Source organism: Salmo salar, chromosome ssa12 (assembly GCF_905237065.1).
Source record: "Salmo salar chromosome ssa12, Ssal_v3.1, whole genome shotgun sequence".
NCBI lineage: Eukaryota > Metazoa > Chordata > Actinopteri > Salmoniformes > Salmonidae > Salmo > Salmo salar.
In genome coordinates this window covers 77,260,531-77,404,709 of record NC_059453.1, presented here as the reverse complement: position 1 = coordinate 77,404,709, position 144,179 = coordinate 77,260,531, and the positions used below count along the sequence as shown (strand labels likewise).

Below are 144,179 nucleotides of genomic sequence, written 5' to 3'. Positions count from 1 at the left end.
CTATATGGAAATACAAATAATCACTTTATGGAAATACAAATAATCACTTTATGGAAATACAAATAATCACTTTATGGAAATACAAATAATCACACGCTATATGGAAATTAATTGTGATACAAGGATTAAACAAGACCAATACATGAATCTTCCTCTTACTCCTCAATGACTGTCCTGGGCCTATTTCCAATTATGACACTTCTGTTTAGGATTTTCATCATAATTTTCATTAAAGGAACAGTGAATCTAAATGTTGAAAATTGTTTTATCAAACATTGGCTCCTCGTTATTGAAAGAGACGGAGCCATCTTCCTGGCCTGGAGGCCCGCATTCGCCATCCCACTGATCGGAGCTCGGAATCGGTCCATATCTCACCATCTGCTGCGTCATCGATCTCTCTAGAGTCCTGGTGATTAAACCTCTCACACATGGGACGAGACAACATCCACACAACACAAACACACTCATACAGGTGAAAGCAGCCCATAATACAGTTCTTACAACACTTTTCCATTTCCCAAACATGGGATGTGTTATCAGGAATGTACGTACAGCAATGAACCTAATCATTCTACCTACACTGCCCTCTTCTGCCAATAACATATCGAGAGTCAGTCTATTTTACCAGGTCATGAGGGGGGTGGCGGATAACTGGTCAGAGAACCTCTTTACTGCATCCCCGTTTTCATTCATGAATCTCTGTTGATTATAAAATATGTCATTAATCCAATCCACATTTTTATTTATTGTTAACCACCAAAATAATGTAGTGTTAAATCCTTCACATATTTGATTCATAGCTTTGTATTCATCTGGAACTTCCCTGAAGATGCCAATAGCATCCATCTAGACAAAGCTACTCCCATCCTGGTCAAAACTCCTCCTGTGCCTACTTTAGCCTCCTATAACTGGCCTCTGATGACTAACTTGAACTGGTTGGACCTATAACTCCAGGGCGCAAGCTCCTAACCACCCTTTGTGGTAATTTCTGTTGTATGCGTCCTTTGCTGGTACTGGCCCACCCTCCATCAGTTATAGCTGCTATGAGGTTAAACATTTTCTCCTGTGCTTTCACCTAAGTCAGTCACATTCACGATTACTTTCAGCCATTAAAGTCATCTAAGTTCTCAGTGCCATTCTTATATCTATAACACTGGTACTCATCAGGAGTTAAGGTGAACCGAGGTGGGTTGGCTGAGTACTTCAATCTGGCCAACCCCAATTCCTGTACAGTTGTCTGCTTTCCCAGGAAATTGTTTAATGTTTACCTTAAATCCTACATCTTGATCTTCTTTGACTCTTTATTCTGTAAGTCACTCATCAGTGTATTATATATACTGCTCAAAAAAATAAAGGGAACACTTAAACAACACATCCTAGATCTGAATGAAAGAAATAATCTTATTAAATACTTTTTTCTTTACATAGTTGAATGTGCTGACAACAAAATCACACAAAAATAATAAATGGAAATCCAATTTATCAACCCATGGAGGTCTGGATTTGGAGTCACACTCAAAATTAAAGTGGAAAACCACACTACAGGCTGACCCAACTTTGATGTAATGTCCTTAAAACAAGTCATAATGAGGCTCAGTAGTGTGTGTGGCCTCCACGTGCCTGTATGACCTCCCTACAACGCCTCGGCATGCTCCTGATGAGGTGGCGGATGGTCTCCTGAGGGATCTCCTCCCAGACCTTGACTAAAGCATCCGCCAACTCCTGGACAGTCTGTGGTGCAACGTGGCATTGGTGGATGGAGCGAGACATGATGTCCCAGATGTGCTCAATTGGATTCAGGTCTGGGGAACAGGCGGGCCAGTCCATAGCATCAATGCCTTCCTCTTGCAGGAACTGCTGACACACTCCAGCCACATGAGGTCTAGCATTGTCTTGCATTAGGAGGAACCCAGGGCCAACCGCACCAGCATATGGTCTCACAAGGGGTCTGAGGATCTCATCTCGGTACCTAATGGCAGTCAGGCTACCTCTGGCGAGCACATGGAGGGCTGTGCGGCCCCCCAAAGAAATGCCACCCTACACCATGACTGACACACCGCCAAACCGGTCATGCTGGAGGATGTTGCAGGCAGCAGAACGTTCTCCACGGCGTCTCCAGACTCTGTCACGTCTGTCACGTGTTCAGTGTGAACCTGCTTTCATCTGTGAAGAGCACAGGGCGCCAGTGGCGAATTTGCCAATCTTGGTGTTCTCTGGCAAATGCCAAACGTCCTGCACGGTGTAGGGCTGTAAGCACAACCCCCACCTGTGGACATCGGGCCCTCATACCACACTCATGGAGTCTGTTTCTGACCGTTTGAGCAGACACATGCACATTTGTGGCCTGCTGGAGGTCATTTTGCAGGGCTCTGGCAGTACTTCTCCTGCTCCTCCTTGCACAAAGGCGGAGGTAGCGGTCCTGCTGCTGGGTTGTTGCCCTCCTACAGCCTCCTCCACGTCTCCTGATGTACTGGCTTGTCTCCTGGTAGCGCCTCCATGCTCTGGACAATACGCTGACAGACACAGCAAACCTTCTTGCGACAGCTCGCATTGATGTGCCATCCTGGATGAGCTGCACTACTTGAGCCACTTGTGTGGGTTGTAGACTCCGTCTCATGCTACCACTAGAGTGAAAGCACCGCCAGCATTCAAAAGTGACCAAAACATCAGCCAGGAAGCATAGGAACTGAGAAGTGATCTGTGGTCCCCACCTGCAGAACCACTCCTTTATTGGGGGTGTCTTGCTAATTGCCTATAATTTCCACCTGTTGTCTATTCCATTTGCACAACAGCATGTGAAATGTATTGTCAATCAGTGTTGCTTCCTAAGTGGACAGTTTGATTTCACAGAAGTGTGATTGACTTGGAGTTACATTGTGTTGTTTAAGTGTTCCCTTTATTTTTTTGAGCAGTGTAGTTTATCTTCTACTTCTTCTCAATGACAACGGTATCGTATGATTAGTACCAGAAGGTGGTGGATCTGAATGTATCAGAAAGATTAGACTATGATGCAGCTCAGAGTCTCTACTCTTCCCAAAAACCACCAACCCTCTCCTGCCCTTAGTCTCTCTGCTAGGTACCACCCCATACTCACACCTCTAGGAGCACACACAGTGATGAACGGTCGGGATAGGAAATCTTCGTTAAGGAGGTAACCCCCGGGCCCTGTTGGTACTCGGTTCTTCTCCTAACTCTGTGTGTGTTCAGCAGTGCTCATATGTGTACATACCTTCTTGCAGTGGATAACGTGGACCCAAGTGACTCTCAGCTTTTCTAATGGCAAAGGCAGTGGTTTAACAGAACCTGGTATGGGCTTTCCCAACGGTGTTGCTTCCAGTTTTTTCTCCTCAGGGACTGGATCCACACCCAGTCTCCTGGTTGTACGGAGTGAATCACCTTCTCCTGTAATTCACCTGTTGGACACAAAATCTTGGACATACGGGTTTGGTTAACAAACAGTCTTCATTCTATTTATTCAACCCGATTAGCTAAACTGTCATCCATCATTTAAAGAGATAGCTCCTAGTAAACCAACTCTAGGGATAATATCTTGACTTAATATTTTAGCTACCATAATCATGTCCACCAAGTAAGTTGGGAACGCTTCTACCCATTTGCTATACTTATCTATTCTTGTTAAACACCCCTTCTTCCCCTTAATTCAGAATATCTCAATAAGGTCCATTTCCAACTGTTGGAATGGATATCTTACAAAAAAAATGGTTTAAGTAATTATCCTCTAGGCCATCACTCTTTCCTAACTACTCTACTATACTTCCCTCCCCTTGATACATTGCTTAGCCTATGTATCAATATTGCTGCGTATCCATACAATGTCTTTGGTAGGATAAGTAAATTATCCTTATTTCAGACCTTCTCTTGTAGGATGCCCCCTTTCATTTTCCACATGTCCAATTCTCCCTGGGGCCTTCATCCTCGGCTATTCTGTAACAATTCTCTGTCAAGTGTTTTATCTTCTTTAAGATTTATCTGTGCTGTTTTGTATGGTTTTAAATGTCTATGTGCTTGTCTGTGTAAATAGTAACTTTCTCTCCTTTCTTATTTCACCGGTTCTAGTCAATGCTACTATTTCGGCCTACTGTGCAGAATAGTGTCTGGGCAATGGTTCAGTGTCTAACACCTGAAACCAACTAAGCTTTCATTGCCCTTTTAGTTAGGGTAACAATTACTTTCAACAAAATTATACTAATCTCCTCCTAGCGAATTTACCAAACATAAACTTAAAATCAAAACTAAAATACATGCCTGCCAATTGAGCTGATAGTCTCTCCATGAATTAATATCGTAGAGCTTAGTGAACCAAATTCTCTTCCTATCTACTCCTGATGGCCCCCCTCCTTTCTTCCTGCTACTCCCCAACCCTCAAGGTTTCAGCAGTGCAGGGGAGGATTTCTCCGTCTGCCCTTCTATCTGTCTCCAGCTTTTTTTTTTCTTTCTTTTTTTTTATAACAGAAAGTATCAAATCTGGGTTGTTTCCAAATATTGACTAAATGTCTCATTGTCTCCTTGGTTGCACTCCTGAACTTTAGAAAAATCAACCTGTCTAGATATTGCATATCTACTTAAATTTATCTCGATACCCTCAATAATCCTGGATCACCTACAGATGTCATATATCCCTGTCCTGTTGACATAAGTCTACCATTATTAAACTTATTCACAACAAAATATAGTAATACTATTAAATTCCACAGCCTTGTTGTGTTCTCTCTTACACTGAATCCAACAACAGCTGACTTCCTAAGGGAAAATAAACATATCTAGATCATGTAAAAAATACCCCTGCTACTGGTCAAAATATTTTCAAATCACATAATCAGATCAAAATGACTAATCTGATTTACTCCACCAAGAAAAATTATTTTACCCTTATTGTTCTAGGAAAATAGACTTAAGGAAGCCTACCCTTAGTCTAAGGCTTTGCCCTTATAGTCCTCTCATTGGTTCAAATTATCAATTGTGTCTAAGAACTTTAACTCCATCATTATCAGTTCTCCAAATTCCCTTAAAATCAATATCACCAATGACCTTAATTTCACCATCCAAATGGCTTTTCAATGTGGCTGATCAGACCACACAGGAAAAGTCACCAGAGGGATCAAAAGTCATACCACCCTTTCAGAACCGTGTTTCTTACTACATTAAACAAATTAAAGCTAAGAACTTTATCTACATTTTGTATCCCAGGTTCCCAGAACATTCCCTATCAAAAGAATTTCATGTGTTTATTAAAACTCAGAAAACAAGACACGCCCCAGTATCACACAGAAATTTGATTCTCTCTCCCATTACTGTTAGTGTCAAATAGGGTTTCTGTTCTTGTTGTAATGCCAAATCAATTGTAGCCAATTCAAAAACTTCACAATCCCTGTTTATAACTAAATTCTGAAAATCGTCCTTCCCCTCACTAGTGTCTGTTCCCCCGCTCTCCATAGTTACTCCTGCCCCATCCTCCTCCTCCTCTGAGTCTGGCTGGGGCCGCCTGACCTTCTTTTCTTTGTATCTGTCTCTACTCCCTCTCTGGCCTTGCTTGTCTCTGTTTTTGTTACAATCTCTACCAGAATGGTTTCCCTCCCTGCAGCGGTTACACTGTGCTTTACACTGTCTAGCAAGGTGTTCTAGCTTGTGACAATTGAAACACTGCTTCTCTCCATCCCTGTTATTCTGTTCTCTTTTGTCACCTCTGCCATTCCCTGCAATCTCTCCTAGAGTGGCCATCAGATATTCTGCTCCTTTCCTTTCCTTCTTCGCTTTCTCACCTTTGCCAAGTTGCTCATAGTGTACAGCATATCTCTTTACTTCCCTCAGATCTGCTAGCCCCCACCTTACGAGGTTCTGTTTAATGGCGCGACTTATCTCGGGACGCATTCCACTGAGGAAATCCACTGAGGAAATCCATCCACTATCGGGGGTTCTATTAACCCACTGTTTGCGTTGAACACGTCCTTTAATCTCTCTAGGTATTGGCTTATAGTCTCACTGTCTTCTTGTTTACACTCGTGAACCTTAGAGAAATCTGCATGTCGGTGATAGTGGTCCCTCAGATTATTACATAGCTGTGTGATTTTCTCGACATATTGTCCATCTATCGCCCAGGGCACTACTATCAAATCCCCATTTCCTGGTACCCAATTTCCCCTAACTGCTGCCCAATCTTTTCCCACCAGCTGTCTAACTGCTCTCTCTACTTCACCCGTGTTTAGTTTAAAGCTGGCTGCCAGAGCCTCCAAATCTCTCTTGAACCCATCCATACCTGTCTTGGGATGTCCTACCCCTTCTACTGCCCTGGCTACATCTCTCTGAGTCCATGCTCTATATAGCTCCAGCGTCGGCCCCTGTCCTTCCTCCACAGCTCGGGGGTTAGGTAAGGCTATCAGAGGGTACTGTCTGACTGCCCTCTCCTTCTCTTCTATCCCTTCCGAATCATTCTCACTTCCCTCTTGTCTATCTCTATCCGGACTTTGGTTATGGGAAACGAGTCTACTGAGGGCTCTGGGTTGTGCAGCACCACTAACACGCTCTCTTCCCCTAGTTCTCATCTTTCTCTCTCCCTCCATTTCTATCCACTTTTTCAATAAAGTGGCTAAATCCTGTCCTCCTCCCTGTGTCTCTTCCTCTCTACCTCCCTCGGCTCCCTGAGGACCAGCATATGGGGGAGGGGGTATTGGTACGGGCGGCACTTGATGTGGTTGCCTCCGTCTCACTACCACCACCTCGTCATCTGGGTTCTCCTGCCACCCCTGGTCAGCCAGGGAGGGGTATAATTCGGGTTTAGATGGTGTCTCTGTGGGAGCCGTGGGAGTCCTCTCTGTCTGCTCCTGGCTACCCAAACATTCATTTTTAGTAACTCCCTTACTCTTGGCCCCCTCCACTCTCTTTCTAGCTTCTGCCAGCCAAACCCGAGCAGTGTCAAAGCCCTCTGTGCGCTGCTTCTCTATCTTACCCCCACTGACCCTATGTATTTGTTTTACCATTAATTCCAATCTTTCAACATTTAACCATCCATCAAAATCGTATTTCTTCCTCCATTTCGGGCCAAAATAAATGTTCCTCTTATCTTTCCCCAACATAAACCGTTCATCTCCCGTCAATACCGGGATCTCCTTAGAGGATTTACTACCCATGTTGTTAAAGTACACTCGTATTTATTCTGCTTCTTCTCCCAATCTAGAATTTTTGAAATATTATTCGTAAGAACCTTAAACTATCTTTTATTCTATGTGCTTTAATTTATACAACTCTGAACCAAATACAATCAGTGTCTACTCGCTGTTAATCTTTATGTGTATGCTATTTACCGTTATTAACCTAGAATTTGGAGAATAATTATTTGCATGCTATATTACACATTGTTTCTATCTCCAGCTTAAAAGAACAAACCAGCTGTTTTCGCGACTGTTGATTTTAACAATATGTTTTCTATATGTATCAACACCCATTAATTTTCCTTCTCACAATATAGTTATTCTGCTAGAATGATTATACGTATCTATCCAAACACCCTGCCTTCATCTCATTCGTGATTGTTGACAGAATTCTCCTCACACGCAATCCCTCATCCCAGCAAAGATACTCTATCTCTCTCGAAACTTTATCTATAGAGGGGATATTGATCGGACATTAGGTCTCATACGTATACAACTATAAACTCTTTTCCAGGGGTCGTAAAGCCCTAGTTAACAGCCTATTTATCTGTTGCTTCATGTAACTCTTGACACTAATATCTGTTTCTCACTCCGCCATATTAGGTCTCACTTCACCCATAGATATCAGACCTAAATCCTTTATTTAGGTACCGACTATCCCCTTATGGTTTTTTTACCCTTGTGCTACGTTATCAGGTCTCACCACAAGCCCTAGTTTAGTTTTATGCAGTGGCCACAGTTGCTCAGGGTCGATTTCGGACCCTGTCTCGTTTTCGAATTCGTCGTTTTGAATTTACAACTACCTCCTGCCTTCCATTCGCGCAGAATACTTGATTCCCTTTAAAACCGATTTTTCTCCACGCGAACTTCTGAAGCCAGGTCACCAGCTATAACATTCACCAATTTCAGCGTCTAACACCCAGAGTAGATTAAAATCCTCTACTTGCTCTCGCCTTTCACTCTCACATCAATCGCTTTTGCCTTTCACTCACAACAATCGCTTTTGCCTTTCACTCACAACAATCGCTTTCTCATCAAATGCCAACACCCAATTGTGTCCCTTATTCCATCATGCAATGCAGACATACAAGTGTATTTCTCATTTCATCATGTAATGCAGACCTATAGGTACTTCACTCATTTCACCATGCAATGCAGACTCACAGGTGTATCACTCATTTCACTATGTTATGCAGACCTATAGGTTTATCACTCACTCCTTATTTAATGTAATCATACAGGTGCTATTCCCCAAAAGTATGAATAAAGTCTACTAACCTTATCATTTGCAGCTGAGTTTTTCAATGTTCGTTGAATCTCGTCACCACCTCTGTCGCGTACCAGTTTGCCACCGGCCTGTAAAGAACCCACAGAAAAGGGCCAGGTCTTTGATTTACGGATATTTCATCCGCCCGTGCACGGTTTCCGTGTCTCCTTGGAACGACAGCGGCAGTTTGAGATCCGGCTCGAATAGGACCAATTGTTATAAGAATTTTATATCTTGATGATAATAATCAATAATCAATTCGCCTTGACTAATGCCCAAGGTTTGTAAGACAATGGGTTAAAATAATTAGGCAAGGACTCAGCTTTCTGCAAAAGGTTTCTGTAGCTTTATTCAGAGAACGTTCTGCCGTCAGGATAACAAAACAGTCATTATATAGTTCTTGCTTACTTACGCACATGCATTTACACACAATCTGTTGGTGACCTGCAACCCCCACAAACTTCTAACACTGTTTATCACCTTCTGGCTCACCCTGTTCCTTTCCTTCAAGGTTAGGAACTCTCTGAAGTTTTACTCCCTTGACCATCTGCTTCTCTATCTCTCTATACTAATTGCATACACACATTTCTTTCCCTCTCCAGTGGACTTTCCGGAACTAATCAGACCAATCGATCCCTACATTGATCATTACATTGATTATTCATTAACCATGCTGTATGACTAATAATTCATCATGGTTTATTGATTCATTTACCTTTATTAGATAATTATCTTATCAACGGGGTAGGGCGTCATTGTAAATAAGAATTTGTTCTTAACTGACTTGCCTGGATAAATCAAAACTATTTTTAAAAAGTTGCACAAACCGTCAAGCGCTATGATGAAACTGGCTCATATGAGGACCGCCACAGGAAAGGAAGACCCAGAGTTACCTCTGCTGCAGAAGATAAGTTCATTAGAGTTACCAGCCTCAGAAATTGGCAATTAACTGCACATCAGATTGCACCTCACAGAGTTCAAGTAACAGACACATCTCAACATCAACTGTTCAGAGGAGACTGTGTGAATCAGGCCTTCATGGTCAAATTGCTGAAAAGAAACCACTACTAAAGGACACCATTAATAAGAAGAGACTTTCTTTGGCCAAGAAACACGAGCAATGGACATTAGACCGGTGGAAATCTGTCCTTTGGTTTGATGAGTCCAAATTTGAGATTTTTGTTTACAACCACCAAGTCTTTGTGAGACACAGAGTAGGTAAACGGATGATCTTTGCATGTGTGGTTTAACACATCATTCCATATGTGTTATTTCATAGTTCTGATATCTTCACAATTATTCTACAATGTCTACAATTTTTACTATTTTCTACAATGAAAATAGTAAAAATAAAGAAAAACCTTGAATGAATAGGTTTGTCCAAACTTTTGACTGGTGCTGCGTATATAACTACACGGGGGAAAATCTAAACTAGAGAATTACTACTTTATGAGATTAAAAATATTAAGGTGAAGCACATTGAGAAATGGTTGGAGCTTATGTCAAAACATAAAATCAAATCAAATTTTATAATAAGAGCCTACTGGTTTTCATAGAGCTTGCGATTTCCTCATCTGATAAACCTCTACCACAACTTTCTGTCTCTAAGTGGTAGTATTCATTTCCAATATTTTGGGTGACTGAGATTTGATTGAGCTGCACCACTGATACTTCCTCATACGAAATCTTGGCTACATCAGGATGAAAATCAGAAGCAAGTTATTTATCCTTGAGTGTGTACATTTTGCATGTTAAGTTGGCACTCTGAGGTCTTCTCTGAGCAGTTGACAATTCTTAATTTAAACTCTGTTGTTCAGAGCCGCATGAAATGACAGTATATATTTATTATACAGACCCTAATGAGTATTCCCTAAAATACTTTTACTGCGCACCTAGAATAGTGTTTGCTCTATAAGCCAATATATTTTCCATATACGTGATTCCCATTGTGGCCAATGGAATGGGTGGAGTAAAAGGCAGGCAACACTCCGTATTATTCAGAGCCCCATGAAATGACACCATACTGTCAAAGTCAGGAAGTTTACATACACCTTAGCCAAATACATTTAAACTCAGTTTTTCACAATTCCTGACATATAATCCTGAAACAAATTCCCTCTTAGGTCAGTTAGGATCACCATTTTATTTTAATAATGTGAAGTGTCAGAATGTCAGCGAATGATTTATTTCAACTTTTATTTCTTTCATCACGTTCCCAGTGGGTCAGAAGTTTACATACACTCAATAAGTATTTGGTAGCATTGCCTTTAAATTGTTTAATTTGGGTCAAACATTTCAGGTATCCTTCCACAAGCTTCCCACAATAAGTTGGGTGAATTTTGGCCCATTCCTCCTGACAGAGCTGGTGTAATTGAGTCAGGTTTGTAGGCCTGCTTGCTCGCACACGCTTTTTCAGTTCTGCCCACAAATCTTCTATAGGATTGAGGTCAGGGCTTTGTGATGACCTCTCCAATACCTTGACATTGTTGTCCTTAAGCCATTTTGCACAACTTTGGAAGTATGCTTGTGGTCATTGTCCATTTGGAAGACCCATTTGCGACCAAGCTTTAACTTCCTGACTGATGTCTTGAGATGTTGCTTCAATATATCCACATAATTTTCCTACCTCATGATGCCATCTATTTTGTGAAGTGCATCACTCCCTCCTGCAGCAAAGCACCCCCACAACATGATGCTGCCACCCCCGTGCTTCACAGTTGGGATGGTGTGCTTCACGGTTGGGATGGTGTGCTTCATGGTTGGGATGGTGTTCTTCGGCTTGCAAGCCTCCCCCTTTTTCCTCCAAACATAACGATGGTCATTATGGCCAAACAGTTATATTTTATCAGACAAGAGGACATTTTTTCAGGACCCTGTTGACATAAACATCTCCACTCATAAAACTTTATATGTGTCATTATCAGAGAAGAGTGACTTGTCCTCTGACATAAGCAGCAGTAATCATGTCTGGATCTTTTCTGGATTTCAGTTGCAAACCATAGTCTGGCTTTTTTATGGCGGTTTTGGAGCAGTGGCTTCTTCCTTGCTGAGCGGCCTTTCAGGTTATGTCGATATAGGACTTGTTTTACTGTGGATATAGATACTTTTGTACCTGTTTCCTCCAGCATCTTCACAAGGTCCTTTGCTGTATCTACAAAACACCAGTCTCAACGTCAACAGTGAAGAGACGACTCCGGGATGCTGGCCTTCTAGGCAAAGAAATGTCCATATCTCAGACTGGCCAATAAAAAGATTAAGATCTTTTTTTTCTTAAGGCAAAATAACACAGATACTGGACAGAGGAACTCTGCCTAGAAGGCCAGCAACCCGGAGTCGCCTCTTCACTGTTGACGTTGAGACTGGTGTTTTGCGGGTACTACTTAATGAAGCTGCCAATTGAGGACTTGTGAGGCATCTGTTTCTCAAACTAGACACTAATGTACTTGTCCTCTTGCTCAGTTGCGCATCGGGGCCTCCCACTCATCTTTCTATTCTGGATAGAGCCAGTTTGCGCTGTTCTTTGTTTCTGGCCATTTTGAGCCTGTAATCAAACCCACAAATGCTGATGCTCCAGATACTCAACTAGTCTAAAGAAGGCCAGTTTTATTGCTTCTTTAATCAACACAACAGTTTTCAGCTGTGCTAACATAATTGCAAAGTGTTTTCTAATGATCAGTTAGACTTTTAAAATGAGAAACTTGGATTAGCTAACACAACGTGCCATTGGAACACAGAAGTGGTGGTTGCTGATAATGGGCCTCTGTACACCTATATTGAAAATCAGCCGTTTCCAGCTACAGTAGTCATTTACAACATCAACAATGTCTACACTGTATTTCGGATCAATTTGATGTTATTTTAATGGACAAAAAAAAAAGGTTTTCTTTCATAAACAAAGACATTTCTAAGTGACCACAAACTTTTGAACGGTAGTGTATATTTCATATCCAGTGATTCACATTGGGGACATTTATTTGACATTGGAAGATGTTTTAAAACCCACATTGACGCTTTTCACGTGGGGGACTTTTATTTAGAATAATTTCGAAATTCCGTGACCCGGTAGTACTATTTTTTTGTGTTGCTGACAAGACACTGATAGCCGGGCGGTTATTAAATGTCTGCACAGTAGCTAATTGTTGGACAAAAACTGTTGTTACTTGTAAGACAAGTAGAGGATTGACAGATATCACCACCGGCAGTCATGTCGTACTGCAAGCAAGAGGGTGACTTTAATGGCGTACACACTCACATTTTCATTCATTTCGCTCATGCAATGTCATTGACTGGCCTAGCATGTTGGCTAACTACTAGTAGCATGTCAGCGTTGCTTATTCCGGCGTTATTGGTACAGTAATTCCATGTAGATAGCCAGTTATAGGTTCAACGAAGTCTATAACTAGGGCAATCAGATTATGTCAGTATTAATCCGATTTGTAGAGGTAGCGAGACAGGCTATTAGTAGTACGAGACGAGCACATCAGCTTCTATGCTAGCTAGCCAGATAGCTAACGAGGCTTGAGGACTTTCTTTCGGAGCTGTCAAAGAGCAGGTCATGTCGGGTGACAGTTAAGTTTGTTTTATATCAGGACCCTGTTGACTTAACACTGTGTGCAGAACTCTGTTGAAAAACAGCTGTTGAATTGTTAACTTAACAGCTATTATGGCCAACATTAATAGTCTACAGCGTGCAATGATCCAATAGATAAATGCGCTGTCAGACAATATACACAATATTAACCATTAATTTTTATGGTCTCCCACATTGATTTAAAACCAGCCTGGAAATCGGGGAGGGGAAGTGCATTTAGTATCTCATGGTTACAACTCCGTGCCTGTTGTTTCCTTGGAGATGCCATTTTCTCATGCTGACCTCACCTATGTTTTTTCCTTGCCAGGTAAAGATCGCATTATCTTCGTTACCAAGGAAGACCATGAAGCGCCCAGCAACGCTGAGCTCATTGCAGATGACCCCAATGACCCCTACGAAGATCAGGGTCAGTGGGCTGTAGATTCTGTGAATTCATGTTGGGGGATGTGGAAGGATTATGAAACGCTCATCAGTAGTGTAGTCATTACAAAGATACCAAAGAGGTGTATACTGAAGAATGATGAAGGGTCGCAATTACAACCATATCAATACATTATTATATCCCTATTCCTCTAGGCCTGATCCTGCCCAGTGGGGAGATCAACTGGAACTGTCCATGCCTGGGAGGGATGGCTAGTGGGCCCTGTGGGACACAGTTCAAGGAGGCCTTCTCCTGCTTCCACTACAGCAATGAAGAAGTGAAGGGTTCAGAGTGTATCGACAACTTTCGTGCTATGCAGGAGTGTATGCAGAAGTACCCCGAGCTCTACCCCCAGGAGGACGAGAACGAGGGAGCTGATGCTGCTGCCCCTTCCCTCGTTGATTCTACTGCCTCTGTGCCCACCGAGGACTCTTCCCCAGCCTCAGTGCCCTCTAGTAACTCTACCCCGTCCCCACCGACACCTGAATCTGCCCCGTCATCTGACAATACACCATCCACAGACAGCCAGGCTGCCAGCTAAAATCACCCAGCATCCCCCAGTCTCTCTCTTAAACCACTGCTGAGCACAGGCCACTTTCATGGGAGATCAGCTGTGTGTTCACTGGTGCCTCAGACTTTATCTCTTGGTTCAATGTTCATCACCAAGGATTATGACTTTAAAGGGGGCCTAGTACTGCAAAGGAGTTATGTCTCTTCCAGGGAATATCAGTTAAGGCTGTGAGAGGACAATACAAAATACATTTCATAGGCTTTATTGTAGTGGCTGTTGAGCTGAGGTTCCTACAGTGCCAAGTTTGTAGGGGGGGGGGTGTTTTCTGCAGGGGACTTTAGTTAAGACTCGCAACCAACATTTTTCTGCTTTTCAAGCTTCAAATCAGATGTGTTGTGCCATTCTACGTTAATGCTACACTGGAGGTGTGTAACCTACTGTCAATGTTACTGCTAGTTTGTGATTACTTGACTTCATGTTTGCGCTTGCAGGATCATTGTAAGCAATTGAGCTAGTATTAAAGCTTGATTACTCTTGTTCTCAGTTGCTGGTCAAAGATCATGTGACATGTCTGTTTTTCCCACTTAAGTTTTGTCAAAAGTCCTGAACGTCGCTGGTGGCAGGAAGTTTTTCCACCAACCTGTATTTTTCAGTTAAATCTGAGTTTTAGCACAGCCTACATTGCCTCACTATTATATAATAGATTGTTCCATCAAATGACCGCCCTAAGAAAGTGGAAATCCATTGTCTATGCAATAATTTCCTCTAAGGAGAGAATGAAACACTGTGAGCCAACTGGCGTTTTGTTATGGGGTGCATAATGCAGTCTCCATGGAAGATGGAGATGTGTTTAATGCATACATTTATGCAAATCACAATGACATCAATACATGATTTATGTGAAAATCTGAAATTCAGTGTGTGTGTAAATCTCAGGATTCAGGCCTTTTGAGATACTTTTGGTCATGTAGTGTATGTGGACACCTCGTAAAACATATTTTTCCAAAATCATGGGCAAAGGTGTTCAATAGGGTTGAGGTCAAGGCTCTGTACAGGCCAGTCAAGTTCTTCCACACCAATCTCGACAAACCATTTCTGCATGGAACTTGCTTTGTGGGGCGGCAGATAGCCTAGTGGTTAGAGCGGTGGACTAGTAACCGAAAGGTTTCAAGATCGAATCCCTGAGCTGACAAGGTAAAAATCTGTCGTTCTGCCCCCTAACCCACTGTTCCTAGGCCGTCATTGAAAATAAGAATTTGTTCTTAACTGACTTGCCTAGTTAAATAAAGGTAAAATAAAAAAGAATTGTGCATGGGGGCATTGTCATGCTGAAACAGGAAAGGGCTTCCCCAAACTGTTACCACAATGTTGGAAAAACAGAATCGTCCAGAATGTCATTATATGGTGTCGCGTTAAGATTTCCCTTCACTGGAACTAAGGGGCCTAGCCCGAACTGTGAAAAACAGCCTCAGACCATTATTCCTCCTCCACCAAACTTTACAGTTGGTGTTATGCATTGGGGCAGGTAGCTATCTCCTGGCATCTGCCAAACCCAGATTTGTCTGTCAGACTGCCAAACGGTGAAGTGTGTCTCATCACTACAGAGAATGCGTTTCCACTGCTCCAGAGTCCAATGGCGGTGAGCTTTACACCACTCTAGCCGACTCTTGGCATTGCACATGGTGATCTTAGGCTTGTGTGCGGCTGCTTGGCCATGGAAACCCATTTCATGAAGCTCCCGACGAACAGTTATTTTGCTGACGTTGCTTCCAGAGGCAGTTTGGAACTCGGTAGTGAGTGTTGCAATCGAGGATGGATTACTTGGCGGTCACGTTCTGTGAGCTTGTGTGGCCTACCACTTCATGGCTGAGCTGTTGTTGCTCCTAGATGTTTCCACTTCACAATAACAGCACTTACAGTTGACCGGGACAGCTCTAGCAGGGTAGAAATTTGACGAGCTGACTTGTTGGAAAGGTGGCATCCTATGACGGTGCCACAATGAAAGTCACTGAGCTCTTCAGTAACGCCATTCTAATTCCAATATTTGTCTATGGAGATTGCATGGCTGTGTGCTCAATTTTATACACCGGTCAGCAAAGGGTATGACTGAAATAGCCTAATCTGCTAATTTGAATGGGTGTACACATACTTTTGTGTATATAGTGTATGACTTTTCTAGTTAGAGGGTCCTGAAAGGCCAAGTATGTTTGGTGCTGGCTGCTTTTATCAACAACTCCTGTTCTTATGAAGAAAGGCTGGTGAGTATATACAGTATCATCTAGACAGGTGCTAGGCAATTATTGTATAAAAACTATTTAGTCAATAATGAAATTGTGCAAAGCTTCAGTATCCATCCACAGTGAAGGCGCTTCCTTCACCTGCTTTTAAAACATGTAATTTAAACCTTAATGGACTGCTACTCCCATTTAACCTCTCCTGATTAAAGTTAATACTGAACCATGTCTCATTTCCTCTTTCACACCTCTCTGATTCTATGTTTGAATACTTCAAACACAAATGAAGCTACATATTCATATTTACGACTGGCCCATGATGCTTTGAAAGTGATTCTTCCTCAGGGATCCCGAGTTCATTCTTTGGTATAACTGCACCACACACACAGCCTTGGATTAAGATATTAGCTACATTTTCGTAACACAAGTTTCTCAGGTTTATCTTTGGATGTACTTTGTAGGCCCTATTTGTTGTGGAAAAGAAGATGGCGATGGCTGGGACATGTGTAGACTTAGATTACCACCAGACATGCACCCTGCGACTGCACTACGCTGAAGAGAGGCACGGAGAAGAACAATAGAAAAGAAGATGGTGTGGCCTGACCTGGGAAACCCCCACCAAGAAGGCTGCAGACTAGAACAGTGCACTCTCTTGTGTGCCTCAATATTTAAGTAAGTAGGTGTATTTTTAGCATTTTAATTGGAACACTAAATGATTCGAATTGCATACTGATAAATATATAGTACACTAAAAGCAGAGACAGCACTGGAATGTAACATACTGTTGTAGAACCTAGTAGGCATTTTGATGTTATTTATAAAAGGCATGGCTCAAATATGACCACCCAAACATTCATTGGATTCCAGAAGGATGCTTTTTTTATGTTTGTGTGTGGTATTTCCCTCAAGTAAAATCATCTTCACAAGAATGGCTCAAAAGATTCCAGTCAGTCCTCTTTGCATCATATGGCAGGGTTGTAGTCTTTTCTGGGCAAGATTTTCCATAGCAGTCATTGGTCAAGACACACAGTCAAGCCTTTTCCACTGACTTTCAGTCCCTTTCCTGAATTTTCTATTGAACCAGTGATACAACCCTAAATGTCCATTCAAATTGCTCTGTTATGGGTTTGGAGAGGGTGTTCTGGGCAGCCCTGCCTTAGGCCCTCCGATATGTGGGTCCCCAGTTGAGGGGTCCAGGGAACCACCACACTCTGCATGGTAACCAGCAGCCGCTCTGTCTCTACCTCCTCTGGACCCGCCAGCAGGTACTCCACACCTGGAAGAAGAGGGAGAGGAGAGGGTTCAGCCTCCATCCTGTTTAGAAGAACATATATCAGAGTGAACAGAGTAGCTACAAACCTTGTGGAAAAATAAGGATGATATTTAGAACATTACTGAATATAGTCGCACAATATTCTGTTCAGTGATGTATAAGTTGGGCTACCTGGATTAAGGATGGGGCAGGTGCACCCCCGGCTAGTCCAGGAGAGGGGGTAGACACTGTGGGTGCCCTGGGAGAGAGGCACCTGTCCTGAACGCAGGACCTTGCGAACTTTGACCTGTACCTCTGCGTAGCTCCCCTTGTCATGAGCTGACAACACACTGGCTTTGATCACTGCCACAGACATACATGGAGACATACATCGCTGAAAAGGTGAGGGGTACATTTAAAAGAATGTAGGATGAGTACAGTATGTGAGAACCTTGGGAAATATTTTACCATAGGCATATTTGGTCTTGCAGAGATCTGAGACACTCCTCAACTTTCTCTCCTTACAACTGCATTTCCCTGGAAGGAGCCATAGACAGTGTCAGCAGCACATTAATATGTTTACTCAAACCCATGAAGGCAAGCATTAAGTAGTGGGTGGTGCATGACTCTAATGCTAGTGTGTAATATTATTCACCTGTGTAGTGCAGGGCAGAGACTGCCAGTTGCTTTGACCACACTGGCTCACCCTCATTGGTCAAGGCATGGTCCATGGCAAGAATCTTGCCTCCCATAGGTATATTTAAAACCTGGTTATTTGCATAGCTGATGAAGTGACAACGAGAATACAGAGGTAAGATGTTATTGTGGAGTGAAACTGGAAATAGGAAAGAAAGCCACATATGAAGTGTTAGATTTAGTAGTGAGAAATGGGCTTAGGGCTTACCTGTCCAGGCACAGCCCAGTGTGGGGGTCACAGTTTTGGGGACAAGCACAGGGTTTGCACCCCTCTCCCCCAAAGCCCCAGTATCCAGGGAGGCAGTGGTTGCAGCCTGTTCCCCCCACACCAGGTCTGCAATGGCACTGTCCACTCCTGGGGTGGCACCATCGGCCCTCCTCCCCAGAGCTGGCTGGTAATGAGCCCAGTGGGTCACACCAACAATCTGTTAACGGAAGAGTGAAACAGACACACAGACTTAGCAAGAACACACACACCCTCTCCCTTGTTTCCTCTCGCTCTATCCCCACATTGTTACAAATCCATACCACTAGAGGGAGATAATGTTTTAACATACACATGTTTTCAGTTTCAAGTAGCGTTCTTTAACTTTGACTTGTCTGTAGGTTGTCCTGACTTACGTGTGCAGACGTGGGGGGAGTTGAGGGGCATGGCTGGTTGGCGGTGGTAACCGTGGCGACAGCGCTGGCACCTGCGCCCAGCTGTATTGTGTTGGCAGTCGTCACAGACACCCCCACTGGTGCCCCCCAAGGACAGCCACACCCTCTTGGAGAAATGACAGCTCTCTGCATGGCTGTGACACTCACACTCTGGAGCACAGGGAGACAACAACGGGACAGGGGAGAGGATGGAGCGGTTAGTAAGGAGGAAAGAGATTATTTAATGACACCCAACGGTAGGGTTGCCAACACTCCCGGTTTAGCTTGGAGTCTTGACCTCCCTGCATGTTCTACAACTTTTCCAGGAGATTTTGTTAATGTTTGAATGAAACTTTAATAACTGAAATGTAAACAATGTTGAAGTATTTCTATAATCTCTCAACATGAGCTTGATTTGAGCTGGCAACCCAACAGGGCCTGGTCCCTTTTAGTAGGGCACTCACTATGGCACGGATGTGGCTCCCCACTGCTGCCATTGGCTGGCTTCCAGGACTGGTCATTGTAGAGTGGGCCACACCTTTCACAGTGTTCTCCTGCTGTGTGGTGAGTGCACACACACCTGCCAGCCACCTGCAATAAACATCAGGTCTATTGGCCGCATGTGACAAATAGAATTTGATTTGAAACATCCGCAATAAAGGACAAGCATAGCTACTTAAGGGTTTTTAAAGCATACAGATACACACAGGCTGAGCAGACCACACTCACCATGTCCTTCAGTGTGTCCTGTCCGCCTCTGTGGGGTAAGCAGTGTTCTGCATGGCCATGACAGAGACAGGTCCCCCGAGCCAGGAGAGAGTAAATGGCAAATGGAGCTGAGGCAGGGGCCTCTGAGCTGGGCTGGGGGGAAGGGAGAAGGGGAAGATTCCGGTCCGCAGGAGGTTTGAAGAGTCTGATGGAGGAAGAAGTGGTGGAAGGCGCCACAGATAATGGGCAGGTCTGAGCCTTGAGAAGTCTGAGGCGGAGGTTGGTGAGGGTCAGCTGGGAAAGGCCCTCTGGACTGTAGGGGTCAACTAATCCACCAGGACCCAGAGTCCGAAATATCACCTGTGAGAAACATAAAGGTCTACTATATACTGTATGTCTACTGTGCTTCTAGAACTCTGCTTTTGTCTTACCCCACAAAGTGCATGAGACACTCTGTCCTCTTACCTCTCCCCTGCTGCACGGCTTGGCACTGGAGTACCGGGATGTACACCGCGAGCCATGCTGACTGGTGTCATCAGGAAGACCAAACACCAGACTGCAGTTCTGTGCAAACAGCTTGAGTGTTTCCCACGTCCGGCCGAAGTCCTGCGAGCGCTCCATGGCCATGGCAGCGGGCCTGGGTGAGTGGAACAGCAGCACCACGTGGGTCAGACAGAAACGGGTCTCCAGGTCCAGGCGGACCTCCTCCGCTTGGTCAGTGCCCACGCCCGAGGCCCACCAGGTGTCTGGGTGCAGGAAGGGATCATCCACCATGTGGGCAGGAGGGTGGAGATGATCTGGACAGGTGTGGAGGGGAGTGGAGCATGGGGAGTGGTGGGACCCATTCCCACAGCAGCCTGAGAGGGTGGTGAGGGTCCTACCACTGGCCAGGTTGCCCATGGGAGGACTGCAGGCATGGTCTACACACCTGGAGGCTGAATATGGGGTAGATGAAGAGAGTTAATGCAGAATAAATATAAAATAAGCAATCTCATAACTGCATATTGGCTATTTTCCCATGGGAGGGTGTCAATGCACTCCAGAGCGTCCTGCAGGAAAGGGAGCAATGTACGCACGTGTATCTCAGGTTGCATCTTCTAAGGTAACTCAATAATATCAGAGTAAACCGGGCGATAGGCGAGAGTTATCAAGAACGAGTTTCGATCTTTTCCAGTCATAACTGTAAAGATAAGGCAGATAACGAAACCGCAGCTGGTGGCACTGTGTGCCCAATTCATCCCACAATGGAATTTGTTATGATAAATTCCTATAATCCACTGCGTCGTTACAATAGCGCCAACAGAGACAGTAAAATTATGGCCAAAAATCGAACCATCATATCAAATGAATTGATGGCCACTCACCTGTCCCGCTGTGCATGAACGCTACAATTAAAACGCAGTTAATCGCCAGCATCTCAAATCGAAGGCGACCTTCAAGTCGTTCCATAGGTTTTTGATAATCCCACTGGATGAATTATTAGCAATCCAATGACAATAAAACTCCCCACAGTCAAATAGTCTTATTATTCTTGGCAGCAGTGCAGATGCGCCTTAGCGTCACATGCGTTTGTTTATTCCAAAGATGACCGCATTCCAATGAGAACCGCAAAATTTCGCATAGCCTACATCCCAATCTATCGCTTGAAGTCCAACAGCGGCGCAGTTTGATTCAGCCATACGTTTTGTCTGACATCTTTAATAATGACGACAGGGAAATGATTGTTTTCGCATTCAGAGCATCATCATTAACAATTAACATTAGTCAATGAAGTGTGTCCCGTACGCGGCCGTCATTGTCTCTCAACGATCGAGTCAGACGATGCCCAGTCCCGACTCCTGAGCTATTACAAAATAGCTGACGAAAATAGCCCCAGGGCACTCCATTTTTAGGGCTTGCCTTGATAGCACATTGTCACACGGTGGATACTAGCCTATAAGGTTTCCCAAACTTGCTCCTGCCCCCCGGGTGCATGTTTAGTTTTTTTGCCCTAGCACTGCACAGTTTATTCAAATCATCAAAGCTTGATGATGAGTTGGTTATTGGAATCAGCTCTAGCTGACTAAACTCAACTCCGTGAGTTATGATGAAGTTGAGGGGCGACTAGTGAGGGCGGACTGGAGCTCCGACATCGCATTAAAATAGTTTTTATCAAAAACTACAGATTTCAACACCCAAAGAATAGCCCTCATTAATGCTGTCAACTAATAGCTGGCATTTACACAGATCGATTTCATGTGTAAATGAGGGCTACTAAACTCATCGTAAATCGTGGAGATGAGTTTAGTTGGTTAGAACTTCTCTGGACTTTATACATGGTTGAATACACAGGCTACTCAACCACTTCACCACATGCCTGTCTGATTTTGTCGATGGGCCTCAGAATCCTTTCTATAGGCCTAATACAAGACAGTGATGGTGGATATTAAACACTTGGCCTCCAAAGTGTTGATATACCATAGTGCTTCTTCAAAATTCCCTGTGTTAACCACATGTAGGCCTATGTCAGGAAATGAACAGTCCATTGCTGAACTTGTTGACGCATACCCAGTAGATGGAATAAACACCATGTCTCTTTAGTATTATGGCTCAGTGTAAATGTAAGGGGCTTAGAATTGTTGAATAGTCCCACAAAATGAAATTTTATTCACATAAATTACTTTAATAAGATGCAAATATACAGACCGTAATGAGGCAGTAAGTAGGCCATAGTGGTGAAATTATTACAGTATGGCAAATGAAACACTGGGGTGATAGATGTGCAGAAGATGAGTGTGCAAGTAGCGGTACTGGGGTGCAAAAGAGAAAAATAAATAACAATATGGTGATGAGGTAGTTGGATGGGCTACTTACAGTTTGGCGATGTACAGGTGCAGTAATCTGTGAGCTGCTCTGACAGCTGGTGCTTAAAGCTAGTGAGGGAGATGTGAGTTTCCAGCTTCAGTGATTTTTGCAGTTCGTTCCAGTCATTTGCAGCAGAGAACTGGAAGGAAAGGCGGCCGAAGGAGGAATTGGCTTTGGGGGTGACCAGTGAAATATACCTGCTGGAGCGCGTGCTGCGGGTGGGGGCTGCTATGGTGACCGGTGAGCTGAGATAAGGCGGGGCTTTACCTAGCAACGACTTATAGATGACCTGGAGCCAGTGGGTTTGGCGACGGATATGAAGCAAGGGCCAGCCAATGAGAGCATACAGGTCGCAGTGGTGGGTAGTATATGGGGCTTTAGCTCTGTGATAGACTGCATCAAATTTTCTGAGTAGAGTGTTGGAGGCTATTTTATAAATGACATCGCCGAAGTCAAGGATCGGTAGGATAGTCAGTTTTACGAGGGTATGTTTGTTGCAAAATAGGAAGCCGATTGTTGATTTAATTTTGGATTGGAGATGCTTAATGTGAGTCTGGAAGGAGAGTTTACAGTCTAACCAGACACCTAGGTATTTGTAGTTGTCCACATATTCTAAGTCAGAACCGTCCAGAGTAGTGATGCTAGACGGGCGGGCGGGTGCGGAGAGCGATCGGTTGAAGAGCATGCATTTAGTTTTACTTACATGTAAGAGCAGTTGGAGGCCACGGAAGGAGAGTTGTATGGCATTGAAGCTCGCCTGGAGGTTAGTTAACACAGTGTCCAAAGAAGGGCCAGAAGTATACAGAATGGTGTCATCTGCATAGAGGTGGATCAGAGAATCACCAGCAGCAAGAGCGACATCATTGATGTATACAGAGAAAAGAGTCGGCCCGAGGATTGAACCCTGTGGAACCCCCATAGAGACAGCCAGAGGTCCGGACAACAGGCCCTCCGATTTGACACACTGAATTCTGTCAGAGAATTAGTTGGTGAACCAGGCGAGGCAGTCATTTGAGAAACCAAGGCTGTTGAGTCTGCCGATAAGAATGTGGTGATTGACAGAGTCAAAAGCCTTGGCCAGGTCGATGAATACAGCTGCACAGTATTGTCTCTTATCGATGGCGGTTATGATATCGTTTAGGACCTTGAGCGTGGCCGAGGTGCACACATGACCAGCTCTGAAACCAGATTGCATAGCGAAGAAGGTACGGTGGAATTTGAAATGGTCGGTGATCTGTTTGTTAACTTGGCTTTCGAAGACCTTAGAAAGGCAGGGTAGGATAGATATAGGTCTGTAGCAGTTTGGTTCTAGAGTGTCTCCCCCTTTGAAGAGGGGGATGACCGCGGCAGCTTTCCAATCTTTGGGGATTTCAGACGATATGAAAGAGAGGTTGAACAAGCTAGTAATAGGGGTTGCAACAATTTCGGCTGATAATTTTAGGAAGAGAGGGTCCAGATTGTCTAGCCCTGCTGATTTGTAGGGGTCCAGATTTTGCAGCTCTTTCAGAACATCAGCTATCTGGATTTGGGTGAAGGAGAAATGGGGAGGCTTGGGCAAGTTGCAGTGAGGGGTGCACGGCGGTTGACCGGGGTAGGGGTAGCCAGGTAGAAAGTATGGCCAGCCGTAGAAAAATGCTTATTGAAATTCTCAATTATCCCGGATTTATCGGTGATGACAGTGTTTCCTAGCCTCAGTGCAGTGGGCAGCTGGGAGGAGGTGCTCTTATTCTCCATGGACTTTACAGTGTCCCAGAACTTTTTGGAGTTAGTGCTACAGGATGCACATTTCTGTTTGAAAAAGCTAGCCTTTTCTATCCTAACTGCCTGTGTATATTGGTTCCTAACTTCCCTGAAAAGTTGCATATCGCGGGGGCTATTCGATGCTAATGCAGTACGCCACAGGATGTTTTTGTGCTGGTCAAGGGCAGTCAGGCCTGGAGTGAACCAAGGGCTATATCTGTTACTGGTTCTACATTTTTTTGAATAGGGCAGGCTTACTTAAGATGGTGAGGAAAGCACTTTCAAAGAATAACCAGGCATCCTCTACTGACGGAATGAGGTCAATATCCTTCCAGGATACCCGGGCCAGGTTGATTAGAAAGACCTGCTCGCTGAAGTGTTTTAGGGAGCGTTTGACAGTGATGAGGGGTAATCGCTTGACCGCAGACCCATTACGGACGCAGGCAATGAGGCAGTGATTGCTGAGATCCTGGTTGAAGACAGCAGAGGTGTATTTGGAGGGCAGGTTGGTTAGGATGATATCTATGAGGGTGCCCGTGTTTACGGATTTGGGGTTGTACCTGGTGGGTTCATTGATAATTTGTGTGAGATTGAGAGCATCAAGCTTAGATTGTAGGATGGCCGGGGTGTTAAGCATGTCCCAGTTTAGATCACCTAACAGTACGAGCTCTGAAGATGGATGGGGGCAATCAATTCGCATATGGTTTCCAGGGCACAGCTGGGGGCAGAAGGTGGCTTATAGCAAGCAGCAACGGTAAGAGACTTGTTTCTGGAGAGGTGGATTTTTAAAAGTAGAAGCTCAAATTGTTTGGGCACAGACCTGGATAGTAAGACAGAACTCTGCAGGCTATCCCTGCAGTAGATTGCAACTCCGCCCGTTTTGGCAGTTCTATCTTGTCGGAAAATGTTATTGTTAGGGATGGAAATTTCAGGGTTTTTGGTGGTCTTCCTAAGCCAGGATTCAGACATGGCTAGGACATCCGGGTTAGCAGAGTGTGCTAGGGCAGTGAATAAAACAAACTTAGGGAGGAGGCATCTAATGTTAACATGCATGAAACCAAGGCTTTTACGGTTACAGAAGTCAACAAATGAGAGCGCCTGGGGAATGGGAGTGGAGCTAGGCACTGCAGGGCCTGGATTAACCTCCACATCACCAGAGGAACAGAGGAGGAGTAGGATAAGGGTACGGCTAAAGGCTATAAGAACTGGTCGTCTAGTACGTTCAGAAAAGAGAGTAAAAGGAGCAGATTTCTGGGCATGGTAGAATAGATTCAAGGCATAATGTACAGACATGGGTATGGTAGGATGTGAATACAATGGGGGTAAACCTGTGCATAGAGTGACGATGAAAGAGATATTGTCTCTAGAAATATAATTTAAACCAGGTGATGTCACCGCATGTGTGGTAGGTGGAACTAAAGTGTTAACTAAGGTGTATTTAGCAGGGCTAGAGGCTCTACAGTGAAATAAGGCAATAATTACTAACCAAAACAGCAATAGACACGGCATATTTACGTTTGGGAGAGGCATGTGTAGCCGAGTGGTCATAGGAGTCAGGTGAGTGGCTTCAGGCAGCTAGCGGGCCGGGGCTAGCAAGTTAGCAGAAGGGCCTTTGAGGGACTTCGTGATGGAAGAAAATCTGTTGTGGCCCCCTCGTGCTGTTACGTCAGCAGACGGATCAGCAGAGCTCCGTGTGGTAAACCAGGCCAATTGGCAAAATAGGTATTGTGGCCAAAGAATTTGTCCGATGGGACTCTTAAGCTAACAGTCCGATGTGCTCTAGACAGCTAGCTGGCCGCAACTAGCAGGCTAGCGGGTGGGCATTCAAGGGGACGTCGCGACGGAGGAGCCAGTTGAAAAAAAACCCTCGGGCGGAATTACGTCGGTAGTCCAGTCGTGATGGGTTGGTGGGGGTCCAGGCCAATTGGCAAAATAGGTATTGTTGCCCAAGGAGTGGCTGATGGGCCTCTTCGGCTAGCCGGGAGATGGCCCTAGCAGATGGGCCTAGCAATGGCTAACTGACTACTAGCTAGTAGCTTTTGATGGGGGTTCCGGTTCTTAAGTATAAAAAATAGCAGCATGGCATAATGACAATTATATTAAACAGAATGGCTGTACATAAAGACCTCTATGATTTTTTTATATCATTGAGGGTAGTGGAAGGAAATCAGACATAATTGGAGAGAAATCAACTAATACAATGACATGCAAGCCTTTGAGGCTGCTGTGGACAAGTGTGATTCCTCACAAAAAAATACAAACATGTTGGGGTTTTTCAGTTTCAAGAAATGTAATGTATATAAGGGTCCTTTGGAGGAAGGATTGTTGACAGAGGGCAACCATTTTTTAAATAAATGTTCACATTCACTCTGTTGGTAGTGCTTACACATTGGATCATAACTCTAAAACGAGCAGAGATCCCACTCTGGAACTTTGATATGCCCGTAGACTGTATTATGTTCAGAAATTTGCCAAATCTAAAATGTTAAGTTTATATTTTTAAATATTCATAAATGAATGTAAGAAAATTGTTATTAAAATCAAAATACTACTCATATTACAGAGAAAACGGTAAAGCTTCATATGACACCAATTTTTGCTTTGTAGCCCCTACAGATGAAACAACATGGAGTCTTAAAGGAGGCCTGGGTAAGGTCTAAATGTCACAAATATTCTAACTTCAATTAATTATCAATTAGGCTTTAAGATATAAATGTAAAATATATGTCAACAATCCTTCCTCCAAAGGATCCTTCTATGTATTACATTTTGTGAAAATCTATTTTCGTGAGGAATCCTCGCAAAGTGGATGTGCAGTGCATGGGTTCGTTATGACTTTGGGTTTTCAAAGACAGCAAATTTTCCCCAAATTCTTCATTCCAAATAGGCCTTTAACTATTTTTATTTTACTTAATGTAATATATGTTGTTCTTGTCTATAACTGTTCTGTAGTTTGTCATGTAGCTGTATGTTTTATGTGGATCCCAGGAAGAGTAATTGCTGCGTCACCATTTCTTTATCAATCAATCAATCACATTCATTCATAAGGCCCTCTTTACATCTGCAGATATCACAAAGTACTATACAGAAACCCAGCCTAAAACACTAAACAGCAAGCAATGCAGTAGTAGAAGCATGGTGGCTAGGAAAAACTCCCTAGAAAGGCAGGAATCTAGGATGAAACGTAGAGAGGAACCAGGCTCTGAGGGCTGGCCAGTCCTCTTCTGGTTGAGCCGAGTGGAGATTATAAGAGTACATGGCCATTAAGACCAGATTGTTCTTCAAGATGTTCAAATGTTCATAGATGACCAGCAGGGTCAAATAATCATCACAGTGGTTGTAGAGGGTGCAACAACTCAGTACCTCAGGAGTAAATGTCAGAGGTCGAGAGAGAGAGGTCGAGAGAGAGAGTTTCTAATCTCAGTGCTTTGATGGGGTCTAAAACCAGACTGAAGCATTTCATATACATTATTTGTCTTCAGGAAGGCAGGGACTTTTTCAATGTATTTTTTTTGAGAAATGGGAGATTTTTTACATTTTCCGGGTGAATGTTTGGCTTTTTCAAGAGAGGCTTTATTACTGCCATTTCTAGTGAGTTTGGTACACATCTGGGGACAGGGAGCCATTTATTATGTTCAACATTGGAGGGCCAAGCACAGGAAGTAGCTCTTTCAGTAGTTTAGTTGGAATAGGGTCCAGTATGCAGCTCGAGGGTGTCTCCATTGGTCCTGGCAGTTCTGTGCAGACTCAGGACAACTGAGCTTTTGAGAAATACGTAGGTTCAAAGAGGAGCCCGTAATTTGCTTTCTAATGATCATGATCTTTTCATTGAAGAAGTTCATGAATTCATCACTGCTGAAGTGAAAGTCATCCTCTCTTGTTGAATGCTGCTTTTTAGTTAGCTTTAGCTGTTCTCCATTTGTGTTCTCTTCCTCCACCCAACTCTTTCAATCTCACACTTCATCCTCATCCTCCTCTCCACTCTAACACCCACTCTAGGGTCTGGCAGACCTCCAGGCAGTAAAAATCTGATTTCTCTCATCTTCAAACATCTCATTGTTTCTCCTTTGGTCCCTCTCCAAAGCTGCAGTATTTGTCATATATACTCTTTGAGAGATTGTATTCATCCTGATTGAGGGATTAGCTGTTAACATTAGTGACATACAGATGTAGGATCTGGATGATTGTGTCATTGTAAAATAATGATTTAGAGACTGTCAGTTTTTAGACAGCCTATTAGAGAGGCTTATGTTGTAAAAAAAAAAAAAAGAGATTCAGATTGTCTCACAGAGCGTGAGAAAGAGAGAGAGAGTGTGTGTGTGTGTGTGTGTGTGTATACGTACAGTGCCTTCATAAAGTATTTACACTCCTCAACTGTTTCCAGATTTTGTTGTGTTAAAGCCTGAATTTCAAATGGATTACATTTAGATTGTTTTGTCACTTGCCTACACACAATACCCCATAATGTCAAAGTTTTCATTTGTATTTTTATTAGAATTTATTTTCAATTTTGTGATATCCAATTGGTAGTTACAGCCTTGTCCCCCCGCTGCAGCTCCTGTACAGACTCTGGAGAGGCGAAGGTAGAGAGCCATGCGTACTCCGAAACACGACCCTGCCAAGCCTCACTGCTTCTTGTCACACTGCTTGCTTAACCCGAAAGCCAGCCGCACCAATGTGTCAGTGGAACTGGCGACCGTGTCAGCGTGCATGCGCCCCGACAGCCACAGGAGTTGCTAGAGTGTGATGGGACAAGGACATTTCGGCCGGTCAAACTCTCCCCTAACCCGGACGATGCTGGTCCAATTGTGCGCCGCCTCATTGGTCTCCAGCTCACGGCCGGCTACGACACAACCGCAGATTGAACCCAGATCTGTAGTGACGGCTCTAGCACTGCGCTGCAGTGCCTTAGACCGCTGCGCCACTCGGGAGGCCCTTTAATGTTTTTTAAGTCAATAAGTATTCAATCACTTTGTTATGGAAAGCCTAAATAAGCTCAGGAGTAAAAATGTGCTCTCTGTGTGCAATAACAGTATTTAACATGATTTTTGAATGGCTACCTCATCTCTGTGCCACACATATACAATTATCTGTAAGGTCCCTTAAACGAGCAATGGATTTCAAACACAGATTCAGGCAGGTTTTCCAATGCCTCGCAAAGAAGGGCATCTATTGGTAGATGGGTAAAAAATGTAAAAAGCAGACACTGAATATCCCTTTGAGCATGGTGAAGTTATTAACTACAATTTGGATGGTGTATCAATACACCTAGTCACTACAAAGATACGTGTCCTTATTAACTCAGTTGCCGGAGAGGAAGGAAACCGCTCAGGGATTTCACCATGAGGCCAATTGTGACTTTAAAACAGTTACAGAGTTTAATGGATTGATAGGAGAAAACTGAGGATGGATCAACAACATTGTAGTTACTCCACAATACTAACCGAAATGACAGAGTGAAAATAAGTAAGCCTGTACGTAATACAAATATTCCAAAACATGCATCCTGTTTGCTATAAGGCACTAAAGTAAAACTGCAAAAAAAATTGGCAAAGAAATGAACTTTATGTCCTGAGTACAAAGCATTATGCTTAGGTCAAATCCAATACAACACATCACTGAGTACCACTCTTCATATTTTCAAGCATGGTGGTGGCTGCATCATGTTATGGGTATGCTTGTCATCGGCAAGGACTAAGGAGTTTTTTTCAAATGCCTCCATGCTTGTGAGAAGGAGTAGAGCTAAGCACAGGCAAAATCCTAGAGGAAAACCTGGTTCATTTTGCTTTCCAACAGACACTGGGAGACAAATTCACCTTTTAGCAGGACAATAACCTAAAACAAAAGGCCAAATATACACTGGAGTTGCTTACCAAGATGACATTGAATGTTCCTGAGTGGCATAGTTACAGTTTTGACTTAAATCGGCTTGAAAATCTAATGCAAGACTTGAAAATGGCTGTCTAGCAATGATCAACAACCAACTCGGCAGAGCTTGAAGAATTTAAAAAATAATAATATGCAAATATTGTACAATCCAGGTGTGCAAAGCTGTTAGAGAAAGACTCACAGCTGTAATAGCTGCCAAAGGTCATTCTAAGGTATTGACTCAGGGGTGTAAATAGTTATGTAAATGAGATATTTCTCTATTTTCAATACATTTGCAAACATTTCTTAAAATGTGTTTTCACTTTGTCATTATGGGGTATTGTGTGTGTATATGGGTGAGAGGATTTTTTTTTATTTAATCCATTTTGAATTCAGGCTGTAACAAAACAAAATCTTGATTAAGTCAAGGGAATACTTTCTGAAGGGACGTGTGTGTGTGTGTGCTATCTGTAATCAGTTTTTGTGTGCAAAATTGGATGATATGGACAGAACTCACATTCAGATCAAGAAATTGAATGAGAATGGAGAGTGGACGGAATATGCAAATTAATCAGACTTGGGTCTTTTTTTGTGTGTTACTGCAATGTAAACAAACCTCGCTATGACACCAGACATATTTTGGGATGTGTTTTGGCAAATGTGGATTGTTTATTAATTAGTTCAGAATTCTGCTAGTTTTGTTGTAAATCTAATAATGGTTTGGATCCATATAGGTGAGAGAGCTATAAACCATGTTGAAAGCTGCACTATAAGAGCCATCTATAGAGCCTCTTTACACTACATTCACAGACACAAACTTGGTCTAGGAGACATTCTTGTGTAGTGTAAAGAGATGGAGATAGATTCAAATTTCTCTTTGAGATGTCTCCCACTCTACTTCCGGAGGTAGTGTTGGAGACATCTACACCACATACCCCCTCTCTGAGTGGTACAGTGTAAAGACAAAGGCTCTCCCACAACACTTGTCCCTGCAAGAATGACCTCAATTACCTTAATACCATTAGACCACATTTTTGCTCTGTTAGAAAAAGTTACATTTAAAGGCTTTTAAAATATCCACACGTTTGTGAATCATTGTATTAATCAAGTACGCAACATTATGTACAATATTGTTTAGATGAGAAGCTCCTACATAGCTTGAATTTATATCCTTATTTTGTTTGCCTATATATTATGGTATTTACAGTATGCTAATAGCTGCACTCACACATGAAGCAGGAATATGGTTTTGGCCACACCACATTCAAGGCTATTGTAAGAAGAAAGTTACAAATCGGGTGTTGAAGATTGAGCTCTTACTAGACATATTTTACTAATGTAAGTCCTGCTCATTTACAGATGCAGGATCTTAATTTGAGCCAGTTTGCTACAGCAGGAAAATAATCCTGCACCAACAGGAAATGTGGATTATAATTAAGGCCATTTTTTGTAAGGTGTTGATACATTTTTTTGTAAGGGAAAATCAAGTCTGAAATTTCGAAGTAGGGCCTATGGGTTGAGGGCAACCTGGGTGGGTGGTCACATAATAATGTCTCCTGGCCTAACGGAGACAGTTGAAGACCATGGTTGTTGTGGACTGTGCTTGGGTGAACACTGATGTCAGAGTTCAATCATCTTGCTGAAATGTTTCGGTTCTGTGTGGCTATGGGGAACCAACAAAACATAGTGGATATCTGGTGCAAAGGCTCTTAGACTAAGTTTCTTACATGGGAACTGCTCGAGGTGTCACCAAGAGTCAAGGTCGGTCGGAAAGGTTCATGTGCATTCATTATCATCATGCTTTGATACTTAAAACACTGCACCATAGTGAAACCCTACTGTACACCCTAAACCCGTGGACATCAAGCCAGGCAGTGAGGTAGTTCACCAAGGTGGGCTATACAGTATAGCAACAACAAGAGATGGGGTTTCTCTGCATACCTGACACTAAAATAGTATCAGTCTCTTAAAGTTTGGGTTAGAAGTCATTTCCAAAGGTCTAGTTCTGGTACAATAAAATAAGGATTCTCATTCTTATGTTCTGTTTTATGGTGGTCCATTGTCCTTAGTAGGGTCTCCTCTTGTGAGTGTTTACTCTGTTACTCTTTCAATGAAATACTCTTCCATGGTGACGCTCATGACCAGACAGAGAATAAATATCTCATAATTCCTGCTGTCCTGGCTGGGCTGCATCACATATCTGAATTCAGTGTTTGCTCAGTATCTCTAATGTGTGTACCTGTGTATTTCCACATTTATGTTGTCTCGCGCGTATGTGTGTGTGTTTGTATCTTTATGTGTGTATACTATGCATATCTCTGTGTCTTTACGTGTGGGTGTAATGGGTTGAAATTGAGGTTCTTTGATCTGAGAGAATGAATGACACAGATTAAGCTGTCAGGCCAGCCAGTGATAGAGGCCAGATGAGGCAGGATGACAAACCAGGGCCCCTGTGGAACACTTGGGCACATGCCAAAGTAATAATGTCTCTGTGTGTGCGTGTGTGTGTGCACATGCTACCAGGGAATCTATGTTCGTAAACACTTGCATGTGTCGAGACTTCAGATGCCTTTAATTTGATCCTTTATTAATTCTTAGCAAGAAAGAATGACTGGAAATTTTAAGAAGCGAGGTTTTGATTGAAGAGGTTTTGGGTTTATTGGTAGTGACTTATTTGACTAATGGAGCTGAAGCACTGCTGATTTTCCCACCCACTCACGTTAACAAACATACTTGCCTACGACACAGACGCATTGACTCTCACACACATAACCATGCTTACACACGCATTATATTCTGAACATTGTTTCTTGTTATTATTATCCTGCCCACACATGCTAACAGACACATATGCCTGCAGTGCACAAACTGACTCATGCATACATTTGTACACACACATATGTCATATTAGATCCACTCTTTCTTATCCTGCCCTCTCAGAGCAACTTATTTCCCCATGAAAAAGTATTGGTTTACATGACGTTTTGTTCCAATAACGCTACAGGATACCCAGGATATGAACGATTGTGCACTGTATGGTCCATTAATGATTGTCATTTAAAGGGTAGTGGACAACAGTAGAACAAGGTCTCCCAGCATCATGAGTACTGGTTTAGAGGTAAGGGAGGACTGAGAACTGAAACTGCAATAAATCTAGCAGGCCTTTCTGTAATGTCCACAGTCAGGACACACACACACACACACACACACACAGTGCTCTCAGTCACTTTGGATTAGTGAGGGCTTTCCCCTCTGCTGAATGCTTTTACGACCATTGGTTTTTGATTTTTGAGCTTTAATGTGACTTTGGTTGCTGGGGAACTGTTCCCCCCTAAAAGTCACAGTGAGAAATGGGGCAAATGCAGATGCAGCTGTTTTGGGTCTAGGAGGTACAGGGTTTGGGAGATTCTGTCTCTCACTTTGTCTCACCACGTCCTTGCCTTAAGCCCGCCACACATTAAATGTTCTCATTACGAGCATGCCAAGCGTCCACCTGTGACTTGCCTTAATCCAAAGCGGCCACTTCAATGCCCCCAGGAAGCACTGAGGTCAAAGTTACCCCCCAACCAACCTGCCGGTCTTCAGTACCAACATCCCATAGGAACAGCCCCTCCACTCATAAAACACACAGCCACAAAACACTGCAGTGTTAATGAGACATGTGCTGCCCTAACGGTGTATCTATTTCATCCATTAAATAGCACATATGACATTCATGTAGTGCATTGTTGTTGTCGTTATGAGTGCGCACCTCATAAAGAGGAGAAATACTTTGAAAATGACGTGTTGCAATCAGGGCTGGGGTCAAATTGAGGGTAGTACAATCAGGAAGTGATTTTAATAAAAACATGTTAAACTTTGGAAATAAATAGCTTCTACTCTTCAGTTTATTGCGAAGTAATTAAAAAAATATTTTTTCAAACATTGAATTGTTTTTTAAGTTTACTTCCTGAATTGACTGCCTTCAATTCAAATTGACCCCAGCCCTGGTTGCAATAGTTAGTTTACTCGGTACTGGTACTCCTTGTATATAGCCTGTATATAGCCTCGTTATTGTATTGTGTTACTATTTTATTTGTATCTATTTGTAAAGCTTTTAACTGCATTGTTGCGAAAGGGCTCGTAAGTAAGCATTTCACGCTAAAGTCTACACTCGTATTCGGCACGTGACAAATAACATTTTATTTGATTTGATTTAATTGGTCACCTAATCCCATCAGTCCCTTCAATGATAAGGGATCTCTATGATTAGTAGTAAAGCACACCTCAGCTTCAGTCTGTAAGTGTGGAAGGGTTTCATGTGCAAATGATGCATAGAAACTATCCACAGTGTTCCCTTGATTGGAAATACAAACAGCATGCATTGTTTGTCTGAATTTAAAACAACATCATATTATGTTCTAAGATTACAAGAGGAACACATGCCCACTGGCATAGCACACATCCCCACAGCCCCTGCAAGGTGGGATTTGGGGGCCCCCAACCCCCCAACAATTTTTTTTTTTAAGTATGGGTGGGGTCCCCTGGGGTCTGGCCCCCCAGATAGCATATGAACACGTCATAAGCCATGCTAAAAAAAAATGGAATTACAGGAAATTAGCTTACATTATCTTTGTTTTGAGTCGCAGCCTCATAATAATACAAATGTATTCAGCTTCTATAGCACTTCTCATTACAGAAAGAACCAACCCCCCCTAAAAAACATTGAGTGACTGTGTCTGCCCCTGATTCGTTGGGCTGACCGCACCACCCTCTGGAGTGCCTTGGTGGTTGCGGACGGTGCAATTGCCGTACCAGGCGGTGATACAGCCCGACAGGATGCTCTCAATGGTGCATCTGTAGAACTTTGTGAGGGTCTTAGCTGTTGCGCCTTCTTCACCACACTGTCTGTGTGAAGGGACCATTTCAAGTTGTTAGTGATATGCACTGGAACTTGAAGCTTTGAACCGCTCCACTGTGGCCCGGTCGATGTTAATGCTGTCTCCTGTAGTACACGGTCAGCTCCTTCGTTTTGTTGAGATGTTATTTTCCTGGCACCACTCAACCAGGACTCTCCCCTCCTCCCTGTAGGCTGTCTCGTAATTGTTGGTAATCAAGCCTGCCACAGTTGTGTCATCAGCAAACTTGATAATTGAGTTGGAGACGTGCGTGGCCATGCAGTCATGGGTGATCAGGGAGTACAGGAGGGGGCTGAGTACGCACCCTGTGGGGCCCCCGTATTGAGGATCAGAATGGCAGAGGTGCTGTTGCTTACCTTTACCACTTGGGGTCGGCCCGTCAGAAAGTCCTGGTCCAGTTGCACTGGGAGGGGTTCAGACACAGGGCCCTGAGCTTAGTAATGAGCTTGTAGGGCACTATGGTGTTGAAGGTTGAGCTGTAGTCGATGAATAGCATTCTTACTTAAGTATTTCTCTTGTCCAGATGGGATAGGGCAGTGTGCAGTTCAATGGCGATTGCGTCATCCGTGGATCTGTTGGGGCGATATGCGAATTGTAGTGGGTGAAGGCTGTCTGGTAAGGTGGAGGTGATATGATATAGCCTCTCAAAGCACTTCATGATGACAGACTTGAGTGCTACGGGGCGATAGTCATTTAGTTCAGTTACCTTTGCTTTCTTGTGTACAGAAACAATGGTGGACATCTTGAAGCAAGTGGGGACAACAGACTGGGATATAGAGAGATTTAATATGTCCGTAAACACTCCAGCCAGCTGGTCTGCACATGCTCTGAAGACGCGGTTTGGGATGCCTGGTCCGGCAGCCTTGCGAGGGTTAACACGCTTACGTTGGCCACGGAGATCAAGAGCACACAGTCCTCATGAGCGTCGTGGGGCTGCATTGGCGACTCAATGTTGTTTTCCTCAAAGTGGGCAAAGAAAGTGTTTAGCTCTTCTGGGAACAATGTGTCGGTGTCCGCGACGTGGCTGTCTTTCCCTTTATAATCTGTGAATGTCTGAAATCCCTGACACATACGTCGCTTGTCTGAACCGTTGAGTTGCGACTCCACTTTGCCGCTGTACAGTCGTTTTGCCTCTTTGATTGCTTTACGGAGGTCATAGCTGGTCTGTTTATACCCATCCATGTTCCCAGTCACCTTGCCATGGTTAAATGCGGTGGTCCACACCTTCAGTTTTGTGCAAATGCTGCCATCTATCCACGGTTTTTGGTTTGGATAAGTTCTAATCTTCACAGTGGGAACAATATCAACTATGCACTTCCTGATGAACCCAGTCACCGAGTCAGTGTATACGTCTATACGTCAAAACAATCCTGACGCATAGATTCCAATTGGTCAGACCAATGTTGAACAGTCTTTACCACGGGAGCTTCCTGTTTAAGTTCCTACTTATAGGTGGGAAGGAGTAGAAAGGAGGTGGGATCTGATTTGCCGAAGGGAGGGTGGGGGAGGGCCTTGTAGTCGTCCCGGAAGGGAGAGTAGCTATAAGGGTCCATTTTGCACGTGTAGCAAAGGAGATGTGTTGATAGAATTTTGTTAGCTTTTTCCTCAGATTTCCTTTATTTAAGTCCTCAGCTACAATAGATGCGGCATCAGGATATGCGGTTACCAGTTTGCACATGTAGGTAATAATACAAGAAATGTTCTGAGCAACTAATGTAATAAATTACAACAACCAAAAATACGACAAAGTTGGCTAGGAGCTAGAAAAAGGGTGACCGTGTCTCATCTTGCTTTCTGATTCGCCATCAGATTCATGGGTAGGAAACAATCAATCAATCAATCAATAAAATGTATTTATAAAGCTCTTCTTACATCAGCTGATGTCACAAAGTGATGTAAAGAAACCCAGCCTAAAACCCCAAACAGCAAGCAATGCAGGTGTAGAAGCACGGTGGCTAGGAAAAACTCCCTAGAAAGGCCAGAACCTAGGAAGAAACCTAGAGAGGAACCAGGCTATGAGGGGTGGCAAGTCCTCTTCTGGCTGTGCCGGGTGGAGATTATAACAGAACATGGCCAAGATGTTCAAATGTTCATAGATGACCAGCAGGGTCAAATAATAATAATCACAGTGGTTGTAGAGGGTGCAACAGGTCAGCACCTCAGGAGTAAATTGGCTTTTCATAGCCGATCATTCAGAGTATCTCTACCGCTCCTGCTGTCTCTAGAGAGTTGAAAACAGCAGGTCTGGGACAGGTAGCACGTCCAGTGAACAGGTCAGGGTTCCATAGCCGCAGGCAGAACAGTTGAAACTGGAACAGCAGCACGACCAGGTGGACTGGGGACAGCAAGGAGACATCAGGCCAGGTAGTCCTGAGGCATGGTCCTAGGGCTCAGGTCATCTGAGAAAGAAAGAAAGAAAGAAAGAAAGAAAGAAAGAAAGAAAGAAAGAAAGAAAGAAAGAAAGAAAGAAAGAAAGAAAGAAAGAAAGAAAAAGAGAGAGAATTAGAGAGAGCATACTTAAATTCACATAGGACACCGGATAAGACAAGAGAAATACTCCAGATATAACAGACTGACCCTAGCCCCCCCGACACAAACTATTGCAGCATAAATACTGGAGGCTGAGACAGGAGGGGTCGGGAGACACTGTGGCCCCGTCCGACGATACCCCCGGACAGGGCCAAACAGGCGGGATATAACCCCACCCACTTTGCTAAAACACAGCCCCCACACCACTAGAGGGAAATCTACAACCACCAACTTACCATCCTGAGACAAGGCCGAGCACAACCCAAACAAATAGATGGAACCCAGACTTAGTCTATGCTCACTTAGCTATTCCCCCCCCCCCCAAAACATTATAATAAAAATAAATATTTACAAAATGTACTGTACAGGAGTTCTCTGCCTAGGCGACCTCATGTTGCCATGGCAAAATGGCAAATAGTGTAGAATAGCATCAGATTAGCAATAAAGCAACACATTTTTCATTTTTAGGGAGGTGGGTCTAAATCGGACCTTGCGGTGGGGCCCGTGATACTGCGCTAAGCTATGCCTCAATTTGTTTAAATTCTGCTAAACACACATGCATGCTAGTATAATGTGCATCTATGCGCACAAGGGTGTGTCCACAGATTAGTTGGCATGTAGGTTTTATAAGGAAAAGAAGGTGTGTGTATGTGTGTGACTGTGGCCACATAGTTCTTATAGTTCCCCCAACAATGTGACACTGCTGAGGGGGGAGTCGGCAGTGTTTGATCATACCAGCCAACATCTGGTCATAAGGAGGAGCTAAAGTTAGCAGCAGCACATGCTGCTCTCATTACTGTAAAATGGGAGTCACATTCATGCAGGCATGACCCCCACTACAGCCCAGCGCTGTAAAAGCAGGAGAGAGGGAGGAAAAGAGAGGGGGAATAAAGCAGGGTGGGTGGAGGCCAAGACGAGATCCTGGGCGAGAGAGGCAAGAGAAAGGGATGAGAGAAGTGGTGGGCGTGTTGGGGCTAATGCGGTTGTTTCGTGGTTGATGGTATGCCGGCTGGTTAGTATGAGGATGGCTGCCGTGGCGCTGGACTGGAGGGAGAGAGGAGAGGGACTGGGAGAGGGGCTACTGGGTAGATCAAAGCTATGACAAGCTTGTTCGATTTTAATCAGCTCTACACACCGAGTGCTGCTAACCACACCTCTCGGCCCAACAAAGCCCAGCACAGTGGTGGATTCTAGCTGCAGCTTTGACCACAGAGCCACCCACCATCCCTGGCAGGCAGCCATGTTTGAGGACCACCACCCCATCAGAGACTCTGGGGCTAATATGGTTTTCTTTGGATCCCTCTGGGTAATTCTTCTCACTGATCTCCTCAACATGATCAGACACCAACTAATGACTCATAAGCCACCCAGGCCAGGAAAGGTTGTTAGCATCGAACAGCTGAGGGCTCTGATAATGTCATCAGATGTATGTTATTCCCTCATTGAAATCAAAGGGACTGGGCTCCCCCAAAGGGTGAGGTCATCACTTGGAGATACAGACACGTTGTAGAAGGGTCTATGCAGTCAGAAGTTAAAGTATGATGATCATCACTGTAACTGGGGTGAATCCAGGGGATGTAGAGACGGAAGAGAAAGAGAAGGAAGAAAGGAATAGGGTCCTTAAGTTCAATGAAAGTGATGATGTTTGAGCCTACGTTATCAGAATATTAAAGCAAGAGGATAATATAACCAGCCCCCCCTGGCCCCATATGTTCCTTCCCTACACACAATTGTATTTCTTGGAAAAAGGCTCCTAATCATCTCACTGCTCACTGTCCTGTCCAGTTCATTAGAGGTGATGTGGATCCCCATGGCCACGGCAAGTCAGAGGCCCTCACATGGCCTCACTTTTTAAACAGAACCACACCCCTCTACCCTCCTACACCTCCTCCCTCTACCCCATCTCATCCTGACTGTCCTAGTCTGCAGTGTTGTTTATAAGTGACACGTGGAAGTTCAGACACATGAAACAAGTAATTTGTGCTCTTTTACACAATCCAAGGCTGCTGTGGTGGGTGTAGACCAAGGTGGGTGGTGTCTGTGATCTGCCATGAGAAACAGAGCAGGATATGGAGCACTTGTGACGTGGTGGTGTGGGGATCGTACAGGTCAGAAGGGTTTCTCCCCCACCAGACACATTCAGGGTGGGCCCGGAAGGAATTGCTCATTTGAGTACATGAACATGTCCATTCCAATGTTCTAGCTAATCATCATTACCATCATTATCATTACTATCAATATCATTACCTTCATTATCAGCATCATCGATTTGGGCTTTTAGGTGTTAACACGTTAGGAACGTTACCTTCGAATTAAAAGTTTTAGTAGCCCAACACCCAGATTGGAATGTATTTTCTACAACTATTGCAGTTTTGGAAAAATTTAGTAGATTTTGATATTAATGTGCTACAGAAAAGATAGCACTGCCCACCAAATCTTATAATATAGGGATAGTCCCTTTATTAGCCTTTTCCACTTAATTTGCCAAACTTTATATATACATATATTTATTAGCCCTAAACAGCCAATGCTAACATAGTATGGTCTGTCTAGAGCACCGTAGTAGGCCTACTAATTACTTTCAGTTACTTTTGGGTTACTTTCCCTTTAAGAGACATTAGAAGTCAAACCACCGCTCTAACCCCCAGCTGTTTGATAGACCTCCCTGACAACCGTTGCCGCGTCCTCAACTAGCGCACTTGGAAACCGAGATTTCAGCACAGAGTGAAGGAAGTTGAAGGTGAATTTGAAGTTAACAAGTGGCAAGTTTTGTCTATTAAAACTCATAGCATCTCCGAGGGCTATTTAAGGTTTAATGTTCTTTAATATATACAGCCTGTTAGAAAGTTTCAAACGATATTATTTACTCCATCATGTATCCTACATTCTGTGTTTTCTAACTAACGTTAGCCAACGTTTGCTAGCTAGCCAGCCAGCAAGGTCATCAGCCAACGTCAATTTAGTTGCTAGTTCATGACATGTATTCATTTCAAGTACTTTTGTCCTAAATTAGCATCATGTCTAAGTTCTCTAGCTAGTTATGTAATAGCAAATTGACCAGGTCTATCTGTCATGATAAAAGAATGGGTTGGGCATTGAAAATAATAAATACTGGTAGCTACAAAGAAGCGCGTGCTGGAATGCTTACTAACGCTTATTTTGTGAGGCAGACATCTACAGATGTGTGTCTGAAGATGGAAGCAAAGCAGGTTCCCCAAAACCATCCCCATGGGGTTGGTGTATTTGTGCCACACGCCCCTAGCAAACTTGCAGAACACAAGTTACCCCCACTGCAAAGTCACAGGAGCAAACTCCCCCCTGTCAGAAAGTACCCTGTGATTGAGCAGAAAGGGTACTACTCCGAGCTCATCACTACAGCAGCAAAACCCCACCTACAGGTAATAATTAGCCTACACATTCAACTGTAGTCAGAGGGCAGCTAAAAACACTACCCTGTGATACGTTTGCTCTAAGAAATATTTTATGAAGTTATGAGGTTACACTAACTGCCTATTCATGTATCAGTCCTGTACAGATGGGCCAGAAACCCAACAGAGCTTACTGTGTCAAGCGGGCTATGAGTCCAATACTCCTAAAGGTGAGACTTTTACCCAGGGCCCATTGGATGATACAAATCACACTAAAATACATCAGCTACTTTACATTTGTGTATGTGTAAATATGTATTGGTATATTCTGTAAATAACAATTGATTTATTTGGGCCCATATGTATTCTGTTCCTCAGTAACCACATTCCGGACTCCGTCTGACCTGCACAGTCTGGTTGAGAGGGACAAGCATGGACCCACCACCCAGCACCAGCAGCACACGGACTTCTCCACTGGAGGTTACACAGCCAAAGTCCAGCTGCCCTACCACAGCCTGCCTGGACAGCACCTCCGCAAGATAGAGATAGAGAGGTGTGTGCATCTGTGAGGGTCACAGCTAAATACACGCAAACAGTATGGGGAAGTGAATGCTCTGACATGTGTTGTGTCTCTTCTCAGGCGCAGACGGGAGTACCTGAAGCTGGATATTGCCCAGCTCCTGACAGAGCAAGGCATAGACTCCAACCTCCTGATGCCTCGGCACCATAGCATTGAAGAACATGTGACCACACCAGAGAATCCACTCCCTCCTGTCTCAAACTACCTACCTCTGGAGGTGAGCTCCTCAAACATCTTCATCGTTAAAACATACATTTTTCGTTAATAAAACACTATCACATTGTGGTCACTCGTCTTTCTTGGTTTTCTCCCCTAGGTGTTTGACAATGAGGAGTTTGACTGTCGCACTCCTCAAGACTGGCTTGCCCTGGGCTATGAAAATGGATCAACTGATCACAAACCCATACCTGCCAAAGCTCTGCTGCCCACCACTGACAAGATACCACCAGGTTGGTGCTTTGATAATAGCTCTTAATTTGAATTAGCTGTTTACACAGGGATGTCCCAAATATAAATTATTGTAACCTACAGGTTCTGTCTGTTGTAGTGAACAGTGTACCATATCATCATTCTTCATCATGAGAACAGAAAATAGTTAGACATTTTCCTCTCTCTTGCCTTCTCTGGTTCTGTAGAGGACCCCAAAAGCCCCAACCTGGAGTACAGCTGGCAGTTTGTTGGGGTTCTTGACTACAACCAGGAGAAAGGGCTTTATCTGGTCCAGAAGGCCGACAAGAATGGCAGAGTGAGGGATGCCAATGGAAAACCAGTCCTAAACGAAGGACAGAGAACAAGTAATAGTGTATTACCACTTCTAGTGTATCAATGCAGTATTTTCTTGACCTGTATACAGCATACACAAAGTCTCATTCTCTGTCCCATCTCCTTGACTTTAGTAGGTGTGTTTCTGCTGTCAGCCACTCAGTACTGGATTTCCAGGATCAGGCTGCTGTTCAGTGCAGAGGACCCTCGTCTGTTTTCCCAGCGGGTGCAGTTTGCCCAGCGCTGCAGAGAGAACACAGAGGCCCTGCTGCTCTACCACCTGTCTGTAGACTGTATGCCAGTGTGGAGTGGCACCTCGTCTCTCAATGCACAAAGTCTTGCCCGTGTCAAAGAGCATGCCCTCTCTACACCTGGCCTTCGACTCAAACTGTGAGAGACATCCCTAATTTTCTAATCTAATACTCATATTTTACAGTTAGCCTTTCATTCATGGTAGAGACTGTTTAGCTATCTTTTTTCTAAAGCAGACTGACCATCAGGCTGTGTTTATTGAATAAGAGCAGGATATGAATGTCAGGAGACTGAATTGTGCATAATACTGTACAGTAAATGGAGCATTACCTTTAGGATGCATTTCTGTGTAATGTTGTGTTGTGGTGGCAGGCTGCAGGAGTGTATTGTACGTCTGGAGAAGGAGATCAATCTGGAGTATGACCGCACCATGAATCGGATCAGCTTTGATAGGGTAGTGCTCACCAACCCTGAGGATTTCTCCCACATCACCCTGCCCCAGAGAGAGCCAGAACGTGTGCCCCAGAATGGTGAGTTCACTGTAGGGTTTTTTGTAGATGTAAGACCTAAGGATGGGCATGTTTATTCAAATATCCAAACGGAGTGGACGTTGGTGTTCGATTACTTGTGTGAGTGTTATACTACAGTTTACTATAGAATAGTACAGTACTTACTATATAATTATGTAGTAAACTAGTATATTGTAGAATACTGTTCTACACACTGTTGTATCCCTCGATCGTGTAGTATTTACCATATATCGTTTTGTGATATACTATAATAAATAGTACAGTATACTACAGACCGCAAAAACGCGACAGTAAATACTACAGTAATGACCTCAAAAACTCTACAGTCCGCAAAAACACTACAGTAATTACTATAGCATGTATTACAGTATTTAATTTGTATATACCCTGCCCATTCCCATTCTCCTCTCCCATATCCCAATTTGCGCCACCTGTAAGTGAGAAACCTACATGACAAGTATAGATCATATATTGTGTTCCCTACAGGTTATAGATACGAGCAGAAGCTCTGAACTATCCATTCAGACCTCAGTCCTACTTACGTATAGGTTATGGAAAATGGGCTCTTTGAGTATTTTGTCCAATAGGTTTCCTCAAGGAAGCCCCCACTGCTATGTCAAAGATAATAAAACAAAAACACTATAGTAAATACTACAGTAAGGTCTGCAAAAACACTACAGTAAATACTACAGTCCGCAAAAACACTACAGTAAATACTACAGTATACTACAGTCCGCAAAAACACTCAAGTAATTACTATAGTATATACTACAGTTTTTTTCAGTATTTATACAATAGTAAATGGTAAATACTACAGTATACTAAAGCCATGTCTGCAATACTACAGTGAATACTACAGTAAAGTCCGCAAAAACATTACAGAGAAAACTATAGTATTTTTTCCTGTGGGATTATAACAATGAAAAAGCTTTGTCTAAATTAAATTATCTTTGTGACATTGATACATACAGGGTTATACCATGACATTTGAATTTCCTTTATTTAATAAAACAACAAACTTTTGAATGTAGTTTTTATGACGGTGTCATGAGCTAGCCCATTTAGCCCTCCAGTCAGCCCTGACAACGATATGCTATTTTCTCCTCTTCAAATAGCAATTACATGCGCGCACAGGAAGTTCCACAAGACCTGATGTACATTTAACATTTTAGTAATTTAGCAGATTTTTCACCTAGTCGGCTAATCCTCTTAACTGCTAGGCTACCTGCAGCTCTGATGTAACGGCGTTAAGAACGTTCCGTAAGCTCACACCGCAGCTAGCTTGAAATGTTGCAGATGGAATCATCCAATCGGTACATTTTGGGTGGCTCAACCCACTGGCTCAACCCACTGTTTCCAATAACTACCGGAGAACTGCAGGCGGGGGGATATCTGCAAAAAAAACCATGATATTATTGGAATAGTGAAACATTTAAAATGACCATCCCCGGCCTCCCGAGTGGCGCAGCGGTCTAAGGCACTGCATCGCACTGCTTGAGGCGTCACTACAGACCCAGGCTGTGTCACAACCGGCCGTGAATGGGAGTCCAAGAGGGCGGCGCACAATTGGCCCAGCATCGTCAAGGTTAGGGGAGGGTTTGGCCGGGGGGGCTTTACTTGGCTCATCGCGCTCTAGTGACTACTTGTGACGGGGCGGGCGCCTGTAGACTGACTTTGGTCGTCAGTTGAACGGTGTTTCCTCCAACACATTGGTGCAGCTGGCTTCCAGGTTAAAGTGTTAAGAAGTGAAATTGGGGAGAAAAAGGGGGTAAAAAAAAAAGCCTATCCCTCTACTAGTAAGACATAAGATTGGGTTCAGGGGGCCAGGGTCTCTTCGTGAACCCTGACAGAAATGGGTTTACGAGATAAGCTGTCGATGACACCTGTAATGACTCCTCTTAAACATTGTACACCTGATATGTCCACAGGCTTTGTGTCTGTCCCTACATACCCCTTTGAGAAGAACCGTGCTGCGTTTGCCTTCAACTCCCTGCTCACCAAGCCGGAGGTGATCTCTGCCTTGTCCAAAGTGCGGGGCGAGTGCAACAGGGTGGCTGCTATGAGTCTGTTCCATGTCACCTTCACCAAGTCGTTGCGTCTAGAGGAGTTTGAGCTCACCCAGTCTCAGACACATGCACAGGTATTGTAACACACAGCCCTAGAAACATTATGATACTCTGCTGGCATCAGTCCTGCTCTCTGAAGAATATCTTTGAAGAATTCTAATTGTTGTGAAATTCAAGACAGTTACTAGCAGCCATACACCGCCATACATTGAAAGCCATACACATCAAAAGCTAACCCATCCCTGGTCCCTCGTGGCCCCTCAGGTGCAGCTGTTCCTGCGAGACTCATGGGTGACCACCCTGTGTAAGGGCATCCACACCAGCCTGAGAGACGTGGGCCCTGGCTGGTTTAGTCTGACGGAGTCCCGCTGGGAGGTGTACAGGATGTCCAAGCTGTGCAGCCTCATGGCCCTGGTACGCTACAGCCTGCAGGACTCACTGCGCTTCCTGGTGCAGGACTCCCTGGTCAGCCTGACTCAGCTGCTGCTGGACGCCTGCCACAGTGTTCTCCACTGCCCACAGGACCTGACCTGGGGCTCCAACCTCATCAACAGCCCCTACAAGTGAGATCACATCACCACTCTGTCTCTATTGCTATCTCTCTCTTTCTAACTACTCTCTATTGTCTTTCTTTGTCTCCCTCATAGGGTTGCAAAGTGAGGGTATATTACTGGTAATATACACGTTTACAAGTAAACTACCAGATTCTGGTAACTTTCAAGTTTTTTAATAAACTCAGCAAAAAAAGAAACGTCCTTTCACTGTCAACTGCGTTTATTTTCAGCAAACTTAACATGTGTAAATATTTGTATGAACATAACATGATTCAACAACTGAGAGATAAACTGAACAAGTTCCACAGACATGTGACTAACAGAAATTGAATAATGTGTCCCTGAACAAAGGGGGGTCAAAATCAAAAGTAACGGTCAGTATCTGGTGTGGCCACCAGCTGCATTAAGTACTGCAGTACATCTCCTCCTCATGGACTGCACCAGATTTGCCAGTTCTTGCTGTGAGATGTTACCCCACTCTTCCACCAAGGCACCTCTTTCTAAAATGATCTGCCGCAATTGTTGCAACCCCTACTACTAGCCTGTTCAACCTCTCTTTCGTATCGTCTGAGATCCTTAAAGATTGGAAAGCTGCCGCGGTCACCCCCCTCTTCTAAGGGGAGACATTCTAGACCCAAACTGTTACAGTCCTATATCTATCCTACCCTGCCTCCCTAAAGTCTTCGAAAGCCAAGTTAACAAACAGATCACCGACCATTTTGAATCCCACCGTACCTACTCCACTATGCAATCTGGTTTCAGAGCTGGTCATAGGGGCACCTCAGCCACGCTCAAGGTCCTAAACGATATCATAACCGCCATTGATAAGAGACAATACTGTGCAGCCATCTTCATCGACCTGGCCAAGGCTTTCGACTCTGTCAATCACCGTATTCTTATCGGCAGACTCAACAGCCTTGGTTTCTCAAATGACTGCCTCGCCTGGTTCACCAACTACTTCTCAGACAGAGTTCAGTGTGTCAAATCGGAGAGGCCTGTTGTCCGGACCTCTGGCTGTCTCTATGGGGGTGCCACAGGGTTCAATTCTCGGGCCGACTCCTTTCTCTGTATACATCAATGATGTCGCTCTTGCTGCTGGTGATTCTCTGATCCACATCTACGCAGACGACACCATTCTGTATACTTCTGGCCCTTCTTTGGACACTGTGTTAACTAACCTCCAGGCGAGCTTCAATGCCATACAACACTCCTTCCGTGGCCTCCAACTGCTCTTACATGCAAGTAAAACGAAATGCATGCTCTTCAACCGATCGCTGCCCGCACCCGCCCGCCCGTCTAGCATCACTACTCTGGACGGTTCTGACTTAGAGTATGTGGACATCTACAAATACCTAGGTGTCTGGTTAGACTGTAAACTCTCCTTCCAGACTCACATTAAGCATGTCCAATCCAAAATTAAATCTAGAATCGGCTTCCTATTTTGCAACAAAGCTTCCTTCACGCATGCTGCCAAACACCCTCGTAAAACTGACCATCCTACCAATCCTTGACTTCGGTGATGTCATTTACAAAATAGCCTCCAACACTCTACTCAGCAAATTGGATGTAGTCTATCACCGTGCCATCTACTTTGTCACCAAAGCCCCATGTACCACCCACCACTGCGACCTGTATGCTCTTGTTGGCCGCCTTATCTCAGCTCACTGGTCACCATAGCAGCACCTACCCGTAGCACGTGCTCCAGCAGGTATATCTCACTGGTCATCCCCAAAGCCAACTCCTTCTTTGGCCGCCTTTCCTTCCAGTTCTCTGCTGCCAGTGACTGGAACGAATTGCAAAAATCACTGAATCTGGAGTCTTATATCTCCCTCACTAACTTTAAGCATCAGCTGTCAGAGCAGCTTACCGATCATTGCACCAGTACACAGCCCATCTGTAAATAGCCCACCCAATTACCTCATCCCCATATTGTTCTTTATTTTTTGCTCCTTTGCACCCCAGTATCTCTACTTGCACATTCATCTTTTGCACATCTATCACTCCAGTGTTTAATTGCTAAATTGTAATTATTTCACCACTATGGCCTATTTATTGCCTTACCTCCCTAATCTTACTACATTTGCACATACTGTATGTAGACTTTTCTATTGTGTTATTGACTGTATGTTTGTTTATTCCATGTGTAACTCTGTGTTGTTTGTGTCGCACTGTTTTGCTTCATCTTGGCCAGGTCGCAGTTGTAAATGAGAACTTGTTATCAACTGGCCTACCTGGTTAAATAAAGGTGAAATAAATAAAATAAACACCGCCCCAGACCATGATGGACCCTCCACCTCCAAATCGATCCCGCTCCAGAGTACAGGCCTCGGTGTGACGCTCATTCCTTCGACGATAAATGCGAATCTGACCATCACCCCTGGTGAGACAAAACCGCGACTCGTCAATGAAGAGCACTTTTTGCCAGTCCTGTCTGGTCCAGCGACGGTGGGTTTTTGCCCATAGGTGACGTTGTTGCCAGTGATGTCTGGTGAGGAACAGCCTTACAACAGGCCTACAAGCCCTCAGTCCAGCCTCTCTCATCCTATTGCAGACAGTCTGAGCACTGATGGAGGGATTCCTGGTTCCTGGTGTAACTCGGGCAGTTGTTGTTGCCATCCTGTACCTGTCCCGCAGGTGTGATGTTCGGATGCACCGGTCCTGTGCAGGTGTTGTTACACGTGGTCTACCACTGCAAGGACGATCAGCTGTCCGTCCTGTCTCCCTGTAGCTCTGTCTTAGCCGTCTCACAGTACGGACATTGCAATTTATTGCCCTAGCCACATTTGCATTCCTCATGCCTCCTTGCAGCATGCCTAAGGCACGTTCACGCAGATGAGCAGGGACCCTGGGCATCTTTCTTTTGGTGTTTTTCAGTGTCAGTAGAAAGGCCTCTTTAGTGTCCTAGGTTTTCATAACTGTGACCTTAATTGCCTACCGTCTGTAAGCTGTTAGTGTCTTAACGACCGTTCCACAGGTGCATGTTCATTAATTGTTTACGGTTCATTGAACAAGCATGGGAAACAGTGTTTAAACCCTTTGCAATGAAGATCTGTGAAGTTATTTGGATTTTTACGAATTATCTTTGAAAGACAGGGTCCTGAAAAAGGGTTTCTTTTTTTGCTGAGTTTACTTTTTATCACATGATATCTTGTGGCCTTTTAGGGGTACTTCAGATTTAAAAAATATGATGCAAAAATATTTTATGTCCAACATTTCGACAGACAAGCTGTCTTCATCAGGGTATAATGACAAACACTATTGGGTGACTCGTTTATATAGTGTCAAAAGACAGACACAGGTGTGTTCCACTCTGCTAGCCAGCACCTCGCCTAAATAGGTGTGCATTTCTTTCACCTCTGGGTAATTCAGATTATCACAGGTGTCTGTAATTAGCTTTGGCCCTCTCTGTGACCTTATCAAATGTAAAATATATAAAATAAGATTATTTTAAATTGTAAACTGAGTGGTTTGAGCCCTGAATGTTGATTGGGCTATGTCCAGGCACTCCACGATGCGTCTTAGCCGTGGTATATTGGCCATATACCACACCCCTCGTGCCTTATTGGTAAATTTTACCATGGCATTGAATACTTGTTTCTGATTGGCTTGAAGGGCTTTCTAGAGTGTGCATTATTTTCCTATAACGCACGTTATATCAGCACGGTAGAATTCAATGGCTGTAGTTCAATCTTACGTGTTTTGTTTGAGCTGCTTTTGAAACCAAAAGTCGAATTGAAATCATTGGCATTGTTGAATTCGATTTCCATAGTAGCAAGCTAGGACTGATGGTTTGGTTAGCTAAACTAGAAAGTCTGTTTGTTTGGTTCACATGGCAGCTACTGTGGCTATGGGCATCCACACCAAACTCGCTCCAGTCACGCAGGTTGAAATATCAAAACGAACTCTGATATTTATTATTATATTAATTTGGGGACAGGTCGAAACACATGAAACATTCATGAACATTTAGCCAAGTTCTATTTTACCGCCTGGCTACGCAGACGCTCATTGACGAGCGCGAGCAGTTTAGATTAAATGATTGAACAACATGTATGTGTACATTTCTTTTGCAACGCTTGCACACACAACGCGAGCGGTGTGGTCAGCATTTTAGTTATGCACTCCTATGTATCTCCACAGGCCGAAGAAGAGCCCGCTGTTCTTGGTAGATCTGGTTCTGGATGTGACTGGGGTCCACTACAGCACTCCTCTGGAAAACTTTGAGACTTCCATCATTACCCTGTTTGATAAGGGGATCCTTTCCACCCACAATGTGCCTCAGCTGGATAAGGCAAGACAAGACACCATGCATTCCAACATTTTGACAATTTATTTAAATTACAGTAATGAAGTTAGAATTGATTTGCTTCACACTTCTGCCGTTTATGATGATGGCTTTTTGTGTCTCTCAGTTTGTGATGCAGAAGATGTTCATCAGTGGCACTCCTCTGTTGGAGTCAGTGGGTCTGTGGGAGCCTGCGGTGGCAGAGCTGAGGGAGAGGGTCCGTGCCGCCCTGCGTCAGGCTGCCATCCCACTCCGGGCCTACGCCCGCGAGTATGAGAGATACCTAGAGCTGCACAACTCAGACATAGAGACCTTCCTTAAGTAAGACCTGTCTCAGTAGAACTTGTAGTTGTAGCACTTGTGTCTGTAACTAAGTCTTTGTGTGTATGTGTCCCAGGGCCCACAGCCAGGAGGAGCAGACTCCCCAGGAGGTGAAACGGGAGGTGGTACAGCACCTAAAGGAGAAGGAGCGTCTAGACCACTCCTTCCCATCCTCCATCGTCATCGGCCCCTTCACCGTCAGCGTGGAGAGTGTCCGCCAGAGCCTGTCCAAGAAACGCAGAGCCCTGGCTAACGCCGTGCTCGACCGGCTTGCCCTCAAGCTCCGCAAGCAAGTGGAGGACGTAAGTCTCAAGACTTTTCAAGAGATTTGTGTAGCAAAGTACAGGAATATCATACTTGAGGATATACAATGGTCAATGTTGTTTAGTAGGCATTGCATGTGACGTTAAGTGCAGATATGTTTGTTAGTATTTGGCTCAGACCAGTCTGTACTGTGTGTTTTGCTTTTTTCCAGGCATGTGAAGAGTGTAAGGCCATCAGCAGGAAGCTGCATGAGAAGCCGAACAGCATTGAGGAGCTGACCGACCAACGTGAATGGATGAAGCAGATCTCAGATCAGCTCAAGGCCCATGAGGTACAGAGAATAAATTATACAGACTTGCAGAGAATAGAATACATCATTTTTGGTACTGTAAAGATCATCCTCTTGATTAGAGAGTTCTCATTTTGTGTGTCACTTTCCTCAGGAGCTCCTATCCAAAGCCATGTCAGACTACGAGTTGATCGATGAGTTCTTCTACACCCTGTCAAATGAGGACTTCAATGGAAAGTAAGGCTGGCTGTTACAACACGTTGAAAGATTGAGATACTGGTTTTGTATTGGAGTGAGAACGAGAGGTCAAACTAGGAGTGTAGAAAGTAAATAATAGGTTTGAGTGAATGCTGGAAGTGAGAGCGCGAGTGTCTGTCTCTTTTGCTGTGCAGGTGGACAGCCATTGGCTGGCCACATAAGATTGTGACCCAGATGGAGACGGTATCGTCCCAGCATGTTGAGGATGAAGAACGCTTCAACAAGATCCAGCAGGCTGACCAGAACAACTTCCAGGAGCGCCTGGACTCTCTACAGGTGAGCCATGCTTTCAAATCCCCAGACTTTGACAAAAATTACCCTTTTCTGTTGCCTGCCTCTGCATGTTGTTGCAGATGGTGGTGGCTGGCTTTTCTGGGTACACGGACATCAGCCGAGCCCACGAGGTGGCCAACGAGGTACGACGTGTGGGCAAGCAGCTGAAGGAGTCCCAGACCATGGCCCAGACATACAACAACCGGGACCGTCTGTTTGGCATCCCTGTCACCAACGTGAGTGTGGCGTTATTGACTCGATCTACCTCCCCAATGGCTTCTACTTGAGTTGATGTAGACTATGCTGTTGTTGAGCAATCAACCAACATGTAAAAACAAAGACTGACTTGTACTGACTGGCTGCTGTGTCTGTGTTGCAGTACGACCGTCTGCAGAAGCTGATCAGGGACTTCCAGCCGTTCAGAGACCTGTGGACCACCACGTCAGACTGGCTGCGGTGGCACGATAGCTGGCACAATGACCCCCTTTCCATCATTGACCCCGAGCAGCTGGAGCGCAACGTCACAGACGCCTTCAAGACCATGCACAAGTGTGTCAAAATGTTCAAGGACATCCCCGGTGAGCAGTGGTGGAAAAAGTACTCAATTGTCATACTTGAGTAAAAGTAAAGATACCTTAATCGAAAATTAATCAAGTGAAAGTCACCCAGTTAAATACTCCTTGAGTAAAAGTCTAGATCAGATCAGAGGCGGTAGGGATGACCAGGGATGATCTCTTGATAAGTGTGTGAATTGGACCATTTTCCTGTCAAAATGTAACAAGCACCTTTGGGTGTCAGGGAAAATGTATGGAGTAAAAGTAAAAGTTGCCAAAAATATAAATAGTAAAGTACAGATACCCCCAAAAATGACTTAAGTAGTATTTTTACTTAAGTACTTTACACCACTGCCGGTGAGTGACGCTTTATCAAGTAATCAAATCTGATTTGTATACAAAGTGCTTAACATAACCATGGCCTAAACCTCCCAAAAGCAAGAATCAATGAGTGGCAAGGGGGGAAAAGATCTGTCTCTCTACCTCTTTCTTTCTCTCTCTCCCTACCTACCTACACACACATACACACCAGCGTGTCAGGAGGTGGCTTCTGACATCCGGGGGAAGATAGATGACTTCCGTCCCTACATCCCTCTGATCCAGGGCCTGAGGAATCCTGGGATGAGGGGCAGACACTGGCAGCTGCTGTCAGACCGCATCCACATGAATGTCAAGCCCAAGGCCAACCTCACTTTCTCCCGTTGCCTGGAACTAGGCCTGCAGGACCATGTGGATGAGATAGCACAGGTGGCTGAGGTGGCAGGGAAGGAGTACGCCATCGAACAGGTACTGGATAACTGCAGGCAGTAATAAAGTGGCTAATATCTGTTACAGCCAATAGCGTTGACGGACACAGTTATCTAATATCCTAATTTTGGACTGAACTAAATGTGTCCCTGTCCTCCCTCTCCCCATTCAGGCTCTGGATAAGATGGAGCATGAGTGGTCGACGGTGACCTTCGAGGTGTTGCCCTACAAGGAGACGGGCACTTACATCCTGAAGAGCCCAGACGAGGCGTCACAGCTGCTGGATGACCACATCGTCATGACCCAGAGCATGTCTTTCTCCCCCTACAAGAAACCCTTTGAGGAACGCATCAGCACGTGGGAGAGCAAGCTCAGGATGACTCAGGTACAGCAGAAAGATACATACGTCTGACTGGGTGTCATTGGAAGGAGAAGGAGGCTAAAGTAACATTGAAAGTGTCCTACTAGGTGAATGGAGAGCCTTAAAAGGCTGATTGGCCCATTCTCACCATTTAAAATCCCTGTAGTAGATGTTGTTCATTCTTCATGAGATGTTTCAAAACCTCATTAATGTTGTGTGACTGCCCTCTGCTGGTGCTTGCAGGATGTGCTGGAAGAGTGGCTGACCTGCCAGCGCTCCTGGCTTTACCTGGAGCCTATCTTCAGCTCTGACGACATCAACCGCCAGTTGCCTGTAGAGGGAAAGAGGTACCAGACCATGGAGCGCACCTGGAGGAAAGTGATGAAGAGCGCCTACGACAACAAACAGGTGAGATACTGTAATCACAACACAATACAACAACAACCCACATCATGCTTAGATTGACTTCAAGAAGGTTTAGAGTTGATACTGAGTGTAAACTAAATGTTTATTGTGTGTGTGCGTACGTGCATGTGTGTGTCTAGGTTATTGACCTGTGCCCGGACCCCCGTCTGTTGGACAGTCTGAGGGACTGTAATAAGCTGTTGGAGCTGGTGCAGAAGGGTCTGAGCGACTACCTAGAGACCAAGCGTGGCTCCTTCCCCAGGTATGCTGTCACTAATGACTGTGTTTCAGCTCTAAGCAAAATTACTGTTTATTTAGATTCAGTATTACAGATGTATTCGATAGTTGTTGATTAATACCATTAGAAACAGCTTTGAAATGATCTTTCTCAGAAATGGCAACATAGAGAACTTTTGCCTTTGCAGGTTCTATTTCCTGTCTGACGACGAGCTCCTGGAGATTCTCTCCCAGACCAAGGATCCCACAGCAGTACAGCCTCATCTGCGCAAATGCTTCGAGAACATTGCACGGGTTAGTCTGTCTCTCTCTATCCCCCTGCGCCCCTTTTCAAATATTCCTTTTCTTGAGTTTTATCTCTTTCTATCTCTTCTCCTTCTCTGTGTCCCACAGCTTAAGTTCCAGTCAGACCTGCAGATCACTCATATGTACTCTGGGGAGGGGGAGGAGGTCAAGCTCTGCCTGCCAGTGTGGCCCTCTGGGAATGTGGAGGACTGGCTGAGGGAGGTGGAGAAGTCTATGAAGGCCTGTCTGAGGGACAACATTGAACGCTCGCTGAAGGTCTACCCACAGGTCAGCCCCTTACCAAATCTACAGTAGCAGTGCATGGGTCAAATTTTTGGGGAAGCCAAGCCAGGGGGGAAAAAGCCATATTACAATCTATGTGTTGTGATAATTGCGTTGTTTGCTCTATAACCTGTTAGTTCATATGCCACCGTGATATATAGACCTAAGGCCCAGACAATAAGAAGACAACAGTCACACAGTGGCAGAATAAATTCAACCACATGGTTGTTTCATTGCAAAACCGGAGAGCAACATCTGTCTGGTGAAGTCTACAAAGGATATTTGAATGTAACAGTTACATGACCTACAGCATGGGCAAGCAAGTTAATGTTTGGGACATTTTCGAACTAGTAAATAACTACAGATTTAGAACCACAGAGTTACCGCAAGTCACAAAGAAAACAGGAGCTGCCTCCTCTATTCAAGCACCATTTCAACTTCAACATTTCAATTTCATCAAATCACTTATGCTTGTTCTAATACAGTGACAACTTAAAGATACCAAAAAACTATTTAGACCAATTAACGTAAGCTAAATATGTGTGGCTGTCCACGGTACTGATTTCTGTGCGTGCAAGTAGAAAAACATGTAGACTCGCCGTACTTGTAGAGAAATGCCAATGCCATTCTCCTGTCTTTCATGTTGCCCAAATGGTCTATGACTGTCATACAGTAAATGCTTTTTAGTTTTTGTTGTCCTATGCTACCTGGCTAAAATGCTTGCTCGCTAACCTAACTTCCTTTAATGGGCAATAATGAGCCAGCTAGTTAATATTAGTCTTCTACATCTAGCTACATATTGAACTCACATCCTCTCAGGCCAGGGGCACAAGGTATGAATTTATAGTTGGATCAGATTCACCATTGTAATCATTGGCCAGTACGGAGAATTAAGTAAAAGTCCAAATCCTTATCTCCATCCATGGCTAATTTACGAAAGGGACGATTTTAACTAGTTAGCTAGCCAGCCATCGGAAGACAACGACACAACGAGATGCAACAATTCAAGTTTTTTCTCTCAATTACGTTATGCTTTTGATGTGATGTGATTGGTGTGAAGATAATTCCGAACTGACTTCCCTTGACACCTTTTTTTGGTTCGCCAGGACCAACCACAGTTGAGCTCACTGAGTTTAGCTCAACGCTGATTTGCTATTATTTTAGAATGTTTTTATTAAGGGAGACCAAATGCTTGTTGGCTTCCCTTGCTATTGAATTCAATGTTGTGGGTGGCAATGATATCATACACTTTTAGGCCAGACAGCATCAGATACTTAAGTGATAATGGCCGAAAAGGCGATGTTTGGAGGATATATTGGCATGGGTGTTGTTAGGCTTTCTAGGGTTGCTACCCAGGCTGTCTGGTCGTTCATTGTATCAGTTCCATTGCCTTAGACGTGACCCAGTCTTTCAGTCTTTTTGTTCTGTATCTATGGACGTGACCCAGTCATACCTTCTAAATGTTCTATTGCCATACTGGCCAGCAACGTTCTTATCCCTTGTTTGCTAGCTAGCCAACTATGGCTAACTTACAGTCACGTCACAAAGTAATGACAGAATAAAAGCAAAGTAGCTGCATTTGCATTTCTTTAAGCTGTTTTCTAGTGACATTTATTTGGATAATGTTACAGCCAGAACATTGAGCTAATGAGGCGCGATTTCGTCTGGCATAGAAAATGTGCTCACTCGTCAGGACACTGTTGTTCAGAGAAGCTATCTAACAACACAATCACTTCAAACTGAAGCTGGAAAGACTGCAAACTAGCTGCACTTCGTTTTGTTTTACCGTTTTTCAATTTACATTTCTTTGTATATATCCATGGATATGATTGTTTTTTGCTTGGTCTATTTTTGGGGGAAGCCTGACTTCCGTTGGCAGCCATGAATACACATAACTGCCAATATATCAACCAGTTGACAGAAAACTACACAGTTCAAACATGATTTTGTCTTACTGTATTGTCATCTGTTACACTGGGCTGAGGTTTTGGGATTTTCCAAATAGTGTCCAAGCTTTGTGAAACGCACTGACGACTGTGATGTGTGTGTGCCCTCCTGTCCCTTCCCCTTAGCAACCGCGTACAGAGTGGGTGTTGTCATGGCCTGGGCAGGTGGTGATCGCTGGCTGCCAGACCTTCTGGACCACTGAGGTGTCAAATGCACTGGAGCAGGGAGACCTGACTGACCGACTCTATCCCCAGCTACAAACACAGGTGTGTATCCTAAGTTTTCCCAAAGCTTGGCTAGACCCTGGCCATAGATGGGTTAGTTTACAACGTTACGAAACTATGTGTATATTGTTGTGATTATGGATGGCCAGATTGCTAGCAAGAATGACAAGAAACTGCCATGTGGGGAATCGTAAGTGTCTTGTTTTTAAGTGTTTTGACTGATTTCATGTCAATACTATTGCTAAAATGTGCTAGCTAGCTAACCAACAACCGTAACAATGTATTTGAGAGACAACAAGTGCTCATTGTGCAAATATAGCTTACATGTTGTCAATCTAAGCCAACCTCATCTGTTTAGCCCATAGTTGCACACAAGTCAGTTGTTGCTAAACAACCAACATGTCTATTTTGTAGCTGAAGTTCAGATGTGCATGGAACAAATTGGACATTTTAGTCATTTAGTACACTCTTATCCAGAGGGACTTACAGTAGAGTGAGTGCATGAATGTTCATACTTTTTTCTCTGTGGGAATCAAACCTACAACCCTGGTGTTGCAAGCGCCATGATCTACCTACTGAACCAACTGGGACCATCAGTATGGCTTCAATGGGCTATGATATCATATCATTGTGAAGAATGTGAAAGAGAATATGTGACTGACAGTGTCCTCCCCTTTGTTATGGTGTAGCTGGGAGACCTGGTGCAGCTGGTGAGGGGCCGCCTGTCTAAGATGCAGAGAGCCGTTCTGTCTGCCCTCATCGTCATAGAGGTCCATGCCAAGGACGTTGCAGCCAAGCTGGTAGAGGAGGGCGTCTCCAGCATCAATGACTTTGAGTGGATCAGCCAGCTCAGGTTTGACCTGCCCAACAAAATATACCTGCTGCTCATATGATGTACTTCTGCCTTAGAGAGCTAACGATTTGGGTTGAACCATTGTGTGTAGATGACATGCAGAAATCTGTGAACATTCCAGATTCCCCTTAATTAATATTTGTTTCTAGGTATTACTGGGCTCGAAATGACCTGTATATCCGGGCAGTGAACGCAGAGTTCCTCTATGGATATGAGTACCTGGGCAACTCAGGACGCCTGGTCATCACCCCACTCACAGACCGGTAAGCTTTGGCTACCCGCCAATGGGTCTCAATGACTCCCGCCCTTGTTATGAAAGCATGTCTCACCCATAGAGATAGATTGAGGACTCTAGTGCCCAAAAGCCCGTTTTAGCATAGGCAGCGCCATTGAGGACTTTCCCCATTTTGAAGTAGTCAATTGGGTGGGTCTTCCTATGTATTAAGGAAGGATCACATAATTACATTTAGATGACCAGGAAGGATCAGCCAATGAATTATACTTGTGATGAAACATTCCATAACTGTAGTTGGCAGTAAATCGCCAACCTTGGCTTTAAACCTGTTCAAACAACACACACTAGGTGGCAGTGTGCAGTTTGTTTGCCAACTCATAGAAGTAGTAGAAGTAGAAAATGGACAACTTCAAAATGGAGACGGTCTCAATGGCACTGGTGATGCTCTCACAGACGCCATAATGGGATAGATACAATGATGCAATGTCTATCTAAAGCTGAATGTCACTCAAACCGACCACTTTGAGCACTTCAATCACTCGATATGTGTGTTCACGAGTCAATCGAGTCAATCTCAAACGCTAGTTGTCGAGTCATCAAGGGCTCCACGGCGCCTTTTGGAAGCCTCTTTATTCAGTGGGCATCCTATGCCGACTGCGCCCTTGGTAGCAACTTCTTCCCATGAATCTTAGCATGTTGCCTAGCATCAACAGTCACTACTGCAACGCCCTCAAAAGCATTCAGAATAAATCAAGAAATCTGTAATTAATTCATTTTCAAGTTTAATTTTGAGGATGTCTGAGTCTAGCAGTTTACACCTAGCAAAGTAGTCCAGTGTATTTCTGAAGTTTGATCATGTACATGAAAACTTGTCCATTATTACCTTGCTAGCTGAGCCTGAGCCAGTCACTGACTTATATAAACGAAAGAGAAGCTAACCAACCAGCTAGTGCAACACTAAATGCAATTCTCCTTCTATAAGCAAGCTAGCCAGCTACTGTAAAATGCACTGATGCTTCTATACACAAGTTAGCTAGTTAGCTAGCTATTTTAGTAACGTTATTTTATAATAATGAATGGTTTTTAATGAAGCAGCAAGCAACGTGCTCTGCCGTGAGTCTGTACAGTATCGAGTCTGCTGCTGCGCTGTGCATTTATCTGACTCAACGTTACAACATAGCAATTGTTGCTTTGGAAACATGCTGAAATACAGACTGACTGCTGGGAACATGTCTACAACTTATCAGTAAACTGTTAAACTATCGTAAATAAGTGACAAGCTACACACTGTTTATAAGTGCAGTGCCAAAAATCTATAGCTAGCAGGAGATAAAATTCCATCTCAGTGTTTGTCAGTGAAGCTAGCAGCAGGCAGGCTACAACAAGCTAAAACCAGTTGATGAAAACACTGGCGACTGATATACTTGCACATGGCTGTTCAATAAAGGATTTAGGGTTTGTGAGTCTATGGTCTCACCCCTCTCTCCCTCCCCCTCTCAGGTGTTACCTGACCCTGACAGGGGCACTGCACCTGAAGTTCGGAGGGGCCCCTGCGGGTCCAGCAGGAACAGGGAAAACAGAGACCACTAAAGACTTGGGGAAAGCCCTGGCTATCCAGACTGTAGTCTTCAACTGCTCGGATCAGCTGGACTTCATCGCCATGGGCAAGTTCCTCAAGGGACTGGCCAGGTTAGTCCTTATATAAAACACCAAACTGGTAAAAATATAAATTGTATGTGCTACAAAATAACACAAGCCTTATTCTAAAATTAATTAAATTGTATTTTTTCCTCATCAATCTACACACAAGACCCCATAATGACAAAGCAATTTTTAGCACATTTATTAAAAATAAAACACTGAAATATTACAATACCATAAATATTCAGACCCTTTACTCAGTACATTGTTGCGATTACAGCCTCGAGTATTCTTGGGTATAACGCTACCGTCTTGGCACCTGTATTTGGGGAGTTTTTCCCATTCTTGTCTGCAGATCCTCTCAAGCTCTGTCAGGTTGGATGGGGAGTGCAGCTTCACAGCTATTTTCACGTTTCTCCTGAGATGTTCGATTGGGTTCAAGTCCGGGCCCTGGCTGGGCCACTCAAGGACATTCATAGACTTGTCCCGAAGTCACTCCTGCGTTGTCGTGGCTGTGTGCTTAGGGTTATTGTCCTGTGGGAAGGTGAACCTTCGCCCCAGTCTGAGGTCCTGTGCGCTCTGGAGCAGATTTCTATTGAGGATCTCTCTGTTCTTTGCTTCGTTCATCTTTCCCTTGATCCTGACCAGTCTCCCAGTCCCTGCTGCTGAAAAACATCCCCACAGCATAATGCTGCCACCACCTTGCTTCACCGTACGGATGTGGCCAGGTTTATTCCAGACGTGACGTTTGGCATTCAGGCCAAAGAGTTCCATCTTGGTTTCATCAGATCAGAGAATCTTGTTTCTCATGGTCAGAGTCCTTTAGGTGCCTCTTGGCAAACTGCAAGCGGACTGTCGTGCCTACTATTGAGGAGTGGCATCCATCTGGCCACTCTACCATGAAGGCCTGATTGATGGAGTGCTGCAGAGATTGTTATCCTTCTGGAAGGATATCCCATCTCCACAGAGGAACTCTGGAGCTCTGTTAGTGACCATCGGGTTCTTGTTCACCTCCCCGACCAAGGCCCCTCTCCCCTGATTGCTCAGTTTGGCTGGGCGGCCAGCTCTAGGAAGAGTCTTGGTGGTTCCAAACTTCTTTCATTTAAGAATGATGGAGGCCTCTCAAGTGGCGCAGCGGTCTAAGGCACTGCATCGCAGTGCTAGAGGAATCGCTACAGATCCATGTTCTCCCAAGTCTGTACGGGAGATTCAGCGATGGGAGGGGCCGACTTTAACTACAAATTGGGGAGAAAAGGGGGTAAAATAATAATAATAATAATAATAATAGAAAAATAACAAAAGAGGAAAAAACTATAGTTTAGAAAACAAATTGAATGATGGAGGCCACTGTGTTCTTGGGGACCTTCAATGCTGTAGAAATGTTTTGGTACCCTTCCCCAGATCTGTGCCTCGACACAATCCTGTCTTGGAGCTCTACTGACAATTCCTTTGACCTCATGGTTTGGTTTTTGCTCTGACATGCCCTGTCAACTGTAGAGGTGTGTGCCTTTCCAAATCATGTCCAATCAATTGAATTTACCACAGGTGGACTCCAATCAATTTGTAGAAACATCTCAAGGATGGATCAATGGAAACAGGATGCACCTGAGCTCACTTTCGAGTCTCATAGCAAAGGGTCTGAATACTTATATAAATAAGCTTTCTGTTTTTGATTTTTAATACATTTGTAAAAATGTCTAAAAACCTGTTTATGCTTTGTCATTATGGGTTATTGTGTGTTGATTGATGAAGAAAAAATACAATCCATTTTAGAATAAAGCTGTAACGGAACAAAATGTGGAAAAAAGGAAGGGGTCTGTATTCTTTCCAAATGCACTGTATATCCTGTTGAATGTATTTAAATTGTTTTGTGGGGCTACTGTGATCTACTGTATCTCCTGTAGTTCTGGAGCCTGGGCATGTTTTGATGAGTTTAACCGCATTGATGTGGAGGTGCTGTCAGTGGTAGCCCAACAAATCGCCACCATCAATAAGGCCCAGCATCAGAGGGTGAACAAAAACATACACAAACACAGTCATAGACAACATGTACACAGTCAAAAGTGCATACACACATGAAAATATTACAGATTTGTATGTCTGTGCGTGCGTGCGTGCGTGCGTGCGTGCGTGCGTGCGTTTGTGTTTGTGTCTCTCAGGCGGAGCGATTTGTGTTTGAGGGGCAAGAGATCCCTCTTGTTGCGTCTTGTGCTGTTTTCATCACCATGAACCCTGGTTACGCCGGCCGCACTGAACTACCAGATAACCTAAAGGTAGCTACATAAAATTGCCCAAAACATTTAAAAGTTCACATCCCTGGCAGGGTATTGTAAAACGAAGCACTGATGTGTGACTGTAACACATTATATTTATATCTGTTTGTCTTAAGGCTCTGTTCCGTCCTGTTGCTATGATGGTCCCTGATTATGCTATGATCGCTGAGATCTCTCTCTACTCCTTTGGCTTCAGCGATGCTAAAGTCCTCTCCAAGAAGATCACCACCACCTTCAAACTGTCCTCCGAGCAGCTCAGCTCCCAGGTGGTAGCCTAGTCTACATAGAATCTTTGCCCCAGTACCCATACCCGCAGAATGCATTATTGAGGGTCAAGCTTTATATCCAGTGCTCTATTTCTTCGTGAAAGTATTTGTGGAAATTATAATCAATAATGAGTCGAGACAAGGTCAGTCATCAATCAGGATATTACTTTATTCAAAATGTATTAATAACATCAATCAATTATTGCAATAATGAAGCTGGTCGACGACCCACCCGTAGGTGATTCGTTGACAGCCCAACGAGCGGATTTGAGCCACAGCATTTTATAGCAAAGTACATGCCCGGAATGTTCATGACAAACAACAGATGTATGGAATGGGTCACAAGGTTTGGATTTGTATGAAAGATACTAATAATTTACAGCAGATATAGTCTGCTGTAAATTATTAGTATCTTTCATACAAATCTGTTCTCATTGTGTAGAAACCAGGGTCTGACCCCCAAAACAAAGTTCCTCTCATCATTATTCATACCGGAGCCATCTCCACCCTGGTGCCTCCCAGCACATAAACACCAACTCATTCTATGGAATGCGGGCTCCGAGAGAGGACAAGACCATCATAAATCAGTTGTTAGAGTTAAATCTCAGAAGCTCGTCTCAGTTCACACAGACACAATAGAGTTCTAAGAACCCTATTTTGTTGTATAAAACAACCATTTGATGCAATAACGTATTATTAACATAATCATGTAATTTCTCCACGATAATACCCCATTTTGAGATTTTTCTCAACCTAATAGAAAATTACAAAGTTTAAAACATTAATTCACATGTAGAAAACAAATAAGGCATCAAACCACTTATCTCAAACTTATAGGAAGAAAAAAAACTTCCTTGCACTAGTATACTACCATTGTAAATGACCAACTGTTGGTTCATTGTGCCTTTTAACTTAACATAATATGTCCTTCATTGGGAATGATATAAACATTAAAATATTGTTAAGAAATTATCAGCAATCTAATCAGAGTACATTTTTCATCAGTATGAAACAAATCATCTTGTTGATACTGAGCATACTCCCATTGGTCAGCATAGTGGAAATAACTATTTCCATCTCCAAAAACCAAAAATGTGCATATCTTGTTGGATAAATCCAGGAAGTGACTCCTGGTTTAAGGGACATTTATTCCATTGGTGCCTAATGAATATGACCCAGGGCAAGCATCATGATTCCACTACTTATAAGGCAACTCCTATGGTCTCTATGTGCCATGAACACCATACCTGCTATAGTTCCTGAGTATTATCATTGTCATCAAAAATGTAATTTGGTAATGGATATAAATCAAATAGATTAGGATCAGTTTCACCCTCTCCAGTCACCAATCAATCCATAATACATGAGTTGCTTCACTCAAAGTTAAAACCCTCAGTTTTAAGAACCCTATTTTGTTGCATAAAACAACCATTTGATGCAATAACAGTATTATTAACATAATCTTGTAATTTCTCCACAATAAAGTTTGACTGATGTATATGTTTGCAGGATCACTATGACTTTGGTATGAGAGCTGTAAAGACTGTGATCTCTGCTGCTGGAAACTTGAAGAGGGAGAATCAAGATATGAATGAGGTTAGAACAACACTTTATATGCCTAAATACACTGACCAGGCTATCAATAACCTGACGTAATCAGCCCGTCTCCCACCTCTAACTTCCAGGAACTGATCTGTCTACGGGCCATACGAGACGTCAACGTCCCCAAGTTCCTCCAAGATGACCTCAAGCTTTTCAACGGCATTGTGTCCGATCTCTTCCCCAAGATACGGGAGGAGCCCATCGACTACGGCATCCTGGAGAAGTCAATTCGCAACGTCTGTGCCAAGAAGAACCTCAAGGATGTGGATGGTTCGTACTCTATGGGGACACACAGCTTGTTTTTGTACTGTCTAACCTACATTATATCTGCTTATTAGTGATACTGTGCTATTGAGACTAGAATATAGGTATAAGTTAGGAGGGAAATAATATATATTTTTTTACATGGATTAATTTCCCATGTGTAAATGCAGGATACATTACCAAGTGTATTCAGTTGTATGAGACTACTGTTGTGAGGCATGGACTGATGTTGGTGGGACCGTCCGGCTCCGGAAAAACCAAGGTCTGCATTCCCCAAAAACCTATCTTTACCAGCAGCACATGATATGTATTTGAAGATGATTCTGGTATTACAAATGAATGTAATATATTGCCATTGGCTTGGTTTGTGTGTCAGTGTTATGAGATCCTAGGGACAGCGATGACGGCTCTGCAGGGCCAGGTCTCTGTGAGTGGTGGTGTTTATGAGGCTGTACAGACCTATGTCCTCAACCCCAAGTCCATTACCATGGGACAGCTCTATGGGGAGTTTGACCTGTTGACACATGAATGGTGAGTAATTGCTCCATGTGCACATAACAGACCATCGCATACCATCTGTAGATTTGCAAACACATATACAGTAGATAGCATATTGAATATCCTGAACACTCTCACACATCCATGCACACACACTCATGCTTCTTCTCCCTCTGTGTGTCTCCATTCAGGTCGGATGGTATCCTGTCCTCTCTGATCCGTGGGGGGTCGTCCTCCATGGACGAGGAGAAGAAGTGGTACATGTTTGACGGGCCAGTGGACGCTGTGTGGATCGAGAACATGAACACTGTGCTGGATGACAATAAAAAACTCTGCCTGAGCTCTGGAGAGATCATCAAACTCACAGATGTGAGAAACCTTTACATCTCTTCTGTCAGCTTTCCCTCTCTCATTTTGTTCCATACTAGTTATGCACATTCAGAGTACATGTGTGTATCCTCCTCCAGGTGCAGACGATGATGTTTGAGGTGCAGGACCTGGCGGTGGCGTCCCCAGCCACAGTGTCTCGTTGTGGGATGGTGTACCTGGAGCCTAGCATCCTGGGCCTTGCGCCCTTCACTGAGTGCTGGCTGAGGACGGTCCCCGAACCCCTGAGGCCCTACACAGACCAGCTCAATTCCCTCTTCATCAGGTTTCTCCAGGTAACACAGACGGCCGCTCAACAGGCATTTTACTAATGTTTATTCCACTTTACAACTGTATCATAAGTTACTTGTTGTGAGTGTCTGGCTGTGTCAGGCCTTGTTCTGTTGGGCCTCAGGGGAAATTGAGTCTGTGTGTCTCTAGGATTCTATCACGTTTGTAAGGAAGTCTGTGAAAGAGGTCATCTTCTCCATGGACAGCAACCTCACATGCAGTCTGCTCAAACTGCTGGACTGTTTCTTCCAACCTTTCATCCATCGAGAGGTCAGTGAACACCGCTCCATGCCACAAACACCCACACAATCTACCCACCATCAGGAGACAAAACGGATGAGTGATCTGCTGAGGTGACGGAGATGTTCATCTCTTGATGACTAGTCTGTGTGGTGGATGAATTAGTTGGGTAACATAGATAATTAAGATGTTTTATTAGTATAATATGCTTATGTGAGATACTTGTCATTAGAAAGTGTCCTTTGGACTCTGGCGTCTTTCAGTTGCACGTTTCCCTTAGCTGGGGCTCAGTCACTTGGGGCCCAGAGAGGGGAGAGGTCAGACTTGTTTTTTACATGTCCCTGTTGCTATGCAGAATATCTGCAAGAGAGGAGGACTGAATGAAACATTGTCTTCATATGTGAATGTCTTTACCTATTCTTAAACCATGTGAAGGGATGGCGTGATTAACCTCTATGGGCTAGGTGGGACGCTAGCGTCCCCCCCGTGGTGCACTCCATCAACAGCAGGTGCATTTCAAGAGCGGCAAATTTGAAACCAAATAAATGTCAAAATTCAAATTTTTCAAACATACAACTATTTTACACCCTTTGAAAGATAAACATCTCCTTAATCTAACCACGTTTTACGATTTCAAAAAGGTTTTACGGCGAAAGCATAAATTTAGAGTATGTTAGGACAGTACATTTACAAGAGTTGTGTGTAATGTTTTGTCAATTCAAAGACAGGGTCACCAAAACCATAAAACCAGCTAAAATGATGCACTAACCTTTTACAATCTCCATCAGATGACACTCCTAGGACATTATGTTAGACAATGCATGCATTTTTAGTTCTATCAAGTTCATATTTATATCCAAAAACAGCGTTTTACTATGGCATTGATGTTGAGGAAATCGTTTCCCTCCAATAACCGGCAGTCAAGTCAGCATCACAAATTAAATAATTAAAATTAGAAAACATTGGTAAAATATTATATTGTCATTTAAAGAATTATAGATTTACATCTCTTGAACGCAATCAACTTGCCAGATTTAAAAATAACCTTACTGGGAAATCACACTTTGCAATAATCTGAGCACTGCGCCCAGAAAAATACGCGTTGCGATACAGACTAGTCGTCATGTTGGGGAGATCTAAAATCGAAAATACTATGTAAATAATCCATTACCTTTGATTCTCTTCATCAGATGTCACTTCCAGGTATCATAGGTACATAACGAATGTAGTTTTGTTCAAAAAAGCTCATCATTTATGTCCAAAAATCTCCGTCTTGTTAGCACATGATCTAAGCCCGCCGGACTTCACTTCATGAACGAGGGGAAAAAATATATTTACGTTCGTTCAAACATGTCAAACGTTGTATAGCATAAATCATTAGGGCCTTTTTTAACCAGAACATGAATAATATTCAAGGTGGACGAATGCATACTCTTTTATAACGTATTGGAACGAGGGTACCCAACATGAACTCGCGCGCCAGGTGTCTAATGGGCCATCATCGTTCCATGGCTCTTGTTCGGTCAGATCTCCCTCCAGAAGACTCAAAACACTTTGTAAAGGCTGGTGACATCTAGTGGAAGCAATAGGAAGTGCCAAAATATTCCTCAGCCCCTGTGTTTTTCAATGGCATAGGTTTAAAGGTAATACAACACATCAGGTATCCACTTCCTATCAGAAAATGTCTCAGGGTTTTGCCTGCCAAATGAGTTCTGTTATACTCACAGACACCATTCAAACAGTTTTAGAAACTTTAGAGTGTTTTCTATCCATATATAATAAGTATATGCATATTCTAGTTACTGGGTAGGATTAGTAACCAGATTAAATCGGGTACATTTTTTTTATCCAGCCGTGCAAATACTGCCCCCTAGCCCTAACAGGTTAATGGGGAACCAATTAATAGTCTCCACAATGTCTGCGCGCAAGTCACTCCCCTCAGTGAGCTTGTCCAGGAGTGGGAACAAGAGGTGTCTTACTGAGGATGGACCTCTATGAGATAGCACTGACAGAGGAGATTTATGGTGTATTTTGATAAGAACGCCTAAAAAGCATTCCAGAGGACATGAGCTAATAGTTCTGTTCTATACCGTACCAGGGAGGGACGGTTCTAGGGAGACCAGACACCGGTCTATATAATGAACACTGTTGAGATAGCAGTTGCTGTCTGCTGTGTTTTATAGATATCTTTTCATACAAAACTTAACCTTTGTGAACTGTTCCTAAGATTTGTGGTTCATCAATATACTTTGAAGGGGTGGATTCATGGGTATAAAAAGCTCTTTGTATTGTTGTATAGTGACCTTCCTGGTTCATTCGAGAGAGTGCATTATTGAAGGTCAAAGTACTTTTGCAAAAGTATCTTAATTATTAAATATGTAGTTTAACTCAGACTGGTGTGTTTGTAACTCTCCTCATTTGGTAATGCAGAAATTAGCCACCACATCTGTCATATGTACTGTGTGTTTGGCCAGGGGGAGAGGCCTCTTCTGCAGGAGAAGCTGGACCGGTTGAAGGAGCTGATTGAGCCCTGGTTCATCTTCTCTCTGGTGTGGAGTGTGGGAGCCACAGGGGATGCCCCCAGCTGCCAGCGTTTCAGTGCTTGGCTCAGGGCCAAGATGGCAGAGGAGAAGGTTGAGTTGTGTTTTCCAGAGGAAGGCCTGGTGTATGACTTCCAGCTTGATGATGCAGGAATCAGCAACATGGGAGACGAAGAGGAGGAGGACAGAGGGAGGAAGGTGAGCATTTGAAAAGCAAACATTCTGGAAATATCTTTAGAAAAATAAAGGGCCATACAAGTGACATACATCCTGTTGTGTAGGTGCACTGGGTCAGTTGGATGAAATCTGCCCAGAATGTGGTCATCACGCCAGAGACCAGCTACTCTGATATCATCGTACCCACACCAGACACAGTCCGCATTTCCTTCCTGATGGATATGCTGCTTTCAAACAAGAAGCCTGTAAGTGCCGCCCAATCAGGCACTCATAAATAGTGTATTATCAGTGTATCATTCCTGGTGAAAGCTTTTGTGAGTGTAATGGAGGAGTCTTTCTGTGAGTAGAGTTGTTCTTAGTCAGAGGCTCTGTGTTGACCAGGTGCTGTGCATTGGACCGACCGGCACAGGAAAGACCCTGACCATGTCTGACAAGCTGCTGAAGAACATGCCTGCTGAGTACATTACACACTTCCTTATGTTCTCTGCTCGCACCTCAGCCAACCAGACACAGGATTATATTGATAGCAAACTGGACAAAAGGTAAGCCTTTTACCAACATCTCTCTTTGTACTGTATGATCTGTGCTGTAATGTCTAAAGCCAGCCTCATTCCTTTAAATACTGACCTCTCTAACCAAAGCATGTATTTGTCAGGCGTAAGGGTGTGTTTGGGCCTCCCCTGGGGAAGTATTTTATCTTCTTCATTGATGACCTGAACATGCCCATTCTGGAGACCTACGGGGCCCAGCCCCCCATCGAGCTTCTCCGCCAGTGGATGGACCATGGAGGCTGGTATGACAGGAAGCAGATAGGTGAGGACCTTTCCTCCAAAGCTGAGTCTGCACGTCCAGCTCCCATGGCTCTGTGAAAGCCACCACATTGAACTCTGCTTTGTCCTGCAGGCACTTTTAAACACCTGGTAGACATCAACTTTGCGTGCGCTATGGGACCCCCAGGAGGGGGCAGGAACCCCATCACCCAGCGTTTTACACGCCACTTTAACTTCCTCTCCTTCACTGAGATGGAGGACGCCAGCAAGAAGAAGATCTTCTCTACTATCCTGGGCAACTGGATGGGTGAGACGGCCTGACTGCCAAAAATGTATCCAACTGATGTTCATTTTGGTGAAGGGTTGAGGGAGGCTAGGTATCGTTGAGGCACCAGTCACATTGAGGAGGTAGTTTGTTAAGTTGCTGCAATCCTTTCTAATATATTTTTTGCTTTCTTACAGATGGAAATATAAGTAAAAAGGAACCAGGGAGTAAGTCAGAGAGGGAGACAGAGAGACAGAAGAAAGAGAGAGAGAAAGAGAAGACTGACGCTCTAGAAATGTGTTACCATGTATCATTATTTTAAACTCAGCAAAAAAGAAACGTCCCCTTTTCAGGACCCTGTCTTTCAAAGATAATTCGTAAAAATCCAAATAACTTCACAGATCTTCATTGCAAAGGCTTTAAACACTGTTTCCCATGCTTATTCAATGAACCATAAAAAATGTATAAACATGCACCTGTGGAACGGTTGTTAAGACACTAACAGCTTACAGACGGTAGGCAATTAAGGCCACAGGTAAGAAAACATATGACAGTAAAGAGACCTTTCTACTGACTCTGAAAAACACCAAAAGAAAGATGCCCAGGGTCCCTGCTCATCTGCGTGAACGTGTCTTAGGCATGCTGCAAGGAAGCATGAGGAATACAGATGTGGCCAGGGCAATAAATAGCAATGTGAGACGCCTAAGTGGCAGACCACGTGTAACAACACCTGCACAGGATCGGTACATCTGAACATCACACCTGTGGGACAGGTACAGGATGGCAGCAACAATTGCCCGAGTTAAACCAGGAATGCACAATCCCTCCATCAGTGCTCAGACTGTCCGCAATAGGCTGAGAGAGGCTGGCTTGAGGGCTTGTAGGCCTGTTGTAAGGCTGTTCCTCACCAGACATCACTGGCAACAACGTCGCCTATGGGCACAAACCCACCGTCTCTGGACCAGACAGGACTGGCAAAAAGTGCTCTTCACTGACGAGTCGCGGTTTTGTCTCAGCAGGGGTGATTGTCGGATTCGCCTTTATCGTCTAAGGAATGAGCGTTACACCGAGGCCTGTACTCTGGAGCAGGGTCGATTTGGAGATGGAGGGTCCATCATGGTCTGGGGCAGTCTGTCACAGCATCATCGGACTGAGCTTATTGTCATTGCAGGCAATCTCAACGTTGTGCATTACAGGGAAGACATCCTCCTCCCTCATGTGGTATCCTTCTGCAGGCTCATCCTGACATGACCCTCCAGCATGACAATGCCACCAGCCATACTGCTCGTTCTGTGTGTGATTTCCTGCAATACAGGAATGTCAGTGTTCTGCCATGGCCAGCAAAGAGCCCGGATCTCAATCCCATTGAGCACGTCTGAGACCTGTTGGATCGGAGGGTGAGGGCTAGGGCCATTGCCCCAAGAAATGTCTGGGAACTTGCAGGTGCCTTGGTGGAAGAGTGGGGTAACATCTCACAGCAAGAACCGGCAAATCTAGTGCAGTCCACGAGGAGATGCACTGCAGTACTTAATGCAGCTGGTGGCCACACCAGATACTGACTGTTACTTTTGATTTTGACCCCCCCTTTGTTCAGGGACACATTATTCAATTTCTGTTAGTTACATGTCTGTGGAACTTGTTCAGTTTATGTCTAAGTTGTTGAATCTTGTGATGTTCATACAAATATTTACACATGTTAAGTTTGCTGAAAATGAACGCAGTTGACAGTGAGAGGACGTTTCTTTTTTTGCTGAGTTTAGTAATTTATGTAGATTATTAATAAGAGTAGATGTTGATGAAATTCTAAAGTATTAAATTGCTACTGGTCTTTTACACACACAAAAAGGAAAGTTCTCTATATGTCTTTGCTAATTTTATATCCAACCCATCTCCCATACCCCTCTCTTCCCTCAGGACCTGTTCCAGAGATCCAGCCTCTGAACGGGCCTCTAGTGGACGCCACTATCCGTGTCTACGCCACCATCACTTCCCAGCTCCTTCCCACACCAGCCAAATCCCACTACACATTCAACCTTAGGGACCTTTCCAAGGTCTTCCAGGGCATCTTGATGGCAGAGGCTACCAAGATAGAGGTAAATGACTGACGGCTCAAACAGGAGATCATACAGTATAGAAACCCTGAAAGGGTCTTCAAACGGAGGATGTGCTGCTTGTTTTGATTCTCAGGACAAGATGCACTTGCTGCAGTTGTGGTACCATGAAAGCTGCCGGGTGTTCCAGGACCGGCTGGTGAGTGCTGAGGACCGGGACTGGTTTGATAAGCTCCTACAGGCCCGCATTGAGGAGTTTGGCTGCAGCTTTGAGGATGCTGTGCCCTGCCAGCCGGTCCTGTTTGGAGACTTCATGATCCCCGGAGCTGACAACAAAGCCTACCAGCTCATTGAGGACAAGGAGAAGGTGAGACTTCACTGCTAAACTTAAAGGCCAACTCCACCACTTTTCAACCTTGTTTTCATTATCTTCAGAACAATACCAGTGCCAACAAACAACACATTTCTACAAAAATATAAAGTTACAAAGTTCTACCCGATGGCTTCATCAAAAGTTAAAGCATTTTAAAAACAGTGATTTTCAAACACTGAGATTTGCGGTGACGTGGGGAGCAAGAAAATACCCTCTCTTGGACTAGAAACTCGTTCTACTTTTTGAAAATCACTCTTTTTTTAGGACCTTTCTTCTTATCTTTTTAACCACAGATCATAGAATCACGCTGTTTTCACATATGTAGACACTGGTTTGGTATGGGAAATGATGAATATGAAGTTGAAAAGTGGCGGTATTGCCCTTTAAAAGACTTCCACAAAAACGTTTGGTGACACTATTAGGATAGTAGTGAGATTTATGGGTGTTTTTCATCCCAATACTGTCTTGTAACTCCCACAGCTGGCCAGAGTCATGGAGGAGTACATGGACGACTACAACCAGATCAGCACCACCAAGATGAAGCTGGTGCTCTTCATGGATGCCATCCAGCATGTGTGCCGCATCAGCCGCATCCTACGCCAGCCCCTGGGAAACGCCCTGCTCCTGGGGGTCGGGGGCAGCGGGCGCCAGTCACTCACCAAGCTGGCCACGCACATGTGAGGCTCATACCTTCTATTTTATTAAACATCTGAAAGTATGTTACTGTGATAATATGGTGTTAATATGTTGTTTTACATCTCAGGTCAGACTATGAGTGTTTCCAGATTGAGCTCGCTAAGAACTACGGCCACACAGAGTGGAGGGAAGACCTCAAGAGCATCATGCTGAAGGCTGGCCTGCAGAATGTACAGATCACCTTTCTGTTTGTAGACACACAGGTGAGGACTTTTTCACAGTGTCAGCACTTACACATACCCAGTTATCGACATGTCCTCTAACCCTGTGTGTTTGACCTCAGATCAAGAGCGAGTCGTTCTTGGAGGATGTGAATAACATCCTGAACTCTGGTGACGTCCCCAACCTCTATGCGGTGGACGAGCAGGAGCGCATCCTGACCGCCATGAAGCCTGTGGTGCAGGACCTAGGCCAGCAGCCCACCAAAGCCAACCTCATGGCTGCCTACATAAAAAGAGTCCGCAGTAACATCCACACTGTGCTCTGCATGAGGTCAGTGTCATGGCACCGTACCCTTACATGTACAGTGCATTCGGAAAGTATTCAGAACCGTCGACTTTTTCCACATTTTGTTACATTACAGCCTTATTCTAAAATTAATTACATTTAATTTTTCCCTCATCAATCTACACACAATACCATGTAATGACAAACCCCCCCCCAAAATGGAAATTTGTGCTAATTTCTTACAAATAGAAAAAAAAATATCTCATTTACATAAGTATTCAAACCCTTTACTCAGTACATTGTTGAAGCACCTTTGGCAGCGATTACAGCCTTGAGTCTTCTTGAGTATAACGCTACTGTCTTGGCACCTGTATTTGGGGAGTTCTTCCCATTCTTGTCTGCAGATCCTCTCAAGCTCTGTCAGGTTGGATGGGGAGTGCAGCTTCACAGCTATTTTCACGTTTCTCCTGAGATGTTCGATTGGGTTCAAGTCCGGGCCCTGGCTGGGCCACTCAAGGACATTCATAGACTTGTCCCGAAGTCACTCCTGCGTTGTCGTGGCTGTGTGCTTAGGGTTATTGTCCTGTGGGAAGGTGAACCCTCGCCCCAGTCTGAGGTCCTGTGCGCTCTGGAGCAGATTTCTATTGAGGATCTCTCTGTTCTTTGCTTCGTTCATCTTTCCCTTGATCCTGACCAGTCTCCCAGTCCCTGCCGCTGAAAAACATCCCCACAGCATGATGCTGCCACCACCTTGCTTCACCGTACGGATGTGGCCAGGTTTCTTCCAGACGTGACGTTTGGCATTCAGGCCAAATAGTTCCATCTTGGTTTCATCAGATCAGAGAATCTTGTTTCTCATGGTCAGAGTCCTTTAGGTGCCTCTTGGCAAACTGCAAGCGGGCTGTCGTGCCTACTACTGAGGAGTGGCATCCCCCTGGTCACTCTACCATGAATGCCTGATTGATGGAGTGCTGCAGAGATTGTTATCTTTCTGGAAGGTTATCCCATCTCCACAGAGGAACTCTGGAGCTCTGTCAGAGTTACCATTGGATTCTTGGTCACCTCCCTGACCAAGGACCTTCTACACCGATTGCTCAGTTTGGCTGGGCGGCCAGCTCTAGGAAGAGTCTTGGTGGTTCCAAACTTCTTCCATTTAAGAATGATGGAGGCCACTGTGTTCTTGGGGACCATCAATGCTGCATTAATGCTTTGGTACCCTTCCCCAGATCTGTTCCTCGACACAATCCTGTCTCGGAGCTCTACTGACAATTCCTTCAACCTCATGGCTTGGTTTTTGCTCTGACATGCACTGTCAACTGTGGGACCTTATATAGACAGGTGTGTGCCTTTCCAAATCATGTCCAATCAATTGAATTTCCCACAGGTGGACTCCAATCAAGTTGTAGAAACATCTCAAGGATGATTAATGGAAACAGGATGCACCTGAGCTCAATTTCGAGTCTCATAACAAAGGGTCTGAATACTTATGTAAATAAGGTATTTCCGTTTTTTTATTTTTTTATACATTTGCAAACATTTCTAAAAACCTGTTTTTGCTTTGTCATTATGGGGTTTTGTGTGTAGATTGATGCGGAATTGTATTTTATTTGATCAATTTTAGAATAAGGCTGTAATGTAACAAAATGTGGAAAAAGTCAAGGGGTCTGAATACTTTCCGACTGCACCGTATATCTGCCTATCACGCCTACACTGTCACTGTTGCGCACACACTCCCTCACACACTCACCACCATGCACACACCCACCCACCCACCACTTTTGCTGCTGCCATACTGTTTACTATTATTAATCCTTCTACCGGTCACTTTCTCCTAATCCCCGCCTTCATGTACAGTACCAGTCAAAAGTTTGGACACACCTACTCAGTCTGGGGTTTTTCTTTATTTTTACTATTTTCTACATTGTAGATTAATAGTGAAGACATCAAAACTATGAAATAACACATATGGAATCATGTAGTAACCAAAAAAGTGTTAAATAAATCAAAATATATTTTATGTTTGAGATTCTTCAAAGTAGCCACCCTTTGCCTTGATGAAAGCTTTGCACACTCTTGGCATTCTCTCAACCAGGTTCTGGAATGCATTTCAATTAACAGGTGTGCTTTTCTAAAAGTTAATTTGTGGAATTTCTTTATGCGTTTGAGCCAATCAGTTGTGTTGTGACAAGGCAAGGGTGGTACACAAGAACTGCTCAAATATGCAAAGAGAAACGACAGTCCTCATTACTTTAGACTTCAACATTTCAAGAACTTTGAAAGTTTCTTCAAGTGCAGCCATAAAAACCATCAAGCACTATGATGAAACTGGCTCTCATGAGGACCGGCACATGAAAGAAAGACCCAGAGTTACCTCTACTGCAGAGGATAAGTTCATTAGAGTTACCAGCCTCAGAAATTGCAGCCCAAATAAATTCTTCACAGAGTTCAAGTAACAGACACATCTCAACATCAACTGTTCAGAGGAGACTGCGTGAAACAGGCCTTCATGGTCAAATTGCTGCAAAGAAACCCCTAATAAAGGACACCAATAAGAAGACAATACTTTATTGGGCAAGAAACACAAGCAATGGACATTAGACCTGTAGTAATCTGTCCTTTGGTTTGATGAGTCTAAATTTGAGAGTTTTGGTTCCAAACTCTGTGTAGGTGAACGGATGATCTTGGCATGTGTGGTTCCCACCGTGAAGCATGGAGGAGGAGGTGTGATGGTGTGGGGGTGCTTTGCTGCTGACACTGTGATTTTTTATAAAAATTCAAGGCACACTTGAATTCTGCAGCGATACGCCATTCCATCTGGTTTGGGCTTAGTGGGACTATCATTGTTTTTCAACAGGACAATAACCCAACACATCTCCAGGCTGTGTAAGGGCTATTTGACCAAGAAGAAGAGTGAGGGAGTGCTGCATCAGATGACCTGGCCTCCACAATCACCCGACATCAAACCAATTGAAATGGTTTAGGATGAGTTGGACCGCAGAGTGAAGGAAAAGCAGCCAACAAGTGCTCAGCATGTGGGAACTCCTTCAAGACTGTTGGAAAAGCATTCCAGGTGAATCTGGTTGAGAGAATGCAAAGAGTGTGCAAAGCTGTAATCAAGGCAAAGGGTGGCTACTTTGAAGAATCTCAAATATAATATATATTTTGATTTAAGAGTTTTTTTGTTTACAACATTATTCTATATGTGTTATTTCATCATTTTGATGTCTTCACTATTATTCTACAATGTCGAAAATAGTAAAAATAAAGATGAACCCTTCAATGAGTAGTCCAAACTTTTGACTGGTACTGTACATATCTACTTCATATTCTCCAGTATCCCTGCACATTGTACATTTTGGTACTGGCACTGACCCTGTGTATAGCTTTCTCTCTTATTTGATATTTGTCATGTTTTCTTTATTATTTATAGTTATATTTGTATTAGTTATACTAACTGCACTGTTGGGAAGAGCTTGCAAGGTAAGCATTTCACTGTTCTTGTGCATGTGACAATAAAACTTGAACTGAACTGCTCACTCACAGCATCTGAAAGGTACAGTAAAGAGATCAGCTAATGACTTGAACCTCTACTAATTTCTCTTTACCTCTCTCCACCCATTTTTTTTACCTCACTTCCATCTCTTCCCACTCTCCTGTCCTCACCTATCTTCTCTCCACCTCTGTTCCTCACCACGCCCCTCCTCCTTGCCTCTTTTCCTCCTCTCCCCATGTCTAGTCCGATAGGGGAGGTGTTCCGTGCACGGCTCAGACAGTTCCCGTCTTTGGTGACCTGCTGCACTATAGATTGGTTCAGTGCCTGGCCAGAGGAGGCCCTCCAGTCTGTGGCTGCCTCCTTCCTCTACGAGCTGCCAGAGCTGGAAGCCAGCCCCACCGCAATGAAAGGCCTGGTGAGGAGAAACAGAGAGTGTTTGTTTGTGTTCTCGTCTCCTGCCAGCCTCCCCTCACCACTGTTGTGTCCCTGTCTAGATTATGATGTGTATGGAGATCCACCAGATGGTAGCCAGGAAATGTGCGCAGTACCTGGCTGAGCTGTCCAGATATAACTATGTCACGCCCAAGAGCTATCTGGAGCTACTCGCAATCTTCTCCTCTCTCATCGGCCGCAAGAAACAGGAGCTTCACAGTGCCCGGCAGCGCATGAAGACTGGCCTGGACAAGGTGAGAGGAGGGACCCTCAATGCCACAATTTTTGTATCTAAGAGGTAGTCTTCTATTCTGTGTCTTTTGCATCGAATGTATTTTGTATGTTGCTTTAAATGTGTGTCTGTGTTCACATGGAACTGCGTTTAACCGTGTGATTTTACTGTGTGTCTGTGTGTGTCTGTGTGTGTCTATAGCTATTGAGGACAGCAGAGGATGTGAGTAAGATGCAGGAGGAGCTGGAGACGATGAGGCCTCTGCTGGAGGAAGCTGCCAAGGACACAGTGATCACCATGGAGAAGATCAAGGTAACTTAGACCAGGAAACCTCATCAGGCTCTTCAAACGCCTGCATATGCTGTATCCTTTATATAGCACGTGTTACGCACGTTAATCTTGTGTGTGTGTGTGTGTGTGTGTGTGTGTGTGTGTGTGTGTGTGTGTGTGTGTGTGTGTGTGTGTGTGTGTGTGTGTGTGTGTGTGTGTGTGTGTGTGTGTGTGTTGACAGGTAGACACTGTGGTTGCAGAGGAGACCCGTACGGCGGTGCAGGCAGAGGAAGCCAAAGCCTCACAGAAAGCATGTGTGGCCGGGGCCATCGCTGAAGATGCCCAGAAAGACCTGGATGAAGCGCTGCCAGCTCTAGACGCTGCCCTCACCAGCCTTAAGTCTCTCAACAAGAACGACGTTGTTGAGGTGACATTCTTTTGCCCAGTAATGGTTTATGGATGTACTTGTACTTTTGACTTGTAGTTTTCCTAGATTGCTCTGTACTCTGAGGGCTGTTGTACTGTATGTAATGGTGTGACTGGGGCTGGGGCTCTCCAGGTGAGGGCCATGCAGCGCCCGCCCCATGGGGTGAAACTGGTGATAGAGGCTGTTTGCATCATGAGGTCCATCAAGCCTAAGAAGGTGGCCGGAGAGAAGCCAGGCACCAAGGTGGACGACTACTGGGAGCCTGGCAAGAGCCTTCTGCAGGACCCCGGGAAGTTCCTAGAGGGCCTCTTCAAATTTGACAAAGTATGTCAGTGTCCTGAGGACACGTTATCCCAAACAAAGCTTTTTACTTTCCTTCAGTTTAAAGGGAGCTTTTTGACTGGAATCATTTTGGCACTGATCTCCTCTATAGGAAAATATCCCAGACTCCGTGATCAAATTAGTGCAACCCTACATTGATAATGAAGAGTTCCAGCCAGCCAACATTGCCAAGGTGTCCAAGGCCTGCACCTCCATCTGCCAGTGGGTGCGAGCCATGCACGTGTACCACTTTGTGGCCAAGGGTGTGGAGCCTAAAAGGGTATGAATATATTTGCTTTAAATGCTGCCCTCTCTTGTATAACAAGACTATTGCATCTGTATATACACTATTTGTGTGAGTGTTGATGTGTGTATCTTTCATTCCTGTGCGTGTTCGCGCAGAAAGCTCTGCAGGAGGCCCAGGAGGACCTGGCTGCGACCCAGCTCATCCTGGACGATGCCAATGAGAAGCTGGCACAGGTGGAAGAGGGCATCGCAACGCTGCAGGGCAAGTACCATGACTGTCTGGCCAAGAGGGACGAGCTGGACAACAAGTGCCAGCTGTGTGAGAACCGCCTGGTCCGCGCAGACAAGGTCAGAGAGAGAGAGAGGCGGGGACAAAGCTTCTGCATTGCTAAGCTGGGTTTCTGTATAGCACTTTGTGACATCTGCTGATGTAAAAAGGGCTTTGTAAATACATTTAATTGATTGATTGAAAGCTCACTGATAACAACACACATATTTGTGCTGGCTTGGCAGGTGCAGGACAAATCTAAAAGGATATAGAGGCCAGACCATACACTGCTTGACTTGGGTTGCAAAGACTTTTTACAAAATTACCAGATTTAAAAGAAATCTGGGTTATTAACGGGTCATTTTGGTAATCTGTGTACATTTTGGTAATTTAAACTTGAGTAATATACAGTTGAAGTTGGAAGTTTACATACACCTTAGCCAAATACATCTAAACTCAGTTTTTCACAATTCCTGACATTTAATCCGAGTAACAATTCCCTGTTTTAGGTCAGTTAGGATCACCACTTTATTTTAAGAATGTGAAATGTCAGAATAATACTAGAGAATTATTTATTTCAGCTTTTATTTCTTTCATCACATTCCCAGTGGGTCAGAAGTGTACATACACTCAATTAGTATTTGGTAGCATTGCCTTTAAATTGTTTAACTTGGGTCAAACGTTTCGGGTAGCCTTCCACAAGCTTCCCACAATAAGTTGGGTGAATTTTGGCCCATTCCTCTTGACAGAGCTGGTGTAACTGTGTCAGGTTTGTAGGCCTGCTTGCTCGCACACGCTTTTTCAGTTCTGCCCACAAATTTTCTATAGGATTGAGGTCAGTGCTTTGTGATGGCCACTCCAATACCTTGACTTTGTTGTCCTTAAGCCATTTTGCCACAACTTTGGAAGCATGCTTGGGGTCAATGTCCATTTGGAAGACTCATTTGCGACCAAGCTTTAACTTCCTGACTGATGTCTTGAGATGTTGCTTCAATATGTCCACATCATTTTCCTACCTCATGATGCCATCTATTTTGTGAAGTGCACCAGTCCCTCCTGCAGCAAAGCACCCCCACAACATGATGCTGCCACCCCCGTTCTTCACGGTTGGGATGGTGTTCTTCGGCTTGCAAGCCTCCCCCTTTTTCCTCCAAACACAACGATGGTCATTATGGCCAAACAGTTCTATTTTTGTTTTATCAGACAAGAGGATATTTCTCCAAAAAGTACGATCTTTGTCCCCATGGGCAGTTGCAAACCATAGTCTGGCTTTTTTATGGCGGTTTTGGAGCAGTGGCTTCTTCCTTGCTGAGTGGCCTTTCAGGTTATGTCGATAAAGGACTCGTTTTACTGTGGATATATATACTTTTGTATCTGTTTCCTCCAGCATCTTCACAAGGTCCTTTGCTGTTGTTCTTGGATTGATTTGCACTTTTCGCACCAATGTACGTTCATCTCTAGGAGACAGAACGTGTCTCCTTCCTGAGCAGTATGACGACTGAGTGGTCCCATGGTGTTTATACTTGCGTACTATTGTTTGTACAGATGAACGTGGTACCATCAGGTTTTTGAAATTGCTCCCAAGGATGAACCAGACTTGGTGGATTTGTTGGATTTATTTAGATTTTCCCATGATGTCAAGCTTAGAGGCACTGAGCTTGAAGGTAGGCCTTGAAACACATCCACAGGTACACCTCCAATTGACTGAAATGATGTCATTAAGCCTATCAGAAGCTTCTAAAGCCATGACATCAGTTTCTGGAATTTTCCAAGCTGTTAAAAAGGCACAGTCAACTTAGTGTATGTAAACTTCTGACCCACTGGAATTGTGATACAGTGACTTATAAGTGAAATAATCTGTCCGTAAACAATTGTTGGAAAAATGACTTGGGTCATGCACAAACTAGATGTCCTAACCGATTTGCCAAAACTATAGTTTGTTACATTTGTGGAGTGGTTGAAAAACGACTTTTAATGACTCCAACCTAAGTGTATGTAAACTTCCGACTTCAACTGTATGTATATATATATATGTGTGTGTGTGTATGTATATATATATATATATATATGTTGTCCATGATTTTCTGGTAGATAGAACATATGGTTCAAGAGAAAGTAGCAGTGCTTAATTTGTAAATTGGGTGCCGGAAACAAAAAGTTAGCACAAGAGGAGGGTGACCTGAGGAGCTCTGAGGTACTGGAACACATTGAAAGAATCGCCTTTATAATAAAACATTGCATGCATATCATCATATTTGTGTAGTGGCATAGAGAAGTAGAGTAGGTAGAGGCACTTGCAGAGGTTGCACACATGGGAAAAATGTGGCCTGTTATAAACACATTTCATGCAATTCTATGCCATTTTACATGGCTGCCGACTTAAGTTGAATCTTTTTTTAATACTGCAAAAATTATTGAAATGACAGATGCCTTTTACATGGACTAACTGAGAATGAGATCAATTAAAAACAACCTTGTCTTGAATCCATGAATATCCTAGGCCTAGGTGTGAACAATATGAGGAGGAAATTATAGTCCTAAAAAAGCTTTCCACTTTCACTGACTCACCCAATGATGCACAGCTCACTCACCGGTGATGGCCGATGCGCTCGTGCCAAAAGCCTATCTCGCTCGTTTTACTTTGTAAAACAAAATGCTGTTCACGCAATAGGCCAATTTGGAAGTTGATTAAATATGTTGGTAGCCTACAGACACATTAGAGTCTTCTCTTTTTACCAGGAGCCATTTGCATTAAAACCCACGATTGTATTTGAAATATTGCGAAAGGCCTGTTTTGGCTGTATGCTGTTCACTGACAGATTTGCCGCACTTTACCGAATGAAGGCGATGCCTTGTGACTGGGCTACACACAATCCACAGCTAGGCTATTTAAAGAAAAATAAGCTATTGATCTCTAGGTTACGATGTTGTGCAAATAATAAACCCGGGCCGGCCAAACCAGAATCAATTCTAGAATATCAGGCACGGGCTAAAAAAAAACATTTTCACATTTACTTTTTTTTAGGGGGCAGCAGAATTACAGAGGAGGCAACTCAAATTAACTCTGACCACTTTTATTTGAATCTTTACATTTCAGACTGATTATTTTTTTCATGCCTCGAGAAGTACTGGATCCTGGCATATAGGTTACGTAACGAAACAGTCCAAAACGGAGAGTTGACTGATCCTTTTCTGGCAGGATCTGGCTCAAAGCACTGCAAAATAGCCTAATTAATGAAAAAACATCAAATGACTTTTAATGTAATTGCAATTAACTCTTCCAACTATTGACTTATTTCACAACTGCCACCAGTTTGGCCCTGCAACATTTGCAACAAAGATATGTTTACAAACAGTACTTCAAGGGCGACTCCACTTCCTGATTTGGCCACGTTTGGTTTATTAAGAAATGCTAGCGGCTGTGACTGAATTCAAACGTGAGTTGGTTTCGAGGTGTGGTTTGATGTGGGTGTCTGTTGTGTGTGTTCGCAGGTGGGAAGAGTAAGCCAAATTATTTTTGCCAATTAGATTCATTCGGCTGGTGTGCGACTGTGGCAAAATTGGTTTGATTTTGGATAGCCTATCTCTGGGGATAGTTAGAAACAGTCAATAAATTACACAATGTAAATTGCACAATATAGTCCTATTGAACATCTTTTAGGTGTCTCATTAAATGATTTCAATATTTGTATATTAATTTCTACAAATTAAGTTGATTAGGGTTTTTAATTCATTGAAATTTGGAGCTATTGACATTTTAAAATATTGTACATTGTGTAATTTACTAATGGTCCATAACTTGCCCCATAGGGATATTGAATGTCAAACCAAATTGGCCATTAAAATAAACCCAACCCATGGAATACTGTTACAGTACCCTTCATTGAGTGACATATCATTTTTTTCCTATCATCTCGCAAATCTCCATTTTGGACGAGACTGAATTATCCTATTTACACTTTGTAGTAAATTTTGACACTAGAGTAAATGTTTCTGACTCATATCGATGCCACATAGGCCATTTTCAAAATGAGAAGTTGTTTTTTAGGGGAAGTCACTCTTTAAATAAAATAATAACTTGTAAAAATATAAAGGATATTCCCTGTAGAAACAGCAACGTATTCAATTTGTTGATGGGTGATACTTAGTATAATGTTTCACAGCTTTGTGATTCTATTTTCCACATTAAAAATATTATATTTTATTATTTTATATATTTTATATGTTATTAAAATGACCTAAAATCCTTGGAAGTAAAAAAAAAATGATGTGAGTTTACTGGTACATTTCCAAAATTACCAGTAATATTCCCCACTTTGCAACCCTACTGTTAGCTGTTACACTGTCACTTTGTTCTTTTCATTTTACACATGTTTTTTTTCCCGCTTCCAATGTAATTTCTGCAATTCCCTATTTATTTACATCAGACATAACTCAGTGTTGTCTACTGTGTCTGTGGGTGCTGATGTTATGAGTGTTGTGTGTGTCTCTCCAGCTGATTGGAGGGCTAGCGGATGAGAAGGTGCGTTGGAGGGAGACCGTGCAGCACCTGGAGTACATGGTTAATAACGTGTCAGGAGACGTGCTGCTAGCAGCAGGATATGTGGCCTACCTGGGACCCTTTACTGTGAGTGCTGCTCTGTTGTGCTACTGTTACATGTATGTGTTATGCTGTGGTATTAGTCAGAGTTTTGTCACAGTAAGTAGTGCTTTTAGGTATTTTGTGGAGAGAATGACCCATGGATGACCATTGTGTTGATTTGGTGTGCTGTCTGTATATGACCTTGTCAGGGAGAGTACCGGGCCTCCATGGCAGATGAGTGGCTGCGTGGCTTTAAAGAGCAGGGGGTGCCCCACACAGAGGAGCCCAACCTCATTAGCACTCTAGGGGACAAGGTCAAGATCCGCTCCTGGCAGGTCAGAACCCCTCACAACACTACTAGCACAGATGCAACATAATATTCTATGTCAGAAGACTGACCCAGGGTGTCAAATAATATAGCAATGTAAAACAATCCCAATATCCCATTGTGTGCATGTGTGCGTATAGATCACAGGGCTGCCTAAGGATAACCTGTCGGTGGAAAATGGTGTGATAACACAGTACTCTCAGCGCTGGGCTCTTTTCATCGACCCACAGGGACAGGCCAACAAGTGGGTCAAAAACATGGTGAGAATGTTCAGCGATTCCTGTGTACTGGTCTGATTCCAAACATAGTCCACAGAGGGAGCCATAGAGCTAATACTCTCATTATCCACAACCATTACTGCACAGCTTTAGATAGTATCTTTAGAAAATAGAGAGAACCAAAATGTCCTACTTTACATTGTGTAAGTAAATGTTGTTTTATTTCAGCATCTGTATGTAATGTGAGACACCTGTATTTAAAAGGGGATATGGTCATATATTTCCTATGTATATGCAGAAGCTATTGGTTAGACATGATGGTTGAACCCTGCTTCGTTCTTCTTCTCAGGAGCGTGACAATGGATTGGACGTGATGAAGCTGAGTGACCGGGACTTCCTGCGTAGTCTGGAAAATGCCATTCGCTTCGGGAAGCCTTGCTTACTGGAGAACGTCGGAGAGGAATTAGACCCTGCTCTAGAACCCGTCCTACTGCGACAGGTCCTTGCCTAGGGCACATAACACGTCGATATGACTCAGTCAACACACAATAAAGTCAACTCATTGCAGTTGTTGCTTGTTGTTGCCCTCAGACGTTCAAGCAGCAGGGCAGCACAGTTCTGAAGCTGGGAGACGCTGTCATTCCCTACCACGATGACTTCAAAATGTACATCACCACCAAGCTACCCAACCCACACTACTCCCCTGAGATCTCCACTAAGGTTACCCTCATCAACTTCACCCTGTCCCCCAGGTATTGTGCTCACCCACCTTCACTTAGACACTGGCCCCTACTCCCTGGCCGGTTGACTTCTGACCTGGTGTGTGTGTGTGTGTGTGTGTGTGTGTGTGTGTGTGTGTGTGTGTGTGTGTGTGTGTGTGTGTGTGTGTGTGTGTGTGTGTGTGTGTGTGTGTGTGTGTGTGTGTGTGTGTGTGTGTGTGTGTGTGTGTGTGTGTGTGTGTAGTGGTCTGGAGGACCAGCTGCTGGGTCGGGTGGTGGCTGAGGAGAGGCCTGACCTGGAGGAGGCTAAGAACCAGCTGATAGTGAGTAACGCTCGTATGAAGCAGGAGCTGAAGGAGATAGAAGACCAGATCCTGTTCCGCCTCAGCTCCTCAGAGGGAAACCCTGTGGACGATGAGGAACTCATACGGGTGCTGGGAGCCTCCAAGATCAAGGCCGGAGAGATCCAGGTCAGACACGGGGAGCAGTGTAACCACCACACTTCAACTTGACCCCTTTGGATTTCCCAAAATAAGGCTTTTACGTGTTATTTCCAAGTGTATTTTTACCTCTGCCCCTTTGTGAAGAACATACTGTTACTGTTCAATCAACTGTTGAGTCGTTGATGTGGCACTATGACCATACAAAGGCTGATGTCATTGTCAGGCCAAAGTGATGGTGGCTGAGGAGACAGAGCGGGACATTGATGCCACTCGTCTGGAGTATGTCCCTGTGGCTGTGCGTACTCAGATTCTCTTCTTCTGCGTATCGGACCTTTCCAACGTGGACCCCATGTACCAGTACTCCCTGGAGTGGTTTTTGGGCATCTTCATGTCGGGCATTGCCAACTCCGAGAGGGCAGGTAAAGATAACTCACACACCCACATAAATGTAGACACACATACTGTATGTGTATGCATTTTAGGACAACCCTTTCACAACTGAATGCTTAACTGCTAACATCACAGCAATGTAAAAATCGTGGCCAAACACTTTTCTGTAGCATGTATCATTAAGCACCAAAGGTAACGTGAATATATCCAACCCCCTTAATAAACTATTTTCCCATTGTGTTGGCCCTGTGTGTCCCTCCCAGACACGGTGGAGCAGAGGATCATCAACATCAATGAGTTCTTCACCTTCAGCCTGTACAGCAACGTGTGCCGCTCTCTGTTTGAGAAGCACAAGCTCATGTTCGCCTTCCTGCTGTGTGCTCGCATCATGATGAATGAGAACAAGATCGATATGGTAGGAGGAACTGGTGGTGTTTAGTGTTTGGTCTGTATTGTTGTTTTTAAAGTGTATCTGTGCTCATAATCTGTTTGTGTTCCACCTGCCAGTCCGAGTGGCGGTACCTGCTGGCGGGGGGCATGCCCCAGCAGCAGCTGTCCAACCCTGCAGTGAGGTGGCTGTCTGAGCGTGCCTGGCAGGACATCTTGGGCCTCAGCGCTTTGCCCACCTTCAACAGCCTGGCAGACAGCTTCCCCAAACACATGAAGGCCTTCAAGAGGATATTTGACAGCAGCGAGCCAAACAGGTCTTCACACACACAAATACTTTCTTCCAGATTCACAGAGATGTGCTGTATACACACACGAACACAGAAGCTACATTTTTTATAAGCACAGCTAGGGTTGTCCTGATACCCATATCGCAATACCACAATACTTGATTTTCCATGTCAAAAAAGAAAACACCAAGCAGACTGAACTTTATGGTCCTATGTAAACTATTGTGTACTATAGCCAAGAAATATAGTCCGCTTCATGTTTTGTTCACTTGCCATGATACTTCTGATTATCGTGCCACTGATATTGTGCCTGCCAACCCTTCACTCTTAGAAAAAGGGTTCCAAAAGGGTTCTTCGTTTGGCTGTCCCCATAGGAGAACCCTTTTTGGTTCCATGTAGAACCATCTTTTGAAAGGAGTTCTAGATTGAACCCAAAAGGGTTCTACCTGGAACCATAAAGGGTTTTTCAAAGGGTTAGCCTATGGGGACAGCTTAAGAAAGCTTTTAGGTTCTAGATAGCACCTTTTTTTCTAAGAGTGTAGACACAACACATGCTAGTTTTCAGTGTGTTAATAGATACTGCAAATTACACCTACTCTGACTGCTGACTGGTGTCCGTGGATGTGTGCGTGTGTGCCTAGGGAGCCGGTCCCAGGGGAATGGAATACCCAACTGGACTCTTTCCAGAAGCTGTTGATACTGCGCTGCCTGAGAGCTGACCGCATGACTCACGGCCTGCAGGACTTTGTTGCTGCTCAGCTGGGCCAGCGCTTCATAGAGCCACAGGTGCTGCACTTTTGCCTTTCTGGGTAGTGAAGACATCCTAAGTTGCATTTACCTCAGTGCCACTGTCAATGCCATCTTTGGTATGTTGTTTTGCCTTGTATCCAACTCAGTGTAAACACTTTGCCACCAGGTTTATTCTAAAGCCATTTGGCTTAAATATTTACAATATAAACTCATCAGAGTTTTTCCCAATGTAGGTCACCTCATTGTTTATTTGATGTTTCTCATACCTCGTTCTGTACTGTACCTCTCTCTCCTTACTCCCTCCCTCCCTACCTCCCTCCTTCCTTCCATCCCTCCCTCCTTCCTTCCATTTCTCCCCAGGCATCAGATCTGTCTGTTGTATTTAAGGAGTCGTCCCCCTCCACGCCGCTCATCTTCGTCCTATCTCCCGGAACCGACCCTGCCGCTGACCTCTACAAGTTTGCTGACGTCATGAAGTTCTCCAAGAAGATGAGTGCCATCTCCCTGGGCCAGGGGCAGGTCAGTAGGGCCTGGGGAATGCCTGGGAAAACTCACTCCTCCCACCCACGGGACATCCCACTGGAAATTAATCCTCCCAATGAGGTCACTCTCATTTGTCATGCTAAGAAAAGCTTAGTCTCCCCACCTCAGTGATAATTACCAGTCTATTTCTAGCCAGAGGACTAGGACTCTGTGTCCTGTATGTATCCCCTTCTAAAGACGTGCTACATTCACCATCACCATGAGTGCAAGCCAGTCTGAGAAATAACTGAGACAGACAGAATTAATCCTAGGCTCAAAATCATGATGTTTGAACCGAAGCCTTGTGATATCTACAGTATTTCACTGTCATGTTGGTATCATCTCGAGACCTCTGTGCAACTGGTCCTGTGTGTTGTGGTTGTGTGTCAGGGTCCCTGGGCTGAGGCCATGATGCACAGTGCCATGGAGAGGGGTAAGTGGGTCTTCTTCCAGAATTGTCACCTGGCACCCAGCTGGATGCCCTCCATGGAGAGACTCATTGAGAACATTGACCCAGATAAGGTGGGCTCACCTAGAAGAACACACATCCACACAAACACACAACTGAAGCTATACAGTAAAGCGAGATGTAGAAACCTTTGTCACTCTTAAACCTGCCAACACCCTATTCACACCTCTTCAGGTACACCGGGATTTCCGTCTGTGGCTCACCAGCCTTCCCAGCAACAAGTTCCCCGTGTCTATTCTACAGAATGGCTCTAAGATGACCATCGAGCCTCCCAGAGGCATCAAGGCCAACCTGTTGAAGACCTACCTAAGCCTGAATGATGACTTCATCACTACCTGCACCAGGGTCTGGCTCCTGTCACTCCCATACTATACTGTGTACTACTGTATTGTGTAATTCAAGTGGAAAACTACATACCCAGACCCCTCGTCTAACGCTGTCCCCTGTTCCTCCTCTCCTCTCCAGGCTGCAGAGCTTAAGTCCCTGCTCCTGTCTCTGTGTCTGTTCCACGGTAATGCCATTGAGCGCAGAAAGTTCGGCCCACTGGGGTTCAACATCCCGTATGAGTTCACTGACGGTGACCTGCGCATCTGTATCAGCCAGCTCAAGATGTTCCTGGATGAGTACCAGGACATCCCCTATAAGGTGGGGAAGACTCTCTCTCTCTCTCTCTCTCTAACTCTCTCTCTCTCTCTCTCTCTCTCTCTCTCTCTCTCTCTCTCTCTCTCTCTCTCTCTCTCTCTCTCTCTCTCTCTCTCTCTCTCTCTCTCTCTCTCTCTCTCTCTCTTCCTTCTCTTCTAGCTTCCTTCTCTTCTAGCTTTTCCTTTAGTATTTCTCTTTTCATCTCCCCTCTCCTTCTTTATCTTTTATCTCCTCTCATTTTTTACCCTTTTATCTCCTCTCATTTTTTACCCTTTTATCTCCTCTCATTTCTTACCCTTTTATCTCCTCTCATTTCCTACCCTTTTATCTCTGGTCCCATTCTTTTAGCTATTCTCCACTGTCCACTATTCCTGTCTACAGTCCTAAAACGTATCTCTCTTCTCTCCCTGTAAAGCTTCACACGTCCTTGTCCACTGTCTGACACACTGCAAATATTCCAAATTGGTTTCTATTGTCATTGAAATATTATTCTTATTACAAATATTTGAACTATCAGCTGAAACAAATACTTCTAGCAAGATTATGCATTTTGTATTTTTCAGTGTGTCCTTTTTTTCTGGTGCGTGTATGTGCCTGCGTTCTGTCAGTGATTGATTGTGCCGTCGTTCTCTACTCCATCTGTCCAGGTTCTGAAGTACACTGCGGGGGAGATCAACTATGGTGGACGTGTGACCGATGACTGGGACCGCCGCTGCATCCTCAACGTGTTGGAGGACTTCTACTGTCCTGCTGTGCTCGGTACCGACTACGCCTACTCCGCCTCCGGAGTCTACAGGCAGATCGACACTGAGCTCGACATCAAGGTCAGAGAATGAGACGGTTAGTTTGGTCTGACTAAGCATTAATAAACACTGGTTAATTCCCAACCAACAACCACTAATATCCGTTTTGCTTGTCTCTCAGGGCTACCTGGCGTACATCCGTGGCCTGCCCATCAACGACACACCTGAGATCTTTGGTCTCCATGACAATGCTAACATCAGTTTTGCCCAGAACGAGGCGTTTGCCCTGCTGGGAGCCGTGGTGCAGCTCCAGCCTAAAGCAGCAGCCAGCGGGGGCAAGGCCAGAGAAGAGGTACTGTGTGTACTGTGTGTGTCCTCTCCTGTGTCTACTCTCGCTGAAACTCTACCCCAGCAAGAAACAGGTTTTGAACTTTTGTTTATTGTCCTATCTGGGTTCATGTCAGCAGCTAGTCTTACTTATATTTGTTGCTTATACAGCTCTTACTCTAGCCTCCTTAGCTGTTAGACTTGTTGACAAAAGCTCATAGGTAATACTCAGGGTACCATTCTGTTGACATGCTAACATACAATGCCTTCAGAAAGTATTCACACCCCTTGACTTTTCCCAAATGTTGTTGTGTTACAGCCTGAGTATAAAATTGATTCAATTGAGATGTTGTGTCACTGTTCTACACACAATACCCCATAATGTCAAACTGGAATTATGTTTTTAGACATTTTTTGAAATGTATAAAAAATGTACATCTGAAATTTTCTTGAGTCAATAAGTATTCAACCCCTTTTTTATGGCAAGCCTAAATAACTTCAGGAGTAAAAATGTGCTTAACAAGTCACATAATAAGTTGCATGAACTCACTCTGTGTGCAATATTAGTGTTTAGCATGATGTCTGAATGATTCCCTTGATCTCTGTTACCCACACATACAATTATCTGTAAGGTTCCTCAGTTGAGCAGTGAATTTCAAACACAGATTCAACCACAATGACCAGGTAGGTTTTCCAATGCATGGTGAAGTTATTGAATACACCCAGTCACTACAAAGATGCAGGCTTCCTTCCTAACTCAGTTGTCGGAGAGGAAGGAAACCGCTCAGGGATTTCACCATAAGGCCAATGGTGACGTTAAAGCAGTTACAGAGTTTAATGGCTGTGATAGGAGAAAACTGAGGATGGATCAACAACATTTTAGTTATTCCACAATAGAGGTCGACCGATTATGATTTTTCAACGCCGATACCGATTATTGGAGGACCAAAAAGCCGAAACTGATTAATCGGCCGATCTTTTATTTTTATTTTTTATATGTATTTCTTTATTTGTAATAATGACAATTACAACAATACTGAATGAACACTTATTTTAACTTAATATAATACATCAATAAAATCAATTTAGCCTCAAATAAATAATGAAACATGTTCAATTTGGTTTAAATAATGCAAAAACAAAGTGTTGGAGAAGAAAGTAAAAGTGCAATATGTGCCATGTAAAAAAGCTAACGTTTAAGTTCCATGCTCAACATGAGAACATATGAAAGCTGGTGGTTCCTTTTAACACGAGTCTTCAATATTCCCAGGTAAGATGTATTTAGGTTGTAGTTATTATAGGACTATTTCTCTCTATACGATTTGTATTTCATATACCTTGACTATTGGATGTTCTTATAGGCACTTTAGTATTGCCAGTGTAGCAATATAGCTTCCGTCCCTCTCCTCGCTCCTACCTGGGCTCGAACTAGGAACACATCGACAACAGCCACCCTCGAAGCAGCGTTACCCATGTAGAGGAAGGGAAAAAACTACTCCAAGTCTCAGAGCGAGTGACGTTTGAAACGCTATTAGCGCGCACCCGGCCCACTAGCTAGCCATTTCATATCGGTTACACCAGCCTAATCTTGGGAGTTGATAGGCTTGAAGTCATAAACAGCGCAATATATTGCGAAGGGCTGCTGGCAAAACGCACGAAAGTGCTATTTTGAATGAACGCTTACGAGCCTGCTGGTGCCTACCATCGCTCAGTCAGACTGCTCTATCAAATCATAGACTTAATTATAACATAATAACACACAGAAACACGAGCCTTAGGTCATTAATATGGTTGAATCCGGAAACTATCATCTCGAAAACAAAACGTTATTCCTGTTACATTGCACAACCTTCAGTGTTATGTCATAATTACGTAAAATTCAGGCAAATAGGTTCGCAACAAGCCAGGCGGCCCAAACTGTTGCATATACCCTGACTGCATGCAATGAACGCAAAATGACACAATTTCACCTGGTTAATATTGCCTGCTAACCTGGATTTCTTTTAGCTAAATATGCAGGTTTAAAAATATATACTTCTGTGTATTGATTTTAAGAAAGGCATTGATGTTTATGGTTAGGTACATTCGTGCAAGGATTGTGCTTTTTTCGCAAATGCGCATTTGTTAAATCATCCCCGTTTGGCGAAGTCGGCTGTCTTCACAGTTCACAGAAATAGTCTTCACAGTTCGCAACGAGCCAGGCAGCCCAAACTGCTGCATATACCCTGACTCTGTTTGCAAGAGAAGTGACACATTTTCCCTAGTTAGAAGAAATTCATGTTAGCAGGCAATATTAACTAAATATGCAGGTTTAAAAATATATACTTGTGTATTGATTTTAAGAAAGGCATTGATGTTTATGGTTGGAGCAACGTGTTCCTAAGCGATTATATGCAACGCAGGACAGGCTAGATAAACTAGTAATATCATCAACCATGTGTAGTTAACTAGTGATTATGATTGATTGATTGTTTTTTATAAGATAAGTTTAATGCTAGCTAGCAACTTACCTTAGCTTCTTACTGCATTCGCGTAACCTCGTGGAGTGCAATGTAAAGCAGGTGGTTAGAGCATTGGACTAGTTAACCGTAAGGTTGCAAGATTGAATCCCTGAGCTGACAAGGTAAAAATGTGTCGTTCTGCCCCTGAACAAGGCAGTTAACCCACCGTTCCTAGGCCGTCATTGAAAATAAGAATGTGTTCTTAACTGACTTGCCTAGTTAAATAAAGGTCTAAAAATTAATTAATTAATCGGCCATTCCAATTAATCGGTCGACCTCTATTCCACAATACTAACCTAAATGACAGAGTGAAAAGAAGTAAGCCTGTACATAATACAAATATTCCAAAACATCATTCTGTTTGCAATAAGGCGGTAAAGTAAAACTGCAAAAGAAATGGCAAAGAAATGAACTTTATGTCCTGAGTACAAAGCATTTTGTATGGGGAAAATCCAACACAACACATCACAGTACCAGTTTTCATATTTTCAAGCATCATGTTATGGGTATGCTTGTCCCATCGGCAAGGACTAGGGAGTTTTTTTTTAGGATAAAAATAAACTGAATAGAGCTAAGTACCGGCAAAATCCTAGAGGAAAACCTGGTCCAGTCTGCTTTCCAACGGCCACAGAGAGACAAATTCACCTTTCAGCAGGACAATAACCTAAAACACAACTATACACTGAAGTTGCTTACCAAGATGATATTGAATGTTCCTGAGTGGCCTAGTTACAGTTTTGACTTAAATCGGCTTGAAAATCTATGGCAAGACTTGAAAATGGCTGTCTAGCAATGATCAACAACCAACTTGACAGAGCTTGAAGAATTTTCTCAATAATAATAATGTGCAAATATTGTACAATCCAGGTGTGCAAAGCTCATAGAGACTTAACCAGAAAGACTTACCCAGAAATTGCTGCCAATGGTGATTCTAAAATGTATTGACTCAGGGTGTGAATACTTACTGTATGTAAATGCGATTTTTCTGTATTTCATTTTCAATACATTTGCAAAAATTTATAAAAACTTGTTTTCACTTTGTCATTATGGGGTATTGTGTGTAGATAGGTGAGGAAAAACAATACATTTCATCCATTTTGAATTCAGGCTTTAATTAACGCAACAAAATGTGGAATAAGTCAAGGGGTATGAATACTTTCTAAAGGCACAGTACCTTCAGAAAGTGTGGGGGGGGTTGTGTTGAGTGATTGTGTGTTGTTAGTTTGAAGGAATTCAGGCTGGGCTGGTAATGGATCTTGTTTCTTTCCCTGTAGATCGTAGAGGAGATAGTGGCAGGCATTGTTGAGAAGGTCCCCCAGCCTATCAGTGTTCAGGAGGTGATGACTAAGTACCCAGTCCAGTATGAGGAGTCCATGAACACAGTCCTGATCCAGGAGGTCATCAGGTAACCTAGTCCTGTCATAAACCACTGCTGAAGTCCCTAACATTCTGTCTAGTGCCATATCTGTTTCTCCCACCATTAACTTCAAGACAGTTCCAGTTACCATCACAATATTCCATATCAGAGAGCTCTTCTATAGTCAACATTCTCCTGAGAATCTCATTCTTTCTCCTATCCCTCTCCACCCACCCTTCTCTCTCAGGTATAACCGGTTGTTAGTGGTCATATCCCAGAGCCTCAGTGATATTGTGAAGGCTCTGAAGGGCTTAGTGGTGATGTCATCAGAACTGGAGCTTATGGCCAACAGCCTATTCATCAACAAAGTCCCTGACATGTGGCAGGCCAAGGTATTTACTGGAACATATACATGAACATATTTAGAGTTACATTATTGTAGTCCTCTATGCTGAGGGACCTCAGTTAATATCAATTTGAACCTAGTATCTAGGTGTGTGGCAATAATAAACTATGTAAGCAGGCAGCATGTGAACATTTTGTGTGTGGACTGTGTTGGGCCTAACCTAGTAGGTAATATACCCCTAAAGAATATATAGTTTACCCACTATGAAATATAATATGCACACACAGTATTGAAATACACACCAATTAGATATCCCTTGAACTATGCAAAAGAATAATCACAAACAACCGATGGTTATAAATTATTATTAAAAGGAAAACATGTCAATTCAGTTTCAATAAACAATGCAAGTTAAAAACATGGTATACACCTACAGTTATCAACCCCTTTTGAATCACTAAATCAATCACAGCTACTGTATATACACACTCATGTAATTAGTACAGATCTGGTACCAGAGTTTAGTTTAACACCTCAGAGCGCTCATAGATACTTTAAATGGGGATCCCCTTCAACACAATCAAAGAAACACGAAAAAATGCTAAGTCACAAATAGACTCACGAATCGTTCTAAACTTTACTGCCAGGTCACCGAGGCGCAGCGTGCAAATGGAAACCACTAGCCAACGGACCTGTGGCTATCCCAAATAGATGCAATCAAGGAGTCAATGGAAGATTGGCACACATTCCACAAATCTGATCTAAAAAAGTGAATATTGGTCAAATCCGTCATGATTTATGTATTGTAACAGGACTACAATGTGCTTACTTAAGTCCGATTTGGCTGTTTTCGCTGTATGACATGTAGAAGTTAACCCTTTTCAGATTTAAAAGTAGTGACTGGTAAATGCTAACTCCCGTTTGTATAAGCTGGTTAGCATATCTAGCTTACAGAAATCGTTGATGGTAGTCAAACTCGTGTTTAACTGTAATGCAGTTGATTGGTAACCATGACATGAACATGTGTTAGGGATGACATCTATACAAGCATTATACTCAGATTTTTACCTCAACATAGTGTGAAATACACATATAAACAATAGCCTAAATATAGACAAACTTTGCTGGGGGGCAATAGAGCCCCACAGTGGAGGTGTCATAATACCCATAAAACCTAGCGGTCAAATAAGGAAATGGTTACAATCGTTTTTCCACCATTCAGTTTTCCCATAGGGAATTTTATAAACACTTAAAATAAGGGCTGTGTTTTTTAATAACCATGTAAATCTCTCAGACAAGGTGACTTTTATAAATATATTCGGCTCTTAACTCTCAGATTAAAAAATGCTAATTAGCGTCAAAGTAGATATCATGCAAGACTACAAATCCCTGCAAGATCCTGCAAATCATATCTAGCAGATACCTTTGCTAACAGGTATTGTGTCAATTTAAAACTTGCCCAAGACAGTTCACAGAATTATCCATTTAAAGAAATGTAGGCAATTTATGAATTCCTAAATTTAGCTAACATTAGATAGTTAATCCAGAGATTCTCACCTTTGCCTCGATTCGGCAGTCTTGTCCAGATCGTCATGACATTTGTAGTTCTTTGATAGCCACATTAGTAGCTAATTAGCATTTCGTTTTTGGGGGGTAAATACAGGCGAATATATTGATAAAAGTCACCTTGTCCTAGAAAGACTTACACGGTTATCAAAATGTCATGTCAGGGTAAGCCTACACGAAACACAGCCCTTAAAAACCCCTATGGGAAAAACTTATGGTGGAAAAATGATTGGAACCATTTCCTTGTTTGACCGCTAGATTTAATGGGTATTATGACTCATACTGTGGTTCTCTATGAGGAGATTCAGAATCTTTCCCCCATGGCTGTTTCCCCCAGCCCTTTCCATGGTAATTCCATTGTTTTGGTCAAGTTCGATTTACCTCTTTACCACATCTATGAAACACACTGAAATCACTCTACACTTTTCCTTTTGTGAAAACCCCCACGGGACCACTCAAACTATGAATTCCTCTCTCTTTTACCACGATCGTTGTAACGCAGTCTCTCAGCATAGCGGTCGAGAGGCAGAAAGAACAGCCTGTTGATGACAGTTGATCGTCTCAGTCCGAGAAAGTAGAAGCAACAATTCCCTCACTGAGCTCACTGTGATCGGGGATCCTCAACTAAATGTTCATCATTTCTACTACATTTATTTTCCCTCGTGAGCGAGGTACACATTTTTAAACTGCTTGAAACAACTGGTTACAAACGTTGATAGTTTGTAGTTTTCTTGAGTCCTCTCTCTTCTCTCTATTGTGTCGCACTGTTGACTAGCAACTGGTCCATCTCCCAAATATGTCCCACAAGCAACAATGTCAGCACACAGTAAATAATACAGTCCGTGCTAAAAAAAAAACAAAGTCACCAGGGTTACATTATGTTCTGTAGTTTTGCCTTAAATGTATTGGTATTTAACCTTTATTTAACTGGGCAAGTCAGTTAAGAACAAATTCTTATTTACAATGATGTCCTATCCCAGCCAAACCTGGATGACGCTGGGCCAATTGTGCGCCATTCTATGGGACTCCCAATTACAGCCGAATGTGACGCAGCCTGGATTCGAACCAGGGACTACAGTGAACCCTCTTGCGCCTTAGACCGCTGCGCAACTCAGGAGCCCAATTCGTTATTGGTTTTACAATACATTGTTTCATCTGTATACCGGTGTCTGATTCCTGTTCATTTTAAGGACCCCATTGAAATGTGTATATGTCATTAAGTATTCCCTCTGTCTCTCCCTGTCTTCCACCAGGCCTACCCCTCTTTGAAACCCCTGGCCTCCTGGGTGTCTGACCTGCTCCAGAGGATCAAGTTCTTACATGGCTGGATCTCTGACGGTGTCCCACCTGTCTTCTGGATCAGTGGCTTCTTCTTCCCCCAGGCCTTCCTCACAGGAACACTGCAGAACTTTGCCCGCCGCTCCGTGGTCTCCATAGATACCATCGGCTTTGACTTCAGGGTGAGATAGCAGCACACTCTCATTCCCTTCCTCCCTTCCCTCCTCCCCAAATGAGAATTTATTTCATATTGGAGGTTACATTTATCGTGAGCAATTAACCCTGTTGGAAAATGGATTACTTGTTTTGATTGGGTATTACTTGGCCGATTTCTACGTTGGAAGTTTTTGATGACATCTGTGCCTTCTCCTTTATGTCCCATCCCAGGTGATGAGGGAGTCTGCCTCTGCGCTGAAGGAGAGGCCTGAGATGGGTTGCTACATCCACGGCTTGTTCCTGGAGGGGGCGCGCTGGGACGCCAAGGTAGGCCGGCTCACTGAGTCCCGGCCCAAAGAGCTCTACACTGAGATGGCTGTCATCTGGATGGTTCCTGAGCCCAACCGCAAACCACCCACTTCAGGAGTTTACATCTGCCCCATCTACAAGACCCTCACACGCGCCGGTCAGTGCCTGAGCAATACAACAGGCCAATACTGCACCTACTGTATACACTCATGTACAAGGATCTGGCTCCAACAGTGTTTGTGTGTGTGCTGGTGTTTGATTGCATATCCTTATATTAGTGTGTCTGTCTGTGTAATAGTGTATTAGCCCGTGTGCTTTTTTTAGGTGGTTTATTACATGCCCAAAATAGACCCGGTGTCTAATAACGAAATGCTTCATACTGTAGCTATGTATTTTCCATCGTCAGCTTCCAGGGACTATTACAGTTTGTTGACAGATGAGATCACCATGATTTACCTTAATCAACATAAAAGGGAGTACAGTAGTTTGAGTCTGGTCCTGACTGCAGCTCCGTGTTTCCTCTATAGGAACTCTGTCTACGACGGGTCACTCTACTAACTACGTGATCGCTGTGGAGCTGCCCACACACACCACCCAGAGATACTGGATCAAACAGGGAGTTGCCCTCATCTGTGCACTGGACTACTAAACACAATCAACACACACACACAGTTTCCCTTTCCCTTACTACATACACAACAAAAACATCAAAATCAAACAAACTGGACTTTCCTGGCAGGATGCACATTTTAACTGAGGGGGAATGTTTCTATGTTTCTACAGTGCCTTCAGAAAGTATTCATACCCCTTGACTTATTCCACATTTTGTTGTGTTACTGCCTGAATTCAAAATGTATTAAGTTGACATTTTGTCTCACCCATCTACACACAATACCCCATAACGACAAAGTGAAAACATGTTTTTAGACATTTTTGAAAATGTATTGAAAATGAAATACAGATATCTCAGTTACATAAGTATTCACACCCCTGAGTCAGTACTTTGTAGAAGCATTTTTGGCAGCGATTACAGCTATGAGTCTTTCTGGGTAAGTCTCTTAAGAGCCTTTCACACTGGGATAGTGCAACATTTGCCCATGATTTTTTTCAATGTTCTTCAAGCTCTGTCAAATTGTTGATCATTGCTAAACAATCATTTTCAGGTCTTTTCATAGATTTTGAAGTAGATTTAAATCAAAACTGTAAGTCAGCCACTCAGGAACATTCACTGTCTTCTTAGTAAGCAACTCCAGTGTAGATTTGCCCTTGTGTTTTAGGTTATTGATCTGCTAAATGGTGAATTCATCTCCCATTGTCTGGTGGAAGGAAAGCAGACTGAGGCTGGTTTTCCTCTAGGATTTTGCCTGTGCTAAGCCATTACATTTCTTTTTTATCCTGTAAAACTCCCCAGTCCTTAATGATTACAAGCATACTTTTAACATAATGCAGCTACCAATATGGAGAGTGTAACTCAATAATGTGTTGAATTGGATTTGCCTCAAAGTTAATTGATTTGACACATGTTTTTCCATTATTACTTTAATGCCTTGTTGCAAACAGGATGCATGTTTTGGAATATTTTAACAGGATGCATGTTTTGGAATATTTTTTATTCTGTACAGGCTACCTTCTTTGCACTTTTTTAATTAGGTTAGTATTGTGGAGGACCTACAATGTTGTTGATCCATCCTCAGTTTTCTCCCATCACAGCCATTAAACTCTGTAACTGTTTTAAGTCACCATTGGCCTCATCGTGAAATCCCTGAGCGGTTTCCTTCCTCTCCGGCAACTGAGTTAGGAAGGAAGCCTGTATCTTTGTAGTGACTGGGTGTATTGATACGCCTTCCAAAGTGTAATTCATAACTTTACTATGCTCAAAGGGATATTCAATGTCTGCATTTTTTTTACCCATCTATCAATAGGTGCCCTTCTTTGCGAGGCATTGGAAAACCTCCCTGGTCTTTGTGATTGAATCTGTGTTTGAAATCCACTGCTCGACTTAGGGACCTTACAGATAATTGTATGTGTGGGGTACAGAGATGATGTAGTCATTCATAAATCATTTTAAACAATATTATTGCACACAGAGTGAGTCCATGCAACTTATTATGTGACTTTTCAAGCACCTTTTTATTCCTGAATTTATTTAGGCTTACCATAACAAAGGGATTGAATATTTATTGACTCAAGACATTTCAGCTTTTCATTTTAAATTAATTAGTAAAAATGTCAAAAAACATAATTACACTATGACATTATGGGGTATTGTGTGTAAGCCAGTGACAAAACAATCTACATTGAATTCATTTTAAATTCAGGCTGTAACACAAATGTGGAAAAAGTCAACAGGTGTGAATACTTTCTGAAGGCATTGTACATTGCCAACCGCAGTGAAGTTTATTTTAGTTGTGCTATTTTGGAAGAGGAGAGCAATAAAGCAGTTTCCTCCACTATAATCCGATAATATTTAAACTGATGAACCAGTAAGGCACATCGTTTATTCAATGTACTTTAAGAATGTATGCAAAGTTTAGTTCAGTCTATATTTAGTCTCTCTGCAATAAATTATATTCTCTCAGATGTCAGAATAAGCTATACCGATTACGTGTTTAAAATGACTGCCAGAAAGACAGTTTAGCTAAGCAGGTGATGTGGCCTGCTTCCGTTTTCAAGGATGTCCATCCCTCTCTCTTTACCCCCACCCTTCTCTCTGTAACAGTGTAGGTTCCGTCCCTCTCTTCGCCCCAACCTGGGCTCGAACCAGGGACCCTTGCACACATCAACAACTGACACCCCACGAAGCATCGTTACCCATCGCGCCACAAAAGCCGCGGCCCTTGCAATGCAAGGGGAAACCCTACTTCAAGTCTCAGAGCGGGTGACGTCACCGATTGAAACGCTATTAGCGCGCACCACCGCTAACTAACTAGCCATTTCACATCGGTTACATCTCTATATATCTGTTTCTCTCTCCCTCTCTCTTGATCATCAGTTTTTTCCTTGCCACTCATTCATTTTTGCATTTGGGGAGGGTTTAAGCCTGTGTTATATTATTAAGCACTTTGTATTCAAATCACTCACCTGGGATGTCCTTCAAAATGTTGACACACTTGTGCATGCTTGAAGGAGAGTTTGTTTAAAAGCAGATACATTTAAAAACACAAATTACCATCTACTCGGACAGATTGCAGTTAGTCTAGGGTATATATATTTTTTATTTAATTCCATTCAACTCTACCCTGTCGGGCCTAGCTGTCCTAGTACAGACTACTAGTTATGTGCCGACAATGTACTGCTCCTTTAAGAGAAAGCCTGTTGAGAAATGACTTGAGTAGAGGGTAACGCTTACGGAAACTCCCCCCAGTCATTAGCCCATGTGACAAAAGGACGTTGGAAAGTTACGAGGCCAGTTTCACCGAAGGCATCTGACCAGAATTCCCAATTTTCTACTCTAGCTTATTCAAATGTGGACATGTTTATTGTGAATTTTTTTACCCTGTGGATATGCAGGATTATTGTATTGAACTTGAATTTAATAATTGGTTGAAGAAGATCAATAGGCTGCTGTTGTGTATATACCGTAAAGTATTTTCCATTTTATGTTTTCATTTTAGAAAAGTTTTAGTACAAAACCTTTTTAATCGTGGGACTATTGACTCTTAGGCTATTGTCTCTTCAATGTTTTAAACATCCCGAGGCACACAGGAACTGGCCAAGAGAAAGTGAACACCGAATGCGTGCCCTTAGCGGTGTCAAGGAGTCATTTCTGCTTAGGGTAAATTACGGACAATTGCGTCATTTCACTTTCAAAATCATATTAGCCTTTTGAGGTCAGTTTTTTTTTTAGAGACTAGGTGACCACTCACAGACACATCTGTGTGACCATGCTACAAAATGGTAATGGTAAGGAGCAACCTTCTGAATCGCCGAAGGCTGAGCCAGAACTTGACACCCCATCAGAACCTCAAACCGAACCAGACTCCACTGACAACGCGGCGCCGGCTACACAGGAAGACACGAATTCCACGCACTTCCCTATGCCCGTTTACCCAAAATTGGAGATAAAGCGTAACGCGGTGACAGACGAGTATACGATCTCCAGTCAGGTCCTTGGGTTGGGGATCAATGGGAAGGTTCTGGAATGCACCAATAAGAAGACTGGGGAGAAGTGCGCACTGAAGGTAAATACCACCTAGCCTGTTGCTCAGAGTTTGAGTCCTGATGCCATTTGGTGGTATTGGGATCTTGCATAATATATCCCTAGTCTTGATCAAATCAGCTAGAAAAACTAAGAACTTTGACCTTCTGAGTATTCTTTTTATCAGATTTCTCTGCCTCTACAAACTAATGACATTGTACATACGTCTTCTATTGAAGAAAAGCAAGGAAAGGCCATGATGGTGTAATAGCACAGCAATTAACGTGTGTTTGTGTGTGGTGTACCAGTATCCATGTGTGTGTGTAATGCATCTTCTACGTATCTATGTGTTTTACGGTGTGTGCGTGTGCTGGCAGTGGAATATGACCCTTGCGTAGGGTATCCGTTCCGGTGCTGACTGCACCTGGAAGATGGGCATGGTGGAAAATGCGATGTGCTGAGGCTCAGAACAAATGTGTTACCCTGGTTTTGATTTACACATGTGTGCTTTGCATGTTACATACACTATTCTGGTTGAGAGTCAACAAACTTGTGATCTGACCAAATAGAACCAACATCATTGGCATGATGCAAGATACTGTTATCCTGCTGAGCTAAACGCCTAGGTTTTGCCCCAGAGCTGGTGGAATTCAAGTTTTCTCATCTCATACCTCAAATCTAAATGTATAGGTCATGTAAACAGTTTAGCAGATGTTATAGCGGGTGCAATGAAAAGCTTATGTTACTAGCTCCTAACAATGCAGTAAAGTACACAAATAATACAAAAAAGAAGGAAAAACAAATTTTTAAAATCTAACTAGTCCAATTAACAAGCCAAGTAGTACTGTAACAGTAATTCAAATGCAATCTATACAGTGATGTAAAGTACTTAAGTAACAATACTTGAAAGTACAATATTTTTGACTACTTCACTTTACTACATTCCTAAAGAAAAGACTATACTTTTTCTGACATGCAAAAATACTTGTTCAATTTTGAATGTTTAGAAGGACAGGACATGTGTCAAATTCACACACTTATCAAGAGAACATCCCTGGTCATCCCTACTGCCTTTGATCTGGTGGACTCACTAAACAGATGCTTTGTTTGTAAATGATGTTTGAGGGTTGGAGGGTGCCCCTGGGTATACATAAATAAAATAAATAAAAAACACAATGGTGCCTAGTTTGCTAAATACTTTTGCTTTTGAAACTTAAGTATATTTTAGCAATTACATTTACTTTTGATACTTAAGTATATTTAAAACCAAATACTTTTAGACTTTTACTTAAGTAGGATTTTACTGCGTGACTTTCACTTTTACTTGAGTCATTTTCTATTAAAGTATCTTTACTTTTACTCACTATGACAATTGGGTACCTTTTCCACCACTGAATCTATACATACAGTGTGGGAAAAAAGTATTTGATCCCCTGCTGATTTTGTACGTTTGCCCACTTACAAAGAAATGATCAGTCTATAATTTTAATGGTAGGTTTATTTGAACAGTGAGAGACAGAATAACAACAACAAAAAATCCAGAAAAACGCATGTCAAACATGTTATAAATTGATTTGCATTTTAATGAGGGAAATAAGTATTTGACCCCTCTGCAAAACATGACTTAGTACTTGGTGGCAAAACCCTTGATGGCAATCACAGAGGTCAGACGTTTCTTGTAGTTGGCCACCAGGTTTGCACACATCTCAGGAGGGATTTTGTCCCACACCTATTTGCAGATCTTCTCCAAGTCATTAAGGTTTCGAGGCTGACGTTTGGCAACTCAAACCTTCAGCTCCCTCCACAGATTTTCTATGGGATTAAGGTCTGGAGACTGGCTAGGCCACTCCAGGACCTTAATGTGCTTCTTCTTGAGCCACTCCTTTGTTGCCTTGGCTGTGTGTTTTGGGTCATTGTCATGCTGGAATACCCATCCACGACCCATTTTCAATGCCCTGGCTGAGGGTAGGAGGTTCTCACCCAAGATTTGATGGTACATGGCCCTGTCCATCGTCCCTTTGATGCGGTGAAGTTGTCCTGTCCCCTTAGCAGAAAAACTCCCACAAAGCATAATGTTTCCACCTCCATGTTTGACGGTGGAGATGGTGTTCTTGGGGTCATATGCAGCATTCCTCCTCCTCCTCCAAAAACGGCGAGTTGAGTTGATGTCAACGAGCTCCATTTTGGTCTCATCTGACCACAACACTTTCACCAGTTGTCCTCTAAGTCATTCAGATGTTCATTGGCAAACTTCAGACGGGCATGTAAATGTATTCTTGAGCAGGGGGACCTTGCGAGCGCTGCAAGATTTCAGTCCTTCACAGCGTAGTGTGTTACCAATTGTTTTCTTGGTGACTATGGTCCCAGCTGCCTTGAGATCATTGACAAGATCCTCCCGTGTAGTTCTGGGCTGATTCCTCACCGTTCTCATGATCATTGCAACTCCACGAGGTGAGATCTTGCATGGAGCCCCAGGCCGAGGGATATTGACAGTTCTTTTGTGTGTCTTCCATTTGCGAGTAATCGCACCAAATGTTGTCACCTTCTCACCAAGCTGCTTGGCGATGGTCTTGTAGCCCATTCTAGCCTTGTGTAGGTCTACAATCTTGTCCCTGACATCCTTGGAGAGCTCTTTGGTCTTGGCCATGGTGGAGAGTTTGGAATCTGATTGATTGATTGCTTCTGTGGACTGGTGTCTTTTTTACAGGTAACAAGCTGCGGTTAGGAGCACTCCCTTTAAGAGTGTGCTCCTAATCTCAGCTCATTACCTGTATAAAATACACCTGGGAGCCAGAAATCTTTCTGATTGAGAGGGGGTCAAATACTTATTTCCCTCATTAAAATGCTAATCAATTTATAACATTTTTGACATGCGTTTTTCTGGATATTTTTGTTGTTATTCTGTCTCTCACTGTTCAAATAAACCTACCATTAAAATTATAGACTGATCCTTTCTTTGTCAGTGGGCAAACGTACAAAATCAGCAGGGGATCAAATACTTTTTTCCCCCCACTGTATATACAACACATGAATTTACACAAGATATACTAAGAATGATATGTACAGTGGTAGGTAGCGTGCGCTATTTCAAGAATATGGTATATAAATAAATATGTGGTGTTTATAAACAGTGTACTGAAAATGCAATGTACAGTCCTAGGAGTATTAGGAACATATACACACGTGACACACACAGACATTGTTCTGGTCAAGCAATGGAAAGCTGTCACCGCCAGTACAGGGTTACAGAGGGAGCGATTTACTGTCTACAGCAGTACAGCCGGATCAGAATCCCCAAACCAAGGGCACAGAGTCACACACACCGGACAAGAGGGGGGCGGGGTCAGGACAAAATGATTGGATAGAATACAGAATCAGAGAAGAGAGGGAGAGGAGAACAGAAGAGAGAAAGTCATTTTACTGGGGAGCAGAGTCTTATGTGTTTGAAATTGTCCTGAATTCAAATCAATCTTGTCATTCACATTCAGTTATTAGAGTTTTCAGAGTTTGAGACAAAATACTGCAGAGTGCAATTAGTCGGAAAAACACAATTTGTCAAGTGGATGCTGTGGATAATTAGTACTGAGCATGTTCAATTGGATGACTTTATATTGGCCTGCTGCCTGACATTGTCTGCTATAGTTGCCTATTGCAGGTAAGAAGTTGTGTTGTTTTGGTCTGGCTGACACCTAACTCAAAGTCCTCCTGACTTCAGAGTCTGGAAAGGCTATTTTGATGATGTCGGCACGATGTGTTGATAATTAATGGGATGTCCCTTTTTACGGATTGGTTTTCTTCTGTGTCTCTCACTCACACCCACATGGACAACCACACACAGCCCTCCAAGCCCCGCCCCCTTACAATACAACTGTTGGATTTTCAAATCCAAACAACATAAGGTATTAACCTCCCACGATTTTTAATTTTTATAGAGAACCAATCCAAGCTCAGCCCATTTCTGTGTGAATACTGCATTCACAACGGACTCCTGTCCAGACCAGTGTGTCACTGCTCCCCCTCTGCTGTGTACCATGTGAGTCGCATCATCCAGTCTAGTGTTGTTTAGCCATTTCATTGCAATCACAGCTGGGTGTCTCACCAGGTGCCTGATCACAGCAGTGTAGTTAAGGTTAGGGATAAGGTTAGGGTTAGGTTTAAAATCAGATTTTAAGATGATAAATTGTAGAAATAGGCAGAGTTTATGACTTTGTGGCTGTGGTAACTAGTGACGACCAGGTCACAGTAACCAGGAACTACCCAGGAGTCACAGGGAAAAGCTGCCCTACATGGGCCCTCACTCAGACCTCATTTACAAGCTTGTTTAAGGCTGGAGAGCGAGAGAAATTGAAATAATTAAAATATTGATTGCAGGGACACCACCACCCACTGTATGCCAAATAAAACACAAAGTGTGATGTGGATTGGAAAATATATTCTGGCAGGCGTGTGGTGGTGTTTGTGATTGCACAGAAACCAGCCTCTCTGTTTATACAGTAGTTATTAAACCTTCAGTTGCCTGGGTGAGCCTTGTGCATAAAGAATCACATTGACACTGCTGGTAATTTACAACTCGATTTCCCCTTTGTTTCTAATGCAAGACAAACAGGCATAGAGAGAATGAGGCATGGGGGTGAATGGCTGTCAAGCTCAGTCACTTTTTAATTAAGTCCACTCCTGAGTGCTAAGTGGGTATAGGTTTAATCCACTCTACTAGACCTGGAGTGAAGCCATTATTTTAATCTAATTCAATTAAAGCGATCAGGGTTCTCTCGTCTTGGACTTGCCTGGCTGCCAGCTCTAAGAATCAGTGTCTAGCCTGAAAAGACCCTTTTGTTCCATGAAGGAACTCCTGAGATTCAATTTGCTGTATGTTCCATTAGAACCTCTGTTTGGCAGGTGAATGTTCCATTCTGGAACTCCCATTTCTTCCAACAAAACTTTTACTGCACTCTCTTCATAGCCAAGCTCTTCTTCTTTCAAATAGTTTCTAGATTCATTTCATTGTAAGGTTTTGCATCTATCTGGTTTTAGTCCACTGTTCAGTTTCTTCAGCTTCTGTTCATCTTTGTGGTTGTTCTTCTTATATTATAAGCCATTGGCAGGGCTTTTCCTTCTTGGCAGGGTTAGCAGGGTTGTGGTCCATCTGTGTCCCACTTAAATTACTATGCTTTCGGTTCACATGAAAGTGATCTGAGAATCTGTAGTGTGTAGCAGAGTGAACCTACTAACCGGAACAGTGGCCCCAGCCCCAGGAAAGTCGGCCATGCCAATAAAATCAGTTAATCAGTCAGAGAGGGATGGTGGGATGATATGTATTATAGATTAAACAGGTGCTGTTCATGTGAATGTATATTTCAGGATTATATCTGACTACATACCTCAAAGAGGTATTACTATGAAGTACTATATTAGTACAATGTAACAATGTCTACCTGTGTAGCCTACAATAAATGTTATTAAGATATATTTGCAAAGATTTAGCTACATTTTGTTTCAAGTGGGATCTTATTTTCTCTTGAGTATCATATGTTACTAATCTAATATCAGCAGTATCTCTTCATCTTAACATTCATAAGACCTTCAGTATACACTGAGTGTACCAAACATTAGGAACACAACTCGTTCCATGACAGATTGACCAGGTGAATCCAGGTAAAAGCTATGATCCCTTATTGTCAGTTGTTAAATCCACTTCAATCAGTGTAGATGAAGGGGAGGAGACAGATTAAAGAAGGATTTTTAAGCCTTGAAACAATTGAGACATGGATTGTGTATGTGTGCCATTCAGCGGGTGAATGGGCAAGACAAAATATTTAAGTGTCTTTGAACGGTGTATGGTAGTATGTGCCAAGCGCACTGGTTTGTGTCAAGAACTGCAACACTGCTGGGTTTCACGCTCAACAGTGTTCCGTGTGTATCAAGAATGGTCCACCACCCAAAGGACATCCAGCCAACTTGACACAACTGTGGGAACCATTGGAGTCAACATGGGCCAGCATCCCTGTGGAACGCTTTCAACACATTGTAAAGTCTGTTGAATGAATTGAGGATGTTCTGAGGGGAAAGGGGGGTGCAACGCAACAGTAGGAAGTTGTTCCTAATGTTTTGTACACTCAGTGTACGTGCTAGCTTATTCTTTTTTTAATTCCTGGAGTTAGTGTTTTTTTACACTCCCTACCCTGTTAGGGCTAGGGGCAGTATTTACACCGCCGGATAAAAAACGTACCCGATTTAATCTGGTTACCACTCCTACCCAGTAACTAGAATATGCATATACTTATTACATATGGATAGAAAACACCCTAAAGTTTCTAAAACTGTTTGAATGGTGTCTGTGAGTATAACAGAACTCATTTGGCAGGCAAAAAACGGAGAAGGTTTCATGCAGGAAGTGGCCTGTCTGACAAGGTGTCGTTCTTCTTGTCTCTGTTTATTGAAGAGTGAGGATCTTAGCTGTCCCGTGACACTTCCTACGGCTGCCATAGGGTCTCAGAACGCGGTAAAAAGCTGAATCGTGGCTTTGCATGCTCTGGGTGAAAAAAAGTAGCGCGTTTGGGTAGTGGCTGGTTACAGTACTGTGAGACTCAGGCGCGTGCCCGCGTCGACCGAAAGCTTTGTTTACTTTCCTCTGTTTAGCTAAATGGACATTCCCGGTCGGAATATTATCGTTTTTTTACTAGAAAAATGGCATAAAAATGGATTTTAAACAGCGGTTGACATGCTTCGAAGTACGGTAATGGAATATTTAGATTTTTTTTGTCACGAATTGCGCCATGCGCGCGACCCTGATTTACCATTTCAGATAGTGTCTGGGACGCACAAACAAAACGCCGCTATTCGGATATAACGCTGGATTATTTTGGACCAAACCAACATTTGTTATTGAAGTAGCAGTCCTGGGAGTGCATTCTGACGAAGACAACAAAAGGTAATCAAACTTTTATAATAGTACATCTGATATTGGTGAGTGCTAAACTTCCCGGGTGTCTAAATAGCTAGCCCGTGATGCCTGGGCTATGTACTTAGAATATTGCAAAATGTGCTTTCACCAAAAAGCTATTTTAAAATCGGACATATCGAGTGCATAGAGGAGTTCTGTATCTATAATTCTTAAAATAATTGTTATGCTTTTTGTGAACGTTTATCGTGAGTAATTTAGTAAATTGTTAGCGAATTCCCCGGAAGTTTGCGGGGGTATGCTAGTTCTGAACGTCACATGCTAATGTAAAAAGCTGGTTTTTGATATAAATATGAACTTGATTGAACAAAACATGCATGTATTGTATAACATAATGTCCTAGGGTTGTCATCTGATGAAGATCATCAAAGGTTAGTGCTGCATTTAGCTGTCTTCTGGGTTTTTGTGACATTATATGCTAGCTTGAAAAATGGGTGTCTGATTATTTCTGGCTTGGTACTCTGCTGACATAATCTAATGTTTTGCTTTCGTTGTAAAGCCTTTTTGAAATCGGACAGTGTGGTTAGATTAACGAGAGTCTTGTCTTTAAATAGCTGTAAAATAGTCATATGTTTGAGAAATTGAAGTAATAGCATTTCAAAGGTTTTGAAAATCGCGCCACAGGATTCAACTGGCTGTTACGTAGGTGGGACGAATTCGTCCCGCCTAGCCCAGAGAGGCTAGCTACTTACTCCTTTAATCTATTTTCTTCACTTTATTGGTTGAATAGAGACTTAGAGCTCTATTCAATCCATACTGTGGTAGTTCAACGTTACAGCGTAATATCCATGTAAAGGCAATGTTCCCGCGTTAGTGGAGACTGCATTCACGGTAAACGCTGCATATGTCAGAAATTACCTTTACATTTAACACGCTATCTGTATACAGATTGAATAGAGCACTTATAAAGGGAAAGGTATGTTAGACAAACTGTTACTGAGATACACAGATCAATATGCAGACTGCCCTCAACCATGAACAGTCTCTAAACTTCCTCATTTACATCAACGTGTAAAGCTTTGATGTTGTGCCAGTGTGTGTGAAAAGGTCTATGAATTGAAAATATGAGATTCTTAAATGGATATCAGGACACAATGCTCTGTTAGGAAGGGGCTGGGTAGATTAAACCAGATTAAGCCTGTCTCACTGCCGGGGCCTCAGCAGAGAAGGGGCTGATTGGTTTAGAGAGGAATCAGGGACAGGTGTGCTCTTAGAGCCCATAGTGTCTGCAGAGGGCCCAGATGATGTCACCTCACATTAGAAATGAGTCCATTTGAGGATCAACTCACTCAACTTTGTGTGTTCTTGTGTGTCTTAAATCAAATTCATTACAACAGGTTTAGAATTTACAGTGAAATGCTTACTTTTGAGCCCTTTCCAAACAATGCAGAGATAAAAAGTATGAAAAATTTGCTGGAAAAAAGGAAATGGCAACACAATAAAATAACAATTACAAGGCTATAAGGGCACAAGACGAGACATAAATGCAGACACAGGAGGCAGATGGTAAAGCTCCAATATTTATTATAACAAAGGGAGTAGGCAAAGGCAGGTCAGGGACAGGCGAGACTTCATAAACCAGGTCAGAGTCCAAACAGTACCAGACGATAGGCAGTCTCGAGGTCAGGCCAGGCAGGGGTCAGAAACCAGATCCGTGTCCAAAACAGTACACGGGGATAGGCAGGCTGGTAGTCAGAACAGGCAGAGTGGTCAGGCAGGCAGGTTCGGAGTCAGGACAGGCAAGGGTCGAAACCAGGAGGACTAGAAACAAACAGAGACTGGGAAAAATAGGAGCAAAGAAAAATGCTGGTTGACTTGGCAAACAAGATGAACTGGTACAGAGAGACAGGAAACACAGGGATATATACATTGGGGATAATAAGCTACACCTGGAGGGGTGGAGACAATCACAAGGACAGGTGAACCAGATCAGGGTGTGACAAAGGCTATTGTTACGAACCAGCTCGTAGCCCATAACAAAGAGGAAGACAATGTGGAGATATAACAAGCATATTTATTAAATAAAGTAAACTATATCCATGTAACAATAGTATGTGTAGTCAGTAGTGTGAGTGAGTGGATGTGTGAATAGATGTTAATAATGAGGGGTTTTGAGAGGTGCCACAACCAAAAAGCAACAGTGGGTCTGCATGGAGAGAGTCTTCTCAATCTATGGGAGAAAGGTGTATTTATCCCCGAGACAGAGAGCTACCCCAGAGAGGTTAATAGGATGTCAGTGGGCGGAGCCGGGAGGGTCGTCAGCAAAATTGGACAGGCCTGTGCTCGGGTGTGTCTCGGGGATAAATACATGAATGAATGGGATGGCTGCCGTTTCACTGGCCCCTAACCAACTTTGCTATTTTGTTTGTTTTTTCAAATTTTTTGTAACTCATTTTGTATCTAATGTTGTTGCTACCATCTCTTATGACCGAAAAGAGCTTCTGGACATCAGAACAGCAATTAATCACCTCGAACTGGATGAAGATTATCTTTAATGAGTCTGACATGAAGGATATACTGCTTCCCGGAGACCAGGCCCTCATCCCGTCATTCGCGTGAAGTACAGGGGGCAGAGGTCTGGATGCCTTGCGAGAATTTGTCGGCGAGTGAGTAAACCACCACTACCCTCGGTATTATTGGTAATTACGCATTGTATCCCACTGTCATGGAAAAACCCCCAGCACGCTGGTGGATTCCCCCCAAGCCATGGATGTGCCCCCGAGACAACTGCTCAATCCACTGACACCACACAAAAATAACAAACCAAATAACCATGCCCAATGTATTCCAAAGTGGAACACGTCGCTAAGCCTAACAAGGGAAAAGAAAGTCTTAAGCTTCGGGTAGCAAATAGCACTAACCTACCCAAATCTCCCACTGAGGTACACAGCAGACTGTACTCACCTCCTCGGACCGATGTCCCAACAGCAAGTAGAGCAAGAGTTTCCAGCCTGGGAAAGGGCCTGGAAACGAACTAATGTTACTCTCTCCAACGCAGCACACAACCAACTATCCACTGCAGTGGCAAGTTTACCAAACAAACAGCAACCAAAACTAAGGACCAAACAGCACAACTCAAAAAAACGAACAAAAGATGCAAACAAAGCACCTAAAGAGTTTAACACTAACTCCACGTTTTCTCCCAAACATAATACACTTACCAGTTAACTTAATAACACTAGTATTAGGCCTACTGGCATAGTTTTTCATGCAACGCACCTGTTTGATGACGTCACTGGACAATCAAAATTACTGATACATCTGGAGTGTAATAGAGATTGTGTCATCTGTGGATCTGTTGTGGTGGTATGCAAATTGGAGTGGGTCCAGCGTGTCTGGGATGATGGTGTTGATGTGAGCCATGACCAGCCTTTCAAAGCATTTCATGACTACAGATGTGAGTGCTTTGGGCGATAGTCATTTAGACAGGTTACCTTGGCATTCTTGGGCACAGGGACTATGGTGTAGTATGCTTGAAACATGTAGGTATTGCAGACTGGGTCAAGGAGAGGTTGAAAATGTACTGAAGTTTTCCAACGTTGCTGGTCTTGCCTACATTACATTTACATTTTAGTCATTTAGCAGACACTTATCCAGAGCGACTTACATTTACTCAAATTACGAATTAGTCACAGGGAATTTCTTCACTATACAGGAAGTTAAGGGCATGAGGCCATAAGCTGTCTGTTTCTTCAAATGAGGACCCATAGAACACAATAAGGCGAGGTCGAAAATGTACAGGTTAGGATAATGTATTAATTTCATGTGGCAGCGTTCGAAAATAAACAAATTCATTGGACCAGCGCCATTGCTGATTATATTCTACAGGATTAGCATTGAAAACGTGACCAGAGATCGGGTAGTAGAGTGCCTGTAGATAATTTGAAAAACGTTTAAATTTAAACAATAACAGTAAAATAGTTATGCTATGTGTTTGCTGAGTAGTTAGCTGAAATTCACTATGATTGTGTTTATTTTCCAAGTTTGATGGCAAACTTTGTGTACTGCTAACATTCACTTCCTGTAATTTTCTCTCATATTGCTAGTCCCATTGTTTAGAATTCTTCCGCATTTATGCAAAGACTTATGGGATATCAGAATCCTCTTGTCCTAACCTGTGTATTTTCGACCTAGCAATAAGGTATCCAAGATTCACTCTCACATGCTCTCCAGATACTGGACAGGATTACGGACCACTCTTTTAGAGGTACCCTGGGCACTGTGGGTTGTGAAGATAAACAGACATCAGTTAAAGAGGCCAACGGAAGTCCTTTGCTTCCACTTTCAACACACCCTGCAACAAAAAGGGAAGGACTTCCTCTTTATGGAGACTATCACTATAGGCATGGGTATAAAAATACACTCACACACTCATTAATGATAAAGAAGACACGCCTAAGCACATGCATACTCTAAACCAGCCAAACTCAACTGGCGGATTGCGGTCCGGACCCAGAGAAGGGTCAATCCAGACCGGACATCATCGGATTTTCTTATATAAAAGCTTTAAAATCAACCGGGTGCAGCAGCCTCTTTATCACTGTCTCTCTCAAAGCAACACCCGCCTCTACTAGTCCCCTTCTAATCCAATCCCGTGGTTATATGCAAATACAAAGGGCTGCGTCTTAACCAATCACATTAATCCAAATATCCTCCGCGGAACCTTGGGAGAAGCAGGCAGAATGAAACAGAAAGATTTGACAGCGGTTCTACTGTAACTATCACAGCTAGAAGGAGCTTAGTCACGAGTATCTTTGTTAATATGGCTTGTTAAAAATGTTTTTGCACAAAACCAATGTGCCTGATATGCAGTGAGTCCATGGCTCTCGTGAAAAGTGCCAATGTTAAGCTCTATTATGACACCAGGTATAGTAAATGCGATCAGACGTATCCCCTGAACACGGAGGTGAGAACAAACAAGATTAACCAACTCATATCCCAATATGAAAGGTCCACCAAAGTCCTTGTCAATTCCCTTACAGCCCAACAACATGCAATGGAAGGTTCACTGAGGATAGCTTTGGTTTTGGGAAAACACAAAAAATATTTTTTCAGACGCTGAGATGATAAAAGGATGCATGTTTGAAGTTGCTGACACCTTGCTTGAAGGTAAACAAAAAGATGAGCTCAGGGAAAATCTCAAACAGGTCCCACGGTCAGATTCCACAGCAATGAGGAGAACTGAAATATTAGCTGAAGATTTAACTCCACAACTTGATGTTGCCATTCAGAATGCAGCATGCATTTCATTATCTGTGGATGAATCAACAGATAACACTGAAAATGCCTAGCTTCTGGTGTTCGTCAGATTTTATAACGAAGCTGCTGCCAATGACTGGAACGAATTGCAAAAATCACTGAAGCTGGAGACTCATATCTCCCTCACTAACTTTAAGCATCAGCTGTCAGAGCAGCTCACAGATCACTGCATATGTACATAGCCCATCTGTAAATAGCCCATCCAACTACCTCATCCCCATATTGTTATTTATTTATTTTTTTGCTCCTTTGCACCCCAGTATCTCTACTTGTACATTCATCTTCTGCACATCTATCACTCCAGTGTTTAATTGCTAAATTGAAATTACTTCGCCACTACGGCCTATTTATTGCCTTACCTTCCTAATCTTACCTCATTTGCACACACTGTGTATAGATTTTTTTTCCTATTGTGTTCTTTTTTTGTTTATCCCATGTGTAACTCTGTGTTGTTGTTTGTGTCGCACTGCTTTGCTTTATCTTGGCCAGGTCACAGTTGTAAATGAGAACTTGTTCTCAACTGGCCTACCTGGTTAAATAAAGGTGGAAAAAATATGTAATAATCTAGAAGCACACACACGAGGAGAGGATATCCATGAGGCCATCAAAGGGATGCTGACAAAAAGGGGGATAGATCTGAAGTCAGTAGTATCCATCACCACAGATGGAGCTCCAGCCATGATAGGAAGAGGGAGGGGACTGGTTGCACATTTGAAAGAGGACCACTCTGACCTGACATCATATCACGGCATCATCCATCAATCTGTCCTGTGTGCCAGTTTGGGAAAATAGTATTCTGAGGTCATGACAACGATGATGAAACTGATAAACGTTTTGAGTGCCACATCATCCCTACAACACCGCCTGCTACGAGGCATCCTGACAGAGGCCAATGCCAGTTTTGATTACTTACTACTGCACAACAATGTCAGATGGCTCAGGAAAGGCAGGGTTTGGGAACGCTTTTGGGCCATTCAGGAGGAAATCAAAGCTTTCTTATCACAGCAAAAGAGTGACAAGGCAACTCAGTTTTCTCTGCTTTTGGAAGATGAGGAGAAGATGGAAAGAGTTGCATTTTTGACAGACATTACATCACACCTTAATCAACTGAATGTTAATCTGCAGGGACGGTTCAACACCGTGTGTGATATGATAACAGCAGTCCTGGCTTTCCAGAAGAATTTTGAGCTTTTCAAGAATGATCCCCAGGGAGAACTTGTCTACTTCCCCAATCTTCTGGTGCAAACTCAGGGAGACAAAGATGTTCTCAACCATGTTGATTTCATCCAGAAGCTGATGGATAACTTCAAGGCTCGCTTTGATGACTTCACTGTTGGGAGAGAACTGCTGCTGCTCATCCAGAACCCTTCTTGGTCACAAGTGTGGCAAAGTTGTCAGAAGAAGTAAAACAGATCTTCAGATGGGTAGATGTTGCATCACTGCAGATGGAGTTGATTGAGCTGCAAGAAAATGTGTCTTTGAAGGAGTAGACTGGTGATTGTAACCCTGTCACTTTCTGGGGAAAGATGGTGCCTGCAGCTGATGTCCCTGTTCTCAAGAAACTGGCACCGTACATCCTGACCATGTTTGGCTCCACATACAGCTGGGAATCACCCTTCTCCACAATTAACTTTATTACAAAGAAATACCGCACCAGGCTCACCAATGAACACCTGCTCCAGTGTCTCAGAGTTGCTCTCACACTTTTGTGCCAAAGTTCTCCTGGCAATGCCAAAACATTGGCTGGAGACAGAAAGTGTAATTTCTCTCATTAATGCAGGGCAAGGCCCAGAGTGACTTATACATGAACATTGCATGGCCCACAGTGACCTTCTGTGCATTCAGATGATTATTTTTGTTGAATTATCCTTTGTTCTCCAGAAAACATGCACTTTTTTTTATTTAAATACATTTGTTTTTATTCAAGGCCCAATGGTTCACGGTGCACTTTTTGCATAGACAATTATGCAACCACTTTTGTTTTTCAGCAATGTTGTAATTCATTCAAATTCTTAGTCTCATTTAATGTATTTAATGTACATTTTATATAACAACATGTTTCCAAAGTCGTAGATGACTATGTTTGTTACTACGCTGTACCACAGCGCCAATAAAGGACGATATCCCTCCGCACCTTTGCCACCTCGGGAATTTGTGTCACTGGACCTTCTCAAATAGTAGTTGAGTACTTCTGCTCTAAACACACAAATAAAAACACACACTAATTCACAATATAAACATGCATCTACCCTAAAACGAAGAATCATTTTTATTATTTTGTGTGAAATGTATATAAAACCTAGTTCCTGCTTCCTATAGTAACATTGTAAATCTTCAAAAAGGGTTGATGACTGTTTTGGTTGAAGTTTTGACAGTCTATTTTATTAACTGCTCTTAACAACACATGCCTAACTTGGCCACTCATAGGCCATTCAGTTTGGATGGATGATGCCATGAGGATATGATGAGAGCTTGTCTCTTAGGACCAAATCCTAACTTTTGTCCACTTTACCTGTGTTAAAAAAATGCATTAATTGTTCAGTGAGGGAGACAGGCTGCCGATTATGACTTCTGTTATCGAATGAGACCTTTAAGTCCGTTTATAGCCAGTCATTCTAAAACCACAGCTGTCTAGATGAAACTCCATCTCTATCCGCAAGGGAAATGTACAGTAGCTTCCACATTTCTCACCATCCACATTATCATATCATTTAATCTGTAAAAGGTGTGTTAGAGATTGTGTAAGGTTGTGGTAAAGAATGAGTGGTAGCCAGACTGGCTGTGTTGTGTTCTGTTCTCAGCTGCAGCTCTGTGACTGGCTGGTCTTGTATCCAGCTGGAGCCCACTCTGTCACTGTCAGCGCCCAAAAATATCCTCTGATGGAAGACAGGTGCTATGTCAAGGCCTGCTGTGTGTGTGTGCATGCGTATTCGTGTGTGTGTGTGTGTGTCTGTGCATGTGTTATGTCTATTTCAAGTTTTGTGTTTCAAGGTTTGTGTTTAAGTCATTGCACACACAGGCCCCCTAACATGTATGGTAGGGAAATGAAAGAGCGAAAAAATACAATTCCTACCCCACCTCTTCCTGTTTCTCTCTCTCAGATCCTCTATGACAGTCCCAAGGCGAGGCGGGAAGTTGAGCTACACTGGCGGGTGTCGGGGGGGCCATACATCGTTCGCATTCTCAGTCTGTACGAGAACATGCATCATGGGAAGAAGTGCCTGCTCATCATCATGGAATGGTAGGATCCTGCCCTATCAGCTCTTTTACCCAGAATCCTCAGCTCTCTGTGGGAATACAAGTTGTATTGCTCTGTCCTCAGCCACTAGCCATAAACTATTGACATTGTGCCAATCCCTCATGCTTCTCTTTGACACCATTAGGCTTGATGGAAAGCTCACTCACTTGGCCTTGGTATGTCTATGCAGGCCAAGTATGTGGCAGGCCTGGGCCATGGCTGGGGCTCCACCTGTGCCTCACAAAAAAATTACACCCGACTCTCTTGATATACTGTAGTATTCTCTCATCCTCTGGTCAATAAACCAGTCAAGTGCCAAGGAAATAAAGAACATATGGTATGTGGAATTTTAAACATGACATAAGAAACATAAACCTCATGTTTAGATACTGACAATTATTTCCCTTGAAGTGCATTTTCAGAGACATGGGAGTATAGTGCACTGACCAGTCGTAGACAGGGAGCCTGACGGTTCAGAGCTGAGTTAAGGGTGTGTTCTCTGTAAAGTCATTTCTCTTTGTGGTCAGCTCTTTCCAGTCTCAGAGAGGGTCAGAGGAGAGCACCAGCTCAGCTCAGCTAGCGTAATGAAGGAGAATAGTCGGTAACTGAGTTGGACATAGATGTTGGATTTGCATTTACATTACATTTACATCATTTAGCAGACGCTCTTATCCAGAGCGACTTACAAATTGGTGCATTCACCTTATGATATCCAGTGGAACAACCACTTTACAATAGTACATCTATATCTTTTTTGGGGGGGGGGTTAGAAGGATTACTTTATCCTATCCCAGGTATTCCTTAAAGAGGTGGGGTTTCAGGTGTCTCCAGAAGGTGGTGATTGACTCCGCTGTCCTGGCGTCGTGAGGGAGCTTGTTCCACCATTGGGGTACCAGAGCAGCAAACAGTTTTGACTGGGCTGAGCGGGAACTGTGCTTCCGCAGAGGTAGGGAGGCGAGCAGGCCAGAGGTGGAGGAATGCAGTGCCCTTCTTTGGGTGTAGGGACTGATCAGAGCCTGAAGGTACGGAGGTGCCGTTCCCCTCACAGCTCCGTAGGCAAGCACCATGGTCTTGTAGCAGATGCGAGCTTCAACTGGAAGCCAGTGGAGTGTGCGGAGGAGCGGGGTAACGTGAGAGAACTTGGGAAGGTTGAACACCAGACGGGCTGAGGCGTTCTGGATGAGTTGTAGGGGTTTAATGGCACAGGCAGGGAGCCCGGCCAGCAGCGAGTTGCAGTAATCCAGACGGGAGATGACAAGTGCCTGGATTAGGACATGTGCCGCTTCCTGTGTAAGGCTGGGTCGTACTCTGCGAATGTTGTAGAGCATGAACCTACAGGATCGGGTCACCGCCTTGATGTTAGCGGAGAACGACAGGGTGTTGTCCAGGGTCACGCCAAAGCTCTTAGCACTCTGGGAGGAGGACACAATGGAGTTGTCAACCGTAATGGCGAGATCATGGAATGGGCAGTCCTTCCCCGGGAGGAAGAGCAGCTCCGTCTTGCCGAGGTGGTGATCCGTCATCCACACTGATATGTCTGCCAGACATGCAGAGATGCGATTCGCCACCTGGTTATCAGAAGGGGGAAAAGAGAAGATGAATTGTGTGTCTGCGTAGCAATGATAGGAGAGACCATGTGAGGATATGACAGAGCCAAGTGACTTGGTGTATAGCGAGAATAGGAGAGGACCTAGAACTGAACCCTGGGGGACACCAGTGGTGAGAGCACGTGGTGCAGAGACGGATTCTCGCCACGCCACCTGGTAGGAGCGACCTGTCAGGTAGGACGCAATCCAAGAGTGAGCCGCGCCGGAGATGCCTGACTCGGAGAGGGTGGAGAGGAGGATCTGATGGTTCACAGTATCAAAGGCAGCAGATAGGTCTAGAAGGATGAGAGCAGAGGAGAGAGAGTTAGCTTTAGCAGTGCGGAGAGCCTCCGTGACACAGAGAAGAGCAGTCTCAGTTGAATGACCAGTCTTGAAACCTGACTGATTTGGATCAAGAAGGTCATTCTGAGAGAGATAGCAAGAGAGCTGGCCAAGGACGGCACGCTCAAGAGTTTTGGAGAGAAAAGAAAGAAGGGATACTGGTCTGTAGTTGTTGACATCGGAGGGATCGAGTGTAGGTTTTTTGAGAAGGGGTGCAACTCTCGCTCTCTTGAAGACGGAAGGGACGTAGCCAGCGGTCAAGGATGAGTTGATGAGCGAGGTGAGGTAGGGGAGAAAGTCTCCGGAAATGGTCTGGAGAAGAGAGGAGGGGATAGGGTCAAGCGGGCAGGTTGTTGGGCGGCCGGCCGTCACAAGTCGCAAGATTTCATCTGGAGAGAGAGGGGAGAAAGAGGTCAAAGCATAGGGTAGGGCAGTGTGAGCAGGACCAGCGGTGTCGTTTGACTTAACAAACGAGGATCGGATGTCGTCAACCTTCTTTTCAAAATGGTTGACGAAGTCATCCGCAGGGGGGGGGGGGAGGATTCAGGAGGGAGGAGAAGGTGGCAAAGAGCTTCCTAGGGTTAGAGGCAGATGCTTGGAATTTAGAGTGGTAGAAAGTGGCTTTAGCAGCAGAAACAGAGGAAGAAAATGTAGAGAGGAGGGAGTGAAAAGATGCCAGGTCCGCAGGGAGGCTAGTTTTCCTCCATTTCCGCTCGGCTGCCCGGAGCCCTGTTCTGTGAGCAGGAGGGGAGGACCGAGACGATTTGGACTTGGATCTCTCTCTTACTCACTTCTTCCATACTCACCCTTTCTATCTCTCACATACACACACTCAAAAGATCATACACTGAGTGTACAAAACATTAAGAACACCTGCTCTTCCCACGACAAAGACTGACCAGGTGAATCCAGGTGAAAGCTATGATCCATTATTGATGTCACTTGTTAAATCCACTTCAATCAGTGTAGATGAAGGGGAGGAGACAAGTTAAATAAGGATGTTTAATCCTTGACACATTTGAGACATGGATTGTGTATGTGTGCCATTCAGAGGGTGAATGGGCAAGAAAAAAGATTTAAGTGCCTTTGGTAGTAGGTGCCAGGCGCACCGGTTTGATTGTGTCAAGAACTGCAACGCTGCTGGGTTTTTCACACTCAATAGTTTCCCGTGTGTATTAAGAATGGTCCACCACCAAAAGGACATCCAGGCAACTTGACACAACAGTGGGAAGCATTGGACTAAACATGGGCCAGCATCCCTTTGTAACGCTTTTGACACATTGTTGAGTCCATGCCCCGACAAATTGAGGCTGTTCTGAGGGAAAAGGGGAGTGCAACTCAATATTAGTAAGGTGTTCCTAGTGTTTTGTACACTCAGTGTATAAAAAATGCTTTCCACATAACAGAGAGTGATTCACAGTGTTTTTCTAATGACAGAGATTTTGAAGGAGGGTAGAGGAGTTACAGTGTGTATGGACTTTTGAATGTCATTGTGTGTTTATGTGTATAATGACAAAATGGGAAGACAGAGGGGGAGATGAAGTGCATAGCATACTGTTCTGTTCCCAGTCTAACGTCCCACTAACGGAATGCTCATCAAGACTGCTTCTAAATGGTTCCCCTTTTCAATGTAATATTTTAGGGCCTTTTATTGACTTAGCAGAGATTATCTTATAGAAACATTTATAATGTGGGAGAGTGATAAGCAGTGTTGTTTTTAGAATGATAACTCCATGACAGCATCTCAATATTAACTCAATGTGTGTGTTTCTCTGGTTCCAGTATGCAAGGGGGAGAACTGTTCAGCCGGATCCAGGCCAGAGGGGACCAGGCTTTCACTGAGAGAGGTGAGGGGGCTCAGAAGGGAGGGAGCCAGGGAAGGAGGATGTGCATGTTTCTACATGTTTCTGGGAATGGATGTACTACAGTGCCTTCCAAAAGTATTCATGCCCCTTGGCGTTTTTTCCTATTTTGTTGCATTACAACCTGTAATTTAAATAGATTTTTCTTTGGATTTGATGTAATGGACATACACTAAATAGTCCAAATTGGTGAAGTGAAATTTAAAAAATAACTTGTTTCAAAAAATAAAAAACGGAAAAGTGGTGCGTGCATATGTATTCACCCCCTTTGCTATGAAGCCCTTAAATAAGATCTGGTGCAACCAATTACCTTCAGAAGTCACATAATTAGGTAAATAAAGTCCACCTGTGTGTAATCTAAGTGTCACATGATCTGTCACATGATCTCAGTATATATACACTTGTTCTGAAAGCCCCCAGAGTCTGCAACACCATTAAGCAAGGGGCACCACCAAGCAAACGGCACCATAAAGACCAACGAACTCTCCAAACAGGTCAGGGACAAAGTTGTGGAGAGGTACAGATCAGGGTTGGGTTATAAAAAATATCAGAAACTTTGAACATCCCACGGAGCACCATTAAATCTATTATTAAAAAATGGAAATAATATGGCACCACAACAAACCTGCCAAGAGAGGGCTGCCCACCAAAACTCACGGACCAGGCAAGGAGGGCATTAATCAGAGAGGAAACAAGAGACCAAAGATTACCCTGAAGGAGCTGCAAAGCTCCACGGCGGAGATTGGAGTATCTGTCCATAGGACTACTTTAAGCCGTACACTCCACAGAGCTGGGCTTTACGGAAGAGTGGCCAGAAAAAAGCCATTGCTTAAAGAAAAAAATAAGCAAACACGTTTTGGGAGACTCCCCAAACATATGGAAGAAGGTACTCTGGTCAGATGAGACTAAAATTGAGCTTTTTGGCCATCAAGGAAATGCTATGTATGGCGCAAACCCAACACCTCTGATCACCCCAAGAACAACATCCCCACACCATGATGTTGCCCCACCATGCTTCACTGTGGGGATGTTTTTCATCGGCAGGGACTGAGAAATTGGTCAGAATGGAAGGAATGATGGATGGCGCTAAATATAGGGAAATTCTGGAGGGAAACCTGTTTCAGTCTTCCAGAGATTTGAGACTGGGATGGAGGTTTACCTTCCAGCAGGACAATGGCCCTAAGCATACTGCTAAAGCAACACTTGAGTGGTTTAAGGGGAAACATTTAAATGTCTTGGAATAGCCTTGTCAAAGCCCAGACCTCAGTTCTATTGAGTATCTGTGGTATGACTTAAAGATTGCAGTATACCACCGGAACCCATCCAACTTGAAGGAGCTGGAGCAGTTTTGCCTTGAAGAATGGGCAAAAATCCCAGTGGATAGATGTGCCAAGCTTATAGAGACATACCCCAAGAGACTTGCAGCTGTAATTGCTGCAAAAGGTGGCTCTACAAAGTATTGACTTTGGGGGGTGAATAGTTATGCACGTTCAAGTTCAGTTTTTTTTGTCTTATTTCTTGTTTGTTTCACAATAAAAAGTATTTTGTATCTTCAAAGTGGTAGGAATGTTGTGTAAATCAAATGATACAAACCCCCCAAAAATGCATTTTAATTCCATGTTGTAAGGCAACAAAATAGGAAAAATGCCAAGGGGGTGAATACTTTTGCAAGCCACTGTATATACATATATATATATATACACACAATTGAAATCGGAAGTTTACATACACCTTAGCCAAATACATTTAAACTCAGTTTTTCACAATTCCTGACATTTAATCCGAGTAAAGATTCCCTTTCTTAGGTCAGTTAGGATCACCACTTTAATTTAAGAATGTGAAATGTCAGAATAATAGTGGAGAGAATGATTTATTTCAGCTTTTATTTCTTTCATCACATTCCCAGCGGGTCAGAAGTTTACATACACTCAATTAGTATTTGGTAGCATTGCCTTTAAATTGTTTAACTTGGGTCAAACGTTTCAGGTAGCCTTCCACAAGCTTCCCACAATAAGTTGGGTGAATTTTGGCCCATTCCTCCTGACAGAGCTGGTGTAACTGAGTCAGGTTTGTAGACCTCCTTGCTCGCACACGTTTTTTCAGTTCTGCCCACACATTTTCTATAGGATTGAGGTCAGGGCTTTGTGATGGCCACTCCAAGACCTTGACTTTGTTGTCCTTAAGCCATTTTGCCACAACTTTGGAAGTATGCTTGGGGTCATTGTCCATTTGGAAGATCCATTTGCGACCAAGCTTTAACTTCCTGACTGATGTCTTGAGATGTTGCTTCAATATATCCACATACGTTTCCTACCTCATGATGCCATTTATTTTGTGAGGTGCACCAGTCCCTCCTGCAGCAAAGCACCCCCACAGCATGATGCTGCCACCCCTGTGCTTCACGGTTGGGATGGTGTTCTTCGGCTTGCAAGCTTCCCCCGTTTTCCTCCCAACATAACAATGGTCATTATTGCCAAACAGTTCTATATTTGTTTCATCAGACCAGAGGACGTTTCTCCAAAAAGTACGATCTTTGTCCCCATGTGCAGTTGCAAACCGTAGTCTGGCTTTTTTATGGCGGTTTTGCAGCAGTGGCTTCTTCCTTGCTGAGCGGCCTTTCAGGTTATGACGATATAGGACTCGTTTTACTGTGGATATAGATACTTTTGTACCTGTTTCTTCCAGCATCTTCACAAAGTTTTTTGCTGTTCTGGGATTGATTTGCACTTCTCGCACCAAAGTACGTTAATCTCTAGGAGACAGAACGCGTCTCGTTCCTGAGCGGTATGATGGCTGCGTGATCCCGTGGTGTTTATACTTACATACTATTGTTTGTACAGATGAACGTGGTACTTTCAGGCGTTTTGGAAATTGCTCCCAAGGATGAATCAGACTTGTGGAGGTCTACAATTCTTTTCTGAGGTCTTGGCTGATTTCTTTTGATTTTCCCATGAGGCACTGAGTTTGAAGGTAGGCCTTGAAATACATCCACAGGTACACCTCCAATTGAATCAAATGATGTCAATTAGCCTATCAGAAGCGTCTAAAGCCATGACATCATTTTCTGGAATTTTCCAAGCTGTTTAAAGGCACAGTCAACTTAGTGTATGTAAACTTCTGACCCACTGGAATTGTGATACAGTGAATTATAAGTTTAATAATCTGTCTGTAAACAATTGTTGGAAAAATTACTTGTGTCATGCAAAAGGAGATGTTCTAACTGACTTGTCAAAACTATAGTTTGTTAACAAAGAATTAGTGGAGTGGTTGAAAAATGACTTTTAATGACTCAATCCTACAGTGAGGGGAAAAAAGTATTTGATCCCCTGCTGATTTTGTACGTTTGCCCACTGACAAAGAAATGAGCAGTCTATAATTTTAATGGTAGGTTTATTTGAACAGTGAGAGACAGAATAACAACAAAAAAATCCAGAAAAATGCATGTCAAAAATGTTATAAATTGATTTGCATTTTAATGAGGGGGGGGGGTGCACACAATGCAAATAGTCCGGGTTGCCATTTGATTACCTGTTCAGGAGTCTTATGGCTTGGGGTAAAAACTGTTGAGAAGCCTTTTTGTCCTTGACTTGGCACTCCGGTACCACTTGCCATGCGGTAGTAGAGAGAACAGTCTGTGGCTGGGGTCTTTGACAATTTTTAGGGCCTTCCTCTGACACCGCCTGGTGTAGAGGTCCTGGATGGCAGGCAGCTTAGCCCCAGTGATGTCCTGGGCCGTACGCACTAGAGGTCGACCGATTATGATTTTTCGACGCCGATACCGATTATTGGAGGACCCAAAAAAGCCGGTACCGATTAATCGGCCGTTTTTTTATTTTTTTTATTTATGTGTTGTCCTGAGACTGTGTCTCTCTGCTCTCCTCTTCTAGAGGGCTCAGAGATCATGCGGGATATTGGCACGGCCATCGAGTTCCTCCACAACATGAACATCGCACACAGAGACATCAAGGTGAGCAATGTCACTCACACACAGATCAAGATAAGAGCAGCAGATAGTGACAAACAGAGTTGGCATGCATTTATTAATACTATGTGTAAACAGTGACATGTTTAATGATGGATACATTTCACTTCCTCTCCCTTAGCCTGAGAACCTGCTGTACACCCATCAGGAGCGCAATGGTACTCTCAAACTGACAGACTTTGGCTTCGCTAAGGAGACCACGCACAACCTCCTGCAGACCCCCTGCTACACCCCTTACTACGTGGGTAAGTTACTATACTACTGTAGGAATATGTGTGACAATAAGATTTATTACACTATATTATGCATACTTTGGACTTAAGTGGTTTCCATCATGTAATTGTATTTTCCGTCTGTCTCTATTTGTGTGTGTTGCCATGTTGCTAAGCCCCTGAGGTTTTGGGCCCAGAGAAATATGACAAGTCGTGTGACATGTGGTCTCTGGGTGTCATCATGTACATCCTGTGAGTACTGTGTGTGTGTGTGTGTGTGTGTGTGTGTGTGTGTGTGTGTGTGTGTGTGTGTGTGTGTGTGTGTGTGTGTGTGTGTGTGTGTGTGTGTGTGTGTGTGTGTGTGCGCGGTTGGTTGGTTGGTTCTTCATCCTTGTGGGGACCTACAGTCCCACAAGAATAGTAAAACAAGGAAAATTCCCCCTCGTGGGGACATTTCCCACGTCCCCATGAGGACAAAGCCTATTTTAAGCTTAGGGGTTAGATTAAGGGTTAGGGTTACAATTAGGGTAAGTGGTTAGGATTTAGGTTTAGGGTTATGGGTTAAGGTTAGGGTAAGGGTAAGGATAGGGTTACGTCCCCACGATGATAGAAGAGCATAACTTGTGTGTGTGTTAGTTTTCCTGTGTGTGCATATACAGTACATAAATAGTATATAATCATATGAAAGTCAGTGCAACTTAATAACTATCAACCTCTACGCAATTGTCTCCTCTGCAGGCTGTGTGGGTTCCCTCCATTCTATTCTAACACAGGTCAAGCCATCTCTCCAGGGATGAAGCGGAGAATCAGGCTGGGCCAGTACGAGTTCCCAAAACCTGAGTGGGCTGAAGTGTCAGAGGAAGGTGAGACTGGATCGGGTTAACCTGGCTTTTGTTTAGTTAGTATAGCGTTGCATTCCTCCAATGATGTCAGTCCCAGGGACCTTTTACTCTAGAAAACATGAGCAAACTTTTAAATAGTCAGTTTCACTGCACAACACATCCAAAAGCACACACAAACATACACAAGGCACAAAAACACAGAATAGCAATTCCAGGGATAATCTGACTGAATCTCTGAAGTCACACTGGTAGGGCATCCTACTCATGTCATACCGCTCAGGAAGGCGACGCGTTCTGTCTCCTAGAGATGAACGTACTTTGGTGCGAGAAGTGCAAATCAATCCCAGAACAACAGCAAAGGACCTTGTGAAGATGCTAGAGGAAACAGGTACAAAAGTATATATATCCACAGTAAAACGAGTCCTATATCGACATAACCTGAAAGGCCGCTCGGCAAGGAAGAAGCCAGTGCTCCAAAACCGCCATAAAAAAGCCAGACTACGGTTTGCAACTGCACATGGGGACGAAGATTGTACTTTTTTGGAGAAATGTCCTCTGGTCTGATGAAACAAAAATAGAACTGTTTGGCCATAATGACCATTGTTATGTTTGGAGGAAAAAGGGGGTCTTGCAAACCGAAGAACCCCATCCCAACCGTGAAGCATAGAGGTGGCAGCCTCATGTTGTTGGGGTGCTTTGCTGCAGGAGGGACTGGTGCACCTCACAAAATAGATGGCATCATGAGGGAGGAAAATTATGTGGATATATTGAAGCAACATCTCAAGACATCAGTCAGGAAGTTAAAGCTTGGTCGCAAATGGATCTTCCAAATGGACAATTACCCCAAGCATACTTCCAAAATTGAGGCAAAATGGCTTAAGAACAACAAAGTCAAGGTATTGGAGTGGCCATCACAAAGCCCTGACCTCAATCCTATAAAACATTTGTGGGCAGAACTGAAAAAGCATGTGCGAGCAAGGAGGCCTAGAATCCTGACTCAGTTACACCAGCTCTCTCAGGAGGAATGGGCCAAAATTCACCCAATTTATTGTGGGAAGCTTGTGGAAACGTTTGACCCAAGTTAAACAACTTTAAAGGCAATACTGCCAAATACTAATTGAGTATATGTAAACTTCTGACCCGCTGGGAATGTGATGAAAGAAATGTAAGCTTAAATAAATAATTCTCTCTACTATTATTCTGAAATTTCACATTCTTAAAATAAAGTGGTGATCCTAACTGACCTAAGACAGGGAATTATTACTAGGATTAAATGTCAGGAATTGTGAAAAACGTACATTTATTTGGCTAAGGTGTATGTAAATTTCTGACTTCAACTTTATATGTTGTATAGACATTATGGACAGTATGTTGATAGAATATTTAGTATATCTGTAGAATACGTAGGATATAATAGTATATATACAGAAATGGTTGAGTAGGATGGCATTGACTAGAATACACTATATACATATGAAATTAGTAAAATAGTGTGTAAACATTATTAAAGTGACCAGTGTTACATTATTAAAGTGACCAGGGATCCATGTCTATATACATAGGGAAGCAGCCTCTAAGGTGCAGGGTTGAGTAACTGGGTGGTAGCCGGCTAGTGACAGTGACTAAGTTCAGGGCAGGGTGCTGGGTGGAGGCTTGCTAGTGATGGTTATTTAACAGTCTGATGGCCTTGAGATAGAAGCTGTTTTTTAGTTTCTCGGCCCGAGCTTTGGCTGTGTTTACATCAGATCAGCTTTGGACTGTCTGGGTAAACGGAGCCTTAGACTTTGCCAGCAGTAGGCCTAGACCTTGATATACTTTTCACATGTACCTTAAAACCAGGAAAGCAGATAACGTGGGCAATGTTTGTTTATTATAGCCTTGCAGTCTAACTTTTTGGTATTTTGTACCAGTTTCCATCTCTGTACAAAGGCATGGTCTTCAAGCTAATAATACTAATAAGTGATTGGACTTAAATGGCTCTTTTCTAGACACCCATTTACATTTTAGTCATTTAGCAGACGCTCTTATCCAGAGCGACTTACAGTAGTGAATGCATACATTTCATACATTTTTTTCCCCGTACTGGTCCCCCGTGGGAATCGAACCCACAACCCTGGCATTGCAAACACCATGCTCTACCAACTGAGCCACACGGGACCACCCAAAGCTCTTAACAGTGTAAGGGGAAACTAAACACTCTAACCCCACTTTAAATTCTTGCAGTAAGTGTCATGGGATCTCAAATCAAATCAAATTTGATTTGTCACATACACGTGTTTAGCAGATGATATTGCGGGTGTAGCGAAATGCTTGTGCTTCTAGCTCCGAATGTGCAGTAATATCTAATAAGTAATATCTATATACCAAAAATATAAAATACACGTATATCTAAGTAAGGAATGGATTAAGAATATATATACATATATGTCAGTGCAGCATTGGACTAAGATACAGTGGCATAGTATAGAGCACAGTATATACATATGAGATGGGTGATGCAATATTTACAAACAATTAAAGTGACTAAGATACCATAGAATAGTATAGAGTACAGTTTACACATATGAGATGCGTAATGCAAGACACAGAGACATTATTAAAGTGGCCAGTGATTCCAAATCTATGTCTATAGGCAACAGCCTCTGATGTGCTGGAGATGGCTGTTTAGCAGTCTGATAGCCTGGAGATAGAAGCTGTTTTTCAGTCTCTTGGTCACAGCTTTGATGCACCTGTACTGACCTCACCTTCTGGATGATAGCGGGGTGAACAGGCAGTGGCTCGGGTGGTTTATGTCCTTGATTATCTTTTTGGCCTTCCTATGGCATCGGGTGCTGTAGGTGTCCAGGAGGACGGGAAGTTTGCCCCCGGGCAGACTGCGTTGGGCAGACTGCACCACCCTCTGGAGAGCTTTGCGGTTGTGGGCGGTGCAGTTACCGTACCAGGCGGTGATGCTGCCAGCCGGGATGCTCTCAATTGTGCATCTGTAAAAGTTTGTGAGGGTTTTAGGTGTTAAGCCAAATTTCTTTAGCCTCATGAGGTTGAAGAGGCGCTGTTGCGCCTTCTTCGCCACACTGTCTGTGTGGGTGGACCATTTCAGTTTGTCAGTGATGTGTACGCTGAGGAACTTGAACCTTTCCACCTTCTCCACTGCGGTCCCATCGATGTGGATAGGGGAGTGCGCCCTCTGCTGTTTCCTGGAATCTACGATCATCTCCTTAGTTTTGTTGACGTTGAGTGAGAGGTTATTTTCCTGGCACCACACTCCCAGAGCCCTCACCTCCTCCCTGTAGACTGTCTCATCATTGTTGGTAATCAAGCCTACTACTATTGTTTCATCTGCAAACATGATGATTGAGTTGGAGGCGTCCTTGGCCACGCAGTCATGGGTGAACAGGGAGTACACGCAGGAGCTGAGCACGCACCCTTGTGGGGCCCCAGTGTTGAGGATCAGCGAAGAGGAGGTGTTGTTTCCTATCTTCACCACCTGGGGGTGGCCCGTCAGGAAGTCCAGGACCCATTTGCACAGGGCAGGGTTCAGACCCAGGGCCTCGAGCTTGATGATGAGCTTGGAGGGTACTATGGTGTTGAATGCTGAGCTATAGTCAATGAACAGCATTCTTACATAGGTATGCCTCTTGTCCAGATGGGACAGGGCAGTGTGCAGTGTGGTGGCGATTGCATCGTCTGTGGATCTATTGGGGCATTAAGAAAATTGAAGTGGGTCTAGGGTGGCAGGTAAGCTGGAGGTGATAGGATCCTTGACTAGTCTCTCAAAGCACTTCATGATGACAGGTGAGTGCTACGGGGCGATAGTCATTTAGTTCAAATACCTTTGCTTTCTTAGATACAGGAATCCTTAGTGACCACAGAGTTGGGACACCCATTTAAAGTCCCATCTTCTTAAATGTAATTGAGGAACATTCCATTGTTAGTTAGTACTTCAACATTATTAAAATGAAATTAATGTTTTAAAAGTGTATGGTATAAATTACAGTGATCTGTATTTGAACTTTTAGCCTTGTTAATTTCAGCAGTATATTTCTCTTTGGCTTTTGTTTGTCTGTCTTTCCCTGTGGTATTCAATGCCTTCGTGCTAACAGCTTGAAAGGGAACACCATTGAATAGGAGATTTGTATTCTCCCAACTGAGTTTTTTTTTTCCTGCCAAAGGCTGTGCGTCTGTTGAATGTCGAGAATATGATATATTACTATTAGAATGAATAGTATCAAAAATAATAACTTATCTGTGCTTGGAATGGAATCCCTTATGCTAGCTAGCTAGCTCATTTTAGATGAGAGTAGCAAAAGTTAGCTACTAGTTATCTAAAAAATAAAAAAGCCAACTTACCCTTTTGCCCAAAAATGTTGTCCTTTCTCAATGTTATGAATTTAGTGAGGTTGCCAATTCTCGTTTCTAAATGTATTTAGTTATTTAGTACTCAAATTTTAACTTGAGATATGCCATTTCAATAATGTGGCGCTTCCCGCAACCAAGAACACTCCCTTATCTGATTGGTCAGGTAGGCGGGGCCTTCTGAGCCGGTATCAAATCAAATATTATTTGTCACATTCACCAAATACAACTTGTGTAGACTGTGAAATGCTTGCTTCCGAGCCCTTCCCAACGTTGCAGAGTTTAAAAATAACAATGCAAATGAAACAGTAACAAAAGAGGAACAAAATACACAAGAATGGAGCTATATACAGGGAGTACCAGTACCAGATCAATGTGGAGCTATATACAGGGAGTACCAGTACCAGATCAATGTGGAGCTATATACAGGGAGTACCAGTACCAGATCAATGTGGAGCTATATACAGGGAGTACCAGTACCAGATCAATGTGGAGCTATATACAGGGAGTACCAGTGCCATATCAATGTGGAGCTATATACAGGAGTACCAGTACCAGATCAATGTGGAGCTATATACAGGGAGTACCAGTACCATATCAATGTGGAGCTATATACAGTGAGTACCAGTACCAGATCAATGTGGAGCTATATACAGGGAGTACCAGTACCAGATCAATGTGGAGCTATATACAGGGAGTACCAGTACCAGATCAATGTGGAGCTATATACAGGGAGTACCAGTACCAGATCAATGTGGAGCTATATACAGGGAGTACCAGTACCAGATCAATGTGGAGCTATATACAGGGAGTACCAGTACCAGATCAATGTGGAGCTATATACAGGGAGTACCAGTACCAGATCAATGTGGAGCTATATACAGGTTGTACCAGTACCAGATCAATGTGGAGCTATATACAGGGAGTACCAGTACCAGATCAATGTGGAGCTATATACAGGTTGTACCAGTACCAGATCAATGTGGAGCTATATACAGGGAGTACCAGTACCAGATCAATGTGGAGCTATATACAGGGAGTACCAGTACCAGATCAATGTGGAGCTATATACAGGGAGTACCAGTACCAGATCAATGTGGAGCTATATACAGGTTGTACCAGTACCAGATCAATGTGGAGCTATATACAGGGAGTACCAGATCAATGTGGAGCTATATACAGGTTGTACCAGTACCAGATCAATGTGGAGCTATATACAGGTAGTACCAGTACCAGATCAATGTGGAGCTATATACAGGGAGTACCAGATCAATGTGGAGCTATATACAGGGAGTACCAGTACCAGATCAATGATGGAGCTATATACAGGGAGTACCAGTACCATATCAATGTGGAGCTATATACAGGGAGTACCAGTACCATATCAATGTGGAGCTATATACAGGGAGTACCAGTGCCATATCAATGTGGAGCTATATACAGGAGTACCAGTACCAGATCAATGTGGAGCTATATACAGGTTGTACCAGTACCAGATCAATGTGGAGCTATATACAGTGAGTACCAGTACCAGATCAATGTGGAGCTATATACAGTGAGTACCAGTACCAGATCAATGTGGAGCTATATACAGGGAGTACCAGTACCAGATCAATGTGGAGCTATATACAGGGAGTACCAGTACCAGATCAATGTGGAGCTATATACAGGTTGTACCAGTACCAGATCAATGTGGAGCTATATACAGGGAGTACCAGATCAATGTGGAGCTATATACAGGGAGTACCAGTACCAGATCAATGTGGAGCTATATACAGGGAGTACCAGTACCAGATCAATGTGGAGCTATATACAGGGAGTACCAGATCAATGTGGAGCTATATACAGGGAGTACCAGTACCATATCAATGTGGAGCTATATACAGGGAGTACCAGTACCATATCAATGTGGAGCTATATACAGGGAGTACCAGATCAATGTGGAGCTATATACAGGGAGTACCAATACCATATCAATGTGGAGCTATATACAGTGAGTACCAGATCAATGTGGAGCTATATACAGTGAGTACCAGTACCATATCAATGTGGAGCTATATACAGGTTGTACCAGTACCAGATCAATGATGGAGCTATATACAGGGAGTACCAGTGCCATATCAATGTGGAGCTATATACAGGGAGTACCAGTACCAGATCAATGTGGAGCTATATACAGGGAGTACCAGTACCAGATCAATGTGGAGCTATATACAGGGAGTACCAATACCAGATCAATGTGGAGCTATATACCAAGAGTACCAGTACCAGATCAATGTGGAGCTATATACAGGGAGCACCAGTGCCATATCAATGTGGAGCTATATACAGGGAGTACCAGTACCATATCAATGTGGAGCTATATACAGGGAGTACCAGATCAATGTGGAGCTATATACAGGGAGTACCAATACCATATCAATGTGGAGCTATATACAGGGAGTACCAGTACCAGATCAATGTGGAGCTATATACAGGGAGTACCAGTACCAGATCAATGTGGAGCTATATACAGGGAGTACCAGATCAATGTGGAGCTATATACAGGGAGTACCAATACCATATCAATGTGGAGCTATATACAGTGAGTACCAGTACCAGATCAATGTGGAGCTATATACAGGGAGTACCAATACCAGATCAATGTGGAGCTATATACAGGGAGTACCAGTACCAGATCAATGTGGAGCTATATACAGGGAGTACCAGTACCAGATCAATGTGGAGCTACATACAGGGAGTACCAGTACCAGATCAATGTGGAGCTATATACAGGGAGTACCAGTACCAGATCAATGTGGAGCTATATACAGGGAGTACCAGTACCATATCAATGTGGAGCTATATACAGGGAGTACCAGTACCAGATCAATGTGGAGCTATATACAGGGAGTACCAGATCAATGTGGAGCTATATACAGGGAGTACCAGTACCAGATCAATGTGGAGCTATATACAGGGAGTACCAGTACCAGATCAATGTGGAGCTATATACAGGGAGTACCAGTACCAGATCAATGTGGAGCTATATACAGGGAGTACAAGTACCAGATCAATGTGGAGCTATATACAGTGAGTACCAGTACCAGATCAATGTGGAGCTATATACAGGGAGTACCAATACCAGATCAATGTGGAGCTATATACAGTGAGTACCAGTACCAGATCAATGTGGAGCTATATACAGGGAGTACCAGTACCAGATCAATGTGGAGCTATATACAGTGAGTACCAGTACCATATCAATGTGGAGCTATAATACAGGGAGTACCAGTACCAGATCAATGTGGAGCTATTTACAGGGAGTACCAGTACCAGATCAATGTGGAGCTATATACAGGGAGTACCAGTACCAGATCAATGTGAAGCTATATACAGGGAGTACCAGTGCCAGATCAATGTGGAGCTATATACAGGGAGTACCAGTACCAGATCAATGATGGAGCTATATACAGGGAGTACCAGTACCAGATCAATGTGGAGCTATATACAGGGAGTACCAGTACCAGATCAATGTGGAGCTATATACAGTGAGTACCAGTATCAGATCAATGTGGAGCTATATACAGGGAGTACCATATCAATGTGGAGCTATAATACAGGGAGTACCAGTACCATATCAATGTGGAGCTATATACAGGGAGTACCAGTACCAGATCAATGTGGAGCTATATACAGGGAGTACCAGTACCAGATCAATGTGGAGCTATATACAGTGAGTACCAGTATCAGATCAATGTGGAGCTATATACAGGGAGTACCAGTACCAGATCAATGTGGAGCTATATACAGGGAGTACCAGTACCAGATCAATGTGGAGCTATATACAGTGAGTACCAGTACCAGATCAATGTGGAGCTATATACAGGGAGTACCAGTACCAGATCAATGTGGAGCTATATACAGGGAGTACCAGTACCAGATCAATGTGGAGCTATATACAGGGAGTACCAGTACCAGATCAATGTGGAGCTATATACAGGGAGTACCAGTACCAGATCAATGTGGAGCTATATACAGGGAGTACCAGTACCAGATCAATGATGGAGCTATATACAGTGCGTACCAGTACCAGATCAATGTGGAGCTATATACAGGGAGTACCAGTACCAGATCAATGTGGAGCTATATACAGGGAGTACCAGATCCATGTGGAGCTATATACAGGGAGTACCAGATCAATGTAGAGCTATATACAGGGAGTACCAGTACCAGATCAATGATGGAGCTATATACAGGGAGTACCAGTACCAGATCAATGTGGAGCTATATACAGGGAGTACCAGTACCAGATCAATGTGGAGCTATATACAGGGAGTACCAGTACCAGATCAATGTGGAGCTATATACAGGGAGTACCAGTACCAGATCAATGTGGAGCTATATACAGGGAGTACCAGTACCAGATCAATGTGGAGCTATATACCTGGAGTACCAGTACCAGATCAATGTGGAGCTATATACAGGAGTACCAGTACCAGATCAATGTGGAGCTATATACAGTGAGTACCAGTACCAGATCAATGTGGAGCTATATACAGGGAGTACCAGTACCAGATCAATGTGGAGCTATATACAGGGAGTACCAGTACCAGATCAATGTGGAGCTATATACAGGGAGTACCAGTACCAGATCAATGTGGAGCTATATACAGGGAGTACCAGTACCAGATCAATGTGGAGCTATATACCAAGAGTACCAGTACCAGATCAATGTGGAGCTATATACAGGGAGTACCAGTACCAGATCAATGTGGAGATATATACAGGGAGTACCAGTACCAGATCAATGTGGAGCTATATACCTGGAGTACCAGTACCAGATCAATGTGGAGCTATATACAGGGAGTACCAGTACCATATCAATGTTGAGCTATATACAGGGAGTACCAGTACCAGATCAATGTGGAGCTATATACAGGGAGTACCAGTACCAGATCAATGTGGAGCTATATACAGGGAGTACCAGATCAATGTGGAGCTATATACAGGGAGTACCAGTACCATATCAATGTTGAGCTATATACAGGGAGTACCAGTACCATATCAATGTTGAGCTATATACAGGGAGTACCATATCAATGTACAGAGGTACGAGGAATTTGAGGTAGATATGTACATGAAGGCAGGGTAAAGTGACTAGGCATCAGGATAGACAATAATAAGAGTAAAATAAGGAACAGAGTAGCAGCAGGAAATGATTTGTGTAAAAGTCTGTGTGTGCGTGTGTGTGTGCATATGTAGTGTATGTGAATGTGTGTGGGAGTGTAAATGTAGTGTGTGAGTGTGTATATGGTGTGTATAAACGTTATCACACTCCCTCATCTGATTGGTCGCGTAGGCGGGTCTTCTGACTTTGTGGCTGTGGTAACTAGTGACGACCACTCGAGGAGGCAGACTCAATGCTGCAGGACTGTTTTGAGAATACTGATACTGTATGTTCAAATATTCATCCACCCAGGACTCATCCATCCACATTGAAGAATATACATTGTCAGTCACAGACTTCATTAGAAAATGTGTTGATGATGTTGTACCCATAATAGCAATCCGGACATCCCCCAACCAAAAACCCTGGATGAACCTCAATGACTCGGTGGCGCGTGATGCTTACAAGGCAAGCAGGTACGAGCTCCGCAAATCCATTAGGGATGCAGAAGACAATACAGACTCAAACTTAAATTGATGTTCGACAACTCAGACTCGCGTCGCATGTGACAAGGACTACAGACAATCACAAACTACAAAGGCAAATCCAGCTGTGTGGTGCCCACCCTCCCAGACGAGCTTAACACATTCTATGCTCGCTTCGAGTCAGACAATACCGAGCCATCCAGGAGGACTCTCGCTGCTCCGGAAGACCAGGTCAAACTGCTTTGCTTCATCTTGGCCAGGTCGCAATTGTAAATGAGAACTTGTTCTCAACTTTCCTACCTGGTTAAATAAAGGTGAAATAAAATAAATAAATAAAATGTTCTCTGACATTTTCAACCTGTCCCTGTCCCAAGCTGTAGTCCCCACCTGCTTCAAGGAGAACACCATCATCCCAGGGCCCAAGAGAAACAAGGTGACATGACCAAATGACTATCGCCCCATCGCACTCACCCCGGTCATCATGAAGGGCTTTGAGAGGCTGGTCATGGCCCACGTCAAGGGGAGCATGCCAGGAACACTGGACTCAGTCCAATTTGCCTACCGCTCCAACAGATCCACAGAAGATGCCATTTCCATCGCTATTGACACGTCCGTAACACATCTGGACAAGACGAACACCTATGTGAGAACGCTGTTCATTGACTACAGTTAAGCATTCAACATTATTGTTCCTTCCAAACTCAGAGCCCTGGGTCTGGACACCGCCCTCTGCAACTGGATCCTGCACTTCCTGACGGGCAGACCACAGGCTGTGAGGATTTACAACAACACCTCCTCCACACTGACTGTTAACACAGGGCCCCCCCAGGGGTGTGTCCTCAGCTCTCTGCTGTACTCCCTGTTCAGCCACGACTGCGTGGCTTTGCGTGACACCAACTCCATCAACAAGTTTGCTGACGACACCACGGTTGTTCGCCTGATAGCCAACAACGACTAGTCAGCCTATAGGGAGAAGGTAAATGAACTGGCATTGTGATGCCAGGACAACAACCTCTCCCGCAATGTCAGCAAAACAAAGGACTTGATTGTTGACGCATAGGTAAGCAATGCGCAAATGTGTGTCTTTCATTGAATGTTGACCTCTTTCCTCATTGCTTTTCCTCTTTCAGCCAAACAGTTGATCAATCAGCTGCTGAAGACAGACCCTAACGAGAGAATGACCATCACACAGTTTACGAACCACCCCTGGATCAATGTGAGTGTGTGCACGCTTGTGTGTGAAAGCGTGCATCAGTTCATGTATGTCAGTCTGTAACCTCATGCCTGATGGTGTGTCTGTGTTCTGTCATTGCAGCAGTCCATGGTTGTTCCCTCCACACCGCTCCACACCACACGGGTTCTGACTGAGGACAGAGAGATGTGGGATGACGTGAAGGTCAGAATCAGACCAGCACTGACACCTTCTGGCCATCCAGTGACTTACATATCTTTCCAGGATCAGCAGAATCAAATCAAATCAAATTGTATTTGTCACATGTGCCGAAATAACAACAGGTGTAGGCCTTACCGTGAAATGCTTACTAGCCCATAACCAACTATGCAGTTGTAGAAATAGAGTTAAGAAAATATTTACTAAACTAAAGTAATAAAAGAAAACGTATAAAATAACAATAACGAGGCTATATACAGGGCTTCCGGTACCGAGTCAATGTGCGGGGGTACAGGTTAGTCAAGGTAATTTGTGCATGTAGGTAGGGGTAAAGTGACTATGCATAGATAATAAACAGCGAGTAGCAGCAGTGTAAAAACAAAGGTGGGGGGGTCAATGTAAATAGTCCGGGTGGCCGGAGTCTTATGGCTTGGGGTAGAAGCTGTTAAGGAACCTTTTGGACCTAGACTGCTCCAGTACTGCTTGCCGTGCGGTAGCAGAGAGTTGGGTGACTGGAGTCTGTAGTGTCATGGCTGTAGTGCCACGACACTAAAGCCCCGTCGATGTGAATGGGGGCGTGTTCGGCCCTCCTTTTCTATAGTCCACAATCAGGTCCTTTGTCTTGTTCACGTTGAGGGAGAGGTTGTTGCATCGACGAATTTTCTTGTTTGCTTATGGCCTTATACAGCTCATTGAGTGCGGTCTTAGTGCCAGTATCGGTTTGTGGTGGTAAATAGACTGCTACGAAAAGTATAGATGAAAACTCTCTCGGTAGATAGGTTTGTCTGCAGCTTATCATGAGGTACTCTACCTCAGGCGAGCAATATCTCGAGACTTTCTTAATATTAGACTGTTATTGACAAATAGACACACACCCCCACCCCTCATCTTACCAGACGTTGCTGTTCTGTCCTGCCGATGCACGGAAAACCCAGCCAGCTGTATATTATCTATGTCGTCGTTCAGCCAAGGCTCTGTGAAACAAGATATTACAGTTTTGGTACGATAGTCTCAAAACGGAGATCATCCAGTTTACTCTCCAGTGATTGCCTGTAGAACGGATGGTAGCGGCGGATTACCCACTCGCAGACTAATTCTCTCAAGGCACCCCGATCGCCACCCCCTGTATTTCCGTCTTTTCTTCACACGAATGGCGGGGATTGGACCTAGTCTCAGAGAAGCAGTATATCCTTTGCGTCAGACTCATTAAAGAAAAAAATCTTAGTCCAGTTCCATGTGAGTAATCACTGTTCTGATATCCAGAAGCTCTCTTTGGTCATACGAGACGGTAGAGGCAACATTAAGTACAAAATAAGTTACAAACAATGCTAAAAAACACAAAATAGCACAGTTGGTTAGGAGGCCATAAAACGGCAGCCATCCCCTCCGGCGCCATTGAGTTTACATCCAGAATTTGAAATACGGTTGATATTATGAACATTACGCATGGTTTTCCCATGTAGATATCTCAAAATATGAGTGGAATTTCATTCCTTTTGTGGAATTCATGTGAAATGGAATTGCTCCCAAACTTTGGAGATGACCCTGGAGTGGTTGACCTTCCACAAGTGGAGGCAGACATCACAGTCTGGTTTGAGGCCATGTTTATTAACAGAGGGCTTATTCCCTCCTCTTTATTATGCTGTATATTCAGAGCAGAGCTTTATCTTCTATCTACCTTCTCCTATTTATCTATCATGAAATGCAACCTCCCTCACTCTGAATCTTGTTATTTCTCTTTCTTCTCTATTTCCCTCTCCCCTAACTCCTTACGCTCTGTGTACTATAGGATGAGATGACCAGTGCTCTGGCCACCATGCGTGTGGATTACGACCAGGTGAAGATCAAAGACCTGGACACTTCCAGCAACCCTCTGCTCAACAAGAGGCGCAAGAAGGCCGCTGCCGGGGGCAAATTGGGAGGCACAGTCTGCAACAGCCAGTGAGGGAAGCCACACCTGGAACAGCAGAAAAAGTGGAAGGGAAGCCCAGAGGAAGGAGGGAAGATACAACTGGAACAGCTGACAGGGAAAAGGTTGTGGGAGGTCTGGGCAGGAATGTGTAGAAGAGACTTAGCATGAGGAGTGTGTTCATACAGCAGAGGGGGAAGAGTAATGCCTAGAGGAGGGAGGGGGTACTACTAGGGAACAGCAGGGAAATGTGATTTGAAGCTTCTCAGCAATCAGTCGAACTGAAGGACACATGAAGTGATGGCAAAGTCTGCATCTCTTATCAGCAGGCCTTCATACTGTAGGCCTTCCATAATTTTAATTTGATTGTGTTTTTGTGTATGTGCGTGTTAATTTGAAAGGTTGTTCAGGATCTGCTCTATATAAGTTCATGTATGTTTGTTGTGTGTGTTGGTAAGGGAGAACGGGGTTGGTTGTCTCACGGGTTGGTTGTCACAGTGCTAATTACTCCCAATCTAAATGGAAATGTGTAATTTGTAAGGTAAAAATTTGTGAATTATTTGAAGGAACTCATCCAGCTGGTCAATTCATGTCAGCATGACAAAACATTGAGTTGAGGGGAATTTATGTTTTTCATAGGTGGAAGTAAAATATATATATATTGGTATATTCTTTGTAAATATTTGAATTGTGGGAGTATCCATGAACAATTATGTTTGTTGAAAAGAGGAAAGGGAGAACTATATTTCAAACATATTTCTGAGTTCCAAGGTCAAGCCATGTGGTAGCCAGCATCTTAGTTAGCTTTGGGGAGCTGGTTGGGGATGGTTGTCACTATCAACTCCATTATAATACATCCCAAGCTGTTTTGTGCTTGTGCTATAAAGAGCTCATTTAGTTTCCTCTCCCTCACACACATATTTTTTATGCAACACGCACATGGGTGCAAACACACGCATACACACAAATGTACTCAAAATTCCATATTTTATTCTCACGGCATAAAATGCAGAAATTTGTTAAGAATATCGTTTGATCAAAGAAAGGCTATTTCTAAGACTATACTATATTGCTTAATTTCCTGTTATAAAAGGCATGAGCTACCAGCAAACAGCCAACCCCATACTGTCCCACTGGGCACACACTGGTTGAATCAACATTGTTTCCACATCATTTAGTGCGACAGGTGGTTAAAGCTTAGGGCCTGTAACCGAAAGGTTCCCTGAGCCGACAAGGTAAAAAGCTGTCGTTCTGCTCCTGAACAAGGCAGTTAACCCACTGTTCCCCGGTAGGCCGTCATTGTAAATAAGAATTTTATCTTAACTGACTTGCCTAGTTAAATAAATGTAAAACCTCCAAAAATCCATTCATTGAAATTAGATTGAATAGACGCTGAGTTGATGACTGTGTCCAGTGGGGTGTGACATCCAATCCCACGATTGTGTTTGATGGATTATAACTCCATGTTGGAATAATTAATGAGGATAGAACACAGTCTCTATTTCAAGCCAAGACCGTGGTCTTTCTCCGAATATTGAAAAGAGTTTATAAGATCTACTGGTGCTGAGAAATACACACAAGAGTAAAAGGTGTGACAACCAACCCTGGTCTCCCCTAATGATGATGAACTGTGCTGGATTGCCTATCCATTTCAGGTTCTTTCTCTTTCCCATGCACAATAGAGGGTCACAGATCATACACCTGAAAACATGGGTGCATGGTGGAAATGATGATGAGGTAACTAGACAGACAAACCTTTGACTGTCAGTGAAGCCAGCACACTAGTCTAGATTATCTGTGCTGTTTTGTTACAATGTCTGTGTTTTGGTCCTTTTTTCAGCGATTAAAACAAACTTTGGAAAATTTTTGTCCTGCCAATTGCTTATGGCCTACAATAGAGTCATGGCAGTCTCACTCACACACAGAATTGGCTCACAGGCATCAAAGTCAACACAGGCAACTCACATCATATGACAAGTTTCCTCAAAATGGTCTTCTTCCCTACTAACTTGATGTCATTACTTAAAAGTTAGATGCTGGCTGGTAATTATAGTCTAAACAGGTTTAAAACAGGTACCTTTGTAGGCTTGCTTGTACACATTACTACAATAACAAACTGTTTTTAATAAGGTCCTTCATGCAGTCCATGGTAATCTCTGGGTAATATAACCCTGATAGATACTGTAGCACAGCAGTCATTGTCATGGTTGTGAGATCAGGGCAACCTTAGGGATGGATCAAAATGTACAGTACAGAATGGGTACCTGGAGGAAAATGGGGAACGGTCATGGTTTTTCAATTTCAGTCAAGGGGAGGGTTTACTATTTTTTAAATCTAGTCCAGGAGAGGGTCATATCATTTGTAATTGCTGAAATGTCAAAATGTGTCATTGTTTGAGAATTATTTGCACTTAAGGCTATATATCGATGTGTGCCCGATGCCACCGCTCATCTTTGATTCTCGGCTGGGCGCGCAATATCAAGTGCGCCTATAAGCTATTTAGTGTGGTCTCAGTCAAATTATCCATAGCCTATAGGCTATGAAGTGCATGCTCGGAGAAGCACAGAGCAAAGTAATATTTCTAAGTTAGCTGCTGGGATCAGTGGAGGCTCCTCAGAGAAGGAAGGGGAGTACCATCCTCCTCAGTGAATTTCCTAAAAATAAAAATAGTGAAACATAAAAAAAGTGATATGAAGGTTTGGCTTGGAAAGGTTTTTTCGCCTGGACACAGACAGCTAATGTGTTTTGCACTGAAGTCCACAAGTGAAGGGAAAAGGTGAGAAAGGGGGAGAACACGTAGATGCGAGCAAAGTGATCATGCTGTTTGTATGTGACTGCTATGAAAGTGAGCTGTGTTTGTGTGTGAATCCATTACGCAGGTTCTGTTAGAAAAACATTTCTTAAATGGAAGCAAACGGAACAAAATGCGGATAAACATACCCGGAAATTGTCCAATAGAAACTCTTGTTTGAAATTAACTGTTGGACTAATGATTACACCCTAGATCAGCTAGATATAGGTAAGAGTGTGCAAGGCAGTATTGAATGTGTCACTGTCACCTTGATTACTAGAAATTAACTCAACCTGTGCACCTACGTTGTAAACTATCATTCATAGGCTAGCTTGTTGCAACCTCATGATGGGTATAGGGAAAATTAGAGTATCATGTAGTAGCCTAAACCGATCAATGTTACATTGAGCTGGGTGAATGGAATATGAATGACAGTCATCCAATATTCTGTAATAGAAGTAAGGTCATGCTCCTAAAAAAATGTAACGTCCTCCCTCATCTTAAAAGGCACCGACCGCCACTGGCTGGGATGGTGTAAATAAAACTAAGCTGAATGACACACTGCAATGGATATTCTAACTTTGAGCCCCAGCCTGCTTTGCTCATGCTGATCATAAAACGTTTTTGTGTGCTGCCTAACCAATGGCTGTGCTGTGTAGGCCTACAGTGGCAGTTCAGGAGGAGAGTCAAAGGCTTCTTCCGATTTTTTAATTCATTTCAATAGTCTACATTTTAATTAGACTTTAATAACAACAAGAGGGCTTTGTGTTGGAGCCTATTTATTCCTATTGAAGAAGAGTTAGGCCTAACTGTTTGATGGAAGAAATTAGGCAAATATATCCATAGATTTAACAGTATATTCCTCCACCCACATCTTTAAATAGCCAACCTCCTTGCCAGTGAAGGGCTGTTAGGTTAAAACCAAGACAGTTACACGGAGTGGAACAGGGGAACCCAAGAGCAGACTCAGATGAGGAAACTGGGATGAAGTAACCAAGGTATCTATTGAAACACGGGGAAGATGGAGTGCAGGTCAGGGGAAGCTCGGACAAGTTGCTGGAAACCAGGTGCGGAGGCTGAGGCTCAAGCGAGAAGGGTTGAGACAGGGTAAGCAGGTCCGGAGGGGAATCCAGGACAGAGTAGCAGGATGATGAGACGTGGGACTGGAGACAAGGACCAGAGTCAGAGCGGGTAGAACTTTAGCAGAGAGGAAAACAGCATCAGTCAAGGAAAACAGGCACAACAGGATCTGAATAGTAACAAACGGCTAGAGACGTTGACTGACTGAGCAGAGATTACGATCTGGCCGAGTGGAAGTGGCAGGGCTGAGTATTTGTAGAGGTCTTGATTATGGAACAGGTTGCAGCTGGTGGGGATCTTCTCTGACTCCAGCACACCTGTCTCCGCCCACACAATCACACACACAGAGAGGGAGAGGGAGAGTCTACTGGGGGAGTGGCGGCAGGTCAAGGAGACACAGGATGAGCAGTAGAGAGCGTTGCAGGAGCAGATGTGACAAAGACTCGAATTGAGGGTACAGTTGAAGTCGGAAGTTTACATACACCTTAGCCAAATACATTTAAACTCAGTTTTTCACAATTCCTGACATTTAATCCAAATAAAAATTCCCTGTCACCACTTTATTTTAAGAATGTGAAATGTCAGAATAATAGTAGAGAGAATTATTTATTTCAGCTTCCATTTCTTTCATCACATTCCCAGTGGGTCAGAAGTTTACATACACTCAATTAGTATTTGGTAGCATTGCCTTTAAATTGTTTAACTTGGGTCAAACGTTTCGGGTAGCCTTCCACAAGCTTCCCACAATAAGTTGGGTGAATTTTGGCCCATTCCTCCTGACAGCTGGTGTGACTGAGCCAGGTTTGTAGGCCTCCTTGCTCACACACGCTTTTTCAGTTCTGCCCACAAATGTTTTATAGGATTGAGGTCAGGGCTTTGTGATGGCCACTCCAAGACCTTGACTTTGTTGTCCTTAAGCCATTTTGCCACAACTTTGGAAGTATGCTTGGGGTCATTGTCCATTTGGAAGATCCATTTGCAACCAAGCTTTAACTTCCTGACTGATGTCTTGAGATGTTGCTTCAATATATCCACATAATTTTCCTCCCTCATGATGCCATCTATTTTGTGAGGTGCACCAGTCCCTCCTGCAGCAAAGCACCCCCACAACATGATGCTGCCACCCCTGTGCTTCACGGTTGGGATGGTGTTCTTCGGCTTGCAAGCTCCCCCTTTTTCCTCCAAACATAATAATGGTCATTATGGCCAAACAGTTCTATTTTTGTTTCATCAGACCAGAGGACATTTCTCCAAAAAGTACGATCTTTGTCCCCATGTGAAGTTCAAACCGTAGACTGGCTTTTTTAATGGCGGTTTTGGAGCAGTGGCTTCTTCCTTGCTGAGTGGCCTTTCAGGTTATGTCGATATAGGACTCGTTTTACTGTGGATATATATACTTTTGTACCTGTTTCCTCTAGCATCTTCACAGGGGCATTTTCTGTTGTCCTATGATGTCAAGCAAAGAGGCACTGAATTTGAAGGTAGGCCTTGAAATTCATCCACAGGAACACATCCAATTGACTCAAATTATGTCAATTAGCTAATCAGAAGGTTCTAAAGCCATGACGTCATTTTCTGGAATTTTCCAAGCTGTTTAAAGGCACAGTCAACTTAGTGTATGTAAACTTCTGACCCACTGGAATTGTGATACAGTGAATTATAAGTGAAATAATTTGTCTATAAACAATTGTTGGAAAGATTACTTGTGTCATGCACAAAGTAGATGTCCTAACCGATTTGTCTGGTGGTTAATTTCTTTACTATTAAATGAGGAGAGACAAACTTATCACCAAGTCAGAGTTATACTTAAACGAAATCTTTAATCACTTATTAATAAGGGAGCAGGTCAATACAACGCACACATATAAAGTGAATCGATTGAGTGCTCTACAATAATGATGGCTGGTGATGGCTGGTTGACGATTCACGATCAAATGATTCGTTGAGAGCCCCGAGACAAAAGTACAAAGGTCTTTTATAGCCAAGATACACCCCTTTCAACCTACATGATGAACAACAGATATATAGAATGGGTCACAAGGTAAAATTTGTATGAAAGATACCTATAATACATAGCAGACAGTATCTGCTGTGTCAACAGTTTTCATTGTGTATAGACCAGTGTCTGGCCCTCCGACTCCAAACTGGAACCATCTCTCCCTCACTAGAACAGAAACATTAACTCATTCTCTGGAATGCTCTTTAGGAATGCTCTTTATCACCCAAAATACATTTTAAATCTCTGCGTTATCTCCCAGAGGCCCATCCTCAGTAGAACACACACAATAGTTAAGAAAATACTCTATTCTGTTGCATAAAACAACCATTTGATGCAATAAAATAATTATAACATAATCTTGCAAATTTGCTCTCACACTTGCCAAAACTATAGTTTGTTAACAAGCCATTTTTGGAGTGGTTGAAAACGGGATTTAATGATTCCAACCTAAGTGCATGTAAACTTCCCGACTTCAACTGTATTACATTTACATTTAAGACATTTAGCAGACGCTCTTATCCAGAGCGACTTACAAA

The 144,179-nt window shown here is 43.4% G+C and overlaps 4 protein-coding genes across 7 annotated transcripts; 3 read left to right on the top strand and 1 right to left on the bottom strand.

Annotated features, from left to right (window-relative positions):
- The first annotated feature begins 12,495 nt into the window (after positions 1 to 12,495).
- Positions 12,496 to 14,512, top strand: chchd4a (coiled-coil-helix-coiled-coil-helix domain containing 4a). 2 transcript variants are annotated; one of them, XM_014133364.1, is made up of 3 exons: positions 12,496 to 12,659; positions 13,332 to 13,430; positions 13,601 to 14,512. In XM_014133364.1, the coding sequence occupies exons 1-3, from the start codon at positions 12,638 to 12,640 to the stop codon at positions 13,984 to 13,986; spliced, it is 507 nt and encodes a 168-aa protein (XP_013988839.1). In that variant the 5' UTR covers positions 12,496 to 12,637; the 3' UTR covers positions 13,987 to 14,512. The 2 variants fall into 2 exon arrangements, with proteins under 2 accessions (XP_013988839.1, XP_013988840.1); XM_014133365.2 differs by lacking the exon at positions 12,496 to 12,659 and adding an exon at positions 12,666 to 13,001.
- Positions 14,513 to 16,873: 2,361 nt separating this feature from the next.
- On the bottom strand, positions 16,874 to 22,241 carry LOC106565811 (netrin-4). Of its 2 annotated transcripts, none has more exons than XM_014133366.2 (10): positions 20,850 to 22,240; positions 19,951 to 20,420; positions 19,507 to 19,845; positions 19,242 to 19,368; positions 18,760 to 18,948; positions 18,347 to 18,563; positions 18,098 to 18,225; positions 17,911 to 17,979; positions 17,635 to 17,805; positions 16,874 to 17,466 (listed from the first exon to the last, which is right to left on the bottom strand). In XM_014133366.2, exons 1-10 carry the CDS (start codon positions 20,932 to 20,934, stop codon positions 17,297 to 17,299), a joined length of 1,965 nt encoding a protein of 654 aa, XP_013988841.2. In that variant the 5' UTR covers positions 20,935 to 22,240; the 3' UTR covers positions 16,874 to 17,296. The 2 variants fall into 2 exon arrangements, with proteins under 2 accessions (XP_013988841.2, XP_013988842.2); XM_014133367.2 differs by having other exon boundaries at positions 17,302 to 17,504; positions 20,850 to 22,241.
- A 17,766-nt stretch (positions 22,242 to 40,007) lies between these two features.
- On the top strand, positions 40,008 to 97,658 carry dnah1 (dynein, axonemal, heavy chain 1). Of its 2 annotated transcripts, XM_014133372.2 has the most exons (78): positions 40,008 to 40,104; positions 40,535 to 40,762; positions 40,890 to 40,962; positions 41,111 to 41,285; positions 41,373 to 41,529; positions 41,629 to 41,761; positions 41,948 to 42,106; positions 42,209 to 42,464; positions 42,699 to 42,856; positions 44,785 to 44,996; positions 45,187 to 45,485; positions 49,617 to 49,767; positions 49,889 to 50,082; positions 50,159 to 50,384; positions 50,558 to 50,677; positions 50,790 to 50,872; positions 51,028 to 51,169; positions 51,247 to 51,402; positions 51,546 to 51,744; positions 52,253 to 52,506; positions 52,640 to 52,852; positions 53,072 to 53,236; positions 53,374 to 53,495; positions 53,659 to 53,764; positions 53,864 to 54,043; positions 56,110 to 56,250; positions 56,898 to 57,061; positions 57,211 to 57,324; positions 58,797 to 58,985; positions 60,842 to 60,947; positions 61,097 to 61,210; positions 61,327 to 61,476; positions 62,986 to 63,072; positions 63,162 to 63,348; positions 63,513 to 63,604; positions 63,719 to 63,873; positions 64,032 to 64,209; positions 64,308 to 64,502; positions 64,648 to 64,767; positions 67,212 to 67,475; positions 67,559 to 67,699; positions 67,836 to 67,996; positions 68,110 to 68,267; positions 68,358 to 68,531; positions 68,687 to 68,716; positions 70,404 to 70,582; positions 70,677 to 70,907; positions 71,394 to 71,590; positions 71,677 to 71,812; positions 71,893 to 72,101; positions 75,793 to 75,964; positions 76,044 to 76,235; positions 76,415 to 76,525; positions 76,725 to 76,910; positions 77,043 to 77,234; positions 77,344 to 77,511; positions 77,634 to 77,825; positions 82,241 to 82,372; positions 82,537 to 82,662; positions 82,796 to 82,915; positions 83,223 to 83,372; positions 83,465 to 83,625; positions 83,837 to 84,062; positions 84,259 to 84,454; positions 84,689 to 84,840; positions 84,933 to 85,129; positions 85,744 to 85,888; positions 86,213 to 86,371; positions 86,765 to 86,896; positions 87,018 to 87,188; positions 87,309 to 87,488; positions 88,133 to 88,309; positions 88,410 to 88,580; positions 92,331 to 92,461; positions 92,661 to 92,805; positions 95,579 to 95,785; positions 95,991 to 96,225; positions 96,596 to 97,658. In XM_014133372.2, the coding sequence occupies exons 2-78, from the start codon at positions 40,559 to 40,561 to the stop codon at positions 96,715 to 96,717; spliced, it is 12,657 nt and encodes a 4,218-aa protein (XP_013988847.1). In that variant the 5' UTR covers positions 40,008 to 40,104; positions 40,535 to 40,558; the 3' UTR covers positions 96,718 to 97,658. The 2 variants fall into 2 exon arrangements, with proteins under 2 accessions (XP_013988847.1, XP_045547741.1); XM_045691785.1 differs by lacking the exons at positions 40,008 to 40,104; positions 40,535 to 40,762; positions 40,890 to 40,962; ... (8 more) ...; positions 49,617 to 49,767; positions 68,687 to 68,716 and having other exon boundaries at positions 49,893 to 50,082.
- Positions 97,659 to 99,420: 1,762 nt separating this feature from the next.
- Positions 99,421 to 139,636, top strand: LOC106565813 (MAP kinase-activated protein kinase 3). The gene is made up of 10 exons (XM_014133374.2): positions 99,421 to 100,249; positions 115,525 to 115,664; positions 119,372 to 119,436; positions 123,339 to 123,418; positions 123,555 to 123,678; positions 123,822 to 123,897; positions 124,384 to 124,508; positions 135,605 to 135,690; positions 135,790 to 135,870; positions 137,654 to 139,636. The coding sequence occupies exons 1-10, from the start codon at positions 99,953 to 99,955 to the stop codon at positions 137,807 to 137,809; spliced, it is 1,230 nt and encodes a 409-aa protein (XP_013988849.1). The 5' UTR covers positions 99,421 to 99,952; the 3' UTR covers positions 137,810 to 139,636.
- Positions 139,637 to 144,179: the final 4,543 nt, after the last annotated feature.

Excerpts from the sequence above, each read along its gene's own strand:
- chchd4a (XM_014133364.1), top strand. The coding sequence starts at position 12,638 with ATGTCGTACTGCAAGCAAGAGG. Across the intron at positions 12,660-13,331 it reads GTCGTACTGCAAGCAAGAGG|GTAAAGATCGCATTATCTTC; the intron begins GTGACTTTAATG and ends TTTCCTTGCCAG. Across the intron at positions 13,431-13,600 it reads TGACCCCTACGAAGATCAGG|GCCTGATCCTGCCCAGTGGG; the intron begins GTCAGTGGGCTG and ends CTATTCCTCTAG.
- LOC106565811 (XM_014133366.2), bottom strand. The coding sequence starts at position 20,934 with ATGGAACGACTTGAAGGTCGCCTTCGATTTGAGATGCTGGCGATTAAC. Across the intron at positions 18,564-18,759 it reads CTCCCCCCACGTCTGCACAC|ATTGTTGGTGTGACCCACTG; the intron begins GTAAGTCAGGAC and ends TTCCGTTAACAG. Across the intron at positions 18,226-18,346 it reads ACTGGGCTGTGCCTGGACAG|CTATGCAAATAACCAGGTTT; the intron begins GTAAGCCCTAAG and ends TCACTTCATCAG.
- dnah1 (XM_014133372.2), top strand. The coding sequence starts at position 40,559 with ATGGAAGCAAAGCAGGTTCCCCAAAACCATCCCCATGGGGTTGGTGTA. Across the intron at positions 63,349-63,512 it reads GAACCTCAAGGATGTGGATG|GATACATTACCAAGTGTATT; the intron begins GTTCGTACTCTA and ends GTGTAAATGCAG. Across the intron at positions 87,189-87,308 it reads TCATCACTACCTGCACCAGG|GCTGCAGAGCTTAAGTCCCT; the intron begins GTCTGGCTCCTG and ends TCTCCTCTCCAG.
- LOC106565813 (XM_014133374.2), top strand. The coding sequence starts at position 99,953 with ATGCTACAAAATGGTAATGGTAAGGAGCAACCTTCTGAATCGCCGAAG. Across the intron at positions 100,250-115,524 it reads GGGAGAAGTGCGCACTGAAG|ATCCTCTATGACAGTCCCAA; the intron begins GTAAATACCACC and ends TCTCTCTCTCAG. Across the intron at positions 124,509-135,604 it reads GGCTGAAGTGTCAGAGGAAG|CCAAACAGTTGATCAATCAG; the intron begins GTGAGACTGGAT and ends TTCCTCTTTCAG.